Here is a 144,179-nt window from a genome sequence, read left to right on the forward strand (position 1 = left end):
CAGTGGTTGGAATGACTGCCTGAACACAGGTGGTGGGAGAAGGTGGGGAGGAGATGCCATCCCTCATCACAGAGAAGTGCAAAAATTTGGAGGAACATGCTCAATTTGATAACAGATAATTTTAGAGGTATATTTGCAGCCCTCAATAATAATAATCCCCTGGAGCTGTCCTCCCCTTACATGACAGTGACTTTCCTGGCTACAACTCATCTAAATGAAAACGATCAGATTCTCTGTTTTTGGAACTTGGGTTTGGGACTAAATGCGTTGGTCTCAGCCTGGACTGGTTAGCTCTGGCAAAGCAGTGAAATCTGTTTGGAGGGAGAGAAGGAAAGAATGGAGAAATGAAAGAGGGACCACTAAAAAGATCTGTGTGCCCATGGCTCTCTAAAATTGCTTTCCAATAAAAGTCAACTTTAGCTGAAGCTAGTTTGACACCATGAAAAAGTAAAAAGACAATCTACAGAATAGAAGAAAATATTTGCAAACTATGTATCTGATAAGGGACTTGGATCTAGAATATATAAAGAACACTTACAACTCAATAATTAAAAAACAAACAAAAAAATTAACAAACAAACCAACAAAACCAGTGGCTCAGAGGTTTAGCACCACCTTCGGCCCAGGGTGTGATCCTGGAGCCCCGGGATCGAGTCCCACGTTGCGCTTCCTGCATGGAGCCTGCTTCTCCCTCTGCCTGTGTCTCTGCCTCTCTCTCTCTCTCTCTCTCTCTGTCTCTCATGAATAAATAAATAAAATCTTTAAAAATAAATAAATAAAATTTAAAAAAACTAAGTGACTCAATTTTAAAAATGAGCAAAGGCTCTGAATAGATAGCTCTCCAAAGAAAATATACAAATAGCCAACAAGCACACGAAAAGATGTTCCACATCATTAGCCACCAAGGAAATGAAAACAAAAACTACAATGAAATAACACTTCACACCCACTAGAGTGGCTAAAATAAAAAGACAACAATTGTTGGCAAGGATGTGGAGAAATGGGACCTCATACACTGATGATAGGAATATAAAATGTTGCAACTACTTTGGAAAACAGTTTGGCAGTGGGTTAAAATAAAGTTATCATTTGAACCAACTGAAACCTACATCCCTATAAAAACATGTCCACAAATGTTCACAGCAGCATTATTCCTAATAACCAAAAAGTAGAAACAATGTAGAAGTCCATCAATGGATGAATAAATAGGAATGTTGTGTATCTATACAGAAAAACTTGTCCATAAAAAGGAACAAAGTACAACTACATGGTGCCACATGGATGCACTTGGAAAGAAAATGTTGAGTTAAAGAAGCCAGATGCAAAACACCATACATTGCATGGTTCCATTTAAATGAAATGTCCAGAATAGGCATATTCAGAGACAGAGAATAGATTTGTGGTTGCATAGAGCTGGGGGTTGAGGAGACGGGGAATGCGGAATGACTTTTTAAACAAATCATTTATTGAGCACTTAAATGTGACACGTACTCTATTGGATGCTTTGCCCACAGGAGCTCCAGTCCCAACATCCCTGTGGGGTCACTATCTCCATCTCACAATGAAGGTGCCAGGCCCATAGGCGTAAATCCTAGGCTGGTGAATGTAAATCTGGGAGCTGACCCCAACCAAGCCTGTCTGGTTCCATCTGCCACACTCTTGTCAAATTGCAAATTATTGCAAGCTACTTCTCCTTTGACCAGAACTTTTAGTCATTTTCCTCCTTATCTCCAGCCCATACTGACATAGTTAAAAGACCATTCTGCTGGAAAATTTACTTTTCCATGTTATTGCTTCATTTGAGTAGTTAGAACTTGACTAATGAATCTAAGACATAGAAAACTCAGGGGGAAAAAAAGCAAAATTATTCTCCAAAGGGTATAAAAGATGTGAGTAAAGTAAAAGACCAGGTAACTGAATAAAAAGATGGAATATGGTAAGGCTAACAATTTTCCCCCAGTTAATCCATAGCATACACTTAATGTAATTATAATAAATATTCCTGTGGAAGTTCAAAAAGGTGTCTACGTCATCCTAAAATTTATCTGGAAAAAAAAAAGGGCATTATTGAAATAACTAGAATTTTTTTAATTAGAATAATAATGAGAGGATCTTGTTCCATGTGACATTAAACAGTATTACAAAGCAATGCTAAAGATGTTAGAAAGTAGAGGTGCAGAATTTGGTGCATAACTCCATGGAACAAAATAGATACCGGTGAAAGAAAACTAGAGTTATAGGAGAATTAAATATTTGACAAACATGGCATTCAAATTAGTGGTCAATGAGAAGTTTGTTTAAGTTAGGCTGGGATGATTGGTTCATTTTGGGGGGGAAATTGGACTTAGGTCCTCACTAAATAAAAAACTGTAAAACTTCTGTACATTAAGAACATGACAACATTTAAAGGCAACCTTCAGATTGGGAGATTTTTGCAACAAATATGATACATAATAGATAGTTTTGATTTTTAATGGGCTCTTTAAAAATCAATGAGGAAATGCTAACATCTCCCAATGGACAAAGATATAGATAAGTAGTCTAAAAAATATTACATATAAATAGCCAATAAACCTGTAAAGGAAAAGCTCAATCTCTACAATAATTGAGGAAGTACGCATACAAACAATAAAAACGTATTAACTACCAAATGATAGTTTTTCATTATAATGGTGAATTTTGACAAAGTTTTAGGAAAACATTTTCATGGCTATGGGGGATATAAATCCATGAAAATATCTTGGAGCCAATTTTTAAAATACACATCAAAAGCCTTTAAAAATATCTATTCATTTTGGTCCAATAATAAATAGTACTAGGATTCTTTCCTTTAAAAATTGGAGAAAGGGAAGAGAAAAAAAAAACCGATGGTGACCCAATATGGGATAAGTAACACACATCAGAGAACAACCATCCTATAAACTTTTTTTATAGCCTTTAAAAATGATGTAGAACAGAACTGGCAAAATGTTTCAATGCATAGGCTTCCTGAAGTAGGCTGCCTGGAGGGCTGTGTTGGGAGGCAATCTGAGGTCTTATCTGGGTTGGAGCACCATCATAATTGATGGGTCACTTTCTGTCCCTGTGGTAGGACCCATAATGATACGGGAAAAGGTTCTATTTTTATCAAAATTATATGAATGTACACATTAACAAGGACATAAATACCCTTTGACGTGATGCAGGAAGAAGGGGACTTCACTCCTGTGGTATTCTTCTCCCAAATCCATAGCCCAAATCTAATCATGAGAAGATCGTGAGACAAACCTGAATTGAGGGACATCCTACAAAATACCTGATCAGTACTTATCAAAAGTGCCAAGGTCATGAAAAACAAGGAATGACTGAGACATTTACACAGATTTGAGATTAAAGAAGCACAAAGGCTGAATGAAACATGGTGTTCTGATGCGATCCTGGAACAGAAAAAGAACATTAATGGCGGTGGGGGGGAGTGCGGGGTCTGGGTGGTGCAGTTGGTTGAGACTCTGACTCTTGATTTCAGCTCCGGCTCTAATCTCAGGGTCTGAGCTCAAAGTTGAGTCTGCTTGTCCCTCCCCCTCCTCTCCCGTCCCACCTTGTATACTCTAACATAAATAGATAAAAATCTTAAAAAAAAAAAAAAAAAAGAACATTAATGGGTAAAATCCAAATAAGATCTGTGGTTTAGTCAATAGTATGGCAACTAATGTGAATTTCTTAGTTTTGATCAATGTACCATGGTTAGGTAAGACATTAACATATGGGAAGTTGGGTGAAGTGTGTAGGTGGGAACTCTGTAATATTTTTGCAATTTTTCTAGAAATCTAAAATTACTACAAAATTAAAAACTTTTTGATGGTGGGAATGCAAAAAAAATGAATCAACAGTTAATAGATTATTATAATGTTATTGGGAGTATTTTTTCCTAATAATCAATAAAGCAGTCAGTTTGAGAAAAAAAAAAGAGTAGATACATCTATAGCAAAGTGCCAATGGTTATTAGTATAAGGTGGTGGTAGGTTTTTGTTTCCGGTATTTCTAAAATTCCTTCCATGAATCTATGTGTGTGTGTGTGTGTATTGTTGTTGTTGTACTAATTGTTTTAAAAAGTAAACATTATTTTAAAAATCATATGGGAGAGGGTCCCTGACTGGCTTAGTCGGTAGAACATGTGACTCTTGATCTCAGGGTCATGAGATCTGTGTAAATGTCTCAGTCTTTCCTTGTATTTCATGACCTTGGCACTTTTGATAAGTATTGAGTTCAAGTGGGCATAGGGCTTACTCAAAATCATACCGGGTTGGGTTGAGTGGGGGAGTGACCTAGGCTCTGGTTTTGGATGGGGGAAAGCCTAGAGGCCAGAAGATACCGTCCGTTGTAATCCTGCCTGGAGCTGAAAGGAAATGAGACCAGAGCTGGAGAGAAAGCCTGGAGCTTTCCAGGAAAAGTGCAGCATTGGAATGCAAAGTGCGTTTCGGCTCAGGCTCCAACGCCACAGGGGGATACAAAGGCCTTCAGAACCTTTGGCAGTAAGTGCACTCCCTGTGTGAGCAAGAAAAGCATCTCAGCTGGGTCAGCCACCTCTCTGTGTCCTCCCTGCAGACAGCCAGGAGGCAGGACAAGTCTTCCAGGCTCAGGTGGCCTATTGCCAATCAGGGAAACAAGAACAGCAGAGCATGCTCAGTGTGAGCAGGACAAATGGGAAGGTGGGCAGTGAGTGGGGCAAGCCGGCACTCTGCCTACTGGGGACGAGGACAGGCCAGGTCCCGGAATGAAGCTTAGCATGGGGGGCACAGCAGCAAGTGTAAGAAGCAGTGAAAGGCTCAGCGGGGAGTTAAAAGCAACCCGGATGTGAAAGGCAAACTCAGTAGGCAAGATGCAGCTGGTAAGTTTCCCTCTTCCACTGTCCAATGGTCTTGATGAGGTCATAGGACCAAGGCGAAGCTCTATATGACCAGGGGATCTCCTACCTGTCATCAGCCAGAGAACACAGACATTCAATTTCCTGGCAGTCACCCAGAAACTCCCAGCAAGGGGATTTGGCGAAACACAACATTTCAGTCTTGGGGAAAGTGATGTTGAGTCATTGCTTCCATCACTTAACACATTCATGCTTTAAAACCAGTGTTTGATGAGCACCTTTTATGTACCTGATTACAAGTATCCCAAAGCACCCTCTCAGACAAGCTAAAAAAGAGAGGAAGCAGACTGAAGTGAGGGTCTGGAGGAAACAAAACTCTGTAGGGCAGGACGGGACCAAGTGCACCAAGCCCTCTGCTTGGAGAGGTCCCCAGGCTGATGAGCAGCTTCCTTAATATGAGATGGCCTCAGTTTTTCCGGATTGATTAACCTCATCCCTTAAAAGAAAAAAACTATAGCAAAACAAGAGGTTGTTTCAGAGTCAAGAGGAAAATTCAGATGCTATCACTAAAGCTTTAGGAGTCTTTTCTAATTGCTATGGAACATGGCCTAAGGGCAAAGGTCAAACAACAGAAATTTTTTTTTTTTTTTTTTTTTTTTTTTTTTTTTTTTTTAACCACACTGACTAGGACATTTCAAGGAGGATTTCAAAAGGAGTTTAGGTGTCAGAGCACCTGGAAGTTATAAGACCTGAAGTAAGCTTTCTTTCTTCCCAAAGCCCCAGTTTTCTCTTCCGTGGAACGGGGTGGCCATGGCGCCGACAGCATGGGGTTGAGGATGAAAGAGATTATGAACAGGACTCATTCAGCATGTGCCTGCCACTTACTGGGACTCAACAGATGTTGGACATAAATTTCATACTGAAGCACTAGGACATGTTATGTTAAATTCCATCGTATAAGTTACAACTAATTTTATCAAATGAAAATAGGACCATATCCCAGGTAGGCAGCAATTCTCACCTCATTAAAAATTTGGAAGTTATCACACACTTTTTTAAATTTTTAAAAATTCATCTTCACTTCGTATTTGTGTATTTATCCACCAGTTGGCAAGGAGGAGCAGTTCCCGAAGGCCTACAAAAACTTGGAGAAGGAACTGAATTTGAGCCCATTCTATCTACTGACTCATTATTTCCTTGTGACATGGGACACAGCCATCATTATTTGACAGACTTTCAGGACTCCTTCATCAGTGTCCTCTGGAAACACAGCCTGAGAGCCACTGGATTGGCCAGAGTATTTATAACCATTTTCTTGGATTTTAAGAGGATTCCTAATGAGGCCATGAAAATCTCCCCTGCTTCCTGCCAACCGTTCTGAGAATACAGTAAATCTAAGAATTCCCAGAACTCAAGTAAAGCAGTGCAAATGTTCAGGCTGATGAGCTTGGCAGAGTGACACAGATTCTGCTGCTTAGAGGTCCCTTAATTTATCTTATCAAGTGATGGGACACTTCTGAGAGTGAAAGGAGCCCTATTAATAATCATTCCAGAACAGCAGATAGACACACAGCTTGTCCTGGGCAAACGGGGACACGTGGTCAGCTCCTCCACAGGCAGCTGAGCAACCCGGATTGGCAGCAGGGACGCACCTGCTCGTCCAGCTTCCTCCACGGAGTTGGTGGCCGGTGGAGGAGTGGGGGAGGCTCCACACGCAGGGGGCAGCTCAGAGGTTGGAAACGCCGGCGCAGATGGGCACCACACCACCCGGCCCTTCGACAGAGGCCCCCGAGCCTTCAGGGGCTGTCATTTCCAAAAAAAAAAAACAGAGTTTGAGGTAAAAATCGGAGGAGGCCTCCGGAGCCTTCCTCCCACAATTACCCAAATGACTGAATCCAGTTCATGAGCCCCGTCCTTAAATAGTGTTCCCACGCCAGGTGCGGTGGCCAGGGGCTGGGACCCAAAGGAAAAGAAGGTGCAACTTATCGGAGAGCTGAAGCTCTCTGCCCCTATGTGCAGGTTAGAGCGACTGTTCAGGGGCAGCAGACAAGCAACAGCACTGGGAGCACTGGGAGCACTGGGCTGGGGTGGGGATGCCACCTGGGGAGACATGTGGCTGAGGAGGCCATCCCTGGGCTGGGCCTAGGAGGCTGGGCAGGAGGGCTGGAGGCAAAGCGGGAGCACCACTGGCAGAGGCAGGCTCTTCGCGGGGTGGACACAGGGGTGATCTGGAGAACAGCTACTGTGTTCAAGGGAGAAGCTGAGTTGACCCCAAATCAAGGGCACACCCCAGCCCTGCCCTGGCCCCGGCCCTGGCCCATCTCAACCACCCACTTACCACAAATGGCCTCAAGAGTCGTGGGTGTGTGGACGGCTGCGCCCAGGGTCTCCGCACCAGCTTGCTGGCAGCCGCACTTCGGCTGCCCCTCGGGAGCTCAGGGCACTTGGGGTGGGTGTTCCAGAATCCCAGGCGGCCAGGGCGTGGCTTCAAGGAGTGCACAGACTCTGGGCAAGTGGGTCCTCCCTGCTCTGGAGGACTCCTGGGGGGGGGGGCCTGGAGAGGGCCAGAGCAGGGCTCCCTAAAGCACAGAGCCCAGAGCCAGGGCTGAGGCTGCCCGAGCCCCGTCCCCCCTGTTCTTCCCGGAGCCTCACCCACCCCCAAGTCCTAAGTCCCCTCCCCTCTCACTTGCAGGGACTGCGGCCCACAGGCCTTCTCAACGCCAGGAGCACAGTCCTGCCAGGCTTGCGGTCAGAGCCTCCTCGCTGGCCTTTCGAGAAGACTCCCAATTCTGGGAGCGTCCCCTCACGCACGTGATAATCCTCAGAGCCCCACCTGGAGGTTGCATCAGGCCTCTTGACTGTCACCTGGCAAGGACTCCCACCCAGGCCGCCGCCCTCAAGATTCTCATTCAATCGCCCCGAGGAGCCCGAGAGCCTTGAGGAGGAATCGCTTGTCTCCCAGTTTCCTTAGAAGCAAGAGGCTCGGGGATCCCTGGGTGGCTCAGGGGTTTAGCGCCTGCCCCTTTGGCCCAGGGTGTGATCCTGGAGTCCAAGGATCGAGTCCCACGTCGGGCTCCCTGCATGGAGCCTGCTTCTCCCTCTGCCGTGTCTCTGCCTCTCTCTCTGTCTCTCATGAATAAATAAACAAAATCTTTAAAAAAAAAAAAAAAAAAAGCAAGAGGCTCAGGACGCCCGGGTGGCTCAGCGGTTGAGCGTCTGTCTTCGGCCCAGAGCGTGACCCTGGGGTCCCCAGATCGAGTCCCAAGTGGGGCTCCCTGCATGGGGCCTGCTTCTCCCTCGGCCTGTGTCTCTGCCTCTCTCTCTGTCTCTCATGAATAAATAAAATCTTTAAAAAAGCAGAAGCAAGAGGCTCTCCAGAGGCACCTACGTTTAGCTCCACCCTGAAGACAACCTTCCGAAAGAGGGTTCCTGTGGGTGCCCCCGGGATCTGTCCTGCCACTAGCAAGCCACCCCCTCCCGGATCTCCCCCAGAAGCCTGCATGCTCTGACCCAGCGCGGGCCCTGCAGCTGTCACCTGGAGCCTCTCCTTCTCTGGGGAGCTCTCTGTCCCTGAGCCGGCTGAGGTCACAGAAAGGTGCGCTTGTGGGTGTCCAGGGGACAAGTCTCCAGAGGACGGCGGGCCCGCGGTCCAGAGGCAGGGAGCCCTGGCCGCCCAATCCTGAGAGTCACAGCCGGCCGGGCCCCCTCCGGCCTGGTGACACGGGCGGCAAGGGAACGTGTTCAGAGGCTGAAGCTGCCTGATGACCACGGGGCTGAGCCGTGCCCCCCGCACGGAGCACCTTGCTTGGTTAGCCCGGGCAAGTGGGGGGCTGCGGCCCAAGGAGAGGCCCCCGCCCGCCCGGGGAAGGCCTGGGTGAGCTTGTGCTGACTCAAGGCCTCCGCGGGGCCTCCGCAGCCCTTAACCATCCCTGGGGTGGGGTGGGGGGGGCAGCGTGGATTCAGAGCTGGATCCTTGTAAGGACCCCCGAAAGCCAGGGAGGCCTGGCCCTGTGTCACAGGCTAAGGCGCCCGCTGTGGGCCAGAGCGGGGAGCAGAACGCAGCTCTCCAGGCCTGACCACCACTCTCCCAGCCTCGACTTCCTGCCTCTGCAAAGCGGGTGAAACAGAAGGTCCGGCCTTTCTGGAGTGGGGACAGAGGGTGGCCGGGGTGCCCCGTGGGGCGGGAAGACGCCCTGGCCAGGACGGGCCCGCCTGAGGGGCCCCGAGGAGGCACTGCCCCCAGGACACCTATGGGTGGCCCCAGGGGCCGGAGCGCATGGTGGCACCTCACAGCTGTGGGAAGAGGGTGGCTCCCTCCAGCAGTGATGCTAGAAGGAAGGCTAGCTCTGAAGAAAGACAAGAAAAATAGCCAACCCCACCGAGGGGTTACGTCCCCCCCCCACCCCACCCCCACACACACAGTGCGTTCTTTGCTCCACACACATCATCTTGCCGACTTCTCACCACACGCTTACATTCTGCGGTTTCTCCCATGTCACGGAAGAGGGAACAGGGTCACTGAGAGTGTGACCTGCCGGAAATCGTGGGATCGTGTCCACAATTGTCCTTAGGTTCCCAAAGCAAGGCTCTTAGTAGCTGCTGCACAGTATGGCTGGGATCTTATCTCCCCCCATCCTCCCTCCTCACAACAGCATAAATACTCATAGCAGAGGAAGGCTTAGTGGAGGAAGTCAAACCATTTACATTCCAGAGGGAAACACAGGTGAATATTTTTATAATCTTTGAGTGGGAAAGGCCTCTCAAGTATGCCACGAAAGCTAGAAACCCAAAAGAAAAGACTGATACATTGGGCTACACAGAGGTTGGAAATTTCTCGGTCAACAATAGAACACCCAAAACAAAGGCAAGGAACGAACCACAACCTGAGAAAACTTACATCACCTATTACAAGTCCTAATATCCTATATAAGCAAAAAGTTCTTACAAATCAATGAGAAAGAAAATGAACAACCTGAGAGTGGAAAGGACGTGTACAAGCATCTCATGGGTCAGGAAATACAGTCTACATTGTGAACACTCCGCTAAGAAGTCCCAATTAAAGCAAAGACATTAGTTGCATCTGTAAGAATTGTAAATATTTTTTAAATGATCAATACCTGATGCTGTTCAAGGTGGGGGCAAACAGGTCCACTCATGTACTACTGTTAGGCAACTTGGCAATATCCTAAAATATGCCTATTCTTGGATCTAGAAGTCTTGCTTTTTCAGACAAGTTCATTGAGATATGTGTGCAAGGATCATTTATTGAAGTGTTTTATAATAGTGAGAGTGGGGCAGTGGAAGAGCACAGGCTGGAAAGGAGGCTGATAGTGAGCACGTTGGGAATTCAGACATTCTACTGTGGGGTGAGGTGCTTGTGAGGTATTGTAAGTGAGGAAGGTAAAGGAGGAAGAGAACATGATCAGATTTGCGTTTCAGAAAGATCAGACCAGGTGAAGTTGGAAGAAAACCCAAAAGAACATACTAGGAAGTACACAGTACACCAGAAAGGTTAGCCATGAGACTACTGCAACCATCCAAGCAGAAGACAATGACTTTGTGAGTATATGAAATACCTGAATTGGACACTTTAAAAAGGTCAATCTATGGCATGTGAATTATATCTCAGGGAAAAAAAGACGATGAGAGAGGCTACACTAAGAGAATAATGATGAGGATGGAAAGAAGGGTGTAGCTGCCAGAGACATTTAAATAATGGAATTGTTTTCCAACTTTCAATTCCCAGAGCCATATTAATGAAACTAGGGACTCTCCAGGAGCTACCAATTCTATTTCATAACCCAGTCTCCCCTTTGTTTTCCTTGAAGCAAAATGAAAATGTTATTATCTTCGCAGTTGTATAATGGACAGGCCTCAGGAAAAACCTCTCTGTGGGGCCTGGGACTCCCTCACGCTGCCTGCTATTTCATGCCTTCTTTCCTTGTTTGAAAAACAGCTGAGATTAATAGTCTATGTTGGCTGGAGGGGGTGACAAGTACTAATAATATTTTAATTGTTTACTACATGTTAGGAGCTATAAAATGCTTTTTTTTTTTTTTTAAGGAGAAATTCACATAGCAGACAATTAAGCATTTACAAATGTACAGTTCGGGCACCTGGGTGGCTTGGTGGTTGAGCGTCTGCCTTTGACTCAGGTTGTGATCCCGGAGCCCTGGGATCAGGTCCCACATCAGGCTCCCCGTGGGGAGCCTGCTTCTCCCTCTGCCCCTGTCTCTGCCTCTCTCTCTCTGTGTCTCTCATGAATAAATACATAAAATCTTTAAAAATAAAATAAAATAGAAATACAGTTCAGTGGCATTTAGTGCATCCACAATGTTGTACAACCACCACTTTTCTCTCTAGTTTCAAAACTTTTCAATCACCCCAGAAGAACAGCTTCTACCATTAAGCAGTTACTGCCCATTGCCCATCTCTCTGTCCCCTGGTAACCATTGATCTGTCTTGTCTCTATGTCTCTTTGTCTAGTCTCCATATGTCTTATCAAAGGTATCACATAATTTGTGGCCTTTGGGATCTGGCTTTTTTCACTTAGTGTAATGTTTTCGAGGTTATTCAAATTGTAGCAGGTATCCTTTTTTTGAGATGTGACTGATACATAACATTATAATAGTTTCAGATGTGCACATACTCATCCAACATATGTATGCATATATTGCAAAACGATCCCCACGATGTCTGGGTAACATCCATCATCACACATAGTTACCAAGTCCTTTTCTTGTGATTAGAACTTTTTAAGATCTACTTCCTTAGCAACTTCCAAACATATGATATATATATATATGTATGTATCAAGTGTTATTATCTACGGTTACCATGCCTATGTTCCTTTTTTATGCCCGAATAATATTCCAGCATATGGATGTACCACATTTGCTTATCCATTCGTCCACTGATGGCACATACATTATTAAGTCATTTACTCTTCTTTACAATCCTTTGAGGACTTTTTTACCTGTTGTTTTTTAATTGAAGTGTAGTTGGCACAATGTTACATTAGTTTTGGGCGTACAACAGAGTGATTTCCTAAGTCTATGCTTTATGCTCTATAAGGACTTTTTTGTTTTTTACAGAACAGGAAATTGAGGCACAGAGAACTAAAGTGACTTGCCCAGAACCATGTGTGTAAGGCAAGGTGGTTTAAAGGGATTCGAAAAAATAAATAAATAAAATAAAGGGATTCGAACCCAAACAATTCAGCTCCCTTGAGCTTGGTGCTTCCCCACAGAAAAACCGACCCTGTTTGGGGTTAGAAAGTGAGACTCTAAAGACACATGTAGAAAGCCTAAAGAAAAAAAGAAAAGAATGAACCTGCTGTAAATGTTGGTTATTTGTCCACAAGGCTGTGCGCTGGGGAATTACTGACATTAGCGAAAAAGTAAAAACTAGCTTCATATCTAATAATAAAGGGCTGATTAAATTATACATATAGTTTATACACATATTCATATTGTAATAATTGCTAAGGTATATTGGGTTCTTACCATGTGTCATTCATCATTTTAAGGGCTTTATTTGTATTAACTTGTGTAATCCATGTGATGGATTACAGTGTGATCCTTAAAACAAGATTGCACAGGAATATTTATGACTTGAGAAAACATTCATGATCTATTGTTGAATGAAAGAACATATTACAAAATTATGTTTAAAAGCTCCATATTTATAGTAGCTTTATTCATAGTTGCTCAAACTTGGAAGCAACCAAGATTCAGTAGGATGAACGGATACATAAACAGATACAGCCAGATAATGGACTATATTCAGTGTCAAAAAGTCATGAGCTATCAAGTAATGAAAAGACAAGGAAGAAATTAATCGCATATTACTAAGTGAAAGAAGCCTGTCTGAAAAGACTTCATACTGTGTGAATCCAACTCTATGACCTTCTGGAAAAGGCAAAACTATGAAAACAGTAAAAAGAGCAGGGTCACGGGGAGGCAGAAATAGGCAGAGCCCAGAGGATTTTTAGGGCAGTGAAAATACTCTAAATGATCTCATAATGATGGCTACATGTCACGATACATTTGTCCAAACTCACAGAAGGAATGACACCAACAGGGAACCGTAATGTGAGCTATGGACTTGATAATGATGTGTCAGCTGGAACGAATGTCCGGCTCTGGGGAGGCTTGGCATGTGTGAGGCCAGGAGGCATAGGGGAAATCTGTACCTTCCCCTCAATTTTGCTGTGAACCTCCAACTGTTCTAAAAATGTAGTCTTAATAATAATAATGAATAAAATCATTTCTCACCATGAAAAAAAAATAGAAGAAACCTGGTGGGGGGATAGGGTAACTGAGTGACGGGCATTAAGGAGGGCACATGATAGGATGAGCACTGGGTATTATACTGTATGTTGGCAACTTGAATTTAAATTTTAAAAATAAAATAAAAAATAAAAATCTTTAGGGGCACCTGAGTGGAACAGTCAGTTGAGCAGCCGACTCTTGATTTCAGCTCAGGTCATGATCTTGGGGTGTGGGATCAAGCCCCCATTGTAGGCTCTGCACTCAGCAAAGAGTCTGCTTGGGATTCTCTCTCTCCCTCTCCCTCTCCCTCTCCCTCTGCCCGGCTGCCCCCCTCCACATGCTCTATCTCTCCCTAAAATAAATAAATAAATATTTGTAAAAAATAATAAAATAAAAGTCTTTTAAAAATAGAAAAAAAACCTATATAGATGTATAAGACAGTGATTGGGTCTAGAAAATGGAATTAGTTTTTATTTTCTTCTTTGTAATTTGAGAAATATTCCACAATCATCATCAATTAAAAAGAAAAAAACTGTTTCAAAAATAAATACACAGTCAAGGCGTCAGGCCACGTGTGAGGCTGCCCAGAGCAGCACCAGCCGTCCACAAGAGGCGGGGACACTGAGTAAACAAATAGGAGAGAGAGCCCAGCTGGCACCATGGCCAGGGAGCCAATGACCCCTGGGGCTGACCACAGGAGCCTTAATCTGAATTCAGATCCATCTGGAATTCAGAAGTTCTTTTATTCTCTAGAGTACAGTTCTGAATTCATCAGTACCCAGGAGAGGCACTGATGGAAAAGTCACCCTGCGGAGGGAATATCAGTTACCTGTGCTACGTGTGAATACATAAAACAGTTTGGTGAAAAAGCATCAGCCAATGAGCCAGGATTCAAGACAAGATTTCAAGTTAAATTGAAGGAGATAGGGATCCCCGGGTGGCTCAGTGCATTAGCGCCTGCCTTTGGCCCAGGGCACGATCCTGGAGACCTGGGATCGAGTCCCACGTCGGGCTCCCTGCATGGAGCCTGCTTCTCCCTCTGCCTGTGTCTCTGCCCCTCTCTCTCTCTCTCTCTCTCTCTGTGTCTATCATGAATGAATAAATAAATAAAAATCTTTTTAAAAAATTGAAGGAGATAGGAACAATTTGTGCTCCTTTTCCTAAAATACAAACCAACAAGCAAAACCCACTCAGGTCCTATGGGGGTACCTAGAAGTCTCCCCATGGTAAAGATATGCCCTTTGACCCTTGTTATTTGGAAGCAAAGCGACATCGAGGAGGAGCCCTGTGTTCCAGAGCGGATATGCTGATAAACCAGGGAAGGGGTTTGAATGGCTTTTCCCCCCACCCTGCCGCTCGGGACCATCATACAAAGTATCTGATCCTCACTTCCTTACAAAACACTCTGGGGCCATGAATTTGTTGCGTTGGACTCCCAAGGCAGGCCTGGCCCTGTGCTTCACCTCTTCCCTACATTTCTGTACAAATATATTCGGTTCATTGTTTACTTAGACTTGGCAACTTCCAGTTAATGTCCCAGGGGAGGCATCAGGTGGCCAGTGAGTAGAACAAATGTTCAGGAAACCCTCAGGCCCGGTCCTTTGTCTGATGTCACCTGTCCCCAGGACTGGGGTCCCAGTGCACTCTCAGTGGCCCTGGGCTTAGCCCCGGTGGCTCCTCGGGGTTGGCAGAGAGGAGGTGTGCTCCCAGGGTATGGAGTCCCCTGGAGGAGCCACACTCAAGAGGTCACTAGAAATAGGTTTCTTTACACGTGTACTAACCCCTGAAATCCTTTTCCTAGAGGGCGTGGCACTCTCCTCGGAGATGGCATTTATGAAAGAATATATGACTGTGCCTTTTTTGGCCTTATTTTGTTTCCATACAGGGGAGTTGACTATTTTCAAGAATAGATACCTTTTCGCAGGTGCTGTGCATACAGATGAGTGACTTGACACATGTATCCCTTGCTTCTTAGAGCAATGAAGGCCTTAAATTTGTGGGAATTAAACCATATTTTAAAATGCACCTATTAGAAATTCCGTGGTGAACTATTTTTTTAAAGACTCTTTAAAAAAGAGTCCTAAGATTTTTTGGTAACTACCTTAACGAGCTATAATTCATATTCCTTACCATTCACCCATTTAAAATGGTTTCTGTTATCTTCAGAGTTGGGCTACCATCACTACCATTAATCGCGGAACATTTCCATCACTTCACCTGTACACTCGAATTATCACCCGCCCCCTTTTGTCACCGCCTGCCCCCATTCACCTCCCAGTCCTAGGCAACCACTAACCCATCACTTTCTATCTCTATAGATCTGCCTCTTCTGGGCATTTTGTATCAACAGAACCATACAGCACGTGGTCTTTTGTGACTGGCTTCATTTAGCAAAATGTTTTCAAGGTTCATCCATGAGGTAGCACGTTGTTATCGGTACTCCGCTCCTTTTTTATAACAAATAATAATTCATTGTATGGACACAGCACATTTTGTTATCCATCAGTTGGTGGACATTTGGGTTCTTTCCACCTTTGGCTATTATGAATAATGCTGCTTTGCACATTCACGGTCAAGGTTTTGTGGGGACACATGTTTTCAGTTCTCTTTGGGGATATACCTAGGAGGGGATTTGCTGGGTCAAATGGTAATTCTATGTTGAGCTTTCGGAGGGACTGTCAGACTGTTCTTTAGCAAATGCACCATTTTACATTCCCCTTAGCAGTGTGTAGGGTTTTTACTTTTTCCATCTCCCCACCAACACTTGTTATCTGATTTTTAATAACAGTCATCCTAGTGGGTGTGAATTGGTATCTGGTTGTGGTTTTGATTTGCGTTCCCCTGATGGCCTGTGATGTTGAGCATCTCTTCCTGTGCCCTTGTATATCTTCTTTGGACACGTGTCTATTAAGATACTTTGCCCATTTTTAAAAATTGGGTTGTCTTTTTATTAATTAGTTGTAAGAGTTCTTTCCAATCTAAGTACAAGTCCGTTACCAGATACATGATTTGCAAATAGTTTCTCCCATTCTATGGGGTGTCTTTTTCCTTTCCATATAGTGTCCTTTGAAGCAGAAAAGTTTTAAATTTTGACCAAGTCTAATTTATTCAGTCCTTCCCCTCTGAATTGTTTAATCACTCTTGAAATTCAGTGGACTGTAAAAGTGAAGGTTTATTTCTGGATTCTCAGCTCTACCTCATTGATCTATAAGGCCACCCGCATGCTGGTACCACACTGCCCACACGCACACCGCCACTTCTCTCTCTCCTTTTGACACCGCGTTCCTTTATTATTTCCACAGGACACTTAGTCATGCCGGAGAATCCCCCTGGCTGAACCTCAAGGCGTTTAGAAAGCTGCTTTCTTGCACTTGGTCCATAATGGCACCAGCAACACCTCTTTCCGACTCATCTGTTTTTTGTTGTTATTTTTTTGTTGCTCATGCTTTGGCGTCAAACCAACCAGCCTCAAGCCTTCGGTGGAGAGAAGTGCAGGGGACCCCTCTGCCTGGGGAAGCCTGCAATGTCCTGGGGCCCCACGCTTCCCCATGTGCTTCTTCCCAGGTTAGCAATGGGGGTCGTAGGGGTCACCTGGATTTCTTGGGCTTTTTCAAATGTCCGAATATCCCCAAATGTCTAGTTTCCTGGAACTCATTAAGCCTTAGGCAAGGTCCTGACACCGTGCTTCGGGCATGACTTTAGGACCTGGTGTGAGGAGGTGGGAAGGCACGGCCCTTGCACACAGCATGTCCGGGACCCACCGGGTCCCCAGCCCTGAGGCCCTGACTCTGAGCCCTGACTGCAAACTCCCCGCCCCCTCAGTAGGAGTGAGCCAGGGCCTGTGGAGCCAAGCCTTTCCTGCCCTACCAGGATTCGCTGTGCTCCGGTAATTGCAAAATGTGTGATCCCAGGGCCATCGCTTCTGGCTCCCAAGGTCTGAAAAGCAGACCAATTAGCTATGGGGTGGAAACCAGCCAAAGAGTAATTTCCAGTAGATTCGGGTGTGGCCTGATTGTGCTTCTGCTCCTCTCTCATCAGCTGGTGCGTGCTGCAGAGGCACTGGTAAGGATCATTGGAATGGATATGACGTTAACCTTACCACTGTCCATAAGAATGCTTCAAAAGGAGGGTTTATCATGGGTGTAAAATATCACATTGCCTGCTTCTATCATAATTGACTTAACCATTTCCTCCAGAAAGACTGGGATCCCTTCAGAGGACCCAGCACTAAGCTTCTAATGTATCTCTTTGGGTGAAGATCTGTGTCCCCAGCATCAGTGACCAGCACTATACTCACACCGGATCTGCCCAAACGACGACAGTCCACAGACAGCTCCCATCACCGAAGGGTCACGGCCAGGACACGGCAAGGATGACCCGGGGTGCGGCCTGGCCCTCAGTTCTGGTTCTTCTGTAAAATCCACAAAGCCTAATAGAAAAGGAGAATTCTGGAGCCACAGAAAAAGGGTTTTTCCAGTGGGATGTGTTAGGATTCAACACTTCAAGTAGAACAACTTACTTGCAATGTCATTCCTGAAAGAAGCCAAAGAGGAAATCCCCCTCAGACACAAGCTGTTTGTGTTTATTTGGAAACTGAGAAATTGCCAGGTGAGACCACACGAATCCACCCAGGTGCCAGGGTCTGGACGAGTCAACACTGGATGCTCAGAATGAACGGAAGAGCAGAGTCAGCCTGGAAGGTTCTCTGTGCGGCCAGAAGACTCCCTGGAGCCTCATGCGCGGGCTGAAGGTTCGATGGCAGAAACTTCACGGTTACTGCCCATTTTTTCCCTGTCTCTCAGCTCTCTGGGCGGCCTCTGCAGGGAGCCGCTCTACTCATCCTCCCAGGCTCAGGACCCCCGCATCACCGCCAGGGCAGGTGGCCCTCTCCTGACGCGCCCTACACCTACAGATGCCCTCCTCCCCGCCCATCCCCTTCACTGGTATGAGACCGTATCCCCGTGAATGTGTGAGTGTCCCTGTACATGGGCAGCGTGTGTTCACACGTATTTTAGTTAATATGAGTGGCATTGGGTTCTCTTCTTCCTTGCCACCACGCAGCCCGTGTTGTTCCCGGGCGGGTATGGCGCGTCGATCCTCAGGCCTCTGTCGGGTGGGAGCCGAGACAACCAAAACCACCAGACGAAGCAGACACCTGGGCAGGTTTGCCGGGCGCTGGCCTGTCGAGAGTCCGAGCAAACGTTACCCACGTTATCGTTGTGTTTCATTCACAAGGAGTTATTCGCCTTGAGACACAGACGATGTTAGATGTCCCCGCTCTGGTTTATTATGAACCCCGCATTAAGGCCAGGAGGTATTTAAACCCAGACATTTTAGGACTCCTCTTTGGACCCCACAACATCTCTGGACGGGGGGGCGGGTCACACAGCCCTGGAAAGATCCATCCAAAGATCCTGGAAAGATCCAGGTGTCCAGGCCACACAGGCTCCTGCCGTCTCACCCCACAGCACACGTTCACCGGCCTCCTCCCTCTGTCTGGCAGGGCCCTGCCGAGGCCGGGGCCGTCACCCTCCCCACCGGGCCACCCAGGGCTCCCCACGCAGGCCCCATGGGTCCCGGCGGCCCTCGTCCCTCCTGCAGGTGAGCCCCTGGCTCATTCTTCCCTGGCCCTCGGGGCTAAATGGCAGGCTCAGGCCGCTGTGCCCTTTCCAAGCCTCCAAAATGCGACACGCTCCTTGTGCCAGGACAGGTCATCAGCCTTAAAACTACAGAGGTTTTCCAGATGTAAAAGAGGTCAAGCTCTTAAGAACAGTAACGTCTGGTTCTGCTCCCAGAAGGAGAAAAATACCTCTCACCGTCTCCTCACCAGCCATGAGCCCACTCTGCCCCTACCCCTCAAGGGTGAACAGAATTACTTAAATAAAACACCCACAAAACCAAAATCTTCCATCTTTCAGCCGGCATCCCACGACACTGAGAGTTAACTGAGCGCTTACCGCGTCCTAGGTGCTTTGCCAGGCACCTGATTGAAACAATCTCATTTTATCTTCACAAGGACGCTGCGAGGGACGGTAAGAGTCTCTCCGTCCTCCACGTGAGGGATGTGAGACTTCAGAAGAAGGGAACTTGCTCCGAGTCTGAGACTGCTGTCAGTTCTCTGGGCTGAATGGACTTTTATAACCCGGTGCCTTCTAGAAGACTGCATCCCGTCTGCAAAGCACGACTCAGTATGCAAGCTAGGCCCTGCTGAGCTATTCTAGCACATACGGCCTGCCCCTCCCAGGGGATGTGTTCCAAACCTGGCTCCGCCAAAGCTCCAGAAATTCATCCTGTCGTGTCTTGTGCCGTGCTGGCCTCCCTGCCTTCCTGGGGATGAGCACAGCCCTGTCCTTTTGCATAAAAGGCTTACAGAAAGTTCAGCCCCGAGAAAAGCCATCTCCTGCTTCTCCTCCTCTCACTTCCTGGGAGTCCTTTCTCTCTGATGATAGAACCACTCCTTTTTTTTTTAATATTTTATTTATTTATTCAGAGAGAGAGAGAGAGGCAGAGACACAGGCAGAGGGAGAAGCAGGCTCCATGCAGGAAGCCCGATGCGGGACTCGATCCCGGGTCTCCAGGATCAGACCCTGGGCTGAAGGTGGCGCTAAACCGCTGAGCCGCCCGGGCTGCCCAGATGGTAGAACCCCTCCTGAAGGGAAGGCCCAGCAGTGGGTATCACAAACTGCCCCCTTATGCTCACGCACACCCCCACGACAGACTCCCAGATGCCGTGAGGTCTTCCACTGGCCAGGTTCGACTTTGACTCTGGGTTCTCAGTCTTTCTTTTGAGGCCAAACTAGTTTGCAGCTCTGGCCCCCGTGGCCCCGTGGCGGGGTTAACCTGCAGAAGCCGGGAGCATCACTCACCCGCGTGTTTCCATCCACAGCGAATCCGTTCCGAAGGGCGGACTCTGGGGTCGGCTTGCAGAGGCAACAGTGGCGCCTGTCCTCACCTCGGGAAGGCCACTGACTGGGGACCAACGGCCTCGACCGCAGGGAAAGCGTTTGCATCAACTGCCCCTCTTAGCACAAGAGTTCCTCACGCTGTAGGTCAGGAAGCAATTGTTCCAGCGTGACCCACGAAGAAACTGAGGCTCTTTGACTTCTTAAAATCAGAAAATGTTTTTTGTTTTTTCTGTTTTGTTTTTTTGTTTTTTGGGAAATGTTAATACAGTCGCAGGAGCTTGGTGCTGCGGCAGCCGCGGAGGCCAGGCCAGGTAACTGCAGAGGGGACCCGGTGCGGGGGCAGGGACTGTGGGCCCCGCTCTCCCGAGGGGGGATCCTGGCGTGGACGTGCCCCTCTCCTCTGAGCTCCTTCAGAGAAGTGGGCAGGGCCCAGGCAGGGGACTACACGCCCATTCCCACAACCAGGCCACCTGCTGGACCACGTCAACAGGGTTTTCAAGTGTCCAAAACAAAATAACCCTGTGACAAGCCCACTGGGTGCTGTCACAATTCCAGAAGGAGCACCTGAATGTTCATCAGACCTTTTTTTTTTTTTTTTTTTGCAAGAGGTCCCCTCATCCGTGGGGGACATGGTGAGGTCTCTGGGGACTCCTAATCCCCCCGGCCAAGCTGATCGTGCCAGGAGACCCCGGCTGGTGTCTGCCCCTCCGCAGCCATCAGGAGGCAGATGCCCTCCTGTCCTCGATCAGAGCCCCGACTGGGCACCCCTAGGGTGCCTGGCCTCCTCCGTGTGCTGGCCTCAGCCCCAGCTTCGCCCTCACCCGGTCTCCTCTCCCCTAAGCGGCTCCCCTGGGCAGCCCGACACCCCGCACCACACGCAGACCGCAGGCTCCCGGGGGCAGGCGGAGGGCTCCCTCCACCGCCAGGTCTCCGCTCCTCCTGGGCTGGTCCCCCGCGGCTGGCGGGCAGGCCCAGGACACTGGGTGAGAAGCTGGAGGGAGGTGGCCACCTCTGGGTGGGCCGGGCGGGGCCAGTTAGGGACGCTGCCAGGAGGGAAGCCCTTAAAGCCTAGCACCTCCTACCACCCATGCCGACAGTTCAAAATAAAAACAACTGAAAACTGCAAACACGTACAACACAATCCAGGGTTCCAGCAAACCCTGTTTTCCCATAACAGGCCATTTAATGCCTTTTTTTTTTTAATTTCAAATTTCAGGGGATCCCTGGGTGGCTCAGCGGTTTAACGCCTGCCTTTGGCCCAGGGCGCCGGGATCGAGTCCCACTTCAGGTTCCTGGCATGGAGCCTGCTTCTCCCTCCTCCTGAGTCTCTGCCCTCACCACCCCCCCCCCCCCCCCCGTCTATCATGAATAAATAAATCTTTTAAAAAAATTTTCAAATTTCAAACTTTTCCCCTCCCCAGTTGTTGGAGACATGAGCAGACGTTTGATGTGCCCGCCGGGCAACGCACACAGGCTTGGGGAGGGAGGCAGGTGAGGCCGAGTGTGGGCCCAGGGGTCCGGAGCCTGCGGGGGAAGAAAGGACTGGGCGGAGACAGCCGTGGGAGGGGAGAGGGATCCCGAGCTCGCAGAGGGGCCGGGCCTGGGGGGCTGCGGCCGGCTGGGGGGGTCCACGCACATGAGGTGGCCGTGGTGGCCCCGGCCATACCTCAGTGGGATGGGGGCCTCCGCAAGGCCACCAGAGCCTCCTCCCCGCTGTGCTGACCTGGGCTTTGAGCCAGCCACGCTGGGTTCCACAAAAGTCACTGTCACTCAGTCTCGGGGAAGCTTGGGACCAGCATACTAAAGCCCCAAGCAGGCCCAGGCCAAGGGCAGATCCCCACAGGAAAGCAGGAGAGAAAAAAAAAAAAAAAAGACGACTCACCAAGAGGCAAGTGGCAGTCCCGGGGACATGTGAGGCTAGGAGAGGCACTTCCCCGCGGCCGCTGCCGGGCCTCCAGGACCTAGTTAGGTGACTGCATTGCCCCCGGCCTCGGGGAGGAAGGGACATAAACCCAAAGTCGTGCCATTCAGTGGTATTAATTACACTCATGAATGTTGTGCAGCTGTCACCACTATTTTCAAAACATTTCAACACCCGAAATAGAAACTCTGTACCCATTAAGCAATAACTCCCCAGTGCCCCTACCCAGAACCTAGTAGCCTCCACTCTACTTTCTGTCCCCTTGAGGTTGCCTAGTCTTTTTTTTTTTTTTTTTTTTTTAAGATTTTTATTTATTTGAGAGAGGGAGAGAAAGCATAAGCTGGGGAAGGGGCAGAGGGAAAGGGAGAAGCAGGCCTCCCGCCGGGTGGAGGTCGCGCTGAGGGGCTCCATCCCTGGACCCCCAGATCATGACCCGAGCGGGAGGCGGATGCTTAAGGACTGAGCCAGCCTGCGCCCTGCGTTAGCCTATCCTAGACAGCTCGTGCAAGCGGGGTCATACGGCGTCTGTCCTTCTGTGCCTGGTGTCTGGCTTTTTTTCACGTGGCATAATGTCCTGCAAAGTTGATCCATTCAAAGTGGCAGCATGTGTCAGAAGCTCTGCTCTTCTTCCAGGCTGGCTAATATTCCACTGTAGTAGAGACCGGGCTTGGCTCAGCCGAGCGGGTGTCGGTGCACACCTGGGGTGCTTGGGGGTGCTCCACCTTTGGGTCCCCGTGGATGACGCTGCCGGGAACGTGGGTGTGCAAGTGTCTGCGGGGGACTCGCTTTCCCTCCTCTCGAGTATAGGCCCCGAAGTGGACGACCCAGACGCGCGGGGTCCCACGTTCAGCTGAGGTCAGCTGAGGAACGGCTGCCCCATTAGCCGCCTCTCTGCTTGCTGGTAACGTTCTGCTTCAAGAGGCTAAGTTCCTTGGGCAACGTTCTTCTTCTTCTTCTTCTTCTTCTTCTTCTTCTTCTTCTTCTTTTTTTTTTTTTTAAGATTTTTAAAATTATTTATTCATGACGGAGAGAGAGGAAGGGAGAGAAGCAGGCTCCACGCAGGGAGCCAGACGCGGGACCCGATCCCGGGTCTCCAGGGTCACCCCGGGCCGCAGGCGGCTCTAACCCGCTGGGCCACCGGGGGCCCCGCTCTTAGAGCTCTTCCCTAAACGAGCCCGAGGAACCGGAGGGCCTGAAGTATTCCGGAAACCAAATAAACTCAGACAGTGGAGCGGCGTGGGTCGGCGGGAGGCCCAGGAAAGGCCCGGCCCGCGTGCACGTGCTGCCACCTTCCGTCCCGAGGCCGCCGCCGCCGCCGGGAAGGCGCCCCCGGGGGGAGAGCAGGGGCTGCCCCACGGGTCCCCGCCCCGCCTGCCCCCCCGCGACAGGGGCCGCGCGGGACCCGGCCGGGTGCGCGCCCAGGCTGGAGGCTGGAGGCTGGAGGCTGGAGGCTGGAGGCTGGAGGCTCCGCGCGGGGAGCCCGGGCCTGCGCAGGCGCCCACGGCCGCCAGGGGGCGCAGGGGAGCGCCGCCACCTGCGCGGCCACCTGCGCGCCACCTGCCCACCGCCCCTCCCCGGTCCTGCGCGCCCGCCCGAGGGGGTCCGCAAGCAGGGGTCTCGGCGCGGGGCTGGGGACACCTGGGGCGTGGGGAAGGGAGCCTGAGGGGCTCGGCCACCCCCGACCCGCAGACTGGAATGTGGACCACACCCAGTTGTCACTGTGGCCCTACGCGGAGTGTCCCCTCCTCAAACTTCGTGCCTGTTTCTCTCAGGGGCCACGGGCTCGTGGACAACGGGAGCATCAGGCACCTGTGCCCCACGCAGAGAGGGCGCACACGCTCCGTGTCCCCCAGATGCCCCACACCGAGGGCTGGGCGCTCAGAAAAGGTGGATGGAAGGAAGGAAGGGAGGGAGGGAGGGAGGGAGGGAGGATGGAAGGAAGGGAGGGAGGGAGGGAGGGAGGGAGGAAGGAAGGAAGGAAGGAAGGAAGGAAGGAAGGAAGGAAGGAAGGAAGGAAGGAAGGAAGTTAGGAAGGAAGGAAGGAAGGAAGGAAGGAAGGAAGGAAGGAAGGAAGGAAGGAAGGAAGGAAGGAAGGAAGGAAATGCATTTGCTCCCACATGGTGTGGAGAGAAATGAACTGGGAGCCTGGCCCCAAGACTCTGCTATCAACACTGCCACGGATCCATGCAGTCAACCCACAGGCTTCATTAGTTCCCAAGGAGTCCAGGCCCAGGGACGCTCCAGTGGTTGGTCCCTTTTAAATTTATTTTAAGGAAAATGCCAGCAGAACAAACGGCCAGAATTGGGGGCTTTGGGCCATAATGCAAAATGTGATGTATGTAAATATGAATACTTACATAAATAAAGATATATTGGAAGATAAGGTAGCAAAGAATATAGCTTTTAAGTTTTATTAAGAGCTTATTAAATTTCATCAAATTCTGGTTATTATACTGTTACTACAAAGGAATTTCCTTGTTTCTAGAAAGTACACACCTAAGTGTTTAATAAAAGCGGCATGGAGCTGCAGATGACTCAAATAGTTCAGAAAAAAGTAGTTTTTGCAAGAATTATATAATAGAAGAAAAAAGTTCATGGAAAAAAATCAGTACACAGATTTTTTGTTGTTGTTGTTCTGTATCAGGACATGATACAGAAGGAAGGACTATTTGACAGTCTGTTGGGGGTTCCAGTAGGAATCTAGTCCTGGTGGTGGGAGGGATGGGGTTGGTGCTGGATGTGGGCTTCGGGTGCATCTATGACCCTGGAGGCCAGTGGAAACCTACATCCAGGACAGGCTGCCAGAGGGATGGGAGAGAGGTGCAGTCTCATGAGGGCCAAGGCTTAGGGGCTGTCTGCCTGTGGGAAAGAAGGTCGTAGGCTAGGCAAAGCCCCAAATGGCCCAGAGCTGGAGTGTGGGATGGGGGTGAATTGAACGGACTCAAAGGCTCAGGTTGGCTGCAGAATTGGCACCTCATTTACCCACAATCCCTAGGAGGAAATAAGGTTTCGAGAGAGCAGAGGTGCCATCTGGCTCAGCGGTTCTCTCAATGACCACATCTGTGCCAGTCACCATACTGGGCCTGTTCCAGTTCTTTTCTGATGTTTTTCAAACTCCAAGGCAAGGGGAGAGATCCTGCTCTCCTCTCTGGTCAAGAAGAGACTAAAGATGTAAGCCTGGACTTACTGAAGGCTGTGGGTTGGGCGTGTGGGGATACCTGGTCTGAATGAGAAGGGGGCAGAGGATAAACCATTCTACATGATACCTTCCAGAAAACTTGACAGAGGTTGGGAACCTAAAAGCCACAAATTTGCTGGTTTTATTCATGTTGATACACAAACCTGTAGAGAGTCTTGCATATTTAGGCAAGAAAATGTATCTGGAAATGTTCACTGCAGCATTATTTGTAAAAATAAAAAATCGTAGATAGAAAGGGAGTGGGCAGGGGGTAGGGGTGACTGGGTGATGGGCACTGAGGGGGGCACTTGATGGGATGAGCACTGGTGTTATGCTATATGTTGGCAAATTGAACTCCAATAAAATTTTTTTTAATAAAAAATAAAAAATAAGAAATCGTCCGTTAACCAGAAAATGGATAAAATGTGGTAGCAGCCTCCTCGTACTCTAGCTCTTGTACTGCTGCCTCTCACACCGAACAGGGCTAGGCTGCAAAAATACATTGTGGAAATGACATCGTGTGACTTCCAAAGCTAAGTGATAAAAGGCATTGTGACTTGCACCTTGCTCTCTCTTGAATCACTTGTTCTGAGAGAAAGCCAGCCGCCATGTCACAAGGACACTCCAGCAGTCCCCCCGAGACATCCATGTGGCAAGGGGCTGAGGTCTCCTGACGTCACCATGCCAGTGATTTGAGTCATCTTGGAAGCAGGCCCTCCAGCCCCAGTCAAGCCCTCAGATACTACAGCCCCACGCCAACATCTTTAATGCTATTCTCCAGCCAGAAGAGGGGCATTTGTTAACAAATACAAATGTTATATAATCATACAGTGAAATTTTAATCTATTTTTTATTTATTAAAGAGAGAAAGAGTGAGCATGGTGGGGAGGGGCAGAGGGAGGAGAGAATCTCGAGCAGCCTCCCCGCTGAGCACAGAGCCTGAAGTGGGGCTTGATCCCACGACCTGAGCCAAAACCAAGAGTCAGACACCCAACTAACTGTGCCCTGTAGATGCCCATTTTTGACTTTAAACATTTTATTTTTTATAAACAAGCTCTACACCCGATATGGAGCTCAAACACACAACACTGAGATCCAGAGCTGTACACGGAGTTGTGACTGAGCCGGCCCGGCACCCCTAGTCCGCTTCTCTTCAAAAAGGAGTTAAATAACCACATCACAGAATGCTACTGAGCTCTGAGAATCTATGTGAGCTTTATGTATTGGGTACAACGCGGGCACTCAATATGCTTACTGCTGTCTTAGATTTCGTTTCCTTCCCTTGGATTTCCGGTCAGATTTCCCTCATTTGATAAACAGGTATTTTTTCCTAGTTTGAATATTGTCACATATTCTCATCTGGTAAGACAAGTCCATCTGTTCTCACAGTATAAGCTGGGGAAAAAAAGCCCATCTCCTCTCCAGGACTGGCCCAAACCTATCTGCATGCAGGGGTCACAGGAGGTGAGCTTGCCTTAGTGACCTCTACTCCACCTTCCAAGGACCCAACTCGGAGTGATGGGGTCTACTAAGGCACTAATGAAGTAGAACTTACAAAGAAAATGCCAACCAGAGTTCCTGGCACCTCTACCCAGCAACCCTAGGGTCTCAGCAAGATTTTATTTTGGTGTCTGGGTGAAAGAACTTTTTTTTTTTTTTTTCAAGTGACCATGCTAATCCATAGATTTATATAATCATGAGCATTATCCCTAGGGATAAAATTGACCAGCTCCTCCACTCCTACCGGACAAAGTATATATTCCTTGACTTCTGAAAAGCAGGGGGGAAAAGTTCACATTAACACCAAGGACTGCTGCCAGGGCAGCCATCACTTCACCCACCACTTGCCAAGTTGCTTAAATTACTGGCTTATCCAAAATACAGGGAACTTTTCTGTGCCTGCAAGTCTAGTGGAGCATATATTTAAATATCAAAGAAACCAGTGAAATTCAAAGACACTGGAATTAAATGAGGAAAGAAAAGTTGTAAGCCCCAGCTAGACCAAGTCAGTTCAGTACCCCACATTCTGGTGAGAACCAGCCCCTTGCCCCCCACCCCGCCCCCCGGATTCTGGGGTCTGTTTCCGAGCTAATATCCAGGGTGAACTGTTGGCATTGAAACACACCTGAAAGCTAAGAAGCTAATAAGCAGGGCCAACATTGAAGAGACCGGGAACAAAACAACAAAAAAAAAGACGACATTTGTTGGCAGTCTTATTATTTATTCCCCACATCAATTTCTCATCTCATACCACTTCTTCACAGATCTGAAGTGTCAACTACTGCCTTTCCCCATCCCAAAGGATTTCAGATTTAGGCAAGTCCGCAAATGGCTTTAGACTTAGGCAGGTCCGCAAATACTGCACCTTATACAGTGGTTCTGTGTGGCCAAGGGGGTTTCAGGCTATCCTTTGAGAGCCTGGCACAGAACAAGGTCCCCTTTCACTTGACCCTCCTTTGCTAACACAAGGCTGTTTGGCTGGGCCCAGCACCCCATGGGGCAAATGTTCAGGCCAAGAATAGTCTTCATTCTTCCTGTGAAGCTTTGAAAGACTTCTAAAGAACACAGGAAATTGTCAACCCTTATTTTCTGTTGAAAACGGCTGACACTAAACTTTGAACATTCTATGGATTATTCCAAATCATGGGAACCAATTTGCTTGAAAAGAAGCAATTTTTTCAGCCATGTCAGAGACGTGATACTCTGATAAACCATCTCAGCATTACTTGCAAAGAATGACATATTTTATAACTCCCATTACTGACACTGTAAAAAACAAAACAAAAAAAACAAAAAACAAAACAAAAAAACACCCTGCTTTTCACCAAAATTGATTTCCATGGTATGGCCTATTGTTAAAACATACTTCACTTTGTAACCTCAAAAAGCTTTCCGTGTCTACAAATAAGCAGCTCTAGAGACTTACCAAAGCACCATGCAAACTTACTAAAAATGCACCATCACTTAAAGTTGGGGAAAACCAATACTTCGTCGTGGGCCTAGCATCACTGGCGCCAAGGATAAGCTCTCAAGGTCCAGATACCTTCACACATGCAGTCAGACTGTAATCTTCACTCTGAACCAACAAGGAAGACATGGGCCCTAATTTATAGCTCAGGAAGCAAATGCTCAGAAAGGAAAAGTAATGTGCCCAATTCACACAGAGATGGGATTTGAACATAGGGGATTAGCTTGTTCAGAGTTTTCCAGGACACACCAGGTGGTCACATGGCATAAGACTGAAGCACACAAACCCTGGTGTCATCACCAAGACTGGTTCAAACTCTAGCTCTGCCAGTTATTTAGGTAAGTCACTGAACACCTTCAAACCCCTTTCCAGGTCTGTAAAAGGATGATTCTGGTGTCTATTAAGGGTTAAATGAAGATAATGCACAACTAGTTAACTTACCATCTGGAACATAGTTAAGTGTTCAATACATGGATAATTATTATTATAAAGGAGTAGGGAAAATGTCCTGAATGAAACACAGGGACTTTTTTACATTTGCAAGCTTTTTATTAGAAAGGACTTCAATTTACTGGAGTGGCAGACAATAATTGTTCCTTTTGCATCAAATAGGATACCACAGCAGTCTTCACTAAGACATCTTTGGGGAGTCAACAAAAATTACTAATGATCTATATATACTACCTAGATCAATGTCTTCCAAAGTGGAATGAGCTAGATAACTTAATTCACTGGGGCTTGAGAAGAGTGCTACACTTTTTTCCTTCCACTTAAAAATTGTTTCATAATATTCACAGTAACATAGTAGTAGTACATGCATACAATTTATTATACAATTGTTAATATGGATACATGCTGAAAAATATTTAATAAGGAAACAGAATAAAGTTTGGATAGTGATCTAGATGACTTGCTAAGTCAACATTCTGCTCTTGCTACAGTATCAAGCCATCTTATACTCTTTGCTCTTTTTTCTCACCTACTATGCACTGACCTCCACATTCCTAGGTCAGCTTCTCCAAGAGGATAAAAGGCACGAGAGGTGGGGAAAGGGGATGGTGGTGCTCATGATGTGCAGATGGTGGCGTGACAGCAAACTAATGAGTCTGAGATGCAGGAACCTCTATGTATCTTCAAGCTTTCAAGAGTATGACCTAAGCTACATAGAAATAAGCCATATGTTCCATCAATTCATCTATCAACTTCCCTGATTAGTTGTGAACTTGATAAGGAGACCAGCAGATCTCATTCCACTAGGTGGCAGTAAAGCCCTATTGCTGCCGTGCCCAAACCAGTTACTGGAATTCGTCCTGACAATCCTGCACACTTAGATAGTGGTTACCAAGTTACTTCAATCACTTTATGCTTCTGGACAATGGAGACTGGGCATTGCTTGTTTTGCCATTTACAAACTGGCCTTTCCTTATGCTTTCCTGAATGTTACATGTATTATGAATGATCATATAGCAGTTCTCAGAAATCCATAGGCCATATAGCAAAAGTAGCCCTCAATATGCTTGAAAAGCCAGGAGGAGGAGGAGGAGGGAGGAGGGAGGAGGAAGAAAGAAGAAGAAGAAAAGAAAGAAGAAAGAAGAAAGAAAAGAAGAAAGAAAGAAGAAAGAAGAAAGAAGAAAGAAGGAGAAGGAGAAGGAGAAGGAGAAGGAGAAGGAGAAGAAGAAGGAGAAGAAGAAAAGAGAAGAGAAAAGAGAAAAGAGAAGAAAAAAGCCTGGAGTCAACAGTCAGGAGACCCAGGAAGTTTGCATAGGTCCCCGTCAGATTCAAGTAAAACCTTAGGTATGACATGGATGAGGATCTGTGCAAGTTTTTATTAGGGTAGTAGAATAAAGGTGATTTACAAACTTACCACAATATACAGGATTTTTAAATGGTTAACTATGAGGATCTATTTCTAGGAGTAATACTTCACTAATTAGGTAATCTCTATAAAGTTTTCCATTTTGCATTCTCCATATTCAATTGGTTAACTCCCTAAAACCAAAACTTGCTGGTTACAGGTGTGTTAACCCAACCTCTCTCTTAACATAAGAACCAAAGCAAAACAACAACAACAACAACAACAACAACAACAAAAACACCCTGCATATTTTACCTAGTTATTCTGGAACACCTGCTTCTAGTCTTGGACTAACAGGCAATTTATTTTTAAAAAGCCATTCCTATCATGTTATGTTCTCCATACAATTAGAAGGCATTTTAGGATTAACAAAACTTTTCCAAGACAATTTTTAGTGATGGCCATCAAATAAGAGTAAATGTTTACTATGGTATTACCAAATCATGTTTTTAATGCCTTATGAGATCTACTTTAAATATAGCAACCTGGAGTGAACTTACATATAAAGTCAAGATACTGGAACATGAATAATCTAGGTTTTACATTTTAGATCTGTATATCTTTGAAAAGCAATAAGGATCTTTCAAGCATACGAACTTATTTAAATCCTTCAGCCTAAAAAAAAAAAAAAAAAAAAAAAAAAAAAAAATCCTTCAGCCTATGAAGCCAACAAAAATAAGAATTAGCAGTTACTTCCTTCTGCTTGGGATCATTAATTTTAAAAAGTAACAAACATGGTGAAGCTAAGGTAATGAATTGGGTTGCATTAATTACACTTAAAATGCCATAAAGCATTATGTTAAAATGTACATCATTTGACCTAGTGAAATTATACTTCTGTAAGATGATTCAGTTTCCAGGGACTTGAGAGTTTACCTAATATGAATGAGTTGGGATTTTTCTCAGAGGAATAACAAATTAACGAGATAGTACGCGTAGAGATACTGTATATCTCATAAATTAGAAACCAATACATAACCATTTCAAATGAAATAAACATGCAAAAGATGAGTTACAATTGTGGAGGATGCAAATTCATGATAAAAAGTTTCTTCCCATATTCTAGCCTTGTATATTAGCCGTAGAATATTTAAGAGCCCACACTCTATTACATCACAACATTGTTTATTATGTGAATTTTTTACAATACAAACAAAAAAAATACAGAAATGCAATATATGAATACAGCTAAATGCAGAATGGTGACTTTTTTTTCTTTTCAAGAGGCCATGATTCCCATTTCTAGTAAAATAAAGAGACGGCACATAGGTAGAAATAGGTTGGTCGTTAGCTTCACAATTTTGCCTAGAAATGATCTATAAATGCATTTTTCCCCCTGCTACTTACCATAAAGTGTAAAAAGGGAATTAAAGGAAAGTTTCCTTTTTGGTTCCTACCATATGAAAGATGCTATATTCTATTTTAGCAGGGCCAATATATGGAAAATACCTAAATAAAATGTTATTACAAAAATGAAGCAGTAATGAGATTCTGGCTAAAGAGGGCACTAAATGAGAATAACATATATTTAAAGAATCCAAAACAAACAAATAAACAAAAAAAGGTTGTTATAAAAAAGCTCTAGGTGCATTGTAAGCATATAGGATTTTTTTTCCATGTGTATTTTTAAACAATGGAAGTGTCAAAAAATAGGGTCAACTGTGTTAGACTAAATTACATTATTGTATACGCTGCACTGAATGGAACCTTTGTATTATAATTATCATAGAGAAGCATAGTTTGCATCATATTATGGCAATTTATCCTCAATGAAAACCTTCCAGAGTCCTTTTATTTTTGGAATATCCTGTAAACAATCCAACCACCAGAACATGATTGTACAACAGTAAAATGTTTTCTTGCATTAAATTGAAGACATCTGTTTAATAAAAAAAAAAAAAAAAAAAAAAGAAAGAAAGAAAATGTAGGAAAGGTACTTAGAGCTGTTAGTTTCTAAGTACATAACACCCTAGACAATTCAAGGCATCTTAATCTCCATCAAGAACAAAAAAATAATAATAATTTTTGTCATGCTGTTAAATCCATCATTAAGGATAAAACTGGTGCAAATTGGTCAAACGGATCCAACAAACACTGATGTCCAAGCTGGCATATTGGCAACTAATACGTAACTGGTGGTCAATAGAGGATTTAAAAGATCTTCCCTTTCTTCTTGTTCTTTTCCAAGGTTCTAAATAGTTAAAGGAAAATAATCAAAATGAGTAGCCATGTTATAAATATAAACATTACAGACAACATATGATAGCAATGGCTAATCCAACTACAACTATGTTTTAGCTCTTCAAACACTACTATTTTTATTTAAAATATTAAAAGGGGCACCTGAGTGGCTCAGCTGGTTAAAGCGTCAGACTCTTGATTTCGGCTCAGGTCATGCATGATCTCAGGGTCTTGAGATCAAGTCCCCGCATCTGGCTCCGGGCAGGGTGTGGAGCATGGTTAAGATTCTCTTTCTCCTTCTGCCCCCCTCCCCCTCCACCCGACTCTCTTTCTCAAAAATAAATAAATACATACATACATAAAATTTAAAGAAATAAAAAAATTGTATGATTTAGATGAATAATGAGGACAATGCAAATCTGTATTAAGACAATCAAATACTTGACCAAATTTCAGGATAAACCGTAAAAATGACAAAAACCCATTTTTAACATATGAGAACAATTCTTCCCAAATGAAACAGTACAAATTAAAAAAAGATCAACTGACATCAGTATCCTTTTCTTTTACTACCATTTGCATTCTGAATTATGTTTGCTTTAATCAATGCATTTTCCTCTTTGCTGGGGAAAAGTTTAATAGGACGAGTCTTATAGAACAAATATCTGGGCAGCCCCAGGTGGCTCAGCGGTTTGGTGCCGCCTTCGGCCCAGGGCGTGATCCTGGAAATCCAGGATCGAGTTCCATGTCAGGCTCCCTACAGGGAGCCTGCTTCTCCCTCTGCCTGTGTCTGTGCCCCCTCTCTGTGTCTGTCATGAATACATAGATAAAATCTTTTAAAAATATATTAAAAAACAAACAAACAAATATCTAACCCTGGAAATATTTAACAGTGAGGGTAAACTGTAGCATTCTTACAAAGATACAACTTTTCGGTTTTCCATGGGACTAACAAGGAAAAGAACAAAGGCAAGGTACAAATATTATTGACTTTGTGTAAATTAACAAGTAACTGATCAGTTGTATTTGGAATCAGATATCCAAAATTTTATCTTAAGGGTTTTATCCTAAAGAATGAATTCAACATCTAATAATACCCCTAAAATGTATAAAAGATCTTTGTAGCAGTGTTTTCTATGCTTGCCAATGATCAAACACAATTGTTAAGTCCAACAACTGAGGGAAGGAGATAAGCAATTGATTATAGTGAGTCAACTGGGGAGAATGCCATGAAGCTATGAAATTATAATTGTGAAGACTGTTAACTCATGGAAAATGTTAGTAATGAAAAGAAATACTGTTAAAGTAGATAGACTGCATCCATCTATATAAAAATATTCATCCATGAAATTAATTGTGCTTGTGTGATAATGAGTAAAGTTTTCTAAAATGTTAATGTTTTCAAAATAAATAAGACAATAATTCCTTAAAACATTTAATACATACATTTCATAGGAATCTGATATTAATTACCTGGAAGAGTTCTGTTGTTCTAAAATACGTTGTTGGGCTTCCCAGTTTGCTTTCTCATCTTCAAACTGACGACGTTTTTCCTCTAATTCTTTGTGCTGTGCTTCCAAATTCTTTTTCATTTGCTCATGGCGCCTTTGGAGCTAAATCACAGCACAATATATAAAATAAAACCGTTTGAGAAACCAGGAGCAGAAGTTTGTTTCACCCACACATCCTAATGTTAAAAGTATAAGCACTGAGTTCTTGTACCACCTAGAATGCACTGTCTAGGATTTCTCCTCCTCTAGGACTTGCCACCCAAAAGGCCAGTGACCAAGAGAATAATCTTGGGAAATGGGAGGAAAACATGCAATAAGTTTATAGTTGTATTGCACTTTACAATGGACATATCCTATCTTATTTATCATTTCATTTTTCATTACTCATAAGCATGCAGAAACAAGGCAAGGAAGGCATCACTGTCCTCACTGTATAGATACACAGTTTATTACATCACTTGCTCAAGATCATCAGCCAGAAAATTGAAGAACCAGGATTTGAACCAGTCTCCTAATTTCAAGTTTAGAAAGCTAAGACAAGTAGAAAAGAAAGCAGGTAGATGAAGACTTAAAGAGCTCCAAGACCACAGTAAGCTTCCCTGATTTGTATGAAGCAGTGGTTTCTCAAATGCTAAGTCTTCATATAAATCACCAGGAGTGTTTGTTCAAAATATACAGAACCCTGGACCTCATCCAGACATACTGAATTAGAACCTTTGACTGTTAAGACTAGAAATCTGCATTTTCAACAAGCCCCAGTGATTCCAATGCAGGTGTTTTTCCTACATTGAGAATTAATGCTGTAAAGAATGCTGGTTGAGAAGTAGAAACACTCATGCAAAGTAACTGCAGAAACAAAGAGCTTATCTAATGGTTCATTAAATAGTTTCATTTAGGCACTAGTCAATCTGTTTCTAAAGAAAATAATCACACGAGTAAAAAAAAAATCAGATTGAATCTAAATACACTTAATATCTAAAAACTATTCAAAACCTTCAGATTCCCAGGAATAGTGTAATGATCATAATACTGATTCAGTGAGTTAACATCTTAAATTTGGATTATAATAAAATTTTGCACATAATTTGTTTTCTCAATTATTTTGTAAACCAAAGAGTGACTTCATATTTATTCCTACTGCAAATATTACATGCAATTCCTACAAAACTAAACCATCTAAGATAAATTTAAGCAAATATGAGTCAAATCTGAGATATCATCTTCCTGACTATAGCAATTAAGTTACAAAAAAAATCAGAAAATAGGAACACAGAAAAATGTGCCTCGTTATTTAAAAAAAATGCAAGGGAATCATAAACATACAATTCATAATAGCTACCTCGGAGAAAGAAAAAGAGAAGTACCATAGGAAAGAGGCACACAGGGGCTTACATAAACTAATGAGGTCTTATTTTTTAAGCTGAGTAGTAAGTTCACAGGTGTTCATCATTCTTCATCTGTATATTTATAAGTATCTTTTGTGCTAACTGCATGTAGGTAAAGGTACAAGTCACAAGCTTTCTCAAGGAACCCTTGGGGTTAGACGTCTCCCAAAATTCAGACTTTTTCAGATTTTAGAAAGGCAGCATTACTTAGAAAGGTGTATATACTACATTTACAAAACACCTCCTGGGCTGTCTAGAGTAGCATTGACCTTAGCATCAAACACATCACTACTTTTTACGGCAAATTTTATAAATAGTCATATTAAGTGGAATAAAACTATTAGCTCAATGTCCGGTTTTGCTGTTTTCGAGCTTGTTAGGATTTAGGATTTGAAACTGTGGATACATGATTTTGCACTTGTCCAGTGATTAACAGTGAACTTTAAAAGAGTTAAGTGGATGCAACTTACAACTATATGCAGCACTGACCAAATTAATTTATCCTTCCTCCCATGTAAAAAAAAAGGGAGATGGACAGTAATATCTACCTCATGAGGTTATAGTGTAGATTTAATGACACAATACATTAAAGATGCTTATTAGTACAATACTGTGCTGCTGGTTATTTAGCAGCTGTGCCCTACCTTAACAACCATTTCTAGAACTAATGAACTTGAGAAAAAACTGTATTAAGCAAGGTTAAATAGGTTTTTTCCCCTATATATTTATATACTTATATGGCGACAGTATTAGGAGAAACTTGGCCAGATCTCTTTAAAGGTTCTTTCAATGCTAAGATTTCATCCTTCAAAGAATAAAGTTCCTCAAAACTCTGTTTTCACCACATTCAGAGAAATCATAAAAACCCTGGAAAGGTTTTTCAGCTACTGTTTCATAATTATTTGTTTATAATATTTACTCTTAAGAACAGGTTATAAAATACATCTAAAGCAAATGCAAATTCAACTACTTTTAGATTTTCAACAAAATCTAAGTGTGGAGGTAATAATACGGGCTCGTTTCTGTTTTTTATTCCCCTTCTGTTACGGATTTTTCGGATTATTTACTAGTTCTTGAAAGAACAGAAACTCAAATAGAGTTAATAATAAAAGGTTGGTAAATAAAAAGACTAAGCTTAATCTCCAAAATGTCATCTTATAACAGATGCTAAAGATGCTATTCCTGGCAGTGCTTTGCAGTCTCAAACTAGAAGGAACTATTCCATATCTCTGCTGAATTAAGCTTATGACAAATGTAATAACAAAGTGGTTGTTTTATTTCTTTTTTAGTAAGAGATCACATGTAATGTCTAATAATTTAAGAGTAATCTAATGTGGAATATAAACATTTCTTCAAAATTACTCAATATTTTACTCTCTTCATGCATGCCATTTAGCGGATTTAGTCAAAGAGGGTTTCAGTCTTTTATGCAGTAATTATAAAAGCAATGAGATTAACCATAGGGTGTAAAGAAAATAAATCTGAATCCCTTTTTAATATATTTAGATACACGTATTAGTGGAGCCTCATATACAGAAGGGTCTCACTGAATTTTAAGGTTGTCATTTTAAAAATATTTCATATTAGTATCTATCAAACCAACTATTACTTGATAGATTCTCATGTTAGGGTTTTCCTCTACCTTTCACTTCTTGAAGGAAGTGTAAGGAAATGTCTTCAAGGTCTTTTTTTTCCTTTTTTTTTTTTTTTTAATTTATCTATTCATTATAGACAGAGAGAGAGAGAGAGAGAGAGAGAGAGGCAAGCAGAGACACAGGAGGAGGGAGAAGCAGGCTCCACGCTGGGAGCCCGACGCGGGACTCGATCCTGGGACTCCAGGATCGCACCCTGGGCCAAAGGCAGGTGCCAAACTGCTAAGCCACCCAGGGATCCCCTTCAAGGTCTTTTTGATTAATAGAAACTAAATATATACCTCAACATCTACAGGGATTCCAAGGTAGTAGATAAGCTTGCTGGGATGTTTTGTCACTATTTTACCCATTTTCTAACACTGGCAATTACTCTGACACTTTATTACAAATAAGCCCAACTCATTTAGAAGAATATCACATTTCTTCATTTTCTCCCCTTTGGCTGTGTATAATTATCCTGACAAGCCATTAGTTCAGTTAAAGTTCTTTCTTTCATTCTCTCATTCATACGCAAGTAACTCTGGGTTATTATTATTATACTAGTACTAGTTGTTATTCTTCTATTCACTCAAATTTTATTCTTCTATTCACTCAAAACTCTGATCTTTACTTTTCTCACACTGAATATATGGAGTAGCTTAGAATTTCATTTCTCACAGTTTGCACATTAAAACTGATAATTCATTATAAGTATTTGGTCTTCCTTCCAAGTAGATATATGTCTAAACATTTACATATTGAAGTATATATGATTATAAAACAAAGCACTTCCTTTTATTTCTCCATTTTACTACATTAGGGTATTATATTAAACTTGAAAAAAAATATGTGTAAAAAGGTTTTTTATCTATACTATTAAACATATTATTTTAAAATGAAATAACGTGTCTGTAAGATGTGAAAATGGTAGGCTAATTACCTCAGCTTCTGAATCCTTCAGTTTCTGAACTTTTTCTTTGACCTTCATCTCAAACACCTGTTCCATCTCCATCTCCATCTTCTTCATCTTAGCTACATGCTCCCTTCTTTCTTCTTCCATTTGTGCAAGAGGACTCCTGTTGTGAACATTAATAAATAATCATCAATCTAAAAATGAACATATACTACAAAACTCTGAAAAAGTTATAAAAACAAAGATCTATATGTCATTACTAAATTCTTACACCATCTTAAATGACAGAGCACAGAGTTGAAGTTTTATGTAATGCATTAAAAATTCTTTAGAAGCTTCACATTTACAAAATATTTATAATCTAGAATTTCCTTCCATGAAGTTTTGTATTTAAACTTGAATCTCAAAATAAATAAATAAATAAAATAAACTTGAATCTCTAATGAATAATTATTATGAAACTAGATTAAAAAACAGCAGGATGTTTCTCTTATCCTAGTGCCTATCAAATCATTTTTTTTTAATTTTAATTTATTTATGATAGTCACACACAGAGAGAGAGAGGCAGAGACACAGGCAGAGGGAGAAGCAGGCTCCATGCACCGGGAGCCCGACGTGGGACTCGATCCCGGGTCTCCAGGATTGCGCCCTGGGCCAAAGGCAGGAGCTAAACCGCTGCGCCACCCAGGGATCCCGTGCCTATCAAATCTAAAGATGACACATAAACTAGAAGGAAAATGAAAAAGGAAACATCCCCAAATTATAGTCACAAAATGGAAAATGAGAAGAAAATTATTTAATTTTATAGTTTAAAATTTTAATGTCAAAAAAGGAACTGAGCTAATGATGTTAATATATGTAGAATATTTTCAGTTCTATAAATTTCTAAGTGTTATAATCTCTTCTATGACAACTACTGACATCACAATTATAAGTTAATTAACACTAATTCAAACTTATTTTAGTAACTGAATTACCATATTGGAAATGACTGCCAGTCAATTTCTAGAACATTTTTCTCTTTTTTTGTTTGTTTGTTTGTTTTTAATTTTAATTTTTATTTATTTATGATAGTCACACAGAGAGAAAGAGAGAGGCAGAGACACAGGCAGAGGGAGAAGCAGGCTCCATGCACCGGGAGCCCGACGTGGGATTCGATCCTGGGTCTCCAGGATCGCGCCCTGGGCCAAAGGCAAGCGCCAAACCACTGCACCACCCAGGGATCCCTAGAACATTTTTCACTTAGGTATGTAGAGTATTTCTAGGGCACTTATGGTAAATTCACTGATCATGAAAATTCATTCCATTTAATTAAAATATTTCACTGTCTTAATTTTTTGTCTTATTTTAAAAAGATGTTTGGTGATAAAACATATACAAAGATGATACATATGAGAGAGAATTAGAAGCAAAATACCTTGGTAATTATTTTTGAAATGCCAGGAAACAGACGCAACCATAGTTAAATGGAAGTATTTCATTCTACTGACATTAAAGCCCACAGGCTCAAATCTCTGCACAATTCTGATGAAAATTTTCATGTTGGAAAATACTGTAAATGAGTTTTATCTTAAGGCTAGTATTTTTATAGATACAAGTGAATGCAAAATATCAATAACTCACTACAGTCCCAGAGAGGAAAGAAACGTGTACTGTGTGACTTTGAGACTCTCTGAAAACTATTTAACACACAGGACAACTTAAGAGAGACAGGCTCTCTTCTTACTTGATAAAACATGTTTACTTGCCTCCACATAACCAGGCTTTTAACCACTGAATTTCACTTTTTAAATTGGTGAATTTTATCTCAGTAAAGCACTTCAAGAAATTAAATCATGGCTTACAAAAACAAGTTCAAGATCAGGCCTTGGATTTCACCTATAACGTTAGGGTTAGTCAGTTTAATCATGATATGACACACTTTGACTATAGCAGTCGTCTTCTTTCTGAAGGAGGCTGAGTACTTTTACAGCAATCTTCTTCCCTCTCAAGGAGGACAAAAGAGTCAGATGGAATATATTAAAAAGAGCAATAGGATAGAACATTGGCTACTGATTTTTCTTAGGAAAAAGGGAGGAAGAAGACATAAAGTACTGCTGTGATCAAGATGTTTTTGCAATAAGTATAAATTCAAATAAAATGTTAACTAAAGGGTATTTCTTCACCAAAAGTAAACTTACAAACCTGCAGTATATTTTAACCATCAGAAGTTCTGATACTAAACCAAATATTCACTTAGAACAAAAACCTGCATTCAAAAAGTGAAGTCAATTGAAATAAAATTTTAAGTGTAAATATCATTATTTCATTAAAAGTTAGGGCCCTTCCTGATAATATAGTTCTCATCTCTATGGCAGGTGTTTTTAACATAGGGGCCTCTGATCTCTTTGGGCAGGGTGCCAATGAATCCAGTGAAATGGCAAACCAAACGCGTGTGTCCATGCAAACATTTTTGGTGCGAGGCTCCAAAGCTTTTGTTAGATTTTCAGAGTCTGTAAACCTCACTTCTCCCACCCAAAACATTTTAGATTCTAGAAAAGAAACAATATTTTTTAGTTGACAGTCTTAACTGAATATGTATGTTTAAGCAAGAGAGATTAGCCTACAGTATTGCTGCAATTTGAAAACATACCTTGAAACTATAAATATATTAAATAAATTAGAAACTGAGTGATTTTAAAGTGACATATATATTCTTACTTATAATAACCCAACTATAAAATGCTCAATTTTATCCTTAGAAGGAAGAGGGCAATTCACGTAAATTTAAAGAATTTATCATATAATCTGTACATGAAAAGGCTACCAACTAACCAAAAGCAAACAGCGTCATCTCTGATTTTTTTTTAAAGATTTTATTTATTTATTCATGAGAGACAGAGAGAGAGAGACAGAGAGAGAGACAGAGAGAGAGAGACAGGCAGAGGGAGAAGCAGGCTCCATGCAGGGAGCCCAACGCAGGACTTGATCCCAGGTCCCCAGGATCACACCCTGGGTCGAAGGCGGCGCTAAATCACTGAGCCACCCGGGCTGCCTGTCATCTCTGACTTTTATTTAAATAACTCGAGGAGGAAAATAGAAGATTCCAGACAAACATGCCATGCTTTGAAATTTGCTTTTAAATTCAAAATTTAAATATTAAAAATCTCTACATCCTAAAGCTGCTTATGTCTTTGGAAAAACAAATACCACTTACATGCTTTCAACTGTGTAATGTCTAAAAGAACAAAAGATAGAAACTTAGAACACTTACAGTAAACCACACTAAAAGCAACAAAGGCAAATTCAGAGGTTTCACCATAAGTAAGTACCCTGAAACTTAAGTTCATGACAAAATCTGTTAAAGCTAATTTCTTTCCCAAAATTCTGTTAGTAATTACTATACCAAATCATTATGAAAATAAACATGCTGTGCAATTATGTTCTGACAGTCTGCTTGAATTTCTAGACCTATTTAAATATGTGTACTTTCAAAAAATTTTTGCAATACTTCTATTGAGATAAAGTTTTCCAGCCTTGTAAAAATACTTGACTTCTGACCAAATGAAATGATATTTAGTGTTATTTAAAAAGTTCATATATATATCTAACATGGATTTTTGAAGCACCTCATCAGTAAAAATGATCTTTCAAATCTCTTTAATTTTTAAATTAGCACCTCATTTCTAGTCATCTTTATTAACGTGATATTTAGAAAACTGTAATACAAAATTGTGCTTACAATGTAGAAAACACAAGAAGGAGGATCACTTTTTCATCACATTAAGAATTTTTTTTCCAAATAAAACCTTTTTTAGATGGCTGGAAAAGCGATTTAAATTATATTATAGCCTAGCTGCTTTTTAATGGAAACTCTTCTTTACATACATAGATATGCTAAAGCTTATACCCTTAAACTTGTCAGAGAAATTTAAAGTAACTTGGCCAAAGAAATGAAAAGGCCTGGTAAAAGATTAAAAAGAAAAAAAATGGTGTAACATAACCTGCATGTCTTGCTACATACACAAAGATTTAATGTAACTCCTTCTAGGGATCTCTTTAAAGGGTTATACCTCCTGAAAGTCACCAGTTGACTCACTCTTTCATGTGACAAACAGCAAAATCACAGCAAGGACCACACAAGCCTGACCAGTAAGGTCTAGTGTGGTTGTGTTACACAACCCACATTTTGAGTATAACAGAAGACCACCACATTTCATTTATATTATTTGTGGTCTTTCCTGAAAAATATATTAAATAAATACATTCATATACTTTTGTTCCAATGGTTAGTAGGCCATTATGTACACAGACATGTAGCAATTTTCATACTAAAATTTTCAAAGGAATTTCATTTAAATTGATTTCAAAGAGCAATAAAAATTTCCAAAAATTTTGGGAAACAATTACGAACACATCATTTTGCCAAGTGGGAGCATTATACTCAAACATAAAACAATACTATCATTATATTTTAGTGAAAGGACAGTTGAATAAACAGTAAAAGATACAACTTGAATAAATGTAATTTTTTTAAAAAAAACTTTAGAAAACTTCAGAAAATTGTCTTTATTTCTCTTCCAATGAAAACTGTCGTGTACAAAAAGAGTTCTAAGATTCAGCCTTTGGAAACTTGTATTTTTAATAATTTCTAGGAGTTTGGTTGTCCATAAAGTTTTCCCAAGCTTACAGATGGAGATGGCTACAGAAAACAGAAAAATAACTATGGGAAATGGGTAACAGGGTATGCCCAACTTGGAACAAGATATCAACAGTCATAACTGGTGCCTATGATAGACAACGGTTCATAAAAGAGTCACTTATCAAGAGTCATCAGTTATTTTAAGTAAAACATACAAAAGAAGACCAAGGAAGGAGGAACTTGAAAAAGCAGATTTATCAAAAATAATAATAATCATAAAATAATGAAAGAAAGAAGTTAACCTTCCCCTTATTGGGGGATCACCTTTCTTAAAGAGATCTGCCATCTGGATGTGGCTAATTCTTCCTTTTCCTTTACTACTCCTTGATGAATTTTCTTTCATCTGGAACTTGACCTCCCTTTCTGTTACTTCCAATTGCCTACAACCTTCCACTCTCCAGTCAGGGGTGAACAAGATACACTCTCCCTGAGGATTTAAAAAGTACTTAAAATAGATGACTTGATATTTTCTTTGCCAGATACAGGCAATACCTGAATAGTTGCTAGGGATAATGCCAATTTTTCCTGACTTTGGCCTTGAAGCAAATTACTATTTCATGAGATAAGCTCCGCTACTTTTCAGATTTTAGCCACATAATCTAAATCTTGGTTTTGTCCCAGCTTTACGGAGATAAAACTGACATGTAATATTGTATAAATTTAAGATGTACAATGTGATGTCTAAATCTGGTTTTAGGTCATTCCAAAATATAATCATTCTAGGGTGACTAATCTAACAGAAAGGCACGTTTTCAGATATACAACCTAAATATTTTTAACCACTGGTCAGTACATTCTACAGTCCATCCAAAACTGCCTCAGAGGGATGGCTGGGTGGCTCAGTGGTTAAGCATCTGCCTTTGGCTCCGGGTGTGATGCTGGTCCCGGAATCGAATCCCACGTCAGGCTTCCTGCAAGGAATCTGCTTCTCCCTGTCTATGTATCTCTGCCTCTCTCTCTCTTCTCTCATGAATAAATAAATAAAATCTTAAAAAAAAAAAAAACTGCCTCAGAAAATTAAATATAAGATTAATTAACCCACTTTACTACCTAATGCTTAATGAAATAGCTTATATTCTAAAACTAAATTGTAATTAGCACTTTGTGGAGTATACACTGCCATCTAAAGGTTAATATAACTGTAAATTTTAACAGATTTATATATGTATAAATATTGTATGAAGGCAATGAAAAAAACATAGGTCCAGTAGCAATCAGCAGATAAATGACCTTACTATCAATTTTATTTCTTCCTCATATTGCCCACTACTGATGCTACTAAAATGCTATTTAGAGACAATCCAAAGTGATAAAGTGATAAAATGACCACTTTTCTTAAGAACCAAAGAGATTATCCAGTTCCATGATCTTCAAACTGGGCTCTCTATATGAAGTCTTCCAAGAGTTACTTAAGCCTATGCAGTATTAAGAGAATCAATTCCTAGATCTTCAACTTCCATACGAAGTCTAGCCTAAAATGATCTGCCTGAAAATTTCCAAGTTACAGATAGCTCATCTCTTACTATACAGAAGACCTACTCCCTCTTAACCAGCCCTTATGCGAGGTACACTATGAAACATGCAGGTAACAAGAGAGTAATCTCTTTCAATGATTAATCAAAGTGCTATAACATAATGCCACAGGGTATCTGTATCTCCCAGTATTAAAACATGCTTCTATTAAGAACTAACTGTGATGTTCAGTGTTAGAATTGCAGTATTTGGATCTATGCTGGGATGCTCTGAGTTCAGATACACAGTAGAAGGAGGTGGCTAGAGAAGTGGCAATTTTTGTTTAATGACTTTGCCTCTTCCATTCCAAAGCCTCAACCTCTCCCTGACAATATTATCAAAGGATACAAATGCCATGGAGGGAGGGTCCCTTGAAAGCAATACAACCAGAATATCACTAAGAAGCCTAAATTCACATTTGCTTATTACATCACATAATCGCCATTCTTTTCAGTTACTCATGGATGAGTCCTTAGCTTATAGCACTTTAACATCAGCTAGAACACCAGAAGTTGTTGATACTGATTTAAACAACAAAAAATTCTGCTGGAATGCTTTCTGAAATTGCTAACATTTTCAAGATAATATAAGATATAACCAATGGATTAAACTTCCAAGTGACTTTTTTGATTCAGCATATTATTCAATAAAGTAGTAAAAGTCTAATGTAATAAATCCCATCAATATTCGAATCATGCCATTCTCCGTTTGGTTCAATCTTTAAAGCTATTTTTCTACTTACTCTTAACATAAAATAATATACTACCTCCAGGGGAAAATTTGCTTTTTAGCAGTACAAACGTTTTTATCATTTTCATAGACAAAGTCTGGACATGAGTCATCTCATTATGAAACATATTTTCAGTAGTATTCTACTTTTTATGTTTTTACCTGGGTTTAGAGTTCAACTCAAGTAATCCACACTAAAATTCTATTTATACAAAAGAATTTTTAACATTGTAAGATTTACTATTTTTCTCTGGATTGCCTTACCAGAATCCAACAACAGAAATATTGCAATAGCACTATTTTAAAAGCCTTATATTTGAAATATGGGAACAAATCTTTATTTCTAGGACATGAACAAATGTGTAGAAGGAAAAATTCAAACGTTAACTGTATACATTTAATGAATAATAGGTACAGGCAGTACATTTCCTTTTCACATATAAAATTATGGCTTTAATTACTCATGTTTTTCTTTTAAACAGTTAAAAAAGTCCATAAGCTAGTGAAAGGCATTTAAAATGGATTAGGACTTTATGAACAGTATTTACTATGATGGATCCTTATGTTTTTGTGCTAAATAAAGTTCTCTGATAAAAAATGTTTGCTAAAAATAAAGCTTTTTCCTCACTAAAGCTTACCTCAAATAGAATCTTGTACTTTACATATAAACATTGTTAAGTACTAACCAAATCAATTTTTTAAAAAGCAGTAATCAATTCCTAGAAGTCAGGGTTTTGCAAAGCATACACTTGACTAATGACTTGTACCAGAACCACACAGGGCACTTATTAAAATTACAAACTCTGAAAAAAAAAATTACAAACTCTGAGGTCTATATCCCACATCAACTAAGAATATCTTGTCAATGATTAAACCTAGAAATTTACCTTTTTAACAATCACTGTCGAGATCCTTGAAACCAGAAAACTTAGGAACTGATCAGCAAAGTTCCTCAAATGTAATAAGCATGTTAGTAGCATAAGAAGAAATTCAAAGTAACATAAGAAATCTAATTCAAAGGGTTATGACCCCAACATCATTAGAAAAATATAGAAGATAAACACAGAGTTAGACCTAAGATCAGTTTTAAGAGAGAACTGCTTGTGACTGCCAGTGACTGTTAATCCTCTTTGCTTTCTTCTGGAATTTAGGGCCACTGTGGAGACATAACTAAAAAGGAAAAAAGGAACACTCTTCCATTATAAGGAATGTTGACCACTGTAAAATACAGTACTGTACTGCTACTTTGCAAACTTGCCTTTTTCATTATTTGTACAGATGATCCTTCAGGATTATTCTCTAATAGTAGATAACATCTGGCTACAAATATACTCACGTTGTTAACATGGTTTTCATAATACTTATGATCTTCAACAGTCCCAAATAAGGGAAAATGGGGCACATAAACTGTTACCAAGAATTATACCAGCTAACTCACAGGCCTCTTCACACATCTTCCTACTCCATCATAAACAACCACAGGTTGAGATACGAAGTAGCTTAGTAGTGTGAAGCTACACACTTGTCATTCACACTACTCTAAAAAACCGAGAGAAAAAAAATTCAAACTCAATCTAATTTACTCCCTGGAAATACAAAATAGGAATGAAGGTGGTAACTAAATTAATTAATTTTTTTTTTTTTAAAAAGAAGGTAACCAAGACTACATTTCCCTAAATATTCGTTTTGCTTGGTCCTGTACCTTGTTTTTATACAATGTTAGGGAAAACTCTGCTACCAAAATGGTTTATTTAAAACAGACATAATAAAAGGTAGAAGCTTTGTATTTAGTCTCCTTAAAGACACTGTATGATGTTTTCTTAAAAGTAAAATGGGTTAAGAGATCTTGGTAGTAACTGTTTTTTAAAGAGAAGACCTCTTTAAAATACATAATTGCAGTTACATGTACCCCTATTAGTTTATACCAGAATTATTTACAATAGCCAAGATATGGAAGCAGCCGAAGTGTCCATCCATAGATGAATGGATAAACAAGATATGCATGCGCATGTGTGTGTACAATGGAATACTATTCACCCATAAAAAGAATGAAATTTTGCCATTTGCAACAATACACATGGAGCTAGAGAGTATAACGCTAAGTGAAATAAGTTAGAGAAAAACAAGTACTATATGATGTCAGTTATATGTGGAATTCAAGAAACAAGTGAGCAAAGGGAAAAAGAGAAAGAGATTGAGAGAGAGACAAACTAAGAAACTCTTAATTATAGAGAATAAATTGATGGGTTACCAGAGGGGAAGTGAGTGGGGGGACGGGTGAAATAAGTGATGGGGATTAAAGAGCGCACTTGTCATGATAAGCACCGGGTGATGTATGTTATTGCTGAACCACTATATCGTACACCTGACAAAAATATAACACTGTATGTTAACTAATTAGAAATAAAATAAAACTCTTAAAAAATGTATTTGTAGGAGTCATGTCTAACTGGGGATCTATTAAATGTGTGGTATATGGACTATAAATATGATGGCAAATGACCAGAAGAGAATGAATGCATGGCTCTTTCACTTAAGGAACAAGGTAATAAAACACTTCCTGTGACAAACAGTAAAATATAAAACTGCCAAAACAAAGCTTAACAATAATAAATTTCTGCTATTGTACATAAAGAATATTATCTCAATTTTCTATTGAGTAGCCAAGAAGAATTTGATGAAGATGAAACAGTATGACTATTTACTACATAAATGATACCTTTTCTGGAGAAAACAATGTATACTTACTTGGTAAGCTGCCCTTTGTTCTTGTTATTATCAACTCCATTATAAGTCACAGCTGCCAGTTTTCTGCTTCGGTAGTTCTCATAGTGTACATTATTAGTGACATCTTTCAAGTCCTGCATGTGTGTTCTGTCATAAATAAATAACATAACAATAGTTTGTTTCCATGAAGAAAAGTTTGATGGAAATTCAAAATTTTACCAAAACAAAATTTCTAGACTTAAAACAGGCAAAAGACTATTCTTAAGGAAGAGAATTCCTCTGTCTTCATTTACACTCAAGGCAGAACAATGAGAAACATGTTGTTACATGTTAAACTTGAAACCAACGGATATTTAGGTTCCAAATGAGAGTTTAAGAGCTCTAAATTTCCTCAAAGCAGTTACTAAAGGATGACATTTCCTCAGAAGAATATTTACCTCTAGTATATATTTTATTTTACTACAGAAAGGAGATTAGCTCTTGATGAAACTCATAAAACTAAAAAAACCTGGGGCACCTGGGTAGCTCATTCAGTTAATCATCTGCCTTCTGTTCCAATTGTGATCCTGGTGGGGTCGAGCCCCACACTGGGCTCCCCACTCAGTGAGGAATCTGCTTCTCCCTTTGCCCTTCAACAGGCTCATGCTCTCTCTCCCCCAAGTAAATAAAATCTTAAAAAAAAAAAAAAAAAAAAAAAAAAAAAAAAAGCTAAAAGAAACTGATTTTGTTTTAGTAATATTAGTATTTGAGTTTTTACTAAGGTAATACATACGAATACTTTAGATCACATATCAAGTTGGATTCAAACAGGAAAATAATTTAGAGTCAATCTCTGTTTTATCAAACTGTTCAGTGAATGTGGTATTTTTGGTTAAATGAATTTTGTTCATAGCATTTATATACATATATATATATGTCAATACATATATGAAATAAACTATACATGAGACAATTTCATCATTACTTAATGATTCCAGAAGCAAAAGACATTATGAGCTGTTCTATGACGTCTTTTACCAAATCAGGGAAAGGACACACCTGGTGTGGAAGTACTTCATATCATCTGATTCTTCCTTTTCTCATATCATCCATACCTGCCTCTGCCATCCTCCACCTCTCTTACAGGGAAACAAACATAAAACTGTACTGTTTTTTGTTTCTCAGTGTGGAGCCCAACTCAGAGCTTGAACCCACAACCCTGAGATCAAGACCTGACCTGAGATCGAGCTGGACACTTAACGGAGCCACCCAGGCAACCCAAGGTGTATTGTGTTTTTACTCTTCCTGATATCCAGAAAATGTTTACTATTACTTTCCCTTTGTGAACAGACTGTGATTATCAATTACTCGGATTTATCTTCTACTAACAACATTTCTATATAGTTCTCTGACAGTCTGTTTACTCATCCTAAGGAGTACTTCTAAATCTGGGTTTTCTACAAGTCTCATGTTCCTTTACAGTCATCCTTGATGAACCAATCCTCTTCATAGCCACTACTTTCTACTTCAGTCAAGTCAGGCAGGTCCTTATTCCTAGCATATCCCCTGGTTAAGATCGAATAGCTCATGCTAATTTGTCACTGACTCTTCAAACTTAAGAGTCTGTTTTGAAAGCTTTCTTTCCAGCCTTGAAATCAAGTCACCCTATCCCATGACAATTTTCTCCTGGGTTGTCATTCATTTATTGGTATCAGTATGTGTTATATTATGGGTAACATATAACCTCTTCAATTTTACTATAAGCTCTCCTTTATAAGAAACATTTTTGCCATCACTTCTTGTACTCTTGATACAGATAGCACATAATAGGCCCCTTTAAAAAAATCAGAAGTATTAAAGCTGAGATAAGGTATACACTTGATTTTCTGGAATAAATTACTGTTGCCAGATTACCAGTTTCTCTAAGTACAGAATAAAAAGAAATAACTGTGCCAATATAAAATGTTTTATAATTTTACATATAGATTATTTCATCACTGAACTGCTGAAAAATCACTACAGAACCTGAGGTATAGTACTTAATAGTTGAAATACAAGATGCATGAAATAAAAAATAAGACAGACTTTCTCATTGTTTAAGCAATTTTTGTTAATGCCATCTAACATTTTTGACAAGGAATATGTTTCCCTTTCACTAAAATAACCTTTACAATTACCTACTTCTGATCCCCACCCCACCCCAGGATATAAAAGTCTCTATTTCCACTTATTTAAACATATTCACTTTTTTTTTTTTTTTTTTTTTAAGATTCAACTCAGTCCTCCACTCTTAAAATCAATAATTAGTGGTAGAGTTTTCTCCAGTCTCAGGAAATTATTCATCTTTTCCATTTCTCCCTGCTGATATTAGAGCCCTCTCTTCTATTCTTTTGTTTTCTTTCTCTATTTGATTTCTGCACTGTCCATCATCACACCTTTAAAATGCTATATATCAAGTTTTCTTCATTTCCATTGTCTCCCTTGGTTTGTCTCCAACAGCCAGTTCTTTTAATGAACAAAATGACACTTCTTTGAACTTGGGTCTTTCATAGAAGTAACCAATATTCCTAACATTAGTCTGCAAGATTTCAATTACTTGGAATGTATAGATGTCTATAATACTGGTGTTGCTATTTTCTTCCTGTAAGTATTTATTAAATATCTACTAAGTGCATTTAAAGATATGAGCTAGATTAAATATATATCTTCCTTACTTCTACTCCAAACTCACAAGGAAAAGTAATAAAATATTCTTAACCTTTTCTTTTTCTTTTCTTTTTTTTTTTTTTTTTTAAGATTTTACTTATTTATCTGAGGGGGGATGGCTTATGGGGGGGGGGGGAGAGGGAGAAGCAGGTGCCCCACTAAGCAGAGGCCCAACATGGGGCTTGATCTAGGGATCATGACCTGAAGCCAACCAACTGAGCCAGCCAGGCGCCCCAAGCTTTTCATTTTTAAGCTATAATACTCTTTAAAGATGTTTTACACACTTAAATGTAAAAATTGTAAATGAAAAACTGAGTTAAGAAGCAAAGTAAAACCATCTAGCATAAGTGAACATTCATGCTTTAGGAAAGAAAAACAAAAAACAAATGCGTTGCAGCAAACTGAACAACTAAATTTTTCCTTAAGTAAAATCACATAACCATCTACCTCAAGGAGCTGAAACCAAGGTCTTTATCATACTCACTGATGAAAATATTAAACAGGACCACTCCTAATCTCACAAACATCAGTGAATAACTATATTTATCCTAATCTACATTAAAATATGTACTTCTACAAATCCTTTCTTATCTGGCCAACTCCATGAAATATACCACTTACTATGAATTCCTTTAATACATCTAGGTATTCATTTTATGGCACATCTGCTTTATATTATATAACTTCAGAATTTTTATATTTTCATATATATATGACTCTCTTATAGATTTCTTATGTTCAATCTTCCTGCAGGAATGGTCCATTTGCTTTGTAATCCTTTTATACTACTGAGTCCCACTCACCAGCGGCCAGGCTATGCACCTCCAAATGTTCAAAGTCTAGTTTACCGTTCAGTATTTTAGCTATGCAGGCAATTACTGACAGCATATTTTAAAAATACACACGACAAAGTTATAGAATATTACTGTGTCAAGAATTGGGCAAACTACGTAGGATATTTAAAATTAAGGAAAAGAATAAAATCAGAGAATGCACTGACAATATTTATGAAACATTCCCTACATATACACTGTCATACACAATTATATTTATTATTAGCTCTTTTGAAGTCACATCTTAAAAATGGAAGAGAAAGAGAACAGTTCATAATAGAAAACGAAATGTTATATATTCTAAAGGAGACAGATGACCTCCCTCTCATATGTATTTGTTCTTCTCTGTGAGGCCTGGCAACCCTAACTGCTGAAATCAACCCTATCACTTACTTTCTACCAAAATTCCCTGGTTAAAAGCTCCTTTATTAAATAGCAATCTCTTTGATTTCAAATTTTACTCTGATATTTAGTGTTCTTCTTGAGGTAGCAGCTTGACTCACTTATATTTCCCCCTTACTCATAAGAATAACCTTATTGTTCAAGTTACTGATTGTTCAATAACTTATAACCTTATTATTCAATAACTTCCAATTATCATCAATATGTATGTTAATACTTCCACATAGATAAAGATATTCCTGTGTATTGGGAAACTGGAAGTTGAAGAGAATATGTGGTAAGGGCCTGGAGAAGCAAGCAAGATGGGGATGGAGCAAAGTGGGGAAGGGGTGTGAGGTGGATAGAGAAAGGAGTTTATCTAAACATGAAAACACTGAGGTTCATTTCCTTGCCCTTTGTTTCTTGCCCACTATTGTCTCTGGTTTCCTCTTTGATGTTTCTATTCCAATTCAAGTACTGGTCCTCTAATTAGGATTAGCACAATGTCCTACACTCTCATAGGCTTACCTTCTCTTTCATCAGCTGCACAAGGAACAATTTAGGAGTAACGTTTTCTTGCATAGGAGGAAGATCATGTTCCAGTACCAAAAACACCCTAGTCACCAGCTTGGTAAAGCTGTGCACCTTTTAACATTCAAAGTCTAGCTTTTGACTCAAAACCTACCCTTCCCTTCCAGTTTTTCCAAGTTTTTGACAAGAAAGAGCAAAAGCCTCTTCATTTCCTCTTTTAGTATTAACAATAAAGAGATTCATTCTCCCATACATCTCTAGCAACACAGCTTATTTTGTATTTTTGCTAACAACTTTAAAACCTTGGCAAAATAATCCAAGTTGTCTCCAAGCAGTACTTGAGTGCTAGAATGAAAATACCAATTTAAATTAGATATATTTATAGAAGGCAAAAAATAAAAATATTTTGAGAAAGAAAAAAACTTATTTTCATCATTGCTCAAACTTACCTTATCAACATATTTCTTAGAATTGTAAAATCACAATGTTCACCATTTTCAACTATTAAAAAAAAACACAAACATACATTATTTCTACTAAGCCAAGTCTTTTCAAAGAAAATTTCACAGAATATTGGAGGGTAACAATGAGAGAATATGCAAAATTTCATTAACTTTTCATTAGATCAACTTTTCATTGCAGTTTAAACACTGTAACACAGTAGTTAATTTAAGGGCATGCCAGACAAGTGTACTGTAATATTATTTGCTGTAGTTTAATCTTCAATGATAAAATATATAAACCCAGTAAGTGAGCTCTACAAAAACAAACAATTCTGAAATTTTGAAAGAGGAGATCATGTATTCATTTGCAAGATCATCTATTTATTTCATAATAAAATGTATCTTAAAAGTTTAGTGTTGGGCAGCCCCGGTGGTACAGCGGTTTGGCACCGCCTGCAGCCTGGGGTGCGATCCTGGAGACCTGGGATAGAGCCCCACATCGGGTTCACTGCGTGGAGCCTGCTTCTCCCTCTGCCTGTGTCTCTGCCTCTCTCTCTGTGTCTATGAATAAATAAATAAAATCTTAAAAAAAAAAAAAAGTTTAGTGTTAAAAAAATAAAATAAATTTTTTTTAAAAGTTTAGTGTTGGTGTGTAGGGGAAGCACTTTAGAAAAACCACCTAAAGGTAGCCAAAATAAAAACAGGAGCCAAAAACTTTAAAGTTCTTTATTTTTAAAAAAAATGTACCGCTAATAAGAACATTCTGGTGAGGGTGGACTAAAACTACAGAAACAGCAATTTCATCAGCACAGATTTCCAAGGAAGGTGTAAGTTCTAAAGCCTCAGCTCAGCAACTGAAGGTTACCGGGATAACCGAGAGCTAGGAACAAGTACAGTCTCTCAATAATAGGGAAAACTGTTGATAAGGACAATAACTTGGAACAATATCCTAAAAATTACAGAATTTTTCAAACTAATACCAACAAGTAGATAAAACACAATCATGACTCAATCTTGATTCCAAGTTGCCATAACAGAAGATTAAACAATAGGTCAAACCAATATCATAAATACAAATTTGGGGAAACAAGTCTATTGCCAAGAAGACTTCTGAGGTTTAATGCTATAAACTAAATTTTACTGGTATTTAAAACTCCTTACAAAATTAGTAGAATATCTCTTAATACTTAAAATTTGTTTGTTTGTTTACTCAAAAGATGCAATGCCAAAAAAAGATGACTTCTATGCCAATTTAAGGATATTATGAATGTTTTCATTTGGCTTAAAACGGAAGTTGTTCTCATTTTTGAGGGTCCTCAACCCATCTGAGACTCAGATAAAAATGAGAGTCCTTTTCTCTGAAATTATTTTCAATTTCAGAAGATTTATCACATCCCTTGGAAGAAACCTTTGGGCCCCAGGTAAAAAACTCTTGCACTAAGTATGTTTTCAAAGAAAACAGGAGTAGATTTAATGATAGAACGGAGATGGGAGAGTGGGGTATTGACAAGTGACGTGGAAAGTATTACAATTAGGATTTAACACATACTTTCCAGATTTGGTAGAACACAAGGTCTGAAAAATCAGAATGAACTTATGAGCAAATGAACCTAAATGAAACTGAATTCAGAACTATCTGAAAATGTAGAATATATCAATGCGAAATACAAAATTTTTATCACATTTGTGAGATCTTATAGAAAGGCATTCAATGAGGAAAACCTTACCTTCAGCAACACCCCAAGGATACTGCCTTCCTCTGACCCTTTTGCCATTAACTTCAATGATCGTATTACTACCTACCACAGCAAGAGGTAAACGGTCCTACAAAACAAAGTATTCTTGTTCAAATATATTTCTGTAGTCCTCACAAATTCAAGAATAATTCAACACATTATTCAACACATTAAAAAAAAACAAACTACCATGACAGTTTCTTTATTTACTTTTATAGGCCATTCGACTACTATTTATTATTAACATTGTCATTACATGGTATTCTCACCAATGTAAATAATAAATAAAATTATAGTTTCTCTGAAAACTTAACAAAATTAAGGTATCTATACACCACTCATCAAATTATCTGTTAAAAAATCATCCCCAAAAGAAGCTGTCCCATATTGAAAAAATTAGAAAGGGTAAAAAATACACAAAGCGGTTAGAGGAAAAAAATGAGGCTTGTGACTAGCCTGCCTATCTGATCATAAACCAATCCTAATAGCCCTGGAGGCAGGGAATATTATACATGCTAAACTCTATCTGTGGCTCCAGATCTGGGGGACTGGATTTGTATTTATCCAACTAACTCAGAGTACAATCTTTCAAAATTCTTGTAGCTTCCAGAAATATTTAAGAATATATAAAATCTTATATATTAAATATATCTTATATTATTAAAAATCTTGTATATTAAATCTTATATATTAAATGGTCATATACATAAAATATATATATGACCATTTTATAAAACTGCAGAAATTCTTCATTGGTCAGGTACATGCATTTCATTATTCCAAGATAATTATTTGCTTAGATAAGGCCATTAATGAATACATCATCTTTAGGTTCAGGGTACTTAGGAAATGACCATAAATTAAAAATATAGAAAATTACGCTGGCATAGGTTTTGGTTGTTTTTTGTAGAAAGACAAAAGAAAATATATTTTTGTCTGGCTCTTAAACACAGACTATGCATAGCAGTACTTAGGAACAAATCCTCTCCCTTCTCATTACCTATTTTTTAAGGAGGAAAATGACATAAAATCAGTTAAACGAAAATTGAAGACAAAGATTATACACAACTGAGATTATGCTATTCATCTATTCCACACAATGTCTTGTTACATATTAACAGCCAATCAACATAGTTAGCAAAGTTGAATTCAACGCTGAATCCATATCTCCCTATTTTGTAAGCCAACTACTTAAGGACACTGATATTTTTTACCTTTTCAGTGGATAGTTGAGTGGTTTTAAGGCCCTAGAACATTTTAGTATATGTATGGGAATAAATTTACCTTTATCTTTTTAACAAGCTTATTTTCTTCTTCATCATCTGTCTCTGGAAATTCATATATTTTAATTTTATGTTCTTGGATTTCTTTCATTATCTAAAATGAAAGAGGATGTTAGCAATAGAGCACCATATATAATTAGTACATTTATTTGTTATATTCTTAAATTCCTGATTCCTCAGCTCCAATTCCTTCACTATTTTTGAGTAATGCAAAACTGTAATCTAAAAGCAAAGTACTACACTGATTTTTTTTAAGTATAAAGTTGATATATAAATACCATTCCCAAAAATCCAATTACTTCAGAAGTAATAAACTTACATGGTTATTATACCAAAAGAGATGTAAAATTGAATGCAACATTACAGAAAGGGCTTTCTCTAGTTGATTTCTACTATAATGGTTTTACATCATTTATTTACAATGACTGAGGTTCTTTCTCTACCTATAACTCTCACCAACTGTTTTATTCAGCTGAATCAACATAACTTCAACTCACCTAAATTTTAATAAAATTTGACTAAGTACAGCACACTGGTTCCAGGAGAAAAATTTGTACTTTGATTAGAAAATGTCCTTGCATATACATTTGTGTATAATGTTCAACTACCTACCCTATTCAAACTCACAAGAAACCAATGGCCAATACAGCTAGACTAAGTCCTTGCCTATACTGGCACTTTAACACAACCATCACTGTAGGGGTTCAGCAGCATAAAGGGGTCGCTAAGCAAAATGTGCTACATTGTTACTATAGTAGGTAGGGCTAACACTTCCACAGAGAAAAACAGGACCACACATTTTTTACAATTGGGATATGTATCTATATAGAGAAAAACATGAGAATAAATGATGAAGTGTCAAATACATGACTAGAAGGAAAAAAAAGGAACACTAGTGGCTGCTCTAAGAGCAGTGGTTCAAAAGCCCCACCATAACCTATAAAACCAATTGGTAAGGATACAGACCAAACTCACTTTCTCTCTTCTTTTTTTAATTTTTTTTCACAGAGTGAGCTAACAAGTAAATAGGGGTGGGGGTGGGGGAGTACCTTAAGGATGCTCCAAGCCCAGGGAGAGCCCAATGCAGAACTCCATCTCATAACCCTGTGATCATGGCCTGAGCCGAAATCAAGAGTTGGGTGCTCAACCAACTGAGCCAACCCATGTGCCCCCAGCAACTCATTCTAAAAGTTCTCCAGATGATTTTGATAGGCATCCCACATAATTAAGAACAACTTTTTAAGCATATAAAAAAATATTGTACAATCACTACAATATGACCAATTTGAAAGTAGAAATACTAATTACTCATCTTTTTGATCTCTAAGTTCTTAGTACAATTCCATATCAAGGTACACACAAACCAAGACAGAAGGGGAGTTATGTTGGTATAGGTTTTGGCTATTTTTTATAAAAAGATAAAGAAAACACATTTTTGTCTGGGTCTTAAAGATTATACATAGCAGTACTTAGAACAAACGCTCTCCCATCTCATTACCTGAAGTAATTGATTCGGAGAACAATTGGTATTTGAACTTAGAAAAAAGCACATTACAAAATAAAAATGAGAGTGAATAAACATATTCTCCTAGTAGAAATAATACAGTAAAAAATGTGCTAAAATATTTCCAAAATATACAGATTTAGCACAATTTGAAAGCAAATCTCAACAGATTTTGGGTTTGTTTTTTTGTTTTTTGTTTTTTGTTTTAGATTTATTTATTTAAGAGAGAGTGCACACACACAACTGAGCAGAGGGCAAGGGTGAGGGAATCTTCAAGCAGACTCCTTGCCAAGCACAGAGCCCGATGTGAGGCTCAATCCCAGGACCATAAGATCATGACCTGAGCCAAAATCAAGAATTGGCCACTTAACCAACTAAACCTCCCCCAGCCCTCACCCCCCATATTTCTGTTTTTGTAGTAGGTTTCAAGGTATTCTAAAATTCATGATGAAAAGAATGAAAAAACAAAGTATCTTGTTACAAAGGGGACTACAAAGACAGTAAGAGATAATGACTAACTCTAAGATTTATTTTTAAGTATTATACAAAGAATCTACAGTACAGAGCACCTGGGTGGCTCAGTTGCTCATTGGTCTCTTAATGTCAGGATCATGAATTCAAGCCCCGCATTGGGCTCCATGCTGGGTATGGAGTCTACTTAAATAGCTGCTGTTTAAAAAATATAACATTGGCTTAAAATTAAAAATAGGCTATTGGTATAGAAGTATAGTTCCAGAAATTCATGCTACATACATTTCATAAAATATTATACATAACAAACCAAACACAATAAGGAAAAAGTAAACCCGTTTTAAAAAAGTATTCAGTCTTTCTGGAAAATGAAAAAGTTAAGGAAATAATTAAGCGTCACTTAATTCCAAAAAAAGAAGTTTTAAAAATAAAATGACAATGTTGGCAAGGCATTGAAAAAATATACCCATTACCAAAAAATCTGTTTTATTGGAAAAGTACCATGACAAAGTGGGGGAAAAAAAACTATAAAATAATCCTACACTTTTAAAAAGTAATCCTCTTCCTGGGAATTCAGTCTAAAAAAACAATTCTAAACGTTGTGGAGAGGAGTAGTGGTGGACGCTGTTAACAGAAACTTCTAAAAGAGTCTTATTTTAAACTGACAAAGGATAAGGGTACTATGATAATGGTAATGGATAAGAGCTCTGAGAAAACTAAAGCAGATGATTTTCAAGGGTTTTTTTTTCCAAGAGTTATTTTTAATACAGTATAAATGACCACACAGTAAAGTAGCAAGAGAAATACATTGTAACACAGTAAACTGAAAAAACTGCAAAATACACAAGTGGTATAAGAAACCTGAGTTCAAGCTCCTTTTGCTCACCTGTTTTTTAAACTGTTGGCACTCCTCTGGAGTGAGTGTGTCTGCTTTGGCAATAAGTGGAATGATATTCACTTTTTCATGCAAACGCTTCATAAACTCAATATCCAATGGTTTAAGTCTGAAATACACAACATTTAATATGACTGAATTGATCAATTTGGGAGAATATATCACTTATATCCCCAGTGCTAAATTAAAGATACTGGAACTACTTTACTTACTTATTAGGAATACTCTCTGAAGATTTATTGGGCCAGCAACAGTTAGGTAGAACAGGACCTCAATAAGCAGTGGAGTGGCTAAGAAGGCTTTGACTCTTGCCCTTGAACACCCTGGTCATAGGGTTTTGGCCCTAAAGAAGAATTAGAAAAACCAGAAAAGCTCCTAATAGGCTTTCCTAGAATAGCCTCTATACCTACTACTCAAAATTTGGAAATCTGTTTTTAAATAAAATGATAGTCCTCTTTGAACCCCACATTCCATTCTTGCTGCCAACTTTATGTCTCAGATAAAAGGCTCAAAAGAGAATCTTCCTCACCATCCCTTTTACCCATTACAATCTGACTGCTGCTGCTGCCTTCATTCTGCTGTTACACTTTTAAGAAGGTCATCAAATACTGCCGTGCTGCTAATACAATATATAAAAATAGTGTGTTGTTTATCATTACTTTTTAAATTTACCCATTAAGCAGCATTTGACATTACTCTCATAAGCTGTTCCCTTAGGGTACTTCTTAAGATCTCTGTAAGCTAGTCCCTTAAAAGTTACATTCCTGAGTCCTCTACTAGGCCCTCTTCTCTCTTTACATTCGGTATGTTTATCTTCAACCATAGTGACTTCTATCATCCTCTAAAGGTTCAAATCGTCGCATCCAGCCCAGATCTCATTCTTACATTCCAGACTGTGTTCACCCGGTGGAAATACTACTTGGATATTCCATTTTAGCTTCTCAAAAATCAAAAGCTCATCTGAACCCCCAAGTCTTCCCTTCTCTTCTGTGGTATTTTTGAGGATGGTACTACAATCCATTCAATTACTTAAGGCTGAAATCCAAGGTTCCTCTTTCCTCTAATTCTCACTCCCCAAGATTTCCCAAGATCTGCTGAACAAATAAATATATTACTTTGGTTCAGGCCACTAGGACCTTTGGTATGGACAATTACTAGAATTCGTTTACCTCCAAACTATGCACACAATAGTCAGAAACGTCTCTCTAAAATTCAAGTTTGAATGAGTCATTTCTCTAACTGAAAACCTTACTGATTCTTGGCTAGTATGGCCGATAAGGCCTGTGAAGACATAGCCTTTCTGGCTGTCGTCTATAGCATCCCTTAGCTTCTTCTGCCATCTCGATTGTAATGGATCAGTCTTTTTGAACTTCTCATGATGCCTTGAAAGCACCATACTTTTTTTTTTTAAAGATTTCTTCTATTTATTTATTAATGAGAGACACAGATAGAGAGGGAGAGGAAGAGACACAGGCAGAGGGAGAAGCAGGCTCCATGCAGGAAGCCTGATGTGGGACTCGATCCCAGGACCCTAGGATCATGCCCTGGGCCAAAGGCAGGCACCGAACTGCTAAAAATTAATATTCCACAAAAGTAAATGAAGATGATGGGAATATTTTACATAGAAATAACATTCTCAATTGATATTCCTTAACTTACAAATCATGAGAAAAATGGAATAAAGATCTAGTCTCATTATGAATTTTACTAGTATTATAAAATAAAGAGAAAGCCCTTGTTAGAGCTCTCTTAGAGTACTATAGTTAAACATATATATATACACACACACGTGTGTGTGTATGTAAGTGGTTGGGAGGTCAAGGGCCCAGAGACTAAAGGGGTAATACTTTCGACTAACAAATAATAAATAATACTATACCTCTTAGTTATAGTGACACTGACTGACAGAAAATCAGGGATATGGAGTAGGAAGGCAGGTGTGGAAAAGACATCTACATCCTATTCTAATTCTCCTTATCCTGAATCCATTGAAATGTAATATTGACATTCAGAAAATAGGGAACACTACAGAAAAGAGATTGTTGCTAGAATAACACTATTATCTGTAAATAGCATCCTTACTTCACAAGTGCTAACTGAAAAAACATACTCAACTTTGAAAAAAATTTAAGTTTTGCTTTTTTCATCAGTCATTACATACAACACTAAATATAACAGCCATGGCCCAATCTCAGATTTGTACATTTTTATGGTTCACTTTCCAGATTATCCTCATGACAAATTTATCACGAATACCATGTCATTAAACCAGTAACAGAATTCAGTTGATCTACAATTTTAATACATTTTAAAAGCATTTAATATATTAAAATAAAAACCCAAGTTAGACAAAGTTTTACACTTAAAAGTAAAACAGCACTTGCTGAATATTTATTATCTCAACTTTTCAAGGGAAAGACACTAAAAACAACCATGACAAGGAAACTGGTAAAGTCAACTTCTTAAATATAACACAAGGCCAAAGAACATTTAAATCAGTTTAAAATTAAACTTTAGAAAAAACAGGTAAAACCTTTGTAAAAGCCCTGATAAAACCCTTCTGCCCTTTTAAATTAGAATATAAATTTCAGAAGCTTACAAAATGTCAACAGCAGAAAACATTTAGTTCACATGTAGATTACATTCTGGTTGAAACTTTTCCTTTGTCCATTTAGTTTTATTTCAGGTCATCTTTTTCAAGAAATTTAGTTTTTAAATGTTGTTTTTAAACAATGGAAAATTCTTTATAGAATTTCTAGAAGATAAACCCACATTAGAGGGAAAAGACTATTTAACCTCAAAGCCTACAGCAAAATAAAATGACTATAGGGCAAATGACAAATATTTATAATATATACACATACATGTATTTCTAAAAGGAAAAACCTATATATAACTCACTGAATGACAGTGATATTTTTAAATGTCAATCAATATTTAAAAGGGTAAAAATACCATTTTAAAATTTAAGTTCCAAGTGAGTTTTTAATTTTAATAGCTATTACCAATCACTGAACAGAAAATGAAGCAACAATTCTTGAAGTCACAAATCAGTCCTTTGTTTAGCGATGACATGAGCTGGGGGTGAGGTAAGGGACATTGAAAATACAATGTTGGGCCAATTTATAATTACTCCAAAACAGAACCCCTCAAAAAAAGGGAATCTAGGGACTACACAGAAAAGATAAAAAGGCCCTGATTCATCTATTTGCCTAGAATTTCAGTTTGCAGGAAAGGAAATCAGGAACTCTATAAAAAATTCAGTGTTTTATTCTTTCACTTAATCCACAGTAACACATCAATGGGCAAAACTTTGTTCCATGCCTAAAAGTAGTTAAGATTCTCTGAGAAACTATTCAAAAGCACATTTTTATACCTAGAAAATAAAAATTTTGAACTCCTATTCCTCGTGACAAATAAGAAATGCCCCCAAAGCAACTACACATCATTTGAATAATTTTTTAATGTTTTTTAATCTTATTTCCCATGCAATTTTAAGAAATATACTTTCCCCCAGGGATAGAAAGAATGTGATTTCATGAGAATTACTAAATCTTGGAGAGAGTCCAAAAGATCTAAAATAATAAAACTCGACATAAACTGACAAATTTCTATTGACTAAAGTGCAGATTAAGATTTTATTCTGTTGGCTTTCAGGAAAAAGCCTTAATAAGTTAACTCAGAATGATTTAAAACAAAACAAAACAAAACAAAACAAAGAAACAACAACACATAAATTCAGGAAGAAGCCAGCAGGTATTCATAATAGGCTATATAGTGTGTTGTGTATTTGAGATTACTTTTTTTGAGCCTTTTAAGTAGAGGAGTCAATTTTGCACATTAAAAATATATAAACTTTTAAGAACACTATAGAAGACTACTACAAATAAAAGAAACATCTTCCCCACTATAATCTGACAGTGCAAAAATGGTAAACTAAAATGAAGACTTTTTGCTCAACCACAGTAACGATAACGATAGGCATTAGCCTATCTAAGAAAATGGTAGAAAAAGAAACAGAAAATAAAAGAGAAAGGTACTGTTATGAAGGAACTGGTTTAGACTACTGTAATCTGGGTGTGAGATGGTGTAATGGTATTTAAGTCTGATGCTATATAATATTCCAATTCCTTTGAGTAGATAGTGGCTCTAATCATCAAGTGGCTTAGCTATGTGGAGTCATCTACCCAAAGAAAGACTGAAGAAGAGAAAATACATTTGCAGGTGACAGTGACACATACCTACTCAAATGACAGAGGAAGTACAAACAATAAAAAAAAAAAAAAAGGGAATAAGCCATACAAAATCAGATGAATGTCTAGATACTTACATCTGAACTCCTAATAAGTAAAGATTAGTATGGATGATATGAAACTTAAATGACTGTGGTAACTAAGGTAAAAAAAGAGCCAAAGAAATAGTAAAGAAAGATATTGCACATAGGTACTTAAGAACTTAGGTACTTAACTTTTTTGGTAACCTTTTCCATTAGATCCATAGTAAAAACATCTTTAGAGTTTCTTAGAATATGTCTAAGCTAATTGTTACAGCTGTTTCTCCTTATTTGGTAGTTCAATTTGTGGCAGAGAGGTCAAAAGGAAGCTAAAACTAGACACACTTGAGACATTAAACCATGATTGGAAACACTGTTCCTTACAATGAAGCAGGTAAAAAGCCTTATGTGTGAACTAAAGTAAAATTACAGTTAGCTTAACTCGGACCTAAACAGTGTTTGTTATAAGCCATTTTATATAGAATTTGGAATTTTATAACTGGTGTAGTTAAATGTACTCCACAAAGATATATATGGATTACTAAAATATGCACTCAAAGTTCAGTAATAATAAGCAACAGCAGGTTATCAGAAGTATCAAGGTACTGACCCATGTCCTGAAGGAGCAATGAAGTATAAACAACACTGCACCCTGTTATCAGGCATCTGACGTCTGTTCACTCGAGATTCTGCATTTAGGTAGTCCTCAAATTTACTATCAATGTAGTCAATAACAGGCTGCCAGCTATAGAAAGCAGATAAATAAAATAATTAAGTTGCAATTCTACATATGAATGTACAACTGATGACTATTAAAGTGGAGTAATTAGTATTTTTAAATAGGTAAAACTAATCAAACCAGTGGAAGAGAACTCAAATTATTCTATATATAATGATTTAAGCATTAGTTACACTGAATAAATCTCAATTATTTCTAAATTTTCCAAATGAAAGAAAATCCTATAGAGTCAAAGTACAACCAAATTATCATATTATTTGCATTGATAAGTATAGTTTTATATTTCAAATAAAACGATTAAATACAAAAAACCTCACAATGAACTTACTTAGCTCTTTTAAAAGCTGACACAGAAATGTACTTCAAAAATAATGTGAAAAGAAAATTTAAATATTTTTTATAAGACACTAAGATAAACTTAAATATTTTTTATAAGATACTAAGGTATTATTTCCAAATAGGATGTCATGGCTGTTTTCTTAAATTTTATGACTTACAAAAAAACTGAATATTCAAAATTAGGCTTAAATCAGGATGTGGTAGAAGATAATATACACAATAAGTGGAGAAAATTATAGTAGAAAATGAAAAGTTTTAACTTCCTTATGAGAATTCTTATATCTGTGTTGTTTTAGAATTTGTCTTAAAAAAAAAAAAAAGAATTTGTCTTCAAAATAATTCTGTAATAGTAGTAATATCTCCATTTTATGGAAAAGGAACTCAGTTCAGAAAAGTTCAACAACATTGTCAAATAAGTGGCAAAACTGGTATAAAAACTCAAATCAGGGATCCCTGGGTGGTGCAGAGGTTTGGCGCCTGCCTTTGGCCCAGGGCACGATCCTGGGGACCCGGGATCAAATCCCATGTCGGGCTCCCAGTGCATGGAGCCTGCTTCTCCCTCTGCCTATGTCTCTGCCTCTCTCTCTCACTGTGTGCCTATCATAAATAAAAAATTTTTTTAAATTAATAAAATAAAATAAAATAAAATAAAATAAAATAAAATCTCAAATCATATCACTTAAAAGTTCAGTGACTTTTGCTAAAATGAAAAGTTTAAAAATCTTAAGCAGAAAAAGTCTAACGACCAATACCCCAAATGCAATGTAAAGCAGTGATGACAACCCTTCTTACCAATTACTATTATCCACTGCATCTCCAAATCCCGGGGTATCAACTATTGTGAGCAGCAACTGAACACCACCTTCTTTGATTAAAACCTTGGATTGTTCCACCTATAAGAGTCATTGGTACAGATATTAATACCATACATTACATCTGTGGTTTCCTACAAGGTAAGAGACAGGGAGATGAGCATTGAATCCAACTGGGAAAGTTTTTGCAAACAAAATACCCACCCCTACATTTTCTTTAGAATCAATTATTGTGGATATCAGCAGTCCTGGTCACTTGAAAGAAAGGCACATATATAAATAGTGAGTTTATGGCTTATAGTTGACATAAAGAAGGAAAACAGGAACTAATAAAATAATAACAGTGACTAAAGCCATATAATACCCATATGATCTAAATGCGTATCTAATAATACAAATAAACAATGTGCTTGAATGATTTGGTAATTCATAGAAATCAAATTCAATTAACCAGATGAGTATATCTAATGTACCATTTACAGTAAATGTCTTCCTGGACTATCTCCAACGAGTATGGTCCAAATCAATTACTCAAGTTAACTTATTATCATTCCCAAACCTTTTTCAGCATGGCCATAATTATTTACACTTGTATTTGTATATGACTAAGATCCAATTCTCTTCTCAAATATTATGCTGCACATTTAGAACAAAGCAATCAGCAAAGGTACTGGCACTGAAAAAAAAAAGAAAAAACGAAACAAAAAAAAATCCTAGAACTCTGATTAAAATCTCTCTACAATTTGTAAAAATATTCTTTTTGAGAAAGGGTATTTGGACATAAACAATGCCAACAGGTCCTCCTACAATCTAAGATTTTTTGTAACCCCAAGTTCTGTATCAGAACAGATAACTCATTCATCTTGGGCATATGCTGCTGCTAAATAAACAGATTCAAACATAAAAGGGAAATAATTGTCCCCCAGAAAAACACAGGCTTTCACTCAATGTAGATTTATATCAAGGGCTTCCTAAGACTAGAACTAGAAGCTCTAGGTACATGGACAGGCTAACTTAAGAGAGAAGAATTAGACTCAAATTTTGAGTGTTAATTGCTGTAAGATGTTATGAATTAAGTAATACAAGACTTAAGGGGAAAATGTAATCATCAACATGTGAAAAGCAACTTCCAACTATTTATGTTTTGGAAAGGAAAAGTGACTAGTTTCTAGGTAGAAAAAGTTGGGTGTTATAGAAATTATGTCTTTCCACTTTCCTATGGCATTTTTTTTTTTAAACAATAGCTAGCTCACATGAAGACACTAACGCACTGAGACTAAGACTGTTGAGCAAGAAAGTCTATAGCAGCGTAGTTCAAAAGAACCTTTTGAGATGATGCAAATGCTCTGTATCTGCACTGTCCAATATGGTAGATGCTTGCCCACGTGGCTACTTAGCCCTTGAAACGTGACTAAAGCAACTGAAGAACTGAATATTTATTTACTTTGAATTAACTTATATTTAAATAGCTACAGGTGGTTTGGTGACACTGGACAATGCAGATCTATGGCAATCAAAAGTTATTTTGTTTAAAAAATGATATTAAAAAATCTTGCTAAAATTGAAAACACTACCTAAGATTTGGACATGTATGTCCATGGAGGGACTTCTAAACTTTCAGACAAATAAGAGGCAAAGGTCTTATCTCTTAGACCAATGGTTTTCACGGCTTTAATCCTGGTGTAAACTATCAGTGGAAATTTTGAATGTCCCAAATATATTTATTTGTATCTACCAAATATATACAATTGGAAATTTGTTAAAAGTATTAATACTATTAATTCTATATAGATTTAAAAAGTAAGTATCAATAAATAGGGTTCTTAATATTTTCTGGCCATTTTCAGTATCAACATGATGTGCATTGCTTAGAAGACGACTGTTTCACACCACATAGCTAGCTATGATACCATGTTTCTCTCATAATATGAGGAAGGCAAAATGAAGACATAATCAGACTTATCAGTGTTAGATTTTCAAAACCTAAAAAAAAAAAAACGGTATTATGTCATGTGTCTTACAAAGTTCATATTTTATATATCTGGTTGTCCTCTAGTCAAAGGACAATCTAGTTATTTCCCATTATATATCTTTTTTTTTAATGGACAATCTCCAACATCTCAACAGATCTTTAATTTGCTTCCATCTCCTTCATAAAGACAGGTTATTCATTTATGATAACTGTCACTGAAGCAGTTACTAATAATGAGCAGTTACTAATTAGCAGTTACTAATAATTCTTTTAAATGACATAGTACTCTATATTAGAAACTGATGCAAAACATAATTGTTCCTCATAAATCCTCTCCCAATTTTATTCCAAACCATTTCTGGTTCCCTTATTACTAAGCAAAGCCCATGTCTATCTTCAATAACAGGCTGTATACTAATCACACACCATACCAGCTTAAATTTTAAGATCCTTGTTTGTTTTGTGTTTATAATCAGTTTAACAACTTAACTGTTTGCTGACATAAGAAAAATTAAGATCTGTATTTTAAATACTTTAAGAGTCTGTTTATAAAGGTCTTTTCTGGCCTATGAAATTCTATGTATCCATACATGGTCAAATAGAAAGAAGAAGGCAACATATGGAAGAGATCCAGAAAACTTAACTGTAAACTAGTGCCATTCACAGTATCCAACTGTATCCTATCATCTGGTTTTGCATGTATCCTCATGGGATCCATGGAAAACAAATTAGTTCAAGTCCAGGAATTTCAAACTTTTCTTAAGAAATCTATTCCAAATGGCCACTTTCCCATGCACTCTACTTAAGCAGGTCACATCAGCATATTTTATGGCATCACTCAAAGCTCTCTAAGATTAAATGCATAATTTAATACTGAAGGAATGAATCAAGGGAATTTTCAATTATGTTTCTCTCTGAAAAATAAAACTAAAGCCCATTATATTGTTTATGTATAATTAATTTACTGAAGCCTCTTTTGGACTCCTAGTCTAAGGCACTCTTTTTTCTAATACTGTTTCATTTTCCAATCTGAGAAAAAAGTCAAACCTTCAGTTTTTCCACAGCTTCATTTCTTTCATTTTCAAAAGACTGTTAAATAGAAGTTTTATAACCTAATGTTTAAGAGCTATTTTTTAAGGTAAGTAGCAAGTGTTACTTAATTAGCCGTATTACATTTCCAGGAGAGGGTTAAAATTTTCCATTAGGAGCTTACCTCTCTACTCAAACTTGTTCAGGAGGTGGCATTACAGCCAAAGCTCTGCAGGGACTTGGAACAACAGACTTGAGATATTCCACTTAGCTCAAACACAAAAACTATCTGATTTAATGCCTGAAAAGATATTATCTTATATACTTCATTATGTTCCACAAGAAACTAAGAGGTAATGACCAATAGTAAAATAGTTATAGCTTAAGATTATTTCCTTCTCATCAAGACTCTAACCTAGTTAAGTAAGAAAGTTGATCCAAAGATTTGAATTCTGCCTTCTACTCTGAATCACTGCACCTCTGGGCACCTGGGTGGTTCAGTTAGTTAAGCATCCAACTCTTGATTTCAAGCTCAAGTCATAATCTCAAGGTCCTGAGACTGAGCCCCGCATTGGGCTCCATGCTCAATTTGGAGTCCACTTGAGATTCTCTCCCTCCTCCCCTGCCCCCTGCTCCTGCTCTCAAACAAAGAAATCTTTAAAAGAGGGGAGGGAGGAGCAAAAAAATCACATTCATTTCCTTTGCCTCCTCATACTAAGATCCTAAGTTCCTTGTCCCTTTCATTTTTTTTATTAGCAACCCTCCTCCTAAACCCTTTATCTTTTTTTTCCAGCTCAGATATTTCTGTTCCACAACATGCACAAACTTCAATTTGAAAGGAATTTCCCTGCTATCCAATAATCCCTCTTATGTGCTCAATAGTCTCATGCCTCTCTCATTTCCCAGTATGGCTCTTCTCTAGTTCTACTCTATTATCTCTGTCACCATGCTCAGCAAAAAATCTCATCTTTACTTGAAGACAAGAACATCCTCAATGTTTTTGAAGCAACAGTATTTCCTTCTGTTCAGATCCCGTTCCTTCTAAGGCTAATTTCTCCGTCTACACCAGGAATCTGATTATTCCATTTTAGAATTGTCTTGACAACTGCTTAGACTACTTCCTCTTTATTTTCAACCTCTCATCTTTTAGGGATTGAATCCGCATAGGATATAAACGTTCTCAGGTCTTTTTTAGAAATAAAACCCAAAGGACTCTCTGAGTACCCTACACTAAACGTCTAGGTATTCACACTTGTCCTTTCCTCCATAGTCATGCTTACCATCAGTGCCTCATTTACTATTCAATTCTCACACTACTACTTCTCATCTTGCTCTCCATTCCTACTACTTCACCAGAATCTACTCTGCTAAGCTAATCTATAGCAGCTTAGAGTAGTATATTCTCTCATTACATCCTATTTGCTATATCCTTCACATGATTGGTTTAAGAACTTTGATTGTGTCTATCATCACTGTAGCCCCAAAACCTGGCATAAGATAAGAATTCAAATGTCTGTTCTATAAATGGTTCAAAAAACTATCAATATTGGACCAACATCAACAAGAAAGTTTCCCTTTTTTCAAAAAAATATTTATTTATTCATGAGAGACACAGAAAGGCAGAGATATAGGCAGAGGGAGAAGCAGGCTCCCTGCAGGGAGCCTTATGCGAGACTCGATTCCAGGACCCAGGGGTGTCGACCTGAGCTAAAGGCAGACGCTCAACCATTCAACTAACTACCCAGGTGCCCCAAAGGAGAGTTTCCTAACTGGGCTTTATAAAAAGGTCTCAAGGAGTCTATAAAATATTATCCTAGGGATAGGATTCGTTGCTTTCACCATGTCTCACTTCCAAAATGTCTGTACCTACTTAATCTGCAATAGTGAGTTGTAGGACTTCATAAATCAAGAGAAAAAGTTTTTGAAGGGACCAATATAAGGTTGCCAACTAAGAACTTAAAAAAACACTCTTGGGATGCTTCAGTCAGTTGAGCATCTGACTCTTGATTTTGGCTCAAGTCATATTCTTGGGATCATGAGATGGAGCTCGACATCAGACTCCACACTCAGCATGGAGTCTGCTGGAGATTTTCTCTTTCCCTCTTCCCCTGCCTATTCCCCAACTCTTACTCTCAAATGAATACATAAATCTGTAAAAAAAAAAAAAAAAAAATCTAACATTCTTATTTCACAAAGAAATTGAAATGATTTGGTCTCAGAATAAAGGACAATCTTTCCTTGGAGACAGATGGCAACCTTTCACTGACTTGAAATAGGATTCAAAAATTTTCAAGTCTAACAAAATTATAAAAATTTGCTACTATACATACACACTGTATATAATATTTTCCTTAAACTTTGTTAATCTAAGGATCTACATTTGAGAATGGAACATGAAGTGGAACCAGTGTTCAATTTTTTTCTATCACTTCATTTTAGTCTATTAACAACAAAAAATACAAAAAAAATTTACAGGTACTATTTCACTCAATATGAAGTATTCTGAAAGAATGAAGGACCCTCTCTAACTTCTTCCCAGAAAGACAGGATGAAACCAATTTGTATCTGGCTAGAAACACTACAGAGCAGTGGTTCTCAAAGTGTAGTATCCTGACTGGCAAATGCATTGCCTGGGAACTTAGAAATGTGAATTCTTTGGGCCCTGCCTCAAACCTACTAAATAACAAACTCCGAGGGGAGGGAGACTCAGCAATCTCTTTTGGCAAGCCTTCCATGTGACTGTGATATAGACTCAAGTTTGAGAACCACTGGTATAAAGAACTCCAGGGCTAGAGTATTGGCTCACATTTGGAGCTGCAGGGCCCAGAGTCCTGAGGCCCAAGATGGGATACTGGGAATTAATCTCAAAGGACTTCTATTTAATACTAAAAATTCATTCAAATCAGAACCACTGAAATATAGGAAACTCAGAATCATCTCTCTATTCAATGTAGACAGCTTCTCCTTCATTCCAAGACTGCAAATGTGAAGGAATTTCTTATGACACGAGTCTCTTATAAATAAATAATGCTCAGGGAAGAGATTATGAGATCACAGTCTTTATTAAAATCTCACTCCTGGGCAGCCCAGGTGGCTCAGCGGTTTAGCGCTGCCTTCAGCCCAGGGTGTAATAATACTGGAGACCCAGGATCGAGTCCCACGTCGGGCTCCCTGCATGGAGCCCTTTTCTCCCTCTGCCTGCGTCTCTGCCTCTTTCTCTCTCCAGGTCTTTCATGAATGAATAAGTAAAATTTAAAAAAATAAAATCTCACTCCCTACTTCACTACATCACAGAATTTTTCTTCTTGTCGGCCTTTTTATTTATTTAATTTTTTTTGGGGGGGGGGGGGGACAGTTGAAAGTGTTCCAGAAAGCCTTCAGGTCAGGGAAATTGCAGGCATTTGCCTTTTGAAATTCAGGATTTTATGTTTTTTCCTGGTCTAATATGTCTGGGCAAAGATGTAATACTTCTGACTACCCTCCACTGAAACAATTTATGAGCTTCCAAGAGGAGATTATCTGCAAGATTACTGGGTTTGGTGAAGAGCCAGTTAACTATAAAAGAAAACTATCTTCCATTCTCTAAATACATGGAATGACTCAGAACATTTTATGTTCTCTCCTGGGTGAGTGAGAAAAGAGTTTACAGGATCTTCGACTTGTTTCCAGTATATCAAGGAATATCTCCGTGGGGCACTCAGGAAAGAGTACTTCTCTGGGATTATAGTCAGAATCCAGTTCTCAGATGTTATAGCTCTTAACTTTTGGTAAAAAGAGGAGATGTAACAGTTATACACAGGTCTTTGTCCTAAAAATCTTACTAAAGATACTCTCAAGCCCTAATTATTCCTTTGTTTTCAAAAAAAGGGAGAGTTGGGAAGATATTCACAATAGAAGAAGAGAGCACTTTTGAAATGCCACCTTAAAAGAAAGTAAGTTTACACAGGATTATTTTGGAGCCAAGCAAATGTAAAAAGAATTCTAACAAATTGAGGGCCTTTTCCATTGTCTTTAATACATGCTAGCCTAAGAAAAATTATTGTGTCTGAAATATAAGGATAATTATCTAGATAAGGAACTCCTCCAGATCCAGTAGAAAAAGATAGGAAATACTAAGATAGTCAAAGTACTTCAATGAAATCTGAATACTTAATGAGGATAAAAGACATGTTCAACCTCATAAGAAATCAAAGAAAATTAACTGAAAAAATACACATAGACATATGCACACAGACATACAACATATATGCACTGACATACAACAGAAATGAGTGTCTAGATCCACTAAAAGAATATACAAAAATATTCATACTGGTAAAAAAATGAAAACCCAAATGCTTATCTACAATAGAATACAATTTATGATATATTCATAAAAAAAGTATTATACAACAATGAAAAAGAACTACAGCTACACAATGTGAACAATACCACAGACCTAATCTTCAGTAAAAGAAATCAGACAAAAAAGAGTATATATCTAAATGAGGTTCAAGAATAGGTAAAATTAATCAATGGAGATAGAAGTCAAAAAGCTATTTATATTTGGAATTGAGTGAAACTGAGAGGAGGCACAAGGAAGCCTTCCAAGGTGCTAAAAATGTACTTACAGTATCTTAATCTGCAGGGTAACTACCTGGATATATGAATATATATACAAAAATTCATCAAGCTTTATGCTAAAATTTGTGCCCTTTTAGTATAAACCTATATATTAACTTAAGAATTAAAAAAAAATTGTTTTTAAGACTTTATTTATTCATGAGAGACACAGAAAGAGAGGCAGAGGTACAGGCAGAGGGAGGAAAACCAGGTCCCATGCAAGGAGCCTAATGTGGGACTTGATCCTGGAAATCGGGATCAGGCCCTGGGCCAAAGGCAGATGCCCAACTGTTGAGCCACCCAAGCGTCCCTTAAAAATTAAATTTAAAAATTCTGTTTAAGAAAAAAAAATGAAAATAATCAAAACTTTTTTTAAAACCTATCAAAGTAAAATCTAAAAAAATGTTCAAATTAAAATTATTTCACTTATTCTAGTAATTTACAAAATTTCACAGATGAAGAAAAAAATATTAACAAAACTTCAAAGATCACCAAATTTGAAAATATTCCAACTAAACACTAAGTCATATATTTTTAAAACTGTTTGTTCAATCATTCAATACTGGATGTTAATACATAACACATTAACCGCTAAGAATTGAGCTTACAGGAGTGAATAAAGTTCCTACCTTCACAGAGCTTACAAATTTAGAGCCAGAGTAGGGACTGAGGCAAGGCCTCACTGAGAAATCAAATTTTAGGCAGAGAAATGATTAATAATGGAGTAAGCCATGAGGAAATCTCCGGGAAGAACACTGCAGGTAGAAAAACAAGAAGAGGGAGAGCTCTGAAGTAGGACTGGCCTGATCAGAGAACAGCAAAAATATTGGTTTAGCCAGAGCAGAATAAGCCAAAAGTGGAAAAGTATAGGAAATAGGTTACAGAGGGGGTGAGGGCAAATCTTGTTGGGTTTCCTAGATATTGTAAGGACTTTGGCCTTGCTCTGAAATTGTAAAAGAAGATTCTCACTGCTTTGCTAAAAATATTGGGGTGGTGACCAAGGATCAGGTCGGAGAGGTGAATTAGGAGGTAACTATAATAATCTGAGCAAATACTTGGCTACAGAGTATGACAATTTAGATTTCTATGTGTTGAATTCATGAGACTGCAAGTGCTGATACTTTCATGTGTTCAGACACTGGCAAAAATCACTGAATGGATAAATCAAGAAAGCTAGAATATTGCTCCTTTGTCTTTATTAAGCAAAGTAAAATAAAACATGGTAGGATACAAAATTTTCATGAGTTAAAATGACTTCCATCATCCACTCAGCTGTTTACTGGAATTTCAAGACTTTTTTTTTTTTTTAAGATTTTATTTATTTACTCATGAGAGACACAGGCAGAGGGAGAAGCAGGCTCCATGCAGGGAGCCTGATGGGGGACTCGATCCTGGGGCCTCAGGATCACGCCCTGGGCTGAAGGCAGACGTTCAGCTGCTGAGCCACCCAGGCATTCAATACTTAAAGAGAAGTCCTTATCCACTGGAGTCAAGACTTCAAATTCAAACTTAACAAGCAACAGCAAACATAATGTGTATACCATATGTGATTTAAAAAGTAAAACAAAAAAATCCTTTCCTGTAAGTATCCCTACTAGCTAGTATCAGATGAATCAGCCTTATTGCTTACAGAGGCATTTTCTACATTATTTTAACTATTTTCACATATTTTTAATCATGATGAAGAGAAGACTTTGTGGATCAAATCACTTTGTCTTCATTTCATCTAAATTGTCTAACTGGGAAAATATCTCCCCAATGTAAAATTTTTAAAGGAAAATGTAAAAAGAAACTAAAAGAAAACCAAAGTTGTTGGATGAAACATTATTAAAAAGAGAGATGTAGGGCAGCCCGGGTGGCTCAGCAGCTTAGCGCCACCTTCAGCCCAGGGCCTGATCCTGGACACCTGGGATCGAGTCCCACATCAGGCTCCCTGCTTCTCCCTCTGCCTGTGTCTCTGCCACGCTCTCGCTTTCTCTCTCATTAATAAATAAATAAAATCTTTTATTAAAAAAAGAGATGTAGTAAAGGAAAGCTAATCCACCTATTAAGAACTAGTTAACCTATGAAATAGCAACAGTATAGAGACAGCCTAACTTGACCGAATACGCACGAAAGCAGACTGCTTAGATTTGCTTAGTTCTGTCACTCTAACTATATTATCTCAGGGAAATGGCCATCTTCGTACCTCAATTTCCACATTCGTAAAACGGGAGTAATACTACTACTTACTGCATAAACTTTTTTTTTTTTTTAAGATTTTATTTCTTTATTCATGAGAGACCCAGAGAGGCAGAGACACAGGCAGAGGGAGAAGCAAGCTCCATGCAGGGAGCCTGATGTGGGACTCGATCCCAGGAATCCGGGACCAGGCCCTGAGCCAAAGACAGACGCTCAACTGCTGAGCTACCCAGGCATTCCTTACCTCATAAACTTATTGTAAGAATTAAATAAGTTAATGCATCTAAATTGCTTAGAATAGTACATGGAAGATGCTAATGATATACTAATGCAAGCCTGGTATTACATTATATGCCAAAACTACAAAGAGGACTCTGAAAATTCCCCCACCAGTAGTAATTATCAAGAACACTACTGGCAAGTACACGACCATTAAGATCTAATATATTTTAGACTAAATATTCTTCAACTTAGGAATCTACACTGTGGGGTTTCTTGAACATTTCTACGTACAGTTTATTTATCTTGAATTTAAATATCTAAATTAAGAAGTTTAAAGTTCCTCTTCTTGCTTAGGGTTAAAATATCCAATAGTGATCACCAAATAAATAAGCAATGTAGTGTCAAATTTTTAGAATACATTTTTTAAAGTAATTTGAAATTTCAAGCTCTATGAAGGAAACAAAAAAAAATTCCTAAAACCAAGAAAAACTTTAAAAAAACAAAATATTCACTGTGCAGAATTATTTCTTAGGGATATAATTACTAAACTACATGTTGCAGCTTGATATGCATGAATTTCTGCCCAGTATTTCCGGACTGTCCTTCTACCTTGTGCATCAGGATAATCCCTACCAATCTTTCAAATCTACCTCCAGCCTTAATAAAGCCCGCTCCTGCCAAAACTGTTCACTCCTTCTCTGTGTATGTGCTATGTATTACTACTGCATTAATCCTCCAACAATTTCTTCAATTAACAGTTTAGATTAATTTAGTTTTAATTAAAGGAGTGCTGTGTAACAAAAATGTAAGTCACATAAGTAATTTAGAACTTTTCAGGAGCCACTTTAAAAAGTAATCAACAGGTGAAACTAACGTATTTTATTTAATTCAATATGACCAAAATATTATCATTGCAAAATGTAATCAATATAAAAATTAGTAATAAGATCCTTTGTATTCTATATATTAAATTGTCAAAATCTGGGATGTATTTTATACTTGCATCCCATCTCCATTTGGACTATCCACATTTTAAGAGCTCAAGAGGCACACTTAGCTACCAAACAGTAAGTACAGACCTGGAGCCTAGAGCATTCTGTCATATGCAGTGTGGTCTATGGGTCAGCAGCAGCAGCAGCATCTATGATTTTTCAGAAATGCAAAATCTCAGCCCATCTCAGACCTACTAAAACTGAACTAAATTTAACAAGCTCCCAAAGGTGATCTGAACGCACACTGAAGACTGAGAAGTTCTAAACTAGACTATACCTAACTTGGGAGCCTTAACGAATTACAATTACCATTCATCTATCATAAGGTATTATCACTGAAAATACAGAGCCCTGTATTTAAATAACAATGGATTTTCTACAAATCATGTTTTCTCTACCTTGTCCATCAGAACATTCTGAAACAATGGAAATACATCTAGACACATATGTCTACTGAGCACCTAAAATGTGACTGGTGTAACTGAGATACTAAATTTTAAATTTTATTTACTTTTATCTTATTCAAAATTAATAGCTAAATACAGCCAGTGCTACCATGTTAAACAGCATAACTCTAGGTTACTACATCACAGTATAATCTCTAGGAGGTTCCTAGGGACAAATTTAGAAGGTTTTAATCAAGATAATTCCTCTAACTACCTGTGCTCGCTCTCTTTTTAATCATCAATCAGGTTTGCCACTTTACATTGGCTGAGGCTAAATATAAAAGCTATCTCTAGGGAAGCATAATAAAAGGTATAGCATGTGTTTTTTGTGTTAACATTACTCCAGCTTATCATCAATTAACAATACTAACGTACATACCTGTACAGTCTTTTTTATTCTATGCGATGGACCTGGATACTCTGGAGAATACAAATCTGTGAGGAATAATGAGTTGATTAATGTTGACTTCCCCAGTCCAGATTCACCTAAAAGAAATGAGGGGATGGAGGGAAATGCGTTAAACTCAGCCATTTTATCAACCTCAAATATTCAACCAATACTACAATCAAACTTGCCTTATACAAGTAATTCCTGGTAGAACAAAGAAGTGACATTAGAACATACTGTAAAGATTCTATATTAGAATAAGTTCTTTTTGAAAAAAAAAAAGAATAAGTTCTTTTTTCTCTTTCTTATCAAATTAGACTCATGCTTCCAAGGAATCATTTTAGCTTTGTGATTCTACGATCTGTGCTCTTTAACAGTAATGTATCTAATACAATAGTCTCCATTTTTAACAGTAATGTATTCCTAAAGACCAAAGTTAGTTATGAAAGAAACACTCAAGTTGGATTACATATTGCTGCCTCAGTGAAATAAAGCACAAAAGAAGTTAGGTATAAGCATTTATTATAGTCAATAATTAATGAATGACCAAAAGAAATCATGCAACTATAAAAAGTAGCGATCTGCTGATAAAAAAAGAAAAATTAATCACAATGCATCTCAGTATAAAAGTGAACCACAATTTACTCATCCATGTATCAATCAGCTTAAGTATAAAGGGTATCTTTCCATAAACCAAATTCCAAAAAAATCATAGGTAATTACTTTTTATAGTGCTTCTGATTGAGGTAAGAGGTAGGAATGCAAGAAGGTAGAACACAATTTCCACTTAGAGTCACATACTCTTTGACCTACCATGTCTAGTTTAGTACAACATATCAAATATGCAGTCAAGTTTTATCAAAATATAAACAGCTTAAAGATATACGTTATACAAGGCTAAATAAATTAAAAATCATACTGTAATTACCAATTAATACAATGCAGAATTAAAGAATCTAGTTATTGTTAACAGTTCAGTTAGTTTAATAGGCACCTTTAGCCTAAATAACTGATGTCACAAATATTAATAATACTATTTCTGTCTAGGTTGAGTTCTTTCTTTTTATATTGGCTCTCAAGAAAGTTAAGATCCATACAAGGTTGTCACATTTTACCCCTCTGAATGAGGGGATGTCACTTTTTTCTAGATGTAAAAACTCCAGAAATTTCTAAGATAAATAAATAAATTATAGATTCATCATACTTGCTTTTTACTTAAATCTTACTGAATAAAGGAGTAAAGACTAGAATAAAACCCAAGTCTCTGGGGAATAATAATCTAGTCTAATAACCTAGAAATATCTAGGTCTTGCAGATGCTGCTATCCCAGAACCACCCACACTAGCCATGGTCGATCCCACTGTGTTCTCAACATTGCTGTGACAGTGAGCCCTTGGGATGCATCTCCTTCAGGCTGTTTGCAGACAAAGTTCCAAAGATGGCAGAGAACTTTCATGGTCTGAGCAGTATGGAGAAAGGATAAAGGTCCCTGCTTTTATAGGATTATGTCAAGATTCATGTGCCAGGGTGATGACTTCACACGCCATATGGCACTGGCAGGAAGTCCATCTATGGGGAGAAATCTGATGATGAGAATTTCATCCTGAAGCACATGGGTCCTGGCATCTCATCCATGGCAAATACTGGACCCAACACAAACGCTTCCCAGTTTTTCAAATGCACTGCCAACAATGAGTGGTTGGATGGGAAGCATGTGGTCTTTGGCAAGGAAAAAGAGGGCATGAATACTGTGTAAACCATGGAGCACTCTGGTTCCAGGAATGGCAAGACCAGCAAGAAGATCACCATTGCTAACTATGGACAAATCTAGCAAATTTGACTTGTGTTTTGTAAGAAAGACAGAAAGACAGACAAAGACAGACAAAGACAGACAAAGACAGGGAAGGAAGAGAAGAGAAGAGAAGAGAAGAGAAGAGAAGAGAAGAGAAGAGAAGAGAAGAGAAGAGAAGAGAAGAGAAGAGAAGAGAAGAGAAGAGAAGAGAAAAAGTATCTACAATATTTTCATTTGGGATCCCTGGGTGGCGCAGCGGTTTAGCGCCTGCCTTTGGCCCAGGGCGCGATCCTGGAGACCCGGGATCGAATCCCACGTCGGGCTCCCGGTGCATGGAGCCTGCTTCTCCCCCTGCCTGTGTCTCGTCTCTGCCTCTCTCTCTCTCTCTCTGTGACTATCATAAATAAATAAAAATTAAAAAAAAAAAAAGAAACATAAATGAAAAATTTGAGTACTTGTAAAACTATTTTTGGAATGTCCAATGTAAAAGTACACTATATTCAAAAATTAACACTGTAGTGACTAAAAGTATGTTTAGATCTTTGGTTTTTTGGTGGTACAGGGTAGAAGAACAAGAAAAAGTACGACAAAATGAAAGGCATGATGTAGCGGGGGAAAAAAGTTTGAAAGGTAACACATCAAAATGTTAATAGCAGTTACTACAAAGTAGAATTGTAGGTAAGATACATTTTTTGGGAGGCAAACCCAGGTGGCTCAATGGTTTAGCGCTGCCTTCAGCGTAGGGCCTGATCCTGGAGACCCAGGATTGAGTCCCACATCAGGTTCCCTGCATGGAAGCCTGCTTCTCCCTCTGCCTGTGTCTCTGCTCCTCTTTCTCTCTCTATGTGTCTCTCATGAATAAATAAATAAAATCTTAAAAAAAAAAGATATTTTTTTCTTAGCTTTCTACATTTCTGCATGCTCTAAATTTCCTTCACTAACTGTATTTTTATAATTAAAAAAGCACTCTTGAGTGTCAACTTCAGCAAAATGACAGACTAAGAAGTTCCAAGCTTTCACAGAAAAATCAAAATCAACTAGAAACTGGCTGAATTAACCTTATAGAAGCTTTGGGAAAAGTCAAAGATTTACAACAACCAAATAAATGCCTAGTCAAGAAAATGTCATGAACAACAAAGTTTAGGTCATTTTCATTTGTTCTTGCCCTATTCTCCATATGGTAGGCCTGGGACTGAAGGAGATAGCAGCCCAGTTCCACATTTTCCCCTCAAACCAAACGGAATAGGGCTGACTTAAAACATTCTAACCTCTCTAGGGTCTGCCAGAAGGAACTGATCTGTCTTGTCTAACTGGAATTTTAAGTAGAAGCAGCACTGGACACTAATGGTGGAAGCTAAGAGGGACTATAAACCCATAGATGCCTGGCACAGAAAAGCAGGGGGGAATAGATACAATAGACACCTAAGGCCCTAAGAAGAAGCTAGAGTGAGATCCCTTGGAGAATAAAGACATTCAAAAGTAGCCATGAACACAGAGAGAACTAAGAAATTCATACACAGGCCCAGGCCAAACTTTCACTGCAGGCTGATCTATAGGCTCAGGAACATGCTCAGCCAATCATCAGATAACTGCCCTGATATCTTGGCAGTCTGCAAAGATGGGGAAAGGTGACTGTTGTTCCAAATGCACATTTTTCAACAACAACAAGAACAAAAATCACAAGGCATGCAAAGAAACAGAAAAACAAAGTCGACAGAAAGGAACAAAACAAATTCCTGGAAACCATTTCTGAAGCAGCACAAATATTGGATTTACTGAGATGAAGACTTTAAAATACCGGTGTTAAATATATTCAAAGAGCTAAAGGATAAAAGGACAAAGAAGTACTAGGAATCAGGAAAACAATACAATACAATCAAAATATCAAGAATGGTAAAAAGGAACCAAACAAAAATTCCAAAGCTGAAAAATACAATAAGTGAATTGAGAAATTCGCTAAAGAGGTTCAACAGCAGAACTGAACAGGCTGAAGAAAGGTTCTGCAAACTTGAGGGCAGGACATTTAAAATTATGGAGTCTAAGGAAAAGAAAGAAAAAAGAATGAAGAAAAGTAAACAAGGCCTAAGGGATTTGTAGGACATCAGCAACTGGACCTATCAGTGGAGATTCTGCTTCTCCCTCTGCCTCTCCCCTTGCTCATCATGTTCACACTCTCTCTTACTCAAATAAAAAAATAAAATAATAAAATAAAATATAAAAAAAACAGAACTGCTGATGGAATCACTTCAGGTAGAAAGGAAATGACCCTACACATTAACTCAAAACCATGTGAAGATATAAAGCTCTCCAGTAAAGGTAAATACATGAACAAATATATAAACCAGTATTAGTGTATTTTGGTTTGTACCTCCATTTTATGTTTTCTGTTAAGATTTTAAAGATAATGAAAAAAAAAAAAAAAGATTTTAAAGACAATGAATAAAAAATAACTATAAAAAATAACTATAAAACTATCTTAATGAGTCCAAAATGTTTATTTTTTTTCCAAAATGTTTAAAGACAGTTTGTGGCATCAATAATAAAAGGGAGGGGGGGCTACCTGTGAGTAGTTTATGTATGTCATTAACGTTAGGTTGGTATGAATTCAAATTAGATTATTATAATTTAGGATGTTATATGTAATCTCTATAAGCACAAAGAAAATATCTAAAGAATATACAAGAAAAGGGAATGAAAAAAGGAATCAAAATGTGACACTGCAAAAAATCAACTGAATACAAAAGAAGATAGTAAAGGAAGAAATGAGTATACAAAAGCTTAAAACATATAGAAAACAACAAAATGACAAAAGCTTTTCATTATCAGTAATTACACATAGATGGTTCAACTCCCCAAAGGCAGATTGCCAGAACTACTAAAAAGAACATGACCAAACTATATGCTACCTGGAAGATACACACACAGGTTGAACATAAAAGGACAGAAAATGTATTCCATGCAAGTAGTAACCAAAAAAAGGTGAGGTGGCTATACTATTATCAGACAAAACAGACTTAAGTCAAAAACTGTTACAAGGAAAAAAAAGAAGGATATTATATATTCATAAAAGGGTAAATTCATGAAGTGGACATTAGAATTATAAACATACACACCAAACATCAAAGCTCCAAAATATGTTGCTAAGTATACTGACAGAATTGAGGGGAAACAGTTTACAATTACGGAGACTTCAATACTCCACTTTCATAATGGATAGAAGAACTATACAGAAGGTAACAAGATGACTTGAATAACACTATAAAACAAATGTACCTGAAAAACAGACAAAACACTATGTTCAACATCAGAACACATTTTTTTCAAGTACACATGAAGCACATTCCAACACTGACCACAAAACAAACAAGTCTTCATAAATTTAAAAATGCTGCAATCATAAAAAGTATCTTTGCCCATTGCAATGGAATGAAACTTGAACTCCAAAACAGAAGGAAAATGGAAAAATTAACAATTACATGAAAACTAACACTCTTAAACAACTAATGGATCAAAATAGAAATCTCAAGGAAAATTTTTTAAATACTATGAAATAACAATTAAAAAAATAACTAAATTTATAGGATACAGAAAAATCAGTCCTATGAGAGAAATTTATAACTTAGACACATAAATATGAAGATCTGAAATCAAATAAATTAGAAAAAAAGAGAAAAATCAACACACTCAAGTTATTTCTTAGATTAAGAAAAAATTAACAAAGCTTTAGCTAGACTGATTAAAAATAAAAGAAGACTCAAGTTACCAAAATCAGAAAAGGAAATGTGGCCGTTACTCCTGATGTTACAAAAATGAGAAGGATTATAGGAGTACTATAAATAACTGCATGCCAATAAATTAGGTAACAAAATGGACAAACTCCTAGAAATATACAGCCTACTAAGACTGAATCATAAAGAAATAGAAAATCTGAACAGACCTATAATCAGTAAAGACTGAATCAGTAATTTAAAACCTAAATAAATAAATAAATAAATAAATAAATACCTCCTCAAAAAAGAAAAGCCCTTAGGCCAAATGACATCATCAATGAACCATACAGAATTAACACCAATCATCCTTAAATTCTTCCAAGAAACTGAAGAGAAAATATTTACAAATTCTTTCTATTAGGTCAGCATTACACGGACACCAAAGTCAGATGAGAATTTTAATCTGATATCCCTGATGAATACAGATGCAGATATCCTCAACAAAGCATTAAACATAAATTCAATGGCAAACACTAGAATAATTATACACTGTGACAAAGTGGGACTTGTTCCTGGAATGCAAGGATGGTTCAACATTCAAAAATCAATCAATATAATATACCACATTAACCTAATTGGGGGGGGGGGGACGACACATGATCATCTCAAGTGATGCAGAAAATGCTTCTGACAAAATTCAGCACCCTATCATAATAACAAAAAAATTCTATAAACTACAGAAGAAAGGGAAACTACCTCACTATAATAAAGGCCATATATAAAGAGCCCACAGCTAACATAGTCAATAGTAAAAGACTGAAGGCTTTTCCTCTAAGATCAAAAGACTGGACAAAAGACATCCACCTTCACTTCTTCCATTCGACACAGTAATCAAAGCAATTTGGCAAGGAAAAGAAATACAAAACACCCATATTGGAAAGGAAGAAGTAAAATTATTTCTGTTCACAGATGATACAATCTTATAGGCAGAAAATCCTAAAGATTCTACAAAAATATTGTTAGAGCTAATGAACAAATTCAGCAAAGTTGCAGGATACAAAAATCAACACACAAAAATCATTTGCATTTCTATATATTAACAATGAATATTCCCAAAAGGAAATTAAGGAAACAATTCTATTAACAACACTATGAAAAAGAATAAAGTACTTAGTAATAAACCTAAGCAAGGAGGTTAATGACTTGTACATTGAAAACTACAAAACACCACTGAAAGAAATTTTAAGCAACCTAAATAAATGGAAAATCACTCAGCTTTCATTGGGTGGAGAGTTTAATACTGCTATGTCAATACTACCTAAAGCAATCTACAGATTCAACTCACTCCCTACTAAAATCCCAACAACTTTCTCTTTGCAGTAATAGAAAAAGCTATTCTAAAGGTCATATAGAATCTTAAAGGCCCCCAAATGGCTAAAATAATCTTAAAGAAAGTTGGAGGACTCATTTGCTGATTTCAAAACTTCCTAATATATATATATATATATATATATATATATATACACATACATACATACACACACACAGTAACCCAAACAGTGTGGTAGTAGTATAAAGACATACATATAAAGCAGAGTAGTCCAGAAATAAACTCTTATATAAATGCTAAAATGATTTTTGACAAGGGTGCCAAAACCATTCAATGGGGAAAGGACAGTCTTTGCAATAAATGATGCTGGGAAAATTGAATATCCACATGTAGAAGAATGAAACTGGATCCATCCCTTACATCCTAACAAAAATTAACTCAAACTAGATCGAAAGTAAAACTATAAAATTCTGAAAAGAAAATACAAGGGAAAAGCTTAATGATGTTGGTTTTGGCAAGGATTTCTTGAACCTTTCCTTGAATCAAGATATTAACAAAAGAAAATAAAACTGACCATCAAAATTAAAATCTCTGTACATCAAAGGATACTGTCAAATAAACTACAGGAGATATCTGTATATCATAAATATGACAGTGGATTAATATTCATGTATGTAAAAGACAACAATTCAAAAACAAAACTCAATTTAAAAATGGGCAAAGGACTTCACTACACATTTCTCCAAAGACAATACACTAATGGCCAACAGACACATTAAAAGATTTGTTCAACATCACTAGTCACCAGGAAAATACAAATCAAAACCACAATGGTATTACTTCACATCCATTAGTGTGGCTATTAGCAAAAAACAAAACAAAATAAAATAAAATAAAAAAAACACAAAAGAAAATATCGGTGAAGATGTACAAGTTGAAACCCAACAGCATTCTGGTGGGAATATTAAATGGCACAGCCAATATGGAAAATGGTATGAAAATACCTCAAAAATTTAAACACAGGATTACTATATGATATAATAATTCTACTTCCAGTATATATCCAGGAGAACTGAAAGCAGATAACTAAAAAGACATTTGTATACCAATTTGCACAGGATTATTCACAATAATCAAAAGGTGGAAACAACCCAAATGCCCATCAATAGACAACCGAATAAACAAAGTATGCTATATACATACATTGAAATATTATTTGCCCTTAAAAAAGAATGAAATTCTGATATATACTACAGCAATGATGAATCTTGAACACATTACTGCAAGTGAACTTAATGAGACACAAAAGGATAACTATTGTATGACTCCACTTAAATGAGGTACCTAGACTAATCAAATTCATAGAGACAGAAAGTAGAATAGTGGTTACCAGGGACTAAGGGGAATGGAGAGTTATTATTTAATGGGTATAGATTTTCAGTTTGGCCTAATGAAAAAGTTCTAGACATCAATAGTGGTGACAGCTACACAACAGTGTGAAATAACTTAGTGCCATTAACAGTAGCAGGAATTGGGTAAATGGCATGAGTTAATAATTGCTGAAGCTCTACTTCCATGTCTAAAGTTTTTAATATCAAAAATAATACATATGTATATATATATTCTTTTTAATCTATTTTATAGTTCAACTATTAAATTTTATAAGCTCCTGTTGTTTGTATAATTCAACAATAAAAAGTAAAAGTAATTTTTCCTTAAATATCTTCTAAATAATTCCTTCAGTTCTCAAAATAATTTATCAGTTCAATGTGTATATTTCCATGCTTTCTCTTTCACAAATAAAATATAAATATATACATGAATGGATTAAATACCTACAGAAATAAAAATTGACTCATTACATGCATTTTATACTCTAACTTCCTTTCTAAAAAATGTGGGCAGCCCCAGTGGCGCAGCGGTTTAGCGCCACCTGCAGCCCAGGGTGTGATCCTGGAGACCCAGGATCGAGTCCCACATCAGGCTCCTTGCATGGAGCCTGCTTCTCCCTCTGCCTGTGTCTCTGCCTCTCTCTCTCTTGCTCTCTCTCTCTTTGTGTGTGTTTCTCATGAATGAATAAATAAACAAATATTTTAAAAAATAAAATAAAATATTTTTTTAAAAAGTAACATACCATGGCCATCCTTTTCAATCAAAACATATTGAGCTAACTTACTCTTAATAGGTGTCAAATACTCCATACTAGAGACATAATTTATTCATCCCCTCCTTTTAATGCACATGCAAGACATTTTCTATTTTTTGCTCCTACAAATAATGTCATTAAAAAACCAAGAATGTATATATCTTTATATACTGTTAACTTGCATATTATATCTTATATACTGTACTTCTATCTGCCACATAAACTCCCAGAAATTAGATTCTGGATTCAAAGAATATGTATACTTTCAATTTTGATAAACAGATACTTTCTCAGGGCAGCCCTGGTGGCCCAGCGGTTTAGCACCACCTTCAGCCCAGGGTGTGATCCTGGAGACCCAGGACCGAGTCCCACCCACGTCAGGCTCCCTGCATGGAGGCTGCTTCTCCCACTGCCTGTGTCTCTGTCTCTCTCTGTGTGTCTATCATGAATAAATAAATAAATAATCTTTAAAAAAACAAAAAACAAAAAACAAAAAACAAAAAAAAAACATACTTTATCTAAAAAGTCATAGCAATTAACTCAAGCAAAATCTATGTATGAGAAACTCATATTTGCGATTCATGAATAATTGTATGATGCTGTATATGAGATCCTTTGGGGGCACTTAATTTGTCTTTTTTTTTTTTTAAAGATTTTTATTTATTTGAGAGAGAGAAGAGTGAGAGAGAGCGTGAGCTGGGGAGTGGCAGAGGGAGGAGAGGGAGAAGCAGGCTACCCACACAGCAAGGAGCCCAACAAGGGGCTCTATTCCAGAACCCCTGGATCATGACCTGAGTAGAAGGCAGACACTTAACTGACTAAGCAACCCAGGTGCCCAGTTGCACTTAATTTAAATTATGAACACAAGAGGGAATAAATTATAAAGAGGATTGAAAAAATATTTTTTTTAAATGTGGAGGTGGTGTAGGACATGTTTTGGAAAAAGAGAAAGAATGTAGGATGAACAACGAAGAATAGCACTCACAAATGCAAGGCTTCAAGGATGCTGCCAATATCCTTGTGTCTAGTACCTAGGAGTGTAAAGGATACAAAAGCCTAATAAAGTGAATAATGAGTTCTCTGACCTTCAGAGAAAAAAGGGGTGTGTTTTTCTAAATGTGTAGTAAATGACTTTACATCTCAATTTCCCCCCATTCAGTTTACATTATTTTTCCTTAGGTACTCTTTGTCATCGAAACTGCCAACCTTTTGAGATAGTTATTTACCATTGAGGAAAAAGACCTCAGGGATGTTAAGTGACTTGCCAAAGATAATGTAGCATTTTAGTGTTATAACTCAGACTAAAGTCCACCCAATCTTCTTTCTTCCAAATTCAAAAATTCCGACTCCCAAGTAATAATGCTGGCCTAAGTATTTGGGAAAGAAATTTACAAACAGACATTCACAGAAAACTGGTATTAAATTCCAAACATTTCTATCTACCAATTAAGGTTCAGAGAGCTCCCTATAGTTTAAATTAGGATAAAGGTTAAAAATCTTTAGAAATGCACAAGTTAAAACATCTTAACTTTTCCACTTAATGGATGTGCAACCTTTACCATTATATGCAATCTCTTGGCTCAGTATGCTTATCACCAAAATGAAAAAAACACTACTTACTGAGAAGTGAGCAATAAAGAAATAAAATTAACATCTAGTATACTTTTTTTTTCATATGGTAATACCCAGGTTTTAAATTCAGAAAACTTCCTGTCCAATTAGTCCAAATCAAGGTTTTACTTTCCCCTCTTCCTCACAAACATGATTTGTCAAGAAAACTAATTTCCTCAAAAAATGGCTATCTTTAAAATATGATCACTCACCAAAAAAATCAAATTTCAAACTGTTTTATAAATACTAACTAAAGCCAGCTTTTAAGTTTCCATACTTGTTAGCATTTCTATTTTAGGGTCTTTACTTCCCACCTTGATTTTTATGATCATAATTACTTTGGAAAGAAATCTGATCAATTTCTTCCCCTAAGTTTTAAAGGAGGTGGGCGTAAATTTCATATTTGGGAATTATATTGTCATAGCTGATTTAATACCTATGTTTTTTCCTCCATCATAAAAAAATTGAATAATATAGTAATTATACGTACATATGTTTATAGACTTGCCTTCGACCCTTAAACAAACGCTCACAGAAAGTTATTTTACGGTTGGTAAATAAAATATGTAATGAAAATACATAATAAAGAAGTATATATATGACTAGAGAACTTAGGCTCATGATTTTCCTATTAAAGGACAAGACTATTTGCTTTTTGTTTTTGAGCAGTTCTTGTTTTGGGAACAATGATCAAGACTGCTCCCTTAACTCTAAATACCATGTATCTTATGATATTCTAAAACTTCAAAATACTGTCTGCTTTTTTATACTCACTAAAAAAATCAGAAAACATCGAAGTATACTTTCACTTATGATTTTTTTTCCTCTAGTAAATTTTTTTCTCTATCTTCACTGAAACTCCTGCTATTTATTATATGAAGTAGTAGCTTGTATACTCTGAACTAAAAGTTAGCTTTGGTCAATTTTTGACATGTTGGGCAGGAGGTATCTAAATATCCTAAGTATATCTAATATATTAATATATCTAATAATATCTAAACATAACTTTCATCCATTCTTAGACACTCACATTGAAATTAAAGCTTTAAGATTCAAATCTTATGTGATGTCCCTGAAGGTTGGTTATAACAACAAAATATAGCTATCTTGCTTAAAATCAAGACAAACATTTCAGGAAACTTTACCATTACGGAGGTTTAAAAAATATCAGAGTAAATTATTAGTGAGCATATAGACAGAAGTAGCGGTAGCTAACCTTCAATTTAAAAGGAAATAAGTTTCCTATTGAACAGCTCATTCTGTATATTTTATATTCTTTTAGACTGATTTACAATGTAAACCATAATTATGGTAACTAGGTGATCTGTCAAAATAAACACAAGTAATACAGAGTATCATTTGGCCAAGGAAAAGAATTTCAGAATCCAATTTAATATTGTTCACATATAACTGGTTTCCTCTAGCTCTCCTCTCCACATTATGCTTATAGTTGCTTCTAAATTATTTAGACTTATTTCCAAGTTGTTCTAGGCAAAGTAAAATTTTTTTCACAAACTGCTCAATTTCTTTAATTTGGAGATATACATTCCCCCCATCAATGTTTCTAAAAATGAGCATCTCTCATAGTCAAAATGTGTATTTGTTGTGCTATTTTTCTCACCACCTTTTTGGTTTTTTTTTTAATTATTTTATTTTTTCATGATGTAAGTGTACTCTTTAATCCTCATCTCTTATTTCCTCCATCCCCCCACTCTACCTCCCCTCTGGCATCATGAGTTTGTTCTCTATAGTTAATGGTCTAATTCTTGATTTGTCTTTTTCCCTTTGCTCATTTGTTGTTTCTTAAATTCCACATGCGAGTGAGATCACATGATATTTGTCTTTCTCTGATTTCACTTAGCATTATACTTTCTAGCTCTAGCTCTTGCCATTTTGCAAATGGCAGAGTTTCATTTTTTATGGCTGAATAATATTCCATTATATATAAATTATAATTGTATAATATATAATGGAATATTAGAATATAAAGTATATATGTATACTGTATGTATATTTATAATACATATAATATATATAATATATATAATATATACTTTATCTATATATAATATACATATAATATATACTTTATCTGATCTTCTTTATCCATTCATCTACTGATGAATACTTGGGCCCATGGTTAGTAATGCTGTTATAAACTTAGGAGTGCATATATCTCTTTGAATTAGTGGTTTTGTATTTTTGGGGTAAACACCCGATGTGCTATTATTGGATCGTAGTGTAGTTCTATTTTTAACTTTTTGAGGAACCTCCATACTGTTTTTCCATAGTGGCAGCACCAGGTTGCATTCCTACAACTGAGGATTCATTTTTTTCCACAATAATTGTTGTTTCTTGTGTTTTTGATTTTAGCCATTCTGACAAGTGGGAGATGGTATCTCATTGTGGTTCTGACTTGTATTTCCCTGAAGATGAGTAATGAGCATATTCTCATGCCTTTTGGCCATTTGGATGTCTTCTTTGGAGTAATGTCTGTTCACGTCTTCTGCCCACTTTTGAATTAGATTGTTTTTTGGGTATTGAGCTCTATCAGTTTTTTATATATTTTAGATAATAACCTTTTATCGAAAATGTCATTTGCAAATATCTTCTCCCATTCAGCAAGTTTGACTTTTAGGCTTTTTTTTCTTAAGATTTCATTTATTTAATCGAGAGAGAGAGAGAGAGAGAGAGAACGTGAGTGGCAGAGACAGAGGCAGAGGGAGAAGCAGGCTCCATGCAGGGAGCCCAATGCGGGACTCGATCCTGGGACTCTGGGAACAGAGCTGAAGGCAGACTCTCAACTGCTGAGACATCCAGGTGTCCCACCTTTTAGTTTTATTGACAGTTTCCTTCAACTGTGCAGAAACTTTTTGTTTTGATGGTCCCAACATTTTTTTTGCTTTTGTTTCCCTTGATTCAAGAGACGTAACTAGAAAAATGTTGCTATGACCAATGTCAGAGATTACTGCCTATGCTATCTGCAAGGATTTTTATGGTTTCAGGTCTCACACATAGGTCTTTAAGCCATTTTGAGTTTATTTTTGTGTATGGAGAAAGAAAGTGATTCAGTTTCATTCTCTTGGATCTAGCTGTCCAGTTTTCCCAGTATCATTTGTTGAACAAATTTTTCCCCATTGTATATATTCATTCCTCCTTTGTTGAAGATTAACTGACCACATAATTGTGGGTTTCTTTCTGGGTTTTCTATTCTATTCCATTATCTATGTGTCTATTTTTATGTCGATACAATACAGTTTTAATTATTACCACGTTTTCATATAAGTTGAAATCTAGAATTGTGATACCTCCAGTTTTTTCTTTTTAAAGACAGCTTTCACTAACCTCCGGTTTTTTTCGTTTCCAAGACTGCTTTCACTATTCAAGGTCTTTTGCAAGTTCCATACAAATTTTAGGATTTTTTTGTTCTAGTTATATGAAAAATGCTGTTGGTATTTTGATAGGATTGTATTAAATCTACAGATTGCTTTGGGCAGTGAAGACATTTTAACCATATTTGTTCTTCCAACCCACAAGCATGAAATGTCTTCCCATTTCTTTCTGTTGTCTTGAATTTCTTTCAGCAGTGTTTTATAGTTTCTAGAGTACAGGACTTTTACCTCTTTGGTTAAGTTTATTCTCAGATATTTTATTATTTTTGCTATTATAAATGGGATTGTTTCCTTAATTTCACTTTCTGCTGCTTCATTATTAGTATATACTAATTATATGTAATAATTAGTATATATCCACACATTGATTTTGTATCCTGCAACTATACTGAATTCATTTATCAGTTCTAACAGTTTTTTGGGGTTTACTATACTTATCTCCCCCAAATCAAATCTGATTATATGCTTCATAAACTATATCTTGGAATCAAGGAATAAGATCAAAACACTTCTTCCCTCAAACTCAAACTTAATTAGAAGAGCCAAATCTAAGGAAGAAGACCTTAATTATTTTTTCCTAAACTTCAGAATTTGACATTTAATTTTTAGAATGAGTTACTCTGTCCTAAAATGATTTCTGTTTTTTTTTCTAATTTGTGGGACTACAATGGAACAGGAGATTTTAACCATAAAGAAGGTAACTAAGACCATCTCCCTCCCGTCCTAACTCATGAGGTGAAGGAACAAAGCTCCCCCAGAGAAAGTTACAAACTGTAGGAGAAAAGGTCCTTCAAGATCCAAGTTTCATTCAGGACAAGGACACTGAAGGAATGTACTAAGCTGCAGTTAAGAATTCAGTATAAAGTACGGTGTTGAATGTACAATGAGAGATCCAGATGAAGGACTAGAAAGGTTGGGGAGATAGCTGAAAAAGGGATGAGAACCTTAAAGGGGAATATAGGAGAGAACCCAACACAGTGACAAAGACTAAATGTTAGGTATGGAGGCTTTAATACCTTCTTAAAGAAAGGAGGAGATGTTCTCATTGATGACCTAGAATGGAAACTCAGAGCTCTGTTTTGGACCCAAGCTTTCTTTCCCTTATAATAATATTTTCTAGTTTCAAATCTTTCTAAAACAAACATGTATTTTCCTCATTATGAATAATCAAAAAGCATATTGCAAAATAGGTAACATTACAGAGAACTAAAATTCTAACAAGTTAATTTTTAATTATCTAAAAACTAAAACTTTTAGTTTGCTCTCCATCATGCATCCCCATCATGCATAAGATCACAATCAATAATTCACAAATACAATCCCAGGTGGACAAGAAATCCATGACCATTTGACTAATGATATCCTCTCATAATAATTTTTCTTTTACTTGCCCTGATAAAGACTCTAAGATCATACTGAAAAGTGAAAAGTATCAATCTTTTTTTTTAATTTATTTATTTGAGAGAGAGAGCATGCAAGAGGGAAAGAGTGAGAGTGAAAGAACAGGAGCAGGGGGAGGGAGGAACAGAAGGAAAGGGAGAAGCCAACTCCCTGCTGAGCAAGGAGTTAGATATCATGGGGCTTAATCCCAGGGTCCTGAGATCAGGACCTGAGCTGAAGGTGGATGCTTAACTGACTGAGCCACCCAGGTGCCCCAATAGTGTCAAATTCTGATTGTAAAATATCCTTAGAAAGCAATGTGAAATATTACATAATGCTTTGAATGAAATACAATTCTGTAAATATCTATTAATCACCTACTACGTAGCAGGCACGAGGAGTTAAAAGGGCAAAATAAGACATAACTCCAATTCTCACTGAACTTACAAACTAGTAGGAGAGACAAACAAATAAGTAAAGGCTATGAACTCTATATTTAGATATGTTTAGATGGTAGAAATCACAGAAGAATAACTTCTAAATCAGATGAGAGTTAAAGGAAGTTTCCAGAAAGAGGTAACAACAAAGTTGGACTTTGAAGGACAAATAAAAACTTGCAAAATAAAGAAATGTACAGAAAAGGAAGAACTCACAGACAGAAAACAGAAGTCTGAATCAATGCAATTTATTTGGTAAAATATCTATGTTTGGGTTTTAGCTTAATAGCTACAGAATCAGTCTCCAGGGCCAAGGCTTGGGAACCAAAAGTGATTTTGCTTTGCAGCTAAAGGTAGGTGAACCACTGGCCTGCACACTGAGAGGGGAAGGCTTTAGAAGAAGAAAAGAAAAAAGAAGAAGAATTTAAAACATACCTGGGGCTAAAATGGGGGGGGAGGGGGTAAAAGTAGGAGGGAAAACTCTTACAACTTAAAAGATTTTTGTTTTAAACAACTAGCAGAAGCAATATTATAGTGGTTATTAGCATAGCATTTAATTTCAGGCTTTCTGGATGAGAATTTTAACTTTATAGCGTGATTACAGCAAGTGAGATACTTGAATTTTTATGTTTCTTTGCATACCAAATTAAACATAATACATGAATTATGAGAAATAAACTAGATAATACATATGAAACCTAAGCATGTGCCTAGTACACAGTAAGCACTCAGTAAGAAGTACTTTTGGGGGGCACCTGGGTGGTTCAGTGGTTGAACATGTCTACACCGTTGGCTTGGGTCATGATACTGGGGTCCTGGGATCAAGTCCCACATACGGCTCCCTGCATGGAGCCTCCTTCTCCCTCTGCCTGTATCTCTGCCTCTCTCTGTGTGAATGAGTAAATAAAATCTTAAAAAAAAAAAAAAGGCACTTTTTCTGTGATATCTTTTTATGTAATGTTTTTGTCTCTTTATTAGTCTCTTCTTTTAAATTTAAATTCAATTTGCCAACAAGAACTCCCAGTGCTCATGACATTACATGTCCCCCTTAATGCCCGTCACCCAGTTACCTTATCCCCCATGTGTCTCCCCTTCTACAGCCCTTTTGTTTGTTTCCCAGAGATAGGAATCTCTCATGGTTTGTCTTCCTCTAATTTTTCCCCACTCAGTTTTCCCCCACTTCCCTTATGGTCCCTTTCACTAATTTCTTATATTCCACATACGAGTGAAACAATGATAGTGGTCTTTCTCCAACTGACTTATTTCACTCATCATAATACCCTCAGAGCTCCATCCAGATTGATGTGAATGGCAGATATTCATCCTTTCTGATGACTGAGTAATATTCCATTATGTATATATATACTACATCTTCTGTATCCACTCATCTGTTAAAGGATATCTCAGCTCCTTCCACATTTTGGCTATTGTGGACATTGCTGCTAAGAACATTGGGGTGCAGGTGTCCTGTTGTTTCAATACATCTGTTATCTTTAGGGTAAATACCCAGTAGGGCAATTGCTGGGTCATAGGGTAGCTCTATTTTTAATTTTCTGAGGAACCTCAACACTATTTTCCAGAGTGGCTACACCAGCATGCATTCCCACCAACAATGTAAGAGGGTTCCCCTTTCTCCACATCCTCACCAACATTTGTTGTTTCCTGTCTTGTTAATTTTAGCCATTCTCACTGGTGTAAAGTGGTATCTCGTTGTGGTTTTGATTTGTATTTTTCTGATGACAAGTGATGTGGACCAGTTTTTCATGTGCTTGTTTGCCAGGTGTAGATCTTCACTAGAGAAGTGAAGTGGGTGTTAAGTTTGATTGGTTCTTTATAGATCTTGGATAGCATTTATCTGATATATCATTTGCAAATATCTTCTCCCATTCTGTAGGTTGCCTTTTAGTTTTATTGACTGTTTCCTTTGCTGTGCAGAAGCTTTTTATCTTGACTAAGTCCCAATAGTTTATTACTGCTTTTGTTTCCTGTGCCTTTATAGACGTATCTTAGAAGAAACTGTTGTGGCCAAGGTCAAAAAGGTTGCTGCCTGTTTTCTCCTCCAGGATTTTGATGGATTTGTCTCTTGTTTAGATCTTCATCCATTTTGAGTTTATCTTTGTGTATGATGTAAGACAATGGTCCAGTTTCATTCTTCTGCACGTAGCTGTCCGATGTTCCCAACACCATTTATTGAAGAGACTGTCTTTTTTTTCCAGTGGATAGTCTTTCCTGCTTTGTCAAAAATGAGTTGACCATAGAGTTGAGGGCCCATTTCTGGGTTCTCTATTCTATTGACCCATGTGTCTGTTTTTGTTCCAGTACCATGCTGTATTGATGATCACAGCTTTGTAATACAGCCTGACGTCAAGCATTGTGATGCCCCCAGCTTTGGTTTTCCTTTTCAACACTCCTCTGGCTATTTGGGATCTTTTCTGGTTCCATACATATCTTAGGATTATTTGTTCCAACTCTGTGAAGAAAGTCCATGGTATTTTTTTTTTTTAAGATTTATTTATTCATTCAGAAAGAGCAAGAGAGAGGCAGAGACACAGGCAGAGGAAAAGCAGGCTCCATGCAGGAAGCCCGATGTGGGACTCGATCCCAGGTCTCCAAGATCACACCCCGGACTGCAGACGGCGCTAAATCACTGCGTCATGGGGGCTGCCCAAGTCCATGGTATTTTGATTAGGATTGGATTAAATGTTAAATGTGTAAATTGCTGTGGGTAGCATAGGCGTTTTCACAATATTTATTCTTCCTGTTCAAGAACATGGAATGTTTCCTCAACATTTAGAAGTTGTTCTGGGGCAGCCCCGGTGGCTCAGCAGTTTAGCGCCCCCTTCTGCCCAGGGCGTGATCCTGACGACCCGGGATCAAGTTGGGCTCCCTGCATGGAGCCTGCTTCTCCCTCTGCCTGTGTCTGTGTCTCTACCTCTCTCTTTCTCTCTCTCTTTCTCTCTCTCTCTGTCTCTCATGAATAAGTAAATAAAATCTTAAAAAACAAAAAGGAAGTGTTCTGTAGTTATTAGAGGTCTGTGATATCATTTAATGAGATTAAAAATACAGGAAAATGTGAGAAGAAACAGGATGAATTAAGATAAGGACATTTAGGGATCCCTGGGTGGTCTAGCGGTTTGGTGCCTGCCTTTGGCCCAGGGCGCGATCCTGGAGACCTGGGATCGAATCCCACGTTGGGCTCCTGGTGCATGGAGCCTGCTTCTCCCTCTGCCTATGTCTCTGCCTCTCTCTCTCTGTGTGACTATCATAAATAAATAAAAATTTTTTTTAAAAAAGATAAGGTCATTTAATTTAAGACCCCTTTCAAATTAAAAGTCAGAGATTTTGACATCAATACAGACTTAGATAAATTAAAAATCACTTAACAACTTCAATCTAGACCTTGTAGATTTTAAAAGCCAACCTTTAAAAGATGGGTATAGGGATCCCTGGGTGGCGCAGCAGAGTTTGGCGCCTGCCTTTGGCCCAGGGCACGATCCGGGAGACCCTGGATCGAATCCCACATTGGGCTCCCGGTGCATGGAGCCTGCTTCTCCCTCTGCCTGTGTCTCTGCCTCTCTCTCTCTCTCTCTCTCTGTGACTATCATAAATAAATAAAAATAAAAAAAATAAAACTAAAAAAAAATAAAAGATGGGTATAGGGCAGCCTGGGTGGCTCAGCAGTTTAGCACCACCTTTGGCCCAGGGCGTGATCCAGAGACCTGGGATCAAGTCCCACGTCAGGCTCCCTGCATGGAGCCAGCTTCTCCCTCTACTGTGTCTCTGCCTTTCTCTCTCTCTCTCTGTGTCTCATGAATAAATAAAATCTTTAAAATATATATATTTAAAAAAATAAAGATGGGTATAAATCTTAAAACAGGCATGGATGAATTAGCAAAAATAGATGCAAAAATTAGCAAATTTATATACAAGTGTACACCATTTGTTCCTATGTACAATGCACTGTAGTAAAGGGTTAGGACACAAAGATTTAAAAAGAAGTATTCATTCTTATCCCTCTCTACCATACACACCCTCATACAAATCTATACACATATCCAAACACATACTCTCTATCTGGGTGGGAGAAAATTACAATTTACCATTTCATTCAAACATGGTATAATGAAGATATGTACAAGGCACTAGAGCACATAGGAGTGGCAAGAAACCTAAGACCAATATGGATCAAGGAAAAGTTTCCCAGGGAAGTAAAACCTAAATTTTGAAAGGTGAGTAGGATTTACGCAGTACTCCCAATATTCCCAAAATGGAACAAAATTTGACCTAAAAACCTAGACAACTTCAACTTTCTTAAATATGGCACCTTGTTTCAACTACCCAACATAGGGGGATCCCTGGGTGGCGCAGCGGTTTGGCGCCTGCCTTTGGCCCAGGGCGCGATCCTGTAGACCCGGGATCGAATCCCACATCGGGCTCCCTGCATGGAGCCCGCTTCTCCCTCTGCCTGTGTCTCTGCCTCTCTCTCTCTCTCTCTGTGACTATCATGAATAAATAAATAAAATCTTTTAAAAAAACAAAACAAAAAAAAACTACCCAACATAGGTTCTTAGGGGCACAACACCGTATCAACTGTCTGTTGTGAATGGTTGCTGCCACAAGGGTCCTGAGGAGAATACCCAAATAGGCAAGGTTGGTATCTAGACCTGTTGTAACTGCTACTCATGCTAACCTAGTTGCTCAAAGATACCAGAATAATATTTTCCCTAAAGCGAGGAGGATTTGAATTTAAGACCATTCTAAACATGGCTTCAGAGTCTGAGTCACGTGGTAGCTTCTTATATGTCTCTCTAAGGGTAGTGACTCTTGTTCTTTCCTTGTTCCTGCTGATTGAAATTTAATCATGATGCTAAGAGTGGGCTCAACCATCGGACACTCTGAAATATCTCGGGAGGAAAGAACATGCCCAATGAAGCAACAAACAAGGAAATATCTGTTACACTAAGAACTTAAAGCAGAGCTATCACTTCAATCCAGAACTATACAACTCTGGATTTTGAAACAGAGGAAAAATAAATTTCTTTTTCATACACTTTATTTTAAGGTTCCATTATTTATAGTCAAATTTAAACCAAATAATAAGACAAGCAAATGTAACAACAAAACCCTCAAAGTCTCATTTCAGAAAGAGAAAAAATTAAAGACACAAACTACACAAGATTTTTTTTAAAAATACATTTTTTTAAAGATTTTATTTATATATTCGAGAGAGAGAGAGAGAGAGACACAGGCAGAGGGAGAAGCAGGCTCCATGCAGGGCTGCCCTAAAAAATACATTTTTAAGAATATTAATGCAATAAACAACATATCAACAAAATACATACTATTATGTATGAATTAATGCAAGAAGAGCCAGAAATTCAGTGTTAAGTTGTTGCTGTTTCCTTAGATTCTACTAATTCTCTCATTTACAAACTTTATATTGATTTGAAAGTTTCAAATGATAAAGGCAAGAATAAAAATAGCAACAAAATTTTTAAAAATGTACAAGGCATAAACTTAGAAACGATGAGTTAACAATATCCACAGTGAAAGACTGATAGGCCTCTTAGGTACCGATAAACCAGGTGGTGAAAAAATGGAAATGCTCTGAATAATTAACATGCTTGTCAAAAGTAAATTCAAAATTCCTACCCAGAGAATGAACATATTTTCTAATCACCTACAGATTACTGATAGAATGTAATCATATATCTGACTACAAAGAAAATCATGTAATACTGAAAAATACGGAAATCTATGCATCATATTCTCTGACTACAACACAGTTCAAAAAAAAAAAAAAAAAAAACACAGTTCAACTAGAAATTAACAACAAGGGCACCTGGGTAGCTCAGGCGGTTAAGCACCAGCCTTCAGCTCAGGTCACAATCCCAGAGTCCTGGGACCGAGCCCCATGTCAGCCACATATTGAGCTCCCTAATCAGCGGAGAGTGTGCTTCTTCCTCTCCCTTTTTCTTCTCCTTCCCTCTGCTCATTCTCTCTCTCAAATAAATAAAATCTTTTTTTAAAAAAAGAAGAAATTAACAACCAAAGAGTAACACAATCTACCTGCCCATACAGACATAAAACAGTATTTCCCTTTAACTTATCTGAAAAACTATGCAAACAAAATGAGCCCTATATTTAAAAACCTAAGAGCTATGACTAAAGTGGTATTCAGAGAAAAACTTGTGCTTAAATAAGACTAAAGAAAATAGACTAAGTTTTAGAGTGGCTGTTGGTGAAACTGCAAACTTGTATAGTTTCTGACAAATATATACTATGGAACACCACAATTCCAAAGAATGAGGCAGCTCCATATGTGCGGATACAGATGTATGCACAATATATTAAGTGATGGGGAGGTACCTTTGCAGAACAGTATTTATGGTATGGTACCATTTATATATATAAAAAAGAAATCTACAAGGGAATGACTGACAAACATAAAATCACAGGAAAATGCCAGAAAATTTGTAACAACTTAATGATGCCACAAGGGAATGATACTGAAAGAAAAAAAAAAAAGGAACTTCATTTTTTTGCTAAATGTCTTTAGACTTTACATTTTTTAGAAAACTAAAATGTTTATTTTTATAAACTTTTCTTTTTTGAGGAGGAATAAATACGTGAGACATAGCAGAATGTAGAAGGTTGGCAACACGATGACTCTAAAAGGTTCTAGCCTCAAAATAAATAAAAAGGAATGCTGAATGTAGTGAAGCAGTATCTGATTCTGGACATTAAATTATTAATTCTTACTTATATTTAGTAGAGTAAAATTTACTTCCATACCAAGATATCAAATATCCTACAATCATAAGACAAAATGTAACAGCCTTGTCCTAATACTCTCAAGGTGACTTAAAACTACAATCAATTCTTAGGGCACCTGGTTGAGTCAGTCAGTGGAGCATGTGACTCTTGATCTCCAAAGTTGTGGGTTTAAGCCAAGTTAGGTATAGAAATTACTTAAAAATAAAATCTTAAAAAAACTAAAATCAATTTTTGTTCATTGTGCTTTACTAAAGGGAAAGTAGTAGTGCCATGAATGCAAAATAAAAGAGATATAAAATTAGTCCCATCAACTCAAACTCTAACACAGAATTTGTGTAAACAACCTCAATCAAGTATTTAGGAAACATTTTAGAAGAGCACAATTCAGAATTCTACATCCTAGCTTAAGAAAACAAAATTATTCAATAAAACACAAAGAGAATGCCTGTGACATTTTATATTATTTCTTTATATGTATGAAAGATGTAATATTTTCTATTTCTTATAACTAATATTTTAAGATTTATTAAATGATCCAAATTAACAACTATTTTACATTTGACTTTGAAATGCATTATATATGTTCAGGAACAAAGTCATTATCTTTCCCTCATTTTACTGGACTTTAAGAAATAATTCAATTTAAAATTTTTTCTGTTCTTGGGACACCTGGGCGGCTCATCAGTTGTACATCTGCCATCAGCTCAGGACTCTATCCTGGAACTCCCTACATGGAGCCTGCTTCTCCCTCTGCCTATGTCTCTGCCTCTCTGTGTCTCTCATGAATAAATAAATAAATCTTTAAAAAATAAATAAATAGAAAACTTTTTGTTCCTGTTAAAACAAAATATTGTAATATTTATAATTAAATATGTTGAACACTTTAAGAAAATTCTAAAGCAAGAGTAACTGAGTTTATAATATTTCACCAATACTTAAACCTTAAAAGCAAGTTAAAATAATTCAGGTCCTCTTTGAAACCCAGCCCATGAAAGTCATGCATATTCCATCATTCAAGAACATTAAATTTTAAGCCAAACATTCATGAAATGTTTGTTCACAAGGTTTTGAAAAAAGTCACATCAATAATTACAACAGTTAGGGTCAGGTTCTGTTAGGTCCTTGGGATTATAAAGGCTCTCAGAAGTCTTATAATTAAAGAAACTGTTTATCTTTGTTATACCCAGCAGCTCAACTTTGCAGCCCTAGAATGCTTCCCCCAACACCTTAAAATATCTAATAACATCTAACATATGAAACGTATGTTGAGATATTATACTGTGTTCTTATAAATTATTTTTCCTTAATCATATATAGTTATAGGACCTAATAAAATAATAGTATTGTCTTAGTTGTAGTTAAGTAAAGCATACATAGACAGCTTAAACCTTGAGGATTTTTCATTTGATTATAGCACAAAAACACTGAAGCACCGATGCTCCTCAGTTTTATCAATTAGTGGCTTAGAAAAACTCACTTCATTACACAAGCTATGTAATGAACACACATAATGTGGTTTTATTATCAACATCAATTTGCTAATTACGTAGAGTCTTAGAACATTAGAACTGGAATAGTCCTTAGAGATACAAATCAAACCATTTAAACATTAGAAAATTAAGCCAAATAGAAGTTAACTAATGCCAAGAGCACAGCTAGGTGCGAGAACCAAAACATCCCTGTTCCAATCTCCAAGTGCTGGGATTCATGTTAATCTTCTAAAGGAAGTCTCTTGAGATTCTCCATGGACTCTCCCAATGGATAGCTGTTTTCAAACTTATTTTACCACAGTTGACAGAAAATAGAGAAGCCTCTCCTACACGTATTCTGCATCAAAACCCAATTTACACATACAAGTATATTTATCTGTATTATATAAATGTACGTGCATACAAATTTTAAAGTTCCATGAAATAATATTCATGTTAAGCAAAATACATTCTATTTTCAAATCATTTCTATTTTTCATTTTTTTAAATGACTCACTAAGCTGATATAATGATCCAGTTTGAAAACACCTACCAAGGAGGATCCAAAGGTCCATTCAAATAAATCATCTCACTCCCAACATCCTACAACTTCTCCATCCCAGCAGCTATTCTCTGATGAACTATTACAATCAACAGAAAACAAAGAATATAAATAATGTCATTGTATGATTATTATTAACAGCTGCTAAATGTCAGAATTGGGAATATTTTTGCCCTCAAAAATTTAATGTTGAGAAACAAGTAATAGTTAAACAAAAAGTACAGGAGTTATACCTAAGGAACACTTCAGTACAGCTTGAAGAATCAAGGAATACTTCACAAAGCAAGCAACGCTTCACTAAGACATGCATAGGAACTAACAAAGCAAACCAGTGAACATCTAAAAAATGCTTAGTGTGGAATGGCTTTTTAGAAAGGTGGAATCTCCATCCGCTGGTTTAGCATTTGGAAGAGAAAAGAAAGCATAGGAAGACAAATAAGTTTAGGAGTAAGGAGGATAAAAATTACTTTTAGAGAAATAAAAGGCATCTATTAAGAGTAAAAAGGCAACTGAATACAATTTTAATTAGAGACAAAACTAATAAAATAAAAATCAAGGGGCATACACAAAGTTTCACAAGTATCAAGAGTTTTTGCTTTTCTTTAAAAACTGCAACTGGAAGTCACAGGCAATAAATTATAGGTAAAGCTTTATTAAAGAGTAATAAGGACATGGAATGCCACTGAGCAAACACAATCAAAGAAAAGGCCTTACATTAAAGGACTGGCTAATGCTTTGTTAAAATAAAACGGTTATGGTATTATTTTTGATTCCCTGCTCTGATAGGTTTCATTAACTGAACAAGTACGCTTGCTGTCAGATAAGCATATCCTGCATTATGCTGTAATAAACAAACCTGGATCCTAATTTCTTATCTGTCACCAGGAGCTTAATGACATGGAACGGGTTTTATCCGTCTCTAGATTTTCAGGTACTAGAATAGCATCTGGCACTTTGTAGGTGGTCATTAAATTGTACTAAAAAAAAAAAAAAAAAATGAATGGAGAATGCAAAGAGAAAACGTTGCCCTATGAGGTAGAATTTGATCAAGACCGTGAATGAGATATCCAACAGTAACAGAATTTCAGAGAACTGAGAATTTCAACAGCCTAGAAAAGACGTCATATTTCAATGAGGCTTTGAGGGTTGGAGGAGCATTTCAACTATCTGGAATATGTGTAGGTATAAGAGACCACTTTTAACCATCCTGCAGCAACAGTGTGGGAAAGTAAGCAAAGGATTTATTACAAACAGGATCTTTTACTCCTTTCAGGAGGTCTAACCATGTTGGAATTTAAACAAGAGGAAAGCCTGGTGCTTGAGAGATGCTGTAGACCACCTTGTAGAATTTTTCTATCTTGTTCATTGCTTGCCTACTCTTGTTTATCCTGGGGTTTAAAATCTGTTTTATACAACTTCAAATACTAAACTGACCACAATACAGTATGTGACCTTAATCAAAATAAGGAAACAAACTTATTTTAATAAAATTTATTTATTAGCACAGGAAGTAACATTTAAAAAGATCTCAAATGTTACATATTATTAAGATACAGGTATTCATTTCAGCTGAGGTAGAGATGAGACAGTGTCAAACTACATTCAGTTCTTAACCAAAATGCACCAATGTCATTTAAGCAGCTATTTCAAAATAGAAGACTATACTCCACCCCAGAACTAAAGCCCAGAATATCCAGGCAAGTATTTCCATAGGGAGATGCTTCCCAAAATTTGAAAGGTAGATGAAATTTTAAAACTCTAGTAAGTATATGATTAACAGAGAAAATGCCAGAGTCACTAACATTTAAAGATGGCCAGTGAAAGGGATGTTAAAAAAAAAAAAAAAAAAAAAAACAGATAAACCAGGAGGCAGCATCACAAAAAAAGAGAGAAAGAATTGCAAGGAAAAAATAATCAACAATTCAAAGAGGTTAAAGTGGCCCAGGGACAATGAGAAGTCCTCTTTTTTTTTTTTTTGAGAAGTCCTTTACTGACCTTTAGTAAAAGCAGTTCTGTGTTAAGAGAAACCAAATGGTGAGGAATTACAAAATGGATGGGAAATTAAAAAGTACAGATTTATTCTTTCTTTACATCTGGCTGAGAAACAAAGAGAAGATGCCACTCATAAGAAAAATTAAAATGTTATAAAATATGTTATAAATTTGTTTTACCTTTTACTATGCTTATCTATGAAGATTTAATCTATCAAGAACAGTCTAGACTACACTAAATACTGATTATTTCTTGCAAGGTATTCCATTAACATGTGATTTGGGATTTGCTATAAGACTATTTCACCTCTTCAAAATGTATTAGGACTGATGTACAGACTAATACTAAAATGCAAGCTGAACAGGTCCCCTATGACCTGGTTCTGCAATTATCTAAACAAGGTTTACTTATTTTAATTGCAGTAACTGACCACAAGCACTAAGAGCTAAATAATAATTCTGCTGTGTAGCCAGTAGCAAACATTCCAACCAGCCACTCAATAATTACCTCATCCACTGAGTCAAAAAACTCACTTGCCATTTGTCTAAAGCTGGGAGGTCTTAAGGAGGATGTTTATGAAATTTCTTGCTATACTTAGATAAAAGTACTCTTTATACAGCTCAGTTTAAGCAGCTAACTACCTTTTTTTTTTTTTCCTTATCCTCCTGTTACAAAAAATCTAAATGTCTACTTGGAAATTTTTTCTTGATCATTTCAAAAATGGATTACCACATTTTAGTTAAAATGTACTGCCTTTACTTAGGCTAGGGTCTGCAATTTTTCCTAGATTGTACATCAAGCTTCTGTTAAGTTCTTCTGCTAAACTGAAAAAGAGCTGAAATTGACAGATACTCTTTACAAGCTCTCCTCACATACTCCTCCAAATTCTTCAAATTATTTATTGCCTAAGTTCTAATGATCAGTAAACATTCCATCTTAAAAAATCAAGTACTCTTGTGAATACTAGTAGTCCTTTGTATCTTGGTGGGGGGAAAAATCAGGCTTCTCCTCTAATTTCTAGTCATGACCAGCGTTCACTGAGGAAATAAGTGCTTTAATTTGGAGGAAAACTGGGACAGTTTGAAATGTGTTCATCAGAGAAGGTAAGGATTTTGTGGGAATATCAGAGTGGAGGGCTTTATGAAACTAGAGGGCAGCTTAAAGCCAATGGCCACACTAGACAGTAAGTAAAAGGAAAATATCAGCAAAGGAAATAGAAACATACTAAAGAAGGATTTTACTTGGAGATCTAGTGGACAGAAGAGGTGAAGCAATGAACTGATTTATTCTTGAGCTGGGAGCGGATTCTATAAAGTGGTTCTGAAGAAGTGGCCTTCATAGCCAAAGTGGGTAATCTTTAGTCATTTGAACTACATGCCTGACTTACTCTTTCAAGTTCTATAAATCTTATATACCAAAATTTATACACTAAGGACCAGTGGTGGGTTGTAAGAATTATATTGGTGATTGTGTTAATCTGTCTCACCAGTATTTCTTAAAACAAACCAAAACAAAAATCATGACTATACATACAAAGAAATTGTCATTAGTGGTGTAAATATGTTTAATAAAAAGCTAGACAAAAAATTTCACATCAATAATTAAGGGCCTACAAGTTAAAGCACAGAATCTCTGTATAATACTAATTTAGCAACATCATTTTCCTTTATTTGGCATTTTTTTTTAATTTATTTATTCATGAGAGACAGAGAGAGAGAGGGACAGGCAGAGGGAGAAGCAGGCTCCATGCGGAGAGCCCGATGTGGGACTCGATCCCGGGACCCCAGGATGACGCCCTGGGCCGAAGACAGGCGCCAAACCACAGAGCCACCCAGGGATCCCCCTATTTGGCATTTTAAAAAGATTTCTACTCAATTCTGCCAAGAATAAGATGAAATAAGCATTAGCACATCTGTGATAACTCTAAGTTGGTACAACATTTTTAGTTTGCATTCTTTACCATGTCATCTACTTTCAGAAATCAAACACACAAGGGAAATACACTGCAATAATAGTTGGGGGAAGACGGGGGATCTTTTAGGTACTACAATGGACACAGGCTAAGTATACTATGATACACTCATAAAAATAAAGTTAATCAGCCATTGAGAATTAGTTTTTATTTTTTATTTTATCTTACCAAAATCTTTTTTATCTCTCAAGTTTTATTTAAATCCTAGGTAACATATAGTACAGAGTATAATTTACTGATTTGTTACTTACATATAATATTCAGTGCTCATCACAACTGTTTTAAGTATTAAAGAGGGTGCTTGTGATGAGAATTAGTTTTTAAAAACCTGTTTGACATGGAAAAATGCTTGCCTTAGTATTAGATGAAGGAAGAATATATAATGAATATAGCACTACAGCTATGCATAAGAAACACAAAAAATACACTAAAATTAGTAATAATGATTTCTTCTTCTTCTTTTTATTTTTTTTTATTTTTTTTTTTATTTATTTATGATAGTCACACAGAGAGAAAGAGAGGCAGAGACATAGGCAGAGGGAGAAGCAGGCTCCAAGCACTGGGAGCCCGACGTGGGATTCGATCCCGGGTCTCCAGGATCGCGCCCTGGGCCAAAGGCAGGCGCTAAACCGCTGCGCCACCCAGGGATCCCTCTTCTTTCTTCTTAAAACATTCCATCTGCTCCTCTGTATTACATTCCTAATGGAAAACTATTTTTTAACAATAATTTTCTATAGGAAAAATATTTTAAAACCGCATCTTAATATGTTATATCAAAAAATATGAGTTATCAAAAAATACAACTACATTTCAAAGAAATATATAATTTATTTCCTTTCTCTGGACATTAAAGTAGACTTAATTAAAGTCATTAAAGCAGGGCTCTTTAAACTTCAGAACTGGGAGTAAGGGCCATTCTTGTCAAAATGCAGACTTCCACATGATTTTTTTTTAAAGATTTTATTTATTCATTTGAGAGAGAGAAAGCACACACAAGAGCAGGGAGAGAACCAGAGAGAGAAAGAATCTCAAGCAGACTCCCCAGGCTATGGAGCTCAACTCGGGACCCAATCCCAGCACTCTGAGATCAGGACCTGAGCCAAAATCAAGAGCTGGATGCTCAACTGACTGAGCCACCCAGGTGCCCCAGGAAGCCTAGATGATTTTGATTAAAGAAGTCAGGGTAATAGACTGAAAACAATCAAAATGTAGTTCATTTAATTTCTTCATTTATTTGCCCTTTTAGATGACTAAAATTTTATGTTTCTTCCTTAATCAAAATTATCTATAATGATGGCATGAGCCAAAAATACTGTTAACTACTGAATGACACTAAATCTGATTAAAACATGATTCAGTAACAAAAGCAAACACCAACCTATATGAGAAAATTTAATTTTAAGACTCAAAATTAATATCTTTTTTGAAAGCGGGGGGGGGGGGGTCAGGGCAGAGGGAGAAAGAGAATCTTAAGCAGACTCCATGCCCAGCAATGGAGTCCAATACAAGGCTCGATCTCAGGACCCTGAGATCATGACATAAGCCAAAATCAAGAGTCAGACACTCAAGCAACTGAGCCACCCAAGTGCCCCTCAAAATTAAAATCTCAATGTCAACCTAAAAACAATCCCTAAAATTCTTTATATCACCGACATTAAGTACCTGACACACTCAAAGGAAAATAAGATACTCAAAAGGTTTGCAAAGGACAGAATTAATGCTGCAGCAACTATAAAGTGTACCCTTAATTAGTAGTGTCACATAAGTAACTTGAGCAAAACACTAAACTTCGTATCTTTACTGAAATGCACAGAACAGGCATGTGCAAAAATCATATTTTGTTAACAAGAATGCAAGCTACCTCAAAACGGGAAATAACAAATTCTCAACTATCTTTCAAATTAGCGAAGTCTGACTTTCACTAGAAAAGAGCTTTGCTGCTATACTGAATTGCAAAGTAAAAGGATAACATATGTGCCATGAATGTTTATAATCAAAGGAATTCAACCAATGCAAAAGTCCAAAGTAAAAATTAATCAAGTATTTAACCTCTTAGGTGCTATATGTTCGGAACCACCCCTGATCTTTCTTTTCTCTTCATCACAGATATTTGATCTTAAAACTAAAGTCTTAAAGAATGCACTGATAAGTATATGCTTAAAATTAATATTTTAAGTAAAAATATTTTAAGTAAAAATTTGATTTTAATATTTACAGGTTTATTAGATACATTATATATACAAAAATATGTATATATTCATATACACAATTATCTCAAGCTGTCTGTGAGACAGGAGCAGTTAGTTACACATAGCACACAGCATTACTCTCCAACTGTTTCCATTCTACCACCATCCCAAATACTCAGATTCTTAGGGGATATGTCTCTCTCTTTTTTAATCTTAGCCCTATGCCTGACTTAGAAAAACTAGGTAAATTGTTTGCTGTGATAAGAAACTAAGATTCAAAGGATCTACTCAAGGTCATTAAGCTCATGTGTGGCAGAAATTAGAGTATATAAACAGTATATACTGTTTTAGTGTAATAGCTGCTGTACTAAGTATTATAAGGTAGATTTCCATTAAATATAAAACCTGATTTTCACTGTATGCTAAAAACATAAAAAGCGTAACTGTAACTTGCTTCTAAAAGGTTGCCAAAATAAATTATATATTTGAAATTTAAGCACAACAGGGAGTTACTGGTTTCAGAACTCTATCCCATCAGGTAAATAAAATATTATCCCCATTAAGCCCAAATAAATCCCCCGACTCTTTACATGGCACTCTAAATGTATACTACACCAAAGCATTTATTAAATTAAATTGTTATTAGTAGCATGCATTTCCCTGAGAATTCCTTTGAGGATTGAAGTGGTCATTTTCCTTTTTATATTATAAACTTAATCCATAATTCCTAGTACTTTATTGCTGATCAGCTATGTCCGGTAAATTACTGATCATTCAGTTAAAATCTATTCTAAGGACCATGACAACATACTATGAAAATCTCACCATTATGCTTTCCTGTAATTATTGCCACTTGCAACATAATAAGCAATTCACAGTCTATTATAAGCACTTTAGTTAAGAATGAACCACAAATCATGATCCACATTTGATTCCTTGACATGTACTATCTATCATCTGCTTGAGGGTCCTAAGTGCAAGAACAGAACTCCCAAGATCTAAAGTTTTCTTCCTTCTAAATATTAATCTATTTGTCACGATTGTTAATAAATCTGCAGGTCATCCAAAAGTTCTACAAGCTCAGTTTGCCAAAATGTATGTAAATATAGCCAATGGTACCTCTACAACACTACACACACCTGCAAATAATTTTCATTTATTTCCAAGCTAAATTTTCCAGAGTTTTATCCTCGTTAGTCATTTTTTTCTCTAGCAGCCACAAATTATACTTTTACTACTTTTTTTTTTAAGATTTTATTTATTTATTCATAGACACAGAGAGAGAGGCAGAGACACAGGCAGAGGGAGAAGCAGGCTCCATGCAGGGAGCCCGACATGGGACTCCATCCCGGGCCTCCAGGTCACACCCCAGGCTGCAGGCGGCGCCAAACCGCTGCGCCACTGGGACTGCCCCATTTTACTACTTTTTTAAGCATCAAAAAAAAATCAAATTATTTCTTCTACTCATATGCCAGTTAATTCTGTAATTAGGGGCAGCCGGGTTGGCTCAGTGGTTTAGCGCCACCTTCGGCCCCCCAGGGCCTGATCCTGGAGACCCCGGATTGAGTCCCATGTCGGGCTCCCTGTGTGGAGCCTGCTTCTCCCTCTGACTGTGTCTCTCTCTGTCTCTCTCTCTCTCTCTCTCTCTGTCTCTCATGAATAAATAAATTATTTAAAATAAAATAAATTTTTTTTAAAAAATCTGTAATTAGTTTTTAAACCCTTCAAAGTTATTTCACCTATTTCTCTTCTACTTTCCTCCCTGAAAATTCAGTCCAAAAATTATTATCTAGGTCAAAGAAAGGAAGGTGACCATGTTGGATGGAGAGCTATGGTGGCCCAAGAGCAGTGTGTCAGAGACAGCAAAATGAAAATAGCTTCCAAAGGGGTCCTGGGGAAAGGCCTAAACCTAAACAGAATGAGGAGGTCATCTCTATGAGAAGACCAGTGTGGCATGGGGTGTCATAGCACTTGAGAAGGGTGAGGAGGACCACTGAATCAGAGCAAAGAGAGGAGGAACCTGGGGAATATAGCTGATAAGTTAAATACAGGGGGAACTGATCAAGTAAGTAAACATATTAGGATAGTGGTTTCTTACCTCAGAAGCACAACTAAAGAAAAGATGAAAAGTAGAAGAACCTCTGTGGTAAAAAACTGAAATTGGAAATATCAGTATGAACTTAACAGTTTTCAATACATATAGAGAATGAGAAATACAGATTAATATAAATGTATATGTACCTGCATGTAAGCATGTATGTATACAAACATATATTTGTTATTTTCTGGTTTTGATAGTGTATGATGGTTATGTAAAAGAATATGCCGAGGTTGGAAAATACACAAGTATCATGCATTAAGGGGAAGGAGAAGAAAGCTGTATACTATACTTGTAACTTCTGTGCTTACAACTATTTCAAAATTAATAAAAACATTATTTTAGCACAAGAATCACTATAAATCAATGCCACGTGCTTCTAATTACAGAAAATACTTTGCACCTATCGTTCTTACTTTTTTAGATGAATAACAACCCCTCTGGAGAACCTAAATATGCAAACTATCCCCAGAAAAAAAATACATGATAAAAATGTGTTATGTTTCAGGGAACTCATTTTGTGCCCTCTTTTCCCTAAAAAAACTGTGGTCCAGAATCTTTCATAAATGCTACAAAGATTCAAATGTAAATGCATGAAAATTATATACTTAAATATGTTTCTGTTCATTCAAAAAGAAAATGGAAATAAAATTAACAATGTTAATTTTACCAACTTTAACCATCTTTGGAAGGTCTTTCCTGGTAGACAGGTTATATATACCTTCCAAACCTTTAAAATAATTCTGAGGTTCTGAAGTTCAATGGTGAAACACGTATGATTTACTGGCATAAAACTATCTTCCCAACAAAATCTACCTGCTGTGTACCAAAACATAAAATGACAGAGAACTTCCTACTTTGGGACAGAGTAAACTTGGTTCCTAATACAAAAATCATTTAATCTATAAATGCTCTGAAGAGAAAAATGTACTAAGAGTAAAAAGGGGCAATTCTGACCTCCTGAGCTATCTGTGGTCATAGCTAGAAAGAAGAGACATTAATACTATTTCATATTTAAAATGATTTCAGAGACATAAATACAATTACCTAAGAAAAGGATGGATCCATCTGACAATGAATAGTACTTGACCTCCATGCCCCAGATTATGGATGATTTCAGAATTGCCCCTTAAGGATCAAGAAATAGTAGTCTGCCTTGCCAAGAGAATTCTGTAAATAAGTTGCACTGACAAGTGCTTCCTTCATTACCTTGTCTTTAAAGTCCTAAGCACCTTTCGATGCATATAGTACTTGGTCTTTTTAAAATTTAATATTCAGGGGATCCCTGGGTGGCTCAGCGGTCTGGCGCCTGCCTTTGGCCCAAGATGCAATCCTGGAGTCCTGGGATCGAGTCCCATGTCGGGCTCCCGGCATGGAGCCTGCTTCTCCCTCCTCCTGTGTCTCTGCCTCTCTCTCACTCTATGTCTATCATGAATAAATAAATAAATCTTTTTAAAAAATTAATATTCAGGGACACCAGGGTAACTCAGCAGTTGAGCATCTGCCTTTGGCTCAGAGTGTGATCCCAGGATCCAGGATCGAGTCCCACATTGGGCTCTCTGCATGGAGCCTGCTTCTCCCTCTGCCTGTGTCTCTGCCTCTCTCTCCCTCTCTCTGTCTCTCATAAGTAAAGAAATACAATCTTTAAAATAAATAAATAGGGACACCTGGGTAGCTCAGCAGTCGAGCGTCTGCCTTTGACTCAGGACCTGATACCAGGGTCCAGGATCAAGTCCCACTTTGGGCTCCTGCAGAGAGCCTGCTTCTCCCTCTGCCTATGTCTCTGCCTCTCTCTCTCTCTCTCTCTCATGAATAAATAAATAAAAATCTTTTTTAAAAAATAAAATAATAATAATAATAAATAAATAAATCTCAAAAATGAGGATTTACAGAATGGCTAAAATCAACAATACAAGAAACAACAGGTGCCGACCAGGATGCAAAGAAAGGGGGGCCCCCTTGCACTGTTGGTGGGAATGCAAACTGGTACAGCCACTCTGTAGAACAGTTTGGAGGTTCCTCAAAAAGTTAAAAATAGAACTATCCTATGATCCAGCAATTGCACTATTAGGTATTTACCTAAAAGATACAAAAATACAGATTCAAAGGGCTACATCTACCTTAATGTTTATGGCAGCATCATCAACAATAGCCAAACTATGGAGAACTCAAATATCCATTGACTGATGAATGGATAAAAAGAATATATGGTATATACATACAATGGAATATTCCTCAGCCATCAAAAGGAATGAAATCTTGCCATTTGCAATGACATGAATAGAGCTAGAATATATTATGCTAAGTAAAATAAGTCAGTAAAAGAAACAAATACCGTATGATCTCACCCATATGTGGAATTTAAGAAAACAGATGAACATATGGGAAGGAGGGGGAGAGAAAAAAGGAGAGAGAAGCCATGAAAGACTCTTAATGACAGAGAACAAACTGAAGATTGATGGAAAATGGGCTAGATGGGTGACTGGTATGAAGGAGGGCACTTGTGATGAGCAATGGGTGTTGTATGTTAGTGATGAGTCACTGAATTCTCTAGAAACCATGATTGCACTACATATTAACTAAGTAAAATTTAAATTAAAAAAAAAAGAGGACTTAGCTTGTAAGGAAGAGCTTGCAGTCTCTAAATTAAGAATATTAAAGCAAGGTTAGGTTTAGCTTTCTGTGATTTGCAAACTACGCAGTTAGATTTGGCCTAAAGTCAGAAAAACCAACCATGTATTAGACACTTAAAAGGTGACTACGTATAAGACACTGCAACTATGTATATGAAAAGATTTAGTCCTTGCACTCAACAAGTCTATACAGAAACAGGTAATTAAACAAGAACATTCAAGGTGAAGTGAGGAAAAAAGGGTGGCTCTTGGGTGGCTCAGTGGTTGAGCATCTGACTTCAGCTCAGGGCCTGATCCTGGATCCAGGGATGGAGTTCCACATCGGGCTCCCCACAATGTGGGGAGAGAGGAGTCTGCTTCTCCCTCTATGTCTCTACCTCTCTCTCTGTGTCTCTCATGAATAAATAAAACTTTTAAAAAACACCCATTCTTCTTTAACATCAGCTGAAGTTGTATCAATGAAGAAAAAAACCCAAAAGCTTAGTTCACAAAAGGACTGACAGGAAAAACTAATAGATGAGATACTTCCAGAATTGCATATTTCCTCTAAAAATTATTTCAGATTACTTAAATTTTTTTTTCACCTGGAAAACCATCAGAGATTTTAAACCAAGTATCTGGCCTTTATCCCCAGATATTATTCTACTAAATATATGTTTAAAAAGTTATTCTTTGGGGATCCCTGGGTGGCTCAGTGGTTTAGCACCTGCCTTCAGCCCAGGGCGTGATTCTGGAGTCCTGGGATCGATTCCCACATCAGGTCCCCACATGGAGCCTGCTTACCCCTCTGCCTGTGTCTTTGCCTCTGTCTGTGTCTCTAATGAATAAATTAATAAATAATCTTTTTAAAAAAGTTATTCTTCAAACTAAAATTTTAATATCAAATTTTTTAATTGTTACACTTCTCGGGATACCCAAGTGGCTTAGCGCTTGAGGATCTGCCTTCGGCTCAGGGCGTGATCTCCAGGTCCTGGGATCAAGTCCCACATCGGGCCTCCCTGCAGGGGAGAGTCTTTGCCTCTCTCTCTGTCTCTCTCATGAATAAATAAATAAAATCTTCTAAAAAATAAAATAAAGTAGTTACAGTTCTCCTAATAGACCTAAAAACTTTCCTTACAAATTACAAAATGATTTTATATTTGTTTATACTTTGTCATTTAAGATGACAAATGTTATATAGGTAAAGATAACATTTAATATTTCTTCACACACAATGATCATGTTAACTACCCTACAAAAAAAAAGTATCTGCTGCCATCTATCCATCTATCTAGACTCACTCCTGCTTCATAGCAGTAATATGCTCCTACTCAACCAGAAAAAGGCAAGTTAACCAACTCTACCAAACATCAAGTTTGCACACTTTGTATCATGTTTTAAGTATTCAAATTATTACAACACAGTTATTTCCAAACAGCCACAAAGTGACCATCAGGTAAAATATTCTGGCCAATAAACTGTTCTTCCTTTAAATGATGGAGTATTTCAGAGCTAATTCAATTTATCAAATTCAACACCCAAATAAAAACACCAGGAGTTGAATATAATTAGTAAAAATTAATGAACACTACAAAAGACCTAGCAGCAACTCAATTTTCTTTGTCAAGGATAGTGAATCCATTAATCCACCTTTCAACCTCTTAAAACATATAGAGAAATACAAGTTTCACCATCCTTAGGATTTACGTTCTAAAGGCAGCCTATGAGGTGAAAATATTATACAATTAATATTACTAATCATATATACACTCTGTCTTCAAACATAACAATGATGGTACCAATATACAGTCAAAATAACCCTTGACAATCTCTTAAAACAGACTTCAGACAGGGTATAGTATTCATAGCATCAAACACTAAGAAAAATGAGACTGAATTAGAGAAAAATGAGAACCATATTTCACTCACTACAGAGCTTATATTCATTAAATGAACTTCCAGGGTAATCACTTGCATGATTATGAACCTCTATTTCACCCTTCTTTTTCAAATTCAGAACATACATGTTTAAGTTAAATCTTCATGTGATGTAACTCCACTACAGTATATGAGCCAGAGAATAAAATTATCCTGGAGTATTAAGTAACCACCAGATATTATTTTCTTTTCTAGCATTACCAATTGAAGAGAAATTCTTTATAGTGTTCTATTCCTGCACTATCCCCACCGTTTTTCACCTTTTACTTAGTTTCTAAAATTATGCCACCTTTAAAAAAGAGGCAAGAAAATACATAAATCCTATCATGCCACCAAGTTAAATTTTACAATGTATTCACATAAGGGGCACCTGGGTGGCTTAGTCAATTAAGCATCTGACTTCAGCTCAGATAATGATCTCAGCATCAAGCTCTGCATAGGGCTCCCCACTCTGTGGAGAGTCTGCTTATCCCTCCCCCCTCCCCCTGATCGTGCACACATGCACACTCTCTCTCTCTCTCTCAAATAAATAAATAAAATCTTTTAAAAAATGTATCCACATCATAACACAATTCGTATAGTCATTTATGCTGTCTTTTAAATTCATTCAGTTGATTAATAACTTAAAGCTCAGGTTAAAATCCAATTTTATAAGAAAATATATCTTACCCACAACCATAAGTGTGAATTCAAACCCTCTCTTCACTGATTTTCTGTATACTTGATTTGGGAGATTTGCAAATCCCACATAGCCTTCAAGGTTCTTCTGTTGCTGAGAAAACCAAAAAGGGCCAAGTTATTATGTATCAACAAAACTCTTTTGTCACACGTTTCAAATTTCTGTCAATAACCTATTTCAGTAAACTATATCAACTATTATTCATGGCAAATCAGACTAATTTTATAGTATTATCAGTAAAGGTATTAATTGCAGCAAGAGACAAAATAAATTGGGAGTATGAGTTGATTTGACAAAATAATGGTCAATTTTAAAAATCCAAGAGCATAAAATAACCAAAGACACTACCTCAGAGCAAAGATTTCATTTAAAAAACAACATAGATTTTCACAATAAAAAAATTCAAATCCCCTTAATATCAAGAACTCTTTCAATTATCCCTTTTGCTCATATGATTTTACCACAGGTATGAGTTTCTTGATATTTGTCTTCTTATTCATGAAATGAAATCAAATCTTGAGTTTAAAACAATTTTCTCATAAATTCTTACAAGCTCTCACAATCTCCATCAGTAAGCAATATCTTTCAAGCTATTAATATCAAGCCCAATTATGCCACATCAGCATTTAAATGATCCTGCTGTCTCCCTCATCAGGGACATCAGATTTATCCAGATTTTAAAGAAAATTAGAATTCAGTTTTCTGCATGGTTTTTGATTCTTTGATGACCTCAACAATAGCTTCGTAAGTCAAAGAAACCTATTTTTAAATTGAAGTAGTAAGTAAGTCTGACTTATAACTTACCCAACGGTGAGAAAAACTGCCCATAGTTCAGACCATCTGAGTGAGTGGTCTTACCAGTTAATTTTACTTAGAGGTAGGTCTTAGTCATCATTAAAATACAATAGTAAAGTATTCCTAAGAGGTACCTATTTCTCTTAAAAGTTTTTGACACACTTAATTTCTCATTAAAAATGAAAAAAAAAAAAAAACTCATGAGATCAAAGCATTAATTCAACACACCTGGATTTAACAAATAGCAATCTGCATTCTCACTAGTATCACATGTAACAAAATATTCCCTCTATCACCTCTTAGCCTTTTTATTGCATTCATATAAACTAATCTTTAAGTCAAATGTTGAGAGAATAACCAAGCCAATTAAATGGAGATGCTAATTTTAAATATACTAACTAGGAATATTAATCAGAGTATAGTATTTTAAAATCAAATATTTGAAAGCCTACTAAGTGTAAAGCTAAAAATATGTATCAAATTTAAGGCTTCCTTGGCTCATATTTCATTCAACTGTAAGTTAATTTAGACTGAAAACATCTCTGTATAAATTTCTCAGATACTCACAGCTACTTTGTAAAGAACACATTTCCATCATTCCAGTGTTCCAGATTCCAACAGAACAGATCCACAGAGGAACAGTAAATGAGGCATTCCAAGAATTGTATATGACATATTCGGTCCAAACAGGAAAGGCAAATCCATTGGAACATAGCAAAAAATAGAGGAAAAAATAAAGTTACTTACATGTAACGCAACAAATTAGAAGTAAATTATGAACAAAGTGAGGACAGACTTAAGTATTTAAAATAATACTTTTTTAATGGGATATAAGGCCCAGTAGTTTTAACCCATGTTCAGCAGCATTCCTGATGAAATATGGAACAAAAGACCTCTTATCTTTTTATAAAAGCCAATTACTATGTCCTGCACCTGAAGTTTTCAAAGAAATGGTAGAAAAGCTGTCAAGTATGAAGTTTCAGCAAGGTATATAGGGACCGAGTTTAAATTCCAAGAAAAAAAAAAAAATTTTTTTCATACAATTTTGCTCATATCAGATAAATGCAAATGTTTTCAGCTAAAAATCTTTATACAGTGCTATATCTTCAGTTCTATTGATTAAAGTTCAGAATTGGAAGAAAAAAGACTTGTGGACACAGAAAAGGCAAAGAAGTTAAAGACAGCAAGCAACAAATAGGAAGATGAAGTTAATGTGAGCTGTGAAAACTGAAAGGCAACTAATGAAGCATAGAGAAAAAAGTTAACTATGGACAAAATGTCTGTGAAAAGTGTACATTATATTGTATATTGACACAAATCTATTAGTTATATCACAATCTGGAATAGATGATGATGATATTCAAATGTCAACTTCAGGGATGCCTGGGTGCCTCAGCGGTTTAGCGCCTTCCTTTGGCCCAGGGTGTGATCCTGGAGACCCGGGATCGAGTCCCATGTCAGGCTCCCTGCATGGAGCCTGCTTCTCCCTCTGCCTATGTCTCTGCCTCTCTCTTTAATGAATAAACAAATAAAATCTTAAAAAAAAAAAAAAAAAAGTCAACTTCACAGAGAGGCCTGCCCTAACCACCCTATCCAAAATTACAGCTCCATTCTCATCACTTTGCTGCAGCTTAATGTTTTTCTCCTTAGCATTTTTTTACCACCTAACAATGTTTTACTCATCTTGTTTATTGCAATCTCCACCTCCAATTACAATTTAAGTTCCATCAAGGTAGAGATTACATAAATCACTTAAAAATTATGGCATCAAAAAAGAAGAAGCCATCTGGGAAAGCTGAAAAAGTTTCAGAGAGCATTTTAGGTTGCTTATCCAAGGAATCCTCCAGACAAAAAGCATAAGAAAAATGTCGGAAAGTCTGTCCCTGTGTCTTACTCACTACTTTATCCTCAAATCCTAGAACAGTCTATGGCATTTAGTACAATATTGGGAGTGAATTAAGAAACAGGAGAAAAGATTTCTAGGCAAAGGGGTGGGCCCTAAAGTAGAGATGAACTTAGTACTTTCAGTCCAAAAAAAAAAAAAAATTACATGAACTACAATGATGTGAGGTGGTGGATCAGGCAGGTAAAATGAGGTCAGGGAGGCAGGCAGAGGCCAGATCATAGGGGACCCAGCCAAAGTAAGAAATCTAGATGTTATTTTAGGCATGATGGGAAGCCACTGGAGGGTTGTACACACGCAAGTGACCTGACCTGATTTGTATTTTAAAGATAGCTCTCACAGGTAAGAGAAGAAGTAGAAACAAGAAAACTAATAAGGAGCCTACTGTAATAAATAGTCCAAGAAAGAAAGGGTATACCGAATTTAGATGGTGTGGATGCAAAAAGAGATAAGAAGGATTCAGAATACATTTTGACGCTAAAACTGCCAGGATGTTCTGATGCACTAGATGTGACTGGTGAAGGAAAAATCGACCAAGATAACTCCCACACTTTTGGCTTAAACAACTCAATGGAGCGATATCTCTAAGAATAGGAATAATAAGGGGAAGAAAAGACTGGGCAGGCCAGGTGAGGGCCAAAATCGTCTTTATCAAAAACAGTTTTGAACATGTTAAGTCTGATGTGTCTATTATACATTCAAGAAGAAATGTCCAATAGGCAGGTGAAAACATAAGTCCAGAAACTGCAGGGTTGGGTGGTGCTGAGAACATAGGTTTAGGAATCATAAGTATACAGGCAGTTTAGCAGAGAGGGATGGATTCTCAAGGGAAACTATACATTTAGGGGGTCTAGCTAGAGTCCTGGAGCATTTGAGATGTTAGGCAGAGAAAGAGTGAGAAAGATCAATTAGTGAAAAGGAACACCAGGAATGACTTAAGGTCACTTAACTTTATTAAATGCCACTGAAATATCAAATGAAATACCAAAGACATAAGCATAAAAATAGGAAGGTTACTGGTAACAGTGGACAAGAGCAGTAACATAATGAGGAAGAAAAAAAAAAAAATGAGGAAGAAGATTGAGTAGGCTGAAGGTAAACAATTCTTTCCACAACAGTATTATAACATCTTAAGTAGTTTTACACTTTAAATTATTTCAAAATCGGGGAGCCTAGGTGGCTCAGTTAGTTGGGCGTCGGCTTTCTGCTCAGGTCAGGATCCTGGAGTCCCAGGACTGAGCCCCACATTCTCTGCTAAGCAGGGAGTCTGCTTCTCCCTCTGCTTTCTCCACCCACCCCCCCCACTCTGTTCTCTCTCACTCTCTCATAAATAAATGAATGCATAAATAAATAAATAAATAAATAAATAAAATCTTTAAATTATCTTACAATTAAACACATTACTTATCAGTCCCCTAGAATTACTTCACAGCAGGAGAAAACCATGTCAGACTCCTCTATATTCCTAGCGAAGTACTGACATATGGGAGATATTTTTAAAAGCTAAATGGCTAAAATATATACTTTTAGGAAAATTCCTTCTGAGGAAAAAAACTGTCCAAAGACCAAAAAAAAAAAAGAAAAAAAAAAGACTTTGGGAATATACTAATAATATAACATTGGTTGACTAAAACTGACTTTTCAGATTTCATAAGAATCATTCCTTACCCCAAATTCTAAAATCAACCACAGTCTGTAATTCAGAAGACTTAAAACACCCACTGATTCTTTTCCTGGGCAAATAAAATGTTCACAGTACCAGTGTGAAATATAATCTCTGGATAAGAAACATTATTTATAGATGTAAGTGATATAACTGTGACACTTATAAGCATGTGAATATAGATAAAAGTATATTCTCACGCAGGCTTCTACCAAAATACCTTAAGGTCTGAAAAGTATTCCTTGATTTGAAACATCAGTTACATAAGAAGAAACAGTTATCAAATCATCTTTTCTAGACGCATATATTTACAAAGATCTTTTAGTTACTATGCCAAATCTCTATGTCAAAATTCTTATTTAAGAAAATCAAACTGGGGATCCCTGGGTGGTGCAGCGGTTTGGCGCCTGCCTTTGGCCCAGGGCGACATCCTGGAGACCCGGGATCGAATCCCACATCAGGCTTCCGGTGCATGGAGCCTGCTTCTCCCTCTGCCTATGTTTCTGCCTCTCTCTCTCTCTCTCTCTCTGTGATTATCATAAATAAATAAAAATTAAAAAAAAAAAAAGAAAATCAAACTGAACAATACACTGCCTGTGGAAAAATCAACCTAAACACGATATCCAGTAATCTCAGTGTTTAACTTATTTAACCTTATTTCTAGAAATCAATTATATTTAAAGAACAAGAAACTTCAAACAGGCTCCAACTGATAGATTATTGCAACCTTCAAGAATGCTTTACATTCTCTTGCCATTTGTTCTGATTCCACAAAATAAAGTCATGAAAATCTTGGCATCTGAAATCCATTATCGTTTTTTTTTTCCATTATCGTTTTTAAAGGTCTGAATATTAATATGTTTTAATAAATTTTCCAAAAGAGAAAAGAAACAATTTATTTTGAAAACTGCCAAATATACATTTCTACAATAACAAAATTGAGCAGAGAACTATAACAGAAAGAAAGCCTGACAAAAACCAGAATTTGAGAAAAATTAAAACATACCCATGCTAAAATACACTACAAACCTTCAACTTCCTTCATCTTTACAAAACGAGATATTCAGTCCCAAATTACCTTAATATCACCAGAATTCTATTTCTCCCTTTAAAAGCTGCAATTAAAAAAAATATATATATAGGCTACAAAAATTCAAGGTTTTTAATCCAGAACTTTAAATTTCAAAGATAAACACTTGGTCTTTCCCTAATGAACTTCAAGTTCAATTTGTGCCCTTTGGAATTTAAAACCTAAGTATATTGTACATTATTTTACACAGGGACAAACATATTTTTCTTCTAAAAAGTTAAGCAATTCTGGGCAGCCCCAGTGGCTCAGCGCTTTAGCGCCACCTTCAGCCCAGGGTGTGATCCTGAAGAGATCCCGATGAGTCCCACATCAGGCTCCCAGCATGGAGCCTGCTTCTCCCTCTCTTTCTCTCTCTTTCTCTCTCTCTCAAATAAATAAAAAATCTTTAAAAAAATAAAAAGTTAATTATAAATACAAAAAACTATGCACTACAAAAGGAAAAGATATTGATTCAAAATTTTACTTGTAAAAAAAAAAAAAATTTTTACTTGTCTAACTCCTTGGGATTCTTAACCAAAGCCCTATATCGTATACTATATACATACATGTAACTGTCCAGCACTTAGTCTTTCATAATCCAATGGAAAAATTAATGTTACCATTTAAATGTTTTGAATATAACTGGTATAAAAATACCTAGATTTCAGATTTAATATAACACCAACACTAAAATGTTACAAGATTGCATGGGCATGCCCTAAATGTTGACTTTAATGTTCCCTTCCCCCAACTTTTTTGAAAAGTTCATGTCTTAGTTCACCTGCTCCCAGTTCCTCCCTTTTCACTAAGATGAGCAATTATGTAACTGATGAAACCAACTTTTATCTTCTGTATTCTGGATTCCTAGTTAACTTGCTTGCAATATTTTAATATTTAATTCTATAAATATACATAAGAATAAGATAATATAAAATTTAAAACCATTCTTTTTCTTACTCTGAACTTGGAATTTAGATCTCTACTTAGAGAACTACTGACCACACTCTCATTCAATTAACATATTTACAAGGATTTCACAATATATGTACTAGCAATTAGGTACAAAAAAGTTACTTAAAACAAGGCCCCTGTTTATGAAACTCAGAACCTAAGATCAGGTAAGTTAGAAGGCAATTATAATAACAAAGTGATTAAATACTATCTAGGCAAACATGAAGCATGGCTATGAGAACAAAAAAGGAGGAGGATGCCTGGTCCTAAAGTCAGATCCTTCAGATCCTGAAGGACTAGTAGGCCTTAGTCCAATAAGATGTAGACGGGTGCTGGGAAACATGGGTCTCAAGGATAGCACAATTCTCTATGGGAACTACAAACAATTTAATACATCTCATTTTCAGGGTCTGGGAGCTATAGCATAGGAAACTTGAGCAAAAGCCAGATCATGAAGGATTTTGTTAGCCATGCTAAAGAACTCAGATTAGACTTCATCTTGAAAGCTTATGGAAAGTATTAAAGGACTTGAAGCATAAGAATGCACAATCACATTAATTCACATGCAGAATCACATTCTTATTTTAGAAAATTACCACTAACAAGAATATTGAAGATGAACCTGGAAGAGTTCTCTGAATGCTAGCAATCCCAAATGCTGGTGCAGTAACCTAGGGGAAAAAAACATCAGGATTTGGGCCAAGAAAGAAGCAGTGAAGATGAAGAGGAAATAGAAGCTAAAATTCTGTCTATTAAGGTAACCATTAGCTACACATGGCTATCAAAAACTTGAAATTTAGCTAGTCTTAATTGAGACATGCTGTAAGTGCAAAATGCACACCAAGATTTTGAAGACTTAGTATGAAAAAAATTATGAAAAATATCTTAATTTTTATAGTGACTACATGCTGAAATAAAATTTTAGACATACGGGGTGACCTAAAATATGAACTATAGTTAACTGCATCTGTTTCGTTTTACTTTTTAAATGTGGATACTAGAAAAGCTTAAATTACATATTTGGTTTACATTAACTTCTACTGGACAGTGCTGATTAGACATTAATGAGATGAATTTATAGGTCTCTATATAACTAACCTGGGCAGGGGTAAAATTCGGATTTCTGAATTTAGGTTTGAACAACTAGATTAATGGTGGTACCAATCATTAAAAGCAGGAATCATCTAAGTTTAAGGTGTTAACTGAACTTTAGGAAGACAAATGTCTAACACAGCTTGCATATATAAAAGCTAGAAGTTCTAGAAATGTCTAAGAGACAGATACTAACATTTTAAGCAACCAACATTTAAAAGGTATGAAGACCATGGGTATGAATCCAAATGCACTACACAAAGTAGAAAGGTGGCCAGAACCAACACTAACATCCCACCACCTATACAAACCTAAAACAAGATGAGAGAAAAGAAGAATGAAGAAAAAAGTGGATTCTAGAAGTAGTTCAAGGAGGTCAACTGTAGTGGTCTTCTTCAAGAAGTGGTTAACCGTACCAAATGCTCTGAAGTGGTCAATATAAAGATATAGAACAATCTACTTATCCTTATCAGGGACTTTTGTCAAATCACAGGAAAGATAGGAGAAAAATACATATTAGAAGTAAATAAAGTAAGTGCAGAGAATGAGTATAAACTTTTTTTTTTTAACTAAGCAATTCTTTCTGAATGCTATCTTTGAAGAGCAATAAGAACCTAAAGAATAATAGAGTCAAGTGAGGGCTTTAAGAAAAAAAAAGAGATATAATTGCACCTATTTAAATGCTAATAGAAAAGATCAAACAGGGGCACCAGGTGGCTCAGTAGGTTAAGCATCTGCCTCCAGCTAGGGTCAGAGGGATGGAGCCCCATTTCAGGCTCTCTACTCAGATCCTGAGTCTCCCTCTCCCTCTGCCTGCCACTCTGCCTGTGTGCATGCACACACACACTCTCTCTCTCTCTCTCTCTCTCTCTCTCTCTGTCAAATAAAGCCTAGAAAGAAAGAAAAAAGAAAAGAGAAAAGAAAAGAAAGAAAAAAGATCAAGCAGACAAGTGGCTGAAAAAAGGCAAATTAGGATACAAAGAATGTTCTGGAGGGAGGGGTGAGATTTTCTCTAAGGGCCAGAGATAAAATCATGCATTAATTCTAACTGAGGAGAGGAAGGCCAGCAATATTATGAAGTAAAACATTTGAATGAAAAACCACAAGAACAGCAATAAAGACCAAGAGTCCACAGAGACAGTCAAGCAATCCTACACATATGTTAAAGCTGAAGACCACAAATCTGCATGAATGTAGGATCTTTTTGTCCAGTAGTGATCTGCAACCCAAGTATAAACCAATAGGCTACAGGAGTCATCTGCAACTATTAGGTTGCAGAAAGTGTGCACAAAAGTACAAGGGATCAAGGGAGCGGACAAGTGTAGCTGAAGTGATTCAGTGAACAAAAATGAAGAGGATCAAGAATGGAAGGTAAGAAACAACGAAATGAAATAGCTAAAAGAATGTGAACTTGTGGTTAGAATGGGCCATACATTAAGATTTTAGAGGTGGAACAAAGTTCCAGATGATAACCACATGGGGCCATTAAAATGATGGCCCAAACACAACCCAGAAATCGCAAGGCTAAATTACTGAACTACTTGTACACACGGGCACTAAAAATGCCCCAGAATGATGACAGAGCTTGGGGAGGAAAGAAAACTGAGTGTTTGGTGACATCTTGAATGAATAAATAGAAAATGGCAAATTTAAAAAGGGTGAGAACATGCTGCTGCTGTTAAATAGCATAAGCTTTAAAGAAGCAGGGCTTTTTTTAAAAAAGAAGAATGGTCTAGATCAGCACTGCCTAATAAAAACATAAAGTAAATCACAAATGCAGTTTGAACTATTTTACTAAACACAGTAAGGAACCAAGAGTAAAAAATGAACTTAAGTCTAAAAATATTTCTGTTTAATCAATGTATATACAACACTATTTCAACATGCAACCAACAGTAAAATTATTACGATTTCACATATTCATTGCTCTGCATTCTTTTCTTTTGTAATAACCTTTGAAGTACAGCATGCTTCATTTAGGACTAGTCACATTTCAAGTGGTTAGTGGCTACCATACTAGATAAAGATATAGAACGTCTCATGGATATAAAACATTTTCAACATACCAAAAGATCTCCTGGAGCACAAAATGAAATGTATAGTAGTACCCAGTACTGGGTGAGGATGCTGGCAAATAAGCACTCTCCCACATGACAGGTGGAATATAAATTTAAACCATTTCCCTCAAGAGCAATCAGGCCTTGCAGACCAGAAGCTTAAGTTTTCATGCTCTCAGACTCAACACAATCCACTTCCACACGTCTGTAATTTTGAGAATATGTTTAAGATTTAGCTAAAAGAGCATCCAACAGAAAAGCTAATAGTGAAAGATTATAAAAACCAAGATCCAAAAACAAGTGAAAAACACAACATACCAATACCATACCAACTCCCAAATACAGAGTATTTACTCCCATATGTAAAAATACCATGGATTTTTAAGTTTTAAAAAAATAAGCATGATACATTAACATTATATTGAATAGAAGACAGTTCAGACAATATTATGTACCTTTAATCATTCTTCTGTGTGCCCACTGAAAAACAACTAAAAGAACATAGAATGGATAAAGATCTCTGCAAGTCCTCTCCTTTAAAAGCAACGAGAAAACTGTCAAAATCAAGTTCTTCAGAACACTAGAAATTAACAAAAAGGCTTGCAGCAATTCACAGAGTGCTTATTCAAACTAAGGGGGCTGAATCTAAGTAACTTGCCCATTCTCATCTCCCATCCAAGCTCCGCAGTAGCCTTGAAAACCAACAGAACACAATCATGGCAAAAATCAGCAGGTAGAACAGGCTCTTTTAAAGCCCCATTCCCAGGGAACTGTCATTATTTGACCTGTGTGGTATTTCCCCTAGAAGACTCCATAAATAACCACAAAGAAACCAGAGATTTCAGTGACTACACATGGCAAAGAAAACAGAACTTACAGAAAGTCACTAAACAAACAGCAATAAGAAACCCTGGAAGGGGATCTGACCAGAGTTGTCATGTTGTATTATTTTTTTTTAAGATTTTATTTATTTATTCATGAGAGACACAGAGAGAGAGAGAGGCAGAGACACAGGCAGAGGAAGAAACAGGCTCCATGCAGGGAGCCCGATGTGGGACTCCAGGATCACACCCTGGGCTGAAGGCGGCGCTAAACCGCTGAGCCACCCAGGCTGCCCTGTTGTATTTTAAATGTCCGGTTTTCAAAAAAAAAAAAACAAAAACAAAAACAAAGAAACAAAGACTGTCCCATATGGGGAAGGGGACCATCAATAGAGATTATTTCCTAAGAAAACTCAGATATTAGGCAAAGACTTCAAATCTACTATTTTAAATATGTTCAAAGAACTAAGAGAAACCATGTGTAAAAAAAAAAAAAAAGTATGTTCACCAAATAGAGAATATCAATTAAAAAAAAACATAAAGTATTAAAAAGAACTAAACGAAAGTCTCAAGTTAGAAAGTACAATAACTAAAATGAAACTTCACTAGAGGGATCCCTGGGTGGCGCAGTGGTTTAGCGCCTGCCTTTGGCCCAGGGCGCGATCCTGGAGACCCGGGATCGAATCCCACGTCAGGCTCCCGGTGCATGGAGCCTGCTTCTCCCTCTGCCTGTGTCTCTGCCTCTCTCTCTCTCTCTCTGTGACTATCATAAATAAATAAAAATTAAAAAAAAATTAAAAAAAAAAAAAAAAGAAACTTCACTAGAGAGGCTCAACAACATATCTGAGCTAGCTGAATAATCAGCAAATCTGAAGACATCAAAAATAACACTAACTGCTCTCAAGAAAAGATACAAAAAAAAGAATAAAGAAAAAAAACAGAGATTGTGAAACATACTCAAGCATACTAACATATACATAAAAGGAGACCCTCAAGCTGAAGAAAAGAGGCAGGGAGAAAAAGGAAAAAAAAAGGAAAAGCAAGGAATGAAGGGGCAAAAATTATGTCTGAAGAAATAATAGAAAAAAACTTACCAAATTTGAAGAAAAACATTTGTCTACACATCAAAAGCTCGGCAAAGTGACAAATCTGAGAACTTGACATCTGTGAAAGTTAAACACTACATTCTGACCAATGGGTTAAAGAAGAAATCACAAAGGAAACTAAAAAATTTGAGATTAATAATAATTTTTAAAAACACAACATACCAAAACTTATTGAATGCAGCTAATTCAAGGCTTAGAGTAAAAAGTTATAGCTGCAAATGCCTATGCTTAAGAGAAGATCTCAAATCAATTACCTAACACTCACCTCAAGAAACTAAAAAAAAGAGCTAACTAGATGCAAAGCCAACAGAAATGAAGACTAGAGAAGAAATAAAAATATATTACAACCATAATACAGAAAATCAATAAAACCATAAGTTGGTTCATTGAAAAGATGAAAACTGGACAAACCTTAGCAAGACTAACCAAGAAAAAAAAAAAAAGAACACTCACTAAATTTGGAATGAAAGAGTGCAAATCACTACTAACCTTACAGAAACAAAAAAGATTATAAAGAAACCTATGAACAAGTGCACACCAGCAAACTGGATAACCTAGAGAAATCATGAAGTTTACAGAAAGTTACAAACTACCCTAAACTGGCTCAAGAAGAAACAGAAAATCCCAAGTCCTATAAAAAAAATAAAGAGATTACACTGGTAATCAAAAACCTTCCCATAAAGAAAAGCCTAAGTCCAAATGGTTCCAATAGTGAATTCTACCAAGTGTTTAATGACGGCGAATCCTTCACAAATTAATCCAAGAAACAGAAGAGGACAGAACACTGCCCTGTTTTACCCTAATACCATATCACACAAACTGCTGAAAGACAATAGACCAATGTCCTTTATATACATGCAAAAACCATCTACAAAATAATGGCAAACCAAATCCAGCAATATGAGTATACATCACGACCAGTGGAATTTACCCAGATTCGTTCTACAAATGAAAATTAACCAATGTAATACACTATATTAACTAAAGTAAAAAAAAAAAAAAAAAAAAACAGTAACAAAATAACACATGATCATCTCCAATAGACACAGAAAAAACACTTGACAAAAAATCCAACACTCTTTCAAACTAAACATACTTTTAACAAAGCAGGCGTAATAGGGAACTTCCTCAACCTCGTAAGGCACATCTAAGGAAAAGTCATAGCTAACATCACAGACTAAATGCTTTCACTCTTCAAGAACAAGACAGTGGTGTCTAGTGCCACTTCTACTCAACACTGTTCTAGAGGCTGAGGCCAAGGTACTTGGCAAGAAATAGAAATAAAAGATGACTAAGTTGGAAAAGTAGTAGTAAAACTATCTCTATACACAGATGACATGATCTTATAAATAAAATAACTCAGAGAATCGACAAAAACACACATGCACACATGCGAACACACTGAGGAAACAAACAAAAACACACAAAAACCAATTACATTTCTATACGCTAGCAAAAAACAACCCAAAATGAAACTCAAAAAAAAAAAAAAAATCCACTTGTTATACCATCAAAAAATAAAATGCTTAGAAATAAATCTAACAAAAGAGCAAATATTACACATTGAAAATTATGAAACACTGTTCAAAAAACTGAAGATGTAAGTAAATGAAAGCAATTCCGCATTCGTAGATTAGTTAGAAGACAATTTTGTTCAGAAGGCAATACTCCCCAAATTGATCTACGAATTCAAGGCCATGTGTATCAAAGTTCCTAGTTGACTTCTTTGCAGAAACTGACAAACTAACCATCTTATTCATGTGGAAATTCAAGAGACACAGAATAGCCAAACAATCTTGAAACAAAAAAATACCAGAAGAGTCACACTTCCTAGTTATTTACAAAGTTATAGTCACCAAAACAAAGTGGTACAACCTTAAGGACAAATATACAAATCAATGGTGGAAATACACCCTTACATTTTATGGTCAACTGTTCTACAAGTTTGCCAAGACAACTTAAGGAAAGAAAAGGTTTTTTTCAACAAAAGATGCTAGGACTACTGGATATTCACATACAAAAGAAAGAAAATGGATACCCACCTCACACCATGTACAAAAATTAATTCAAAATGGATCAAAGACCTAAATATTTTTAAGACCTAGAGCTATAAAACTCTTAGAAGAAAATACCGTCATAAATCTTCATGACCTTGGATTAGGAATGGTTTCTTAAATATGACACCAAAAATACACCAATAAAAAAAAGATAAACTGGACTTCATCAAAATTAAAAATGTTGGTGCCTCACAGAATACTGTCAAGAAAGTGAAGATAATGTTTGTGCCTCACAGAATACCGTCAAGAAAGTGAAGATAACCCATGAAATGACAGAAAATTATTTGCAAATCATCTATAGTCTATTCTACTTATATCCAGAATATGTAAAGAATTCTTACAATTTAATACAAAGGCAAATAACCTGATTAAAAATTGAGTAAAGCACTCAAATAGACATTCTTCCAAAGACACAGTTGCCAAAAGCACACAGAAAGATGCCTATCATTAGTCATTAGAGAAATACAAAATAAAACCACAATGACAGCACCTCACAGCTACTAAGATAATTAAAAAGGCAAAGATTATGTCAAGTGTAGACAGAGATGTGCAGAAACTGAAACCCTCATACACTGCTGGTGGGAATGTAAAATACAACAACTGCTTTGGTAAAGAGTCTGAAAATTCCTCAGAAGTTAAACATGGGGTTACCCTTTGATCCAGCAATTCCATTCCTAGATATATATATCCAAGAGCACCAAAAATTGAAGTCTACACAAAAATTTGTCCTTAAGTGTGCATGGCAGCATTATTCACAACAGCCAAAAAGTAGAAACAACATAAATATCCACAAATAGGAGAATGGATAAACAAAATGTTGTATTATCTATATAAAGAAAGATCATTCAATAATTAAAAAGAACAAAGGACCAATACATGCTACAACATGGATATATCTTGAAAACCCAGGCTAGGGACGCCTGGGTGGCTCAGCAGTTTAGCGCCTGCCTTTGGCCTGGGGCGTGACCCTAGGGTCCTGGATGAATGAAGAGAAGAGAAGAGAGAAGAGAAAAGAGAAGAGAAGAGGAGAAGATCATGCTAAGTGAAAGATGCTAGTCACAAAACACCAAATGCTGTATGATTTCATTTATATGAAATGCTCACAACAGGCAAATCTACAGAAATGGAAAACAGATTAGTGGTTGCCAAAACCTGGAAAGCAGAGGGAATGTAGCAGTATTAATTACTAACAGGTACAGGGTTTCTTTCTGGCCTGATGAAAATGTCCTATAAATAAACAGTGGGATGGCTGCACACTCTATGAATACACCAGAAACAACAACTGTAAACTTAAAGGGGTGAATTTTATGGCACATGTGAATTACATCTCAATAAAGCTGTTATAGAACCAGGTATGTCTACAAGACACTACTTTTTACATATAACTTGTATATCTTCTTTCTTAAATGTATCTCATTTGTGCAAAAAGATAGGAAGAAACTAAACCAGAAACTATTGACACTGGTTACCCATATTAATGGGTGGAAAAGTGATAGAAAGGGGAAATGAGAATAAGGTAAACGAGATGAGAGGTGGGACAAATACTTCTGGACATATGATTTTATAAGCTAATTGTTTTTTTCTTTTTTTTAGATTTTATTTATTCACGAGAGACACAGAGAGAGAGCGAGAGAGGCCGAGACACAGGCAGAGGGAGAAGCAGGCTCCATGCAGGGAGCCCAATGTGGGACTCCATCCCGGGTCTCCAGGAGCAGGCCCTGGGCTGAAGGCGGCGCTAAACCACTGAGCCACCCAGGCTACCCCTATAAGCTGATTGTTAACACCGTACTAATGTTTCAATTATCCCAGTAAAAAATAACCCAAATGAGCCAAGATGTGAGAAGAGCTCAAAATGGACTAGAAGGTAACAAATGAAACAAACCATATTTCAAATGAATAACATAATTCCACTGAACATGGTAAGGAAAAAAAGAACACAAATAACTTTGGAAAACAGTATTTTGACTGCATAGGTTAAGACTAAAGATAAAAGGGGATCCCTAAGTGGCTCAGCAGTTTAGTGCCTGCCTTCCGCCCAGGGCATGATCCTGGAGTCCCGGGATTGAGTCCCGCATCCGGCTCCCTGCATGGAGTCTGCTTCTCCCTCTGCCTGTGTCTTTGCTGCCCACCCCCACCCCCACCCCCACCCCCGTGTCTCTCATGAATAAATAAATAAAATGTTTTTTAAAAAAAAGACTAAAGACAGAAAGAATTATACACAAATACTATGGCCTACTGAATAAATATATCTGTAACAGCAATTCTGAAACTACAGTTATGTATATATCAGAACTAAACAAATATGTAATAAATTGTGGATGAGAGCCAGGTTGTCCACTGTTTGAGAAAGGAGTCACAAATACAGAGGGAAAAAAGGCTAAACTGAACCTTGTGTTAGTGCAAGGTTTCCAAAGGCTCAGACTAGTTTAGAACTATAAAAGAACTGGTTTATCAGTATGAATTCATGGCTTTGAAATATATACATATACATTTACACACAGATATGTATACATATAGATGTGTGAATGTATATAAATAATACAATTTCCTAGATCTGCTCTAAACACCTAGAAGACAATGACACCCTATTAGAAATGAACACTCCCAGTGCTCAGATCTTGGTTTCTCAATACTGTTCTCAAGTAAAAGGAACTTGGGACTCTTAGGAGATCAATTCCAGGACTTAGGCAGGAAAAATATAAGATGAACCAGAAAGTAAGGAAGTGCTCCCAAAAACTGATACGGCATGTTGAAAGGATGAATAGGAGACAACCTGAAAGAGCTCCCAATGGTCAAATTCAGGACAATTTGAACAGCAAAACGGATATAATTAATTTCATATGTCTATACAAATATAAATAACTGAATAAATGAACATGAGACACAATAGCTCTTTCTTACAAAAGAATTCCAGTTAAAAAAGGTAGCATACTGGAAACAGAAAATCATATGAAGACTAACAGCACAGTAATAACTAACAGGCAAAAATTATTGACAGTGGATAAAAAGTATGAGATGTTCATTTGCATAGTTCAACAAAGGACTAGTATCTAAAATACACAACTCAGTAAGATAAATAACCCAACTTAAAAATGGACCAAAGGGGGATCTCTGGGTGGCTCAGCAGTTTAGCACCTGCCTTTGGCCCAGGGTGTGATCCTGGAGTCCCAGGATCGAGTCCCACGTCAGGCTCCCTGCATGGAGCCTGTTTCTCCCTTTCTGCCTGTGTCTCTGCCTCTCTCTGTGTTTTTCATAAACAAATAAAAATCTTTAAAAAAAAAAAAAAAAAAAAGGACCAAAGATTTCAACAGACCTCCAAAGACTTATGAATGGAAAATAAGCACATAAGACTCTCAAAATCATGTGTTATTAGAAAAATGCAAATTAAAATCACAATGAGGTATTTCTACAATTCTACTAGAATAGCTAGGATTAATAAGAGTAACCACCCCAAGTGGTGCTGAGTTATGTGAAGCAACTATTCTTATACACTGTTGATGGGAAATGTAAAATGTTACAACTAGCTGTGAAACAGTTTGGGAATTTCTTTAAAAGTTAAGCACCAAAAAAAGGGGGGGGGGGGGGTAAACACAGATATACCAATTACAAAGCCTAAGTATCTACCCAAGAAAAATGTTATATATCCAAATTTTAACATAGGTTGTATTTTGTTCATTGGACTTGGAGGTAATTTGACTTTATACTATCTTCTATTTTCCATGTTATTACTAGAGAACTTGAAGCATTTCCACTAAAACAAAAAACAAAAGGATCACATAGAAAGAAAATGAAGTAATGTTAACCACAAATCAGTACAGATTTTTCTTTTTTATTAAGTAACTCAGATGTTTTTTATTCTCCATTTCTGACAAGTTCATTAGACTGCAAAGAATGAAATTATAGGAGATAATTCTCACAAGGTTTCAATCACGATGTGAACATGAGCAAGGCAGAAAACAAAGGCTGGAATACTAATAAAATAAGGTGTATTAATAGCTGACTAGATGTATGTCAACTTCAGCATAATTATATACCACACAGATCCATCCTTAATTGAGCCCAGATAACATTATTCTATCCCTTGATAAAAACAGAACGCTAACACTTGTTAAACCTGTGTAAGATAAAAACTGAGAAGTTAATATTCAAAATAAATCATAATGAAATTTAATATGGAAATATGTAGATACAAACCATGTCCTTTTCACCACCCTTGAATGGAATCTGAAGAAAAGTCTCAGATTAGTTCAGAACTATAAAATGAGACTGCAAAAATAAGGAATAGGTGGTGGAATACATTTCACCTATCAATCAACAGGCTCCTCCTAAAAAATAAAAATAAAAAAAAAAGTGAAGCAGCAAGAGAAAACAGCAGTACAAGAGGAAAAGGTAGAAAAACCTTAGCTGACTTGCTCCATAGGTCAATAAGAAATTAAAAGTCACCCTAAAAAGTTTCACTTTTGCCTCACTAACAGACTAATACAGCATGTACAACAAGATAAAAGATATTTACTCTGATCTGTAACTTTAAGATCAAAAGATATTCAGTTCCTGGTGTCAGCGGGGCTATGTACCAAATGAACAAAGTTCAGAGGGGAATAACAATAATGGTTGGAGGGATATAACCCCCTGTCATAGAAACGTAGTTAAAGAAAATTTAAAGACTAAAAGTCTCTATGAAAGATTCGAGAAAGTTGTATTCAGGTTATAAAACAATAATACTAAGAGAAATAAGACCTACTTTTTTTAGTCTCAAAGAGTAAATGAGAACATCTGAATACAAATGTCAAAGACAGACTTCAGATATACACAAAAACAGGAAGAAAAAATTTAATGATGATAGCTATTCACAGATGAAATGTGCTTCCTCAAAAAGTAGTGAGTTTCTAACACAGGCTAGACCATCTCTATCCATTAGAAATACAACACAAGTCACATATGCAATTTTAGGTTTTCCAGTAGCCACATTTAAAAAAGCAAAAAGAAGCCAGTAAAATTAATTATAATAATATAATTTAACTCAATATACTCAAAACACCATTTTAACATTTAATCAATATAAAAACATCTAATATTCTTTTTTTTTTTCAAAGTAAGTCTTTTCAAAATCCTCTGTGTATTTTACACTTATACCAAATCTCATTTCAGACTAGACACATTTCAAGTGCACAACAGCCATGAATTTTCATGGTTACAGTATTGGACAGAGGAGGGCTAGGCTACACAGCCACTTGACAAGTACAGTGCAGGGGAAACTAGAGCACTTTCTGCATAATTAGATTAAATGACTTGATACATCACCCAATCCTGAGATCTTGTAAAAATATCAAAATAGTTAACAAAAGAAGTATCACGAACATACTCAAAATTTTCAAAGGATTGACTTTATTCTATTTTAATAAGTCACTATTCTGCTTTGTAGACTCATGACAGACACAGACATATATATATACACACACAAACTCTGTATTTCACTGTAGAATTCATTCTGAACACAACATAGCAATTTCATCAAAGAATTAAAATTATTTCTAGTATGCATCCTCCCAAACTAGCTTCTTAAAAGACATCAAAGCCATTTCTTGTCAGAATATCGAATCCCATGGCTTATAAAATGTTTGGTACTCATCCTAGCATTGCTTACCTAATAAAAAGAAATCAATAAAAATATTGTTGTTTTCTTAAAAATTTTTCTATAGTTTACCTACAACACTACATAGAAAAATAGAAATTCAATTCCTGTTACAGACTGAATTGTGTTTATATGTTGAAGCTCTAACTACAATATAACTATATTTGAAGACAGGGCATTTAAAGAGGTAATCGAGGAACACCTACCTGGGTGGCTCAGTGGTTGAGCATCTGCCTTCAGCTCAGGTCGTGATCCCAGAGTCCTGGGATCAAGTCCTGTATCAGGCTCCCCAAAGGGAGCCTTCTTCTCCCTCTGTCTATATCTGTCTCTGCCTCTCTGTGTGTGTCTCTCATGAATAAATAAAATCTTTAACATACATACATACATAAATTAATAGGTAATCGAGGTTAAAGGAGATCCTAAGAGTAGAGCCCCAATTATGTAAGACTGATGTCCTTATAAAAAAAGGAAGAAACATGCAAGATATCTCACTCTCTCCACACAGAGGAAAGAAAGGCCATGTGAGGACACACTGAGAAGGCAGCTGTCTGCAAGCCCAGAAGAACCATCACAAGAAACCAACCCTGATCACACTGTGTGACCTTGGACATCCAGCCTCCAGAACTGTGAGAAGATAAAAGTCTGGTGTTTAAACCACCCAATCTGTAGTATTCATCCAATCTGTAGTATGGTAGCCCTAGCAGAGTAGCACAATTCCAAGAAAGTACTTTTAAAAAATTGTATTGCAGAGGTGCCTAGGTGGCTCAGTTGGTTGAACATCGGACTCTTGATTTCGACTCAGGACATGATCTCAGGCATGATCTCAGGGTTGTGGGATGGAGCCCTGCATCTGCCACCTCCATGCTCAATGGGAACCTGCTTGAGATTCTGTCCCTCTCCCTCTGCCCTTCCCCCATCACACACACGCACTCTAAGTAAATCTTTTAAAAATTTGTATTGCAAAAAAACAAAAAAAAATAAAAAAATAAAATAAAAAATAAAAATAAAAATTTGTATTGCAAACCAAATTATATTACTGTTGAGATTACTGATAAATCAGAAGTATATCTGTATGTTTATAAACTTACAACCAAAGATTTTAAAAGCCTTCCTTATTGAGCTACTGAAGTAACCAAAATAATTTGATCTCAAAATTACTAATTTTAACCCATAATCAAGGTCTTCAACTTACATTTCATTATTTAAAAAAATTCTACTCAAGATTAGTACTATATACACAATGAAGCTACAGAGCAGTAGGGGGCTCAAAAAAAGCACACCACACATTGCAATATTGCAACTACTACTCCACCATCAATATATGTAACATCAACATTAACTATAACAGATATACATAACATACATAACTGATAATGCATGAAAAGATGTGCTGTTACCTACTAAAAGAGAAGTCTTCTAGGAGTTCAAGGAAAAGGAAGGATCATCAAAGACTCAGATAACTGGGAAAAATTTCCCTGGATGAGTAGTTTTGAGCTGGGCCTTTCTTAAAGCATGGATAGGACTTCAAGTTAGGTAAGAACATCATAAGCAGAGGCAAAAATACAAAGAATATGACTCAATCTGAGTAAAAGAAAAAAGTCCAACCAAAAAATCCCTAAAATGACTGCCTAAGTTTTTAACGACAGAACACATAAAAGAATAATAAGGCAGGGATCCCTGGGTGGCTCAGCGGTTTTGCACCTGCCTTTGGCCCAGGGTGTGATCCTGGAGTCGGGATCGAGTCCCACATCAGGCTCCCAGCATGAAGCCTGCTTCTCCCTCTGCCTCTGTCTCTCTCTCTCTCTATCATAAATAAATAAAAATAAATCTTAAAAAAAAAGAATAATAAGGCAATATAAATATAACTAGAAATCTGAATTCCAATACCTGCCGTAACTTAGAACTACACTCTGGTGGGTAAATTACATAATCTTTCTAAGCCTTAGACCAGGATAACATCTTTATAAGGTTATTGTAAGGTATACATGAACTATTTGGCACTTCACATATAGTAAGTATAATATATGATGGTCATTGCAGTGGTTGTGCAATAGATGACAGCTATCATTTTCTCTGGACTCTTATCATGCAGACAGGTGATTCCCAATCTTGGCTGTAATCTGAAACACCTGGGGAGCTTGATAAAAACAGATACCTAGGCCTCAGCTTAGAAGTAGTGAATAAGAATCTTGCTGATAATTTGTTAAATGGAATCCACTAATGACTATACTTAGAATACCCAATTAACACTTCAATTAAAAAACAATGGAATCTCCCAGTCCTACCCAAAAACTTTCAACAAAGATTCCAATCAAGAATGTTTCCATCAAGCACAGAACTCCTCTCTTACTCCCTGACCAGCACTAATATTGATGATGCATTTACCTCATATAACATTCTGCATTTGCATGTTTGTGGTACTATTTCTGCACTTCCTCCACACTGGCCAAATATTTAACTTTCAAGAAGTTAGGGGCTGCAACTTTTCAGCAAGTCTAAAATTATCCCTGAATTTAAAAAAAAAAAAAAAAGAAAAATATTACATCTGTGTAATTATCATTTTAACAGCACAGCACCATGGTAAAACAGAAACTTAAGTATTTTTGGTGGGTTGGCTTGCCAGCTAAGTCAGTCATTTCAGTTATCTTTCTGGCTCACAGCTGAATTATCCATCTCATAAAGTAACTCTTAGTTGTACTGTATTAGGCTGACTTTAATATTCTAACACGAATCCCAAGATAGGACTGACTACAGTTCTAGCTGGGATCACTAATTTCATCCCTTCATGCCAAGTTCTCATGTCTCCAAACTTACACTAGAGAAATGTTTACCCAATTCACCCTTCTCAGCAATGAGAAAACTAAAACAGACTACAAGCCCTCCTCTGAGCAACTATGGTCTTTGCAAATTATACAGTGTCTATATAAAGAATTTTTGTAGCTCTTTTCTACTTGCACACTATTTTATACATCCATTGAACAGGAATCATTTCCACTTAAACTTCTTTCTTTTTCACTCAGCATATCCATTCTACAGAACACAGCTGGGAACCAGAAATGGAAATCTAACTCAATGCTTAATTAACAGATAGCAGGCCTTCAATAAAGAAATGAGCCAAGAAATAAAAACTGAGCAACTAAAACACAGATTTGTAACAGAAAACTAGATAGCAACAAATTTCAAGGACAAAAGAAGGTAGGTACATCCATACGATCAGAAATATTTGAAAAGCTACATATATTGTTAAAAAATAAAAACCACTCTATTGCATTTTCCTAATGGCTCCATGACTCATAACATAAAACCAAATGTTCCTGATGGTTATTTTAACAAGTTCAGGGATCCCTGGGTGGCGCAGCGGTTTGGCGCCTGCCTTTGGCCCAGGGCGCGATCCTGGAGACCCGGGATCGAATCCCACGTCGGGCTCCCGGTGCATGGAGCCTGCTTCTCCCTCTGCCTGTGTCTCTGCCTCTCTCTCTCTCTCTGTGACTATCATAAATAAATAAAAATTTAAAAAAAAAAAAAAAACAAGTTCACTATACCCCACTGAAAGTAGGGAAGCTAATTAGTTTATACATAACAAATATCTCCCTACAGTAATATAAGAAATATAAATTAAAACAAGCTTAAGGTACTAACAAATCCCCCAGGAAAATAACAGGGGAAGGCAGAAGAGGTTTGTTTAAAAATATTGTTTCAAATATTTACAACACTAAACTATGAAACTAAACAAACTGTCTCAAAATAATAAAATGGTGGGCAGCCTGGGTGGCTCAGCGGTTTAGGCGCTGCCTTTGGCCCAGGGCATGATCCTGGAGTCCCAGGATCAAGTCCCATGTCAGGCTCCCTGCATGGAGCCTGCTTCTCCCTCTGCCTGTGTCTCTGCCTCTTTCTCTCTGTGTCTCTCATGAATAAATAAATAAAATCTAAAAATAAATAAGTAAATAAATAAAATAAAATGGCTACACCAGTTAGAATATCAACATTGGAATACCATATACTTATTAAAATAACCTGCACGTAGATTAATATATCAAAAATTGTATTAAACATTAGATGAGTAATACCCTGGTTTTGCATAAAACTTAAGAGTTTACAGAGTACTTTTAGTTATATTACCTCAGAATACATAATCCATGCAAGAGGTTATAAACTCTGACTGTTCATCAAAATTACCTAAAATACTTAAAATGCAAATTTCTGAGCCCCACCTCACACCTAGTGAACTAATAAGCTTCCAAGTATGTTAAGCACCGGAAGGGTTTTCACCAATGTCTGACCAGGGTTAAGAACCACTAACCACTAATATACCACTAATTACAACCATGAAAAAAAATATGTAATTAAGAAAGAACACAAATTAACCTTCAGTGATTGAAATAATTTAATGGCTTTTTCCCCCCTCTTGGTTAATTTGTTTAAATTCATCATAAAAGCAACTAAGTAGATTAAAACTTCTTAAAATTAAAAATGGTTTGAAATGTCGACATTTTAAGGTATATTTATCACTGAAAAAAGATTTTCTTGTTTAGACCATGTCACATCCCAGAATGCTACATGTAACAAATCAGGTATTACCCTGGTTACTTTAGTAATAGCATAAACAAAAGCACTAAGATAAAATTACCATGAAGATTCCACCTCCTCTTACACAAATGATACTCAAGGCATTTACAGTATTCTCTAAAATTAACAACACATACCAAAATCTTCCTCAAAAAGAAAAGAACTCCAATTACATTCTGTATGGACAATCTGAACATATAAGGATACAAAATGTTATTCATATAAAGAAACATTAGCATTATCTGTAGTGTGAAAGAGCTACAGCTATGAAATGTATCAGTAGACATTTTAAATAAGTAAACATCTTAGTATTACTTAAGATATTGGTGACCTCAGTCTGTTTAACTTTGAAGGACACTGAAGTTTCACACAAACCATTTTATTCCAAATTGTTTCAACTCTGTTCCCCAAGGCACAAATGCCAAGTCTTAAAAAATAATACCTACAGGAGCACCTGAGTGATTCAGTCAATTTAACATCCAACTTTTGATTTCAGCTCAGGTCATGATCTCTGGATTGTGAAGCAGAGCCCTGTCAGGGTTCTGTGCCGGCCAAGGAGCCTGCTTAAGATTCTCCCTCTCCCTCTCCCTGTGCCCCTCCCCTTTACTCTTAAAAAAAAAAAAAAAAGTACCAACAAATTTACTAACCAAACTACAGTACAGGTTTTGTTCAATATGATAGCTTGAGTTAGTAAATGTAAAAATTCAAAGCACAAATGAATAAATTCACAATAATTTTAATTTTTTTATTTTCCATCCTAAAGATCTCTCCTAGTATTAAGACTACCAGACATGCATACTTAAATGGTCTCCAGGCCTCTCAATTTCATGTTTTAAATAATCTATTTCGATATATGATACTGACTAATCACCCATTTACTCAGGTTCAGACACTCTGGATTCATTACTCCCCACCGACATCCCCTCACATACCACATACCTTACAATCATCCCCTATACTTCATACCCTTTGCCACGACCCTAGTTCTGTCCCTCATCTTTTAGTCCTAGGACTGCTATGTTAACCTCCCTCAATCAGTTGGCCCCACCTTGCTGTTCTATCTATACCTAATGGATTTATCATCATGATGTTCATGGTTACCATTCTTCTTCTTTTAAAATTCTTCAATAGAGATTTTTTTTTTTAATTCTGAGCACACGACACCAGATCTTTGCTTACCTGTCTAGCCTCATAAACTACCATGAGTTCTCAGCCTAGAATAAGTATCCTTCGTCCTCCTCTGCCTAATCACTCCTATCTACCTTTAACGATTTACCTTTTCTAACTTAGAAATGGTATCCTGCTCTGTACTTTCACTGTATACTCTATATACCTTTAAAGCATATCACAAATTATTTACAAAGTAAATGCCAGGTGGAGAAAAGTGAACAAAATATAGTCCTTGACTTTAAGAAATTTAAAAATGAAGGCAGGAAAGTAGTCAATTGCCATATAGTCTGATAACTTTTTTTTAAGATTTATTCATTTCTTCTAGAGAGAGAGAGCATCAGAGGGAGGGGCAGGGAGAGGCAGAGAGAATCTCAAGTCAACTCAGGGCTCAGCACAAAGCCCAACTCAGGGTCCAATCGCACTACCCTGAGACCATGAACCGAACAGAAACCAAGAATTGGACACTCAACTGACTACTCCACCCACGAGTCCCAGAACTTTTTTTTTTTTTTAAAGCTAACATCTGCTCAGTATGCCAGGCTAAGAACTTGCCACGTTATCATCTTATTTAATTCTCACTTAATTATCCAGTAACTTTATGACTCCCACTTACAGAGAATGAAACAAAATTCTATTATTTGCCCAAGATTCAATTAAGATTTAGAAATGTGAATCCAGTTCTGACTCCAGAACATAAGCTCTTAAGCACCATGACTTTTATTTTGACTGTCACACCATTTAACTCAGTATCCCCCGTGTCCACCACACAGCACAAGACACAAGACACATATTTGTTAAATGAATGAACTTGAGCGCTGAAGTCCTAAGCTAGTAATGACTTAACTTCCAAACTACCACTTTAGCTGATAATGTCTTGTGTCAAAAGGGTTCAACAGCTCTGAGATACTAACACATGTGAAATAATCAATGTCCCAAGTTACTCACCATGTTATGGTTATTATAACAGCAAAATACTGAAAATGAATGTCTTACCAGAAAAGACATGTTAGTTAAATCAATGGCCCACTTGTAATGGAATTATACAGCTGTATATAAGAATGTTCTTCGTGTACTGATATGGAATAATCCAAGATACACTGGGAAAAATTAAAAAGTGAGGAAGAATGTATATCTGATGCTACTATGCGTGGGGACGGGAGGAATATCTTTTTTGCTTGTGTATGTAAAAACCACCTTTAAAAGAAACATAAAAGAAACTGTTAAATAGGTTGCCTGAAAAGTAGGAAACTGGGTTACTTGGGAATAGGAGAAGAAAGATTTCACTGCATATCTCTTCTTAACATTTTGAATTTTGAGTCAAGTGATTTTATTGCCTATTTGACAAATATAAACTCCTCCATAGAATAAAAGGCATTTTCAGAAATTAAATCACAAATACTATGTAACATCCATAGGCTGCAGGCCATAGCTTTCTTGATTGCTACTATTTTGCAGTGTCTGACACTTTGTTGGCAGTTAAGTATTTATTACATTAACAAAAATTTCAAATTGCCACTACAGGAATATTTCAAATATATTTTACAAAGTAAAACTGGAAAAAAAATAGTTTTAATTTTTCCGAAAAACAAACAGGGCCTTATCCCAAGTCTACAGTTTATGAAATTCTGGAAGACTACTACAATCTGTATGCTTTTAAAAGTACCAAGATGATCATTTTACTATCGTTTCATGTTTCCTTCACATTTCAAATCCTTCACAATTAAAGAATTAGGAGGAAAAGTCTTTAAAAACTTCCAGGGCAGCCTGGGTGGCTCAATGGTTTAGCACCGCCTTCTGCCCAGGGCCTAATCCTGGAGACCTGGGATCGAGCCCCACGTCAGGCTCCCGGCATGGAGCCTGCTTCTCCCTCTGCCTGTGTCTCTGCCTCTCTCTCTTTCTCTGTGTCTCATGAATAAATAAATAAAATCTAAAAAATAAAAACCTATCCAGAAAAAAACACTTTAAATGAGTTGACTATATGTAAATTATACCTCAATGAAGAGGTTCTCTCTTAAAAAAAATTTTTTTTTAGGGATGCCCAGGTGGCTCAGCGGTTAAGCATCTGCCTTTGGCTCTGGGTGTGATCCCAAAGTCCCAAGATTGAGTCCCCGCATCAGGCTTCCTGCATGGAGTCTACTTCTCTCTGCCTGTATCTCTGCCTCTCTCTGTGTGTCTCTCATGAATAAATAAATAAAATCTAAAATAAAATAAAATTAAATTAAATTAATAAATAAATAAATAATAAATGAAATTTTTAAGCTCATCTATGGATATTAGAAATCTGATCAACGGTTACCTGGGAGCAGGAGGGGGATAACTGCATAGGGGCACAAGAAACTCTGGGGTGACGGAAATGTTATCTTTTTTTAAAAATATTTATTTATTTGGGGCAGGCGATAGGGGGAGAGCTCTGGCATGCTTGCAAGCATGTGAGAGCATGTGTATAAGGGGAGGCAGGGGGCAGCCCCAGTGGCTCAATGGTTTAGCGCCGTCTTCAACCTAGGGTGTGATCCTAGAGACCCAGGATAGAGTCCCACATCGGGCTCCCTGCATGAAGCCTGCTTCTCCCTCTGCCTGTGTCTCTGCCTCTCTCTCTCTCTGTCTCTAATAAATAAATAAAATCTTTAAAAAAATATTAGTAAGGGAAGGCAGGGAGTTAGAGGCAGAGAATCTCAAGCAGACTCCCTGCTGAGTACAGAGCCCTATGCAGGGCTTGATCTCAAAACCCCCGATATCTTGACATGAGCCAAAACTCAAGAGTCCACCCAGATGCCCCAGTAATGTTTTTTATCTTGACTGGAATAAAATCTACCAAGTGTATATATCTGTCAAAATTCATGGAGCTCAACATTTTGTGAACTGAAACTCTGCATCTTTGTGGGTGGATTTTGTTGGATATAATCAATTTCAACGTGTGATTTTTTTTTTTACATTGACCCTTTGTTAGATTGTGACTAAAAAATAGTAATGTATTTTACTCTCCTATCACTTCAGAAAATTCATTTATTCCTAGTAGGTATGTGAAGCCATGTGGCTGATTGTTTCTGCATCAAAGATATGAGATGCTTTCTGGATTTGATGGGATTCATGCATACCTAATTTCCATAGAACATGAAGGAGAGTATGAAAAGCACATCTAAATTGAGATGCTGTTTATGGTTATAATACTGATGTCATTTACCATGAAAGAGGTGGTCAGAACATCATTCTTCTCCATACATGAAAACTAAAGAACTTCCTAAGTATAAGAAATACAAGGCTTTATTATTTGCTCTTTAAGGAAAAAGAGCTGGCAGTCCTGTAAGCTACTGATAAATCTTCATTAGAGCAACCAGTAGAGTGAGTAGACAGTATGAGTTGAAGTGGTTAAAATGAAGAAATCCTGAAGATATCAGAAAGAAGATTGCTAACTCTTCCCTACAATGCATTTCACTTGAACACACACATTTCTTAAGACTGAACTCAGGCCTGAAATGGATGATCATCACTGTTTGCACATCATGATATCAATACATGAAGCTTTTCAACACTTGTCTTCTGTATTTTAAGAATGATAACGGAGTAATTTGAAATGCATAACTTAGTCTATGTGTGAACTTAATATATTTTAATTAATAAAACATGTTTTTTCATGTTAAAAAACTGTATGAAAACTGTATATGAATGAAAACTGTACCTCAATAAAGTTACTTAATTTGGAAAGCATTTAAAAGTGCAGATTCTTGGGCCCCTTTCAGAAACTGTGAATCATGGCATGTGTGGTAGGAACTAATTAATCTGCATTTTTTTTAAGATTTTATTTATTTGGGATCCCTGGGTGGCGCAGCGGTTTGGCGCCTGCCTTCCGCCCAGGGCGCAATCCTGGAGACCCGGGATCGAATCCCACGTCGGGCTCCCAGTGCATGGAGCCTGCTCCTCCTTCTGCCTGTGTCTCCGCCTCTCTCTCTCTCTCTCTGTGTGTGTGACTATCATAAATAAATAAATTAAATTTTTTAAAAAAGATTTTATTTATTTATTAATGAGAGACACAGAGAGAGAGAGTGGCAGAGACACAGGCAAAGGGAGAAGCCGGCTCCACACAAGGAGCCCGACATGGGACTCAATCCTGGGTCTCCAGGATCAGGCCCTGGGCTGAAGGCGGTGCTAAATTGCTGAGCCACCCGGGCTGCCCTTAATCTGCATTTTTAACAAGAGACTGTGTTGACCCTCATTCACGAGGTTTATCAATTATACTTAGGAAAATACTGACCTAGCATATTGTTATGTACCCAGTAATTACTGACCACATTTTACAAAAATCAATGAATTAAATGATAACTTACACACACACACACAAGCTACCCAGGTGATTCTGATCCCCAAGTTAGGGAAATATGGTAAGAGCTCCAGAAGGAAGAATTATGGACTAGATAGTTAAGGAAGACTTCCTTCTTCTCCAACTCCTATAATCTTTCAAAGGCTTCTCCAACACTTGGCACAGTAGTTCTCAATTTGGGTGATTCTCTCCCCTCCACTCCTACCCCGTGACATCTGACAAGGTTTGCATTTTTTTGTCACTACTGGAGAAGTGTTATTGGCATCTAGTAAGTAGCTAGAGGCCAGGGATGCTGGTAAACATAGTACAATGCGAAGGAGAACCCCTCAAAGAAATAAAAATCCAAATTACAATAGTGCCAAGTTTTGAGAAATTCTGATCTGGAGCCTTGCCTCTCAAATGAAGCTACCGAAAAGTATGGAGTTGTGGTCCCCAAAGTAAACAGAACAGAATTAATGTGTCACCTCTTGTCAGGAGAATCAATTTTTACTTCCAGATTGGTGGGGTAGGAAGAAGGAGAAATCCTCTTTATACTGCATATAAGACAAACAAATAAAAAACATGTCACGTGAATAACTAAGATTTTTTTTTTTTAATTCAAAATAATGTGAACAGGAGCAACTTCAGGCTTTACTCCCCAACCTCAGGGGATACTTATTTACTTTCCTAAGCCTACAAGTACCTTTGAAGTTAAGAAATACTTGCCTAAATAAAGTACATAAACTTTAGAATGACAGGCAAAAACTCATCTTTAGCTTCATTTAGATTTGTAGGGCTATTTCTTACTGCAGCATAGCCTAACCCAGTGTTATTTAAAGTGTGGTCTGTGGACCAGTAAGCCAGTCTGAACTGTTTATTGGTTTATATCAGCAAAGTATAGAAACTGAAAGCACAGAAATGAAAACTTTTATAGCAAAATAACTTTA

General features: G+C 37.4%; 1 protein-coding gene across 3 annotated transcripts; it reads right to left on the bottom strand.

Annotated features, from left to right (window-relative positions):
• Positions 1–31,051: 31,051 nt before the first annotated feature.
• On the bottom strand, positions 31,052–115,446 carry SEPTIN7 (septin 7). 3 transcript variants are annotated; one of them, XM_077856212.1, is made up of 13 exons: positions 115,419–115,446; positions 114,047–114,149; positions 75,962–76,068; positions 64,119–64,219; positions 62,859–62,993; positions 57,967–58,084; positions 55,107–55,199; positions 53,814–53,910; positions 52,093–52,144; positions 47,235–47,360; positions 37,592–37,727; positions 33,598–33,737; positions 31,052–32,134 (listed from the first exon to the last, which is right to left on the bottom strand). In XM_077856212.1, the coding sequence occupies exons 2-13, from the start codon at positions 114,054–114,056 to the stop codon at positions 32,095–32,097; spliced, it is 1,155 nt and encodes a 384-aa protein (XP_077712338.1). In that variant the 5' UTR covers positions 114,057–114,149; positions 115,419–115,446; the 3' UTR covers positions 31,052–32,094. The 3 variants fall into 3 exon arrangements, with proteins under 3 accessions (XP_077712338.1, XP_077712337.1, XP_077712339.1); XM_077856211.1 differs by lacking the exon at positions 115,419–115,446 and adding an exon at positions 114,861–114,905; XM_077856213.1 differs by lacking the exons at positions 114,047–114,149; positions 115,419–115,446 and adding an exon at positions 75,224–75,285 and having other exon boundaries at positions 75,962–76,074.
• Between the last annotated feature and the right edge of the window lie 28,733 nt (positions 115,447–144,179).

This window comes from Canis aureus, chromosome 18 (assembly GCF_053574225.1).
Source record: "Canis aureus isolate CA01 chromosome 18, VMU_Caureus_v.1.0, whole genome shotgun sequence".
NCBI classification, from domain to species: domain Eukaryota; kingdom Metazoa; phylum Chordata; class Mammalia; order Carnivora; family Canidae; genus Canis; species Canis aureus.

Excerpts from the sequence above, each read along its gene's own strand:
- SEPTIN7 (XM_077856211.1), bottom strand. The coding sequence starts at position 114,884 with ATGGGCAGTTTTTCTCACCGTTGG. Across the intron at positions 33,738-37,591 it reads TGAAGGATTCAGAAGCTGAG|CTCCAAAGGCGCCATGAGCA; the intron begins GTAATTAGCCTA and ends GCTGTGATTTAG. Across the intron at positions 32,135-33,597 it reads GAACAACAGAACTCTTCCAG|AACCTTGGAAAAGAACAAGA; the intron begins GTAATTAATATC and ends TTAACTATTTAG.